Source organism: Oncorhynchus clarkii, chromosome 9, assembly GCF_045791955.1.
Source record: "Oncorhynchus clarkii lewisi isolate Uvic-CL-2024 chromosome 9, UVic_Ocla_1.0, whole genome shotgun sequence".
NCBI lineage: Eukaryota > Metazoa > Chordata > Actinopteri > Salmoniformes > Salmonidae > Oncorhynchus > Oncorhynchus clarkii.
Window position 1 is genome coordinate 62,283,106 of NC_092155.1, and position 144,179 is coordinate 62,427,284.

Consider the following 144,179-nt stretch of genomic DNA (forward strand, 5'->3'; position numbering starts at 1 on the left):
GTCTGCCTTTTTTCATTAGTGTGGTGGACTCAAACGATATGTAGTGGCAGCTAACTTTAGCATGCTAGTAGCTAACTGTTAGCTGTACAGTAGTTTTTTAAAATTACACATCACCAGCAATGTTGGCTAGCTACTGTAGCCAGCTAACGTTAGCGTCTGAGCTAAATCTACTGTTGCTTTCCTTCCATCTAAATTGTATGTGCAGGTTTTAGCTAATTTGGGTGACTTATGTGGCAAATTTGGTTCGCTAATATTGGGAAATTGCATTTTTTTTATTTTGTATTCTGTGCTATTTTTTGGATTAGGAAAAGACAGTTGATCTGTTCATCATAGTTGGCTATGGTGAATGATCAGCCAGGGTTCACCACCACCAGACACTTTCGCCCATCCGCAATTAGCCCGGGGACGAGGTTATTCACCTATTGACATTTAGCAAACTTGTTTTCAGAGGTTTCTATGTGCCCTTATTTTTCTCAGAAGATGGACGCTCCTGTGTTAAACCTACACAGCTTGTTTGACAATCTGCGGTCTCATGTTGACATACTCAATGAGAGCATTGAACCCCGTAAGTAATTGTATTTAATTTGATTTGACATGGAGATTAATAGTATAGACAATGCTGGACAATATATATTCAAAGCTGCCACACCTTTATTGTGCATCTTCTCGTATCAGAGTTCATCCAGATGGCCCTCAACTTTGAGGACTGTCGTCGTAGATGGCTCAGGTTTGAGCAGGACCTAGGGTCCTGCAAGGAAGTGCTTGCCAAAGCATAAACTGAGAGGGGAGCCCTGGAAGTCAAACTCAAGCATGCTCGCAATCAAGTCGGCGTGGAGATCCGCAGGCGCCAGAAGGCAGAGGCTAACTGTGAGAAGTTGGTGTGTATTCACAGCAAGTCTAATTCATATTTTATTTTATTCTCGTCACTGGTACCCTCAGACTGGTTCACTCTTCTCTGAAGAAACTGTTGAATGGCTTTAAACAACTCCTCTCACCTTCCTTCTCCCTGCGTTCTGTTGTGTTACAGGACCGTCAAATCCAGCTGATTCGGGAGCTTCTGATCACTGAGGGCCCCAGCAACAGCCTCCAGCTGAATGAAGAGCAGCGTTCTGCTCTGGCTTTCCTCAACGCTCAATCTCAGGCAGCACGAGCCAACCTTAACACCAGAAAAAGTTAAGGATCCCTTGCTAGTGTCTTGCTCCTCTTCCAGAGTTTGAAAGCTTATCAAAGCATTTTCTGTTAACATATCAACATCTGAAGTGTTATAGTATTTCATTTTGTTTTCCATAGATTGCAGACCATAGATGAGTCTGCCTACATTTTATCAGACATCAGCTATGATAAAACGGATGACTCTCTGGTAAGCTTTTATCTTTGTCTTGTCTAAATTCTTGAGCCTCTGAATCATCAATTATGTTACTCATAGCCAAACCATTAGCAGGGAGAAGGGCTAAGACAACCAATACAATATGTAATTGAGACGATAATGTGCTATATACACTACATGACCAAAACAATGTGGACACCTGCTCATTGAACCGCTCATCCCAAAATCATGGGCATTAATATGGAGTTGGTCCCCCCCCTTTTTGCTGCTATAACAGCCTCCACACTTCTGGGAAGGCTTTCCACTAGATATTGGAACATTGCTGCGGGGACTTGCTTCCATTCAGCCACAAGAGCATTAGTGAGGTCTGGCACTGATATTGGGCGATTAGGCCTGGCTCGCAGTTGGCGTTACAATTCATCCCAAAGGTGTTCGTTGGGTTTGAAGTCAGGGCTCTGTGTAGGCCGGTCAAGTTTTTCCACACCGATCGCAACAAACCATTTCTGTATGGGCCTTGCTTTGTGCATGGGGGCATTGTCATTCTGAAACAGGAAAGGGCCTTCGCCCAAACTGTTGCCACGAAGTTGGAAGCACAGAATGTCGTGTGCTGTAGTGTTAAGATTTCCCTTCACTGGAACTAAGGGGCCTAGCCCGAATCATGGAAAAACAGCCCCAGACCATTATTCCTCCTTATCCAAACTTTACATTTGGCACTATGCATTTAGGCAGGTAGCGTTCTCCTGGCATCCGCCAAACCCCGATTAGTCTGTCCGACTGCCAGATGGTGAAGGGTTCATCACTGCGTTTCCACTGCTCCAGAGTCCAATGTCGGCGAGCTTTACACCACTCCAGCCATCACTTGGCATTGCGCATGGTGATCTTAGGCTTGTGTGCGGCTGCTCGGCCATGGAAACCCGTTTCTTGAAGCACCCGACAAACAGTTATTGTGCTGATGTTGCTTCCAGAGGCAGTTTGGAATTTGGCAGTGAGTGTTGCAACCGAGGACAGACTATTTTTACGTGTTACACACTAGGTGGTCCCGTTCTGTGAGCTTGTGTGCCTACCACTTCGCGGCTGAGCCGTTGTTACTTCTATACGTTTCCACTTCACAATAACTGGGGCAGCTCTAGCAGGGCAGAAATTTGACGAACGGACTTGTTGGAAAGGTGGAATCCTATGACGGTGCCACATTAAGTCACTGAGTTCTTCAGTAAGGCCATTCTACTGCAAATGTTTGTCTATGGAGATTGCATGGCTGTGTTTTCAATTTTAGACACCTGTCAGCAACGGGTGTAGCTGAAGTAGCCTAATCCACTAATTTGAATACTTTTGTGTGTGTGTGTGTGTATATAGTGTATTTGCAATAATGAACCCGGTCCGTTCGTTTGATTAACCATTCCAGGACTGGGACTCATCCATCATGAGAACTGTGCGGCTGAAGAAACGTGAAAAAAGGGTAAACAAAGTGTATTGGATGCAAAATATTTGCCAGACATTTCTTGAACATCTATGTGTGGGGTTTTTAAGATGTTAGCCCTCTTCATTACAGCGCTCTACCCCTAGAAATTTCACTGATGGCCCCCCAAGTGCTTCCAAAGGGTCTCGATCAACAGGCAGAACGTCTGAGAAGGTAAAGATTTTAGTTTAATTTCTATAGATAACTGAGAGCTGTTACTCAATATACTGTTGAAGTTTACAGTGACTTGACTGATGTTATGTTTAATGGTTGTAGGGAAATGAGTCTCTTGTGGCCAAGACCACAGTGACCGTGCCTGCTGACGGAGGACCCATCGAAGCCGTCTCTACTATTGAGGCTGTTCCCTACTGGAGCCGGAGCAGGAGAAAAACTGGTAAGAGCTTTTACTCATTTACTGTGGATTTGATCAACTTTAAAAAGGAGGATTGTATTTTACTCAGAGTTAGTATTGTATGTTGAAGCATGATAGGATATTCAGTTGGAAAGATGCAGGCAGCTAGACTATATTAGTTTATCCTTGACAATGTGACAAATGTATGTTCATAACTCATCAGAACTGCATTGTCAGACTCTGATCTGTATTTTACCTTTGTCTGTCTGTCTGTCCTGTCTAGCTACACTGGAGTGGGACTCTGAGTCAGTCAAGTCTGAGGATGTCATGCCCAACCGGCCAGAGAGCGACAGCAGGCCTCAGGAACCCAGCACACCCCAGGGCAACGGGAGTGTCCGTAATCACAAATTTGTCTCCAAAGCGGTAGGAATGTAATTTGTTTTCAGACAGAGAGGGTTAATGCATGGGTGACTTGAGATTAATTTAGCAAGGCAGAAAATGTTGGTTCTTATTTTCGAGTTAAAATCTTTATTCTACCGCATGCACAGGTAATCAAGCCTGAGTCGTGTGTGCCTTGTGGCAAGAGGATCAAGTTTGCGAAGATCTCCCTGAAGTGTCGTGACTGCAGACTGGTCACCCACCCAGAGTGTCGTGAACGCTGTCCCCTGCCATGCATCCCCATCTTGGGTGGCACTCTTGTCAAAATTGGAGAGGTAAGGGGAAAATTCCATTGTACTTCTCTGCTTGTATTCCAATACTTTTATTCTGATGTAAATCTGTTTTTCTTCAAAGATCTCTTGAGTTTAGTTCAGTGGGATAAACATTCTCTTTTACTTTTATTTCCTTCCCAGGGCACACTTGCAGACTACGTCTCCCATGTCCAATCTCCCATGATTCCCTCTTTGGTGGTGCACTGTGTCAATGAGATTGAGCAGAGGGGCCTACATGAGGTGAGTGTTTTTGTCTCAATCTCACACTGGGCTGAATCATTACTGCCTTTTATGGCTTAGTTTGGGCGGCAGGTAGCCTAGTGGTTAGAGCGTTGGGCCAGTAACCGAAAGGTTGCTAGATCAAATCCCAGAGATGACAAGGCAAAAAAAATCTGTCGTTCTGCCCCTGAACAAGGCAGTTAACCCACTGTTTCTAGGCCGTAATTGTAAATAAGAATTTGTTCTTAACTGACTTGCCTAGTTAAATAAAGGTTAAATATAATAAAAACAATTAGTTTATACAGTAGAATTTATAGCTTCTGTGTTTCATGCTTTAAGACTCTATAAATGAGCACAGTTTCACCATGCTCTTTCTTTTCACTCCCAGACCGGCCTCTATCGGCTGTCTGGTTCTGACCTCACAGTGAAGGAACTGAAGGAGAAGTTCTTGCGAGAGAAGACTGTCCCGCTGCTCAGCAAGGTGGAAGATATCCACTGCATCACTGGCTGGCGGCCTCAAGGACTTCCTCAGGAACCTCAAAGAGCCCCTCCTTACTTTTTGCCTCAACCGCACCTTCATGGAGGCTGCAGGTAGGTGTTGGCTCTATAGCGATAAAGCAACTTTATCAGTCTCTGTGGTTTGTTCGGCCAGTGGTCGACTGAATAAAGGTGTCTTTTCGTTGTTTTGCATAGCCATTTTGTGTTGGGGCACGCTGAATGTTTTGGTTAGTAATAGTTCATGTGGTATATTTCAGTGTTCCTTCATGGTATTCTTAGTCACCAGTAACTATAGTTACTAAGTCTATGCAATGTCACATTCTTCCTCTACAGTAAAAAACATTTTTTCCCTGCTACTCAACTTCTGTGATCTCTACATTGCACTCTTTGTCCTCAGAGCTTGTGGATGAGGATAACAGCATTGCCCTGATGTACCAGACCATCAGTGACCTGCCACAGGCCAACAGAGCCACCCTGGCCTTCATGGCCATTCATCTCCAGAGGTGAGCATCTGCTGTGCATTTAACTATGAGCTCTGCTTACTCACTTAATTGTATATGAACAACCAAGCCTTTCTTGACATGTCTTGTAGAAAGAGGCCATGCTTGTTGCATTCTGTGACAGGTGTTTTTCCCTACATCCTTATTGACCACCATAAACTCTTTCAGGGTCACCCAAAGCCTGGACACTAAGATGGACATCCCCAATCTGGCACGGGTGTTTGGGCCTACTATCGTTGGCCATGCAGTGCCTGACCCAGAGCCCATGACAATCATACAGGACACCAAACGCCAGCCCAAGGTAAGACACATTACAACAACACAGCTCTTGTTTTAAGTCGCAGTATTTCTTCACAAAAACACATGGGCTGCAAAAATGACATGATTGCCATTTTTGTTCAAAAACAATGTCTTAGTCTTGCAAGTTGTTAGATCTGTTTTGCCTGCTTGGAAGATGACGACGCAATAGGCTGTAATTCGTTTCAATTCAATACAACTGTATTTTTCCCCTCATGAGTAATTTATAGTAGTTATTGTTTTTCTATTGTTACCCAGGTTATTGAGCGTCTGCTGGGCCTGCCGGTGGAGTACTGGAGCCAGTTCATGATGGTGGACCTTGACCAGCTGCAACCTGATCACATGATCATCAAGAACGCTAACTATTATACCCCTGACCAGAAAGGTGAGCGAGTGCATGAGTCTAGCAAAGCGTTATCTCGTCAACCCAAAACCAAATCTCTAGTAATGCACCGACATGACATTTTTGGCCGATTCCGATATTTTAAATTTTTGCGGCGTTTTAAACATTTTAGTACAGTTAAATAGTTAACACACTCACATGGATGCAGTGATCTAAGGCACTCCATCTCAGTGCAAGAGGTGTCACAACAGTCCCTGGTTCGATTCCAGGCTGTATCACATCCGGCCATGATTGGGAGTCCCATAGGGAGGCACAGAATTGGCCCAGCGTCTCTGGGTTTGGCCAGGGTAGGCCGTCATTGTAAATAAGAATTTGTTTTTAACTGACTTGCCTAGTTAAATAAAAGGTTACACACACCACCACATTGACCAAAAAGTTATTTTGTTGGCATTTACATATGTCCCCATTACCAGTAAAACATAATCAAAACCTATTTCTTTCACTTACTTGCTGTGCTGTTTCGTTGTTCATTTGTTTCCTTGTCAACCAGGATTTGTATGGAACGCCGTTTGGGTCTTCGTGTGTCAAAAAACATGCATGTCAAATAAGCTTGTTGACCAGTCAGGACCTGAATATGACTGCACGTCACATCATTTAACGCGTTCATTCATTTTTAAGTAGTTAGTGCAATCAATGTGTAATATCTCTCATATTTCATATGTCACAACGATTCATCGATGCGTATTTTATGGTGCTGTTAAAGTTGTCTCGCGCACCTACAGTGCTGGTCAGAAAGAAAAGCTAGCTAGTTCATGGATGCAAACAATGTTCTTCCCCAAAAACATAGCAAAACTAAATCTGTTTTAGTTGAAGTCGGAGGTTTACATACACTTAGGTTGGTGTTTTTCAACCACTTCACAAATTTCTTGTTAACAAACTATAGTTTTGGCAAGTCGGTTAGGACATCCACTTTGTGCATGACAAGTATTTTTTCCAACAATTGTTTACAGACAGATTATTTCACTTATAATTCACTGTATCACAATTCCAGTGGGTCAGAAGTTTACATACACTAAGTTGGCTGTGCCTTGAAAAATCTTTGAAATTGCCAGAAAATGATGTCATGGCTTTAGAAGCTTCTGATAGGCTAATATACATCATTTGAGTCCATTGGAGGTATACCCGTGGATGTATTTCAAGGCCTACCTTCAAACTCAGTGCCTCTTTGCTTGACATCATGGGAAAATCAAAAGAAATCAGCCAAGAACTCAGAAAACAAATTGTAGACCTCTGGTACATCCTTGAGAGCAATTTCCAAACACCTGAAGGTACCACGTTCATCTGTACAAACAATAGTATGTAAGTATAAACACCATGGGACCACACAGCTGCAAAAGCATCTATATCAAAGTAAAATGGTTTCACATCGACATGCCCTGAAAGGATGCTCAGCAAGGAAGAAGCCACAACTCCAAAACCGCCATAAAAAAGCCAGACTACAGTTTACAACTGCACATGGGGACAAAGATTGTACTTTTTGGAGAAATGTCCTCTGGTCTGATGAAACAAAAATAGAACTGTTTGGCCATAATGACCATCGTTATATTATTAGGAAAAGGGGGAGGCTTACAAGCCGAAGAGCACCATCCCAACCGTGAAGCACGAGGTTGGCAGCATCATGTTGTGGGGGTGCTTTGCTGCAGGAGGGACTGGTGCACTTCACAAAATAGATGGCATCATGAGGCAGGACAATTATGTGTATATATTCAAGCAACATCTCAAAACATCAGTTTGGTTGCAAATGGGTCTTCCAAATGGACAATGACCCAAGCATACTTCCCAAAGTTGTGGCAAAATGGCTTAAGGACAACAGTCAAGGTATTGGAGTGGCCATCACAAAGCCCGGACCTCAATCCCATAGAACATTTCTGGGCAGAACTGAAAAAGCGTGTACGAGCAAGGAGGCCTACAAACCTGACTCAGTTACACCAGCTCTGTCAGGAGGAATGGGCCAAAATTCACACAATTTATTCTTAAATAGTGGTGATCCAAACTGACCTAAGACAGGGAATTTTTACTTGGATTAAATGTCAGGAATTGTGAAACTGAGTTTAAATGTATTTTGCTTATGTGTATGTAAACTTCTGACTTCAACTGTATATAGCTAGGGGTCATCATCTAAAATAATCCTTATATAAGACAGTTATTTTTGATTTAATGGTGGTCGGACCTATCTATGTGAAGCTAGCCACAATAGTGGACTTTGCGATTAGCTTTCAAAATAAAAGTATTTCATTGACAGTGATGCAAATTAATACGAATAGATCAGGTTGCAATGTTATATAAAATCAACAAAACACAATCAAAAGACAATTTGTTAATTTGACAAATCTGTTGAAATCACACTGTATAGTACTTTAGAATTCCATTGGGGGCATACTTATTTCACTGTACAGCCTTTCCTATGGATTGTGGATCAATGACATGGGTTATCAGTCAGCTCATATTGTGGGACTCTGAAACAACTGTGAATTGAGCCACATGTATTGTCATCCTATGTGTATTGAAAACTGTTCCAGAAGAAAAACAATACTGCATTGATGTTTTGGAGTCTGATAACTCTGAGGAGGACATTGGGAAAACATATCTTGGGTATTGAGTAGACTGATACCTAAGGATTGGGGATCATTGAGGTAAAGCTGTACAGTACAATATAAAAGTCAGTACACACAATAGGCTGACTGGGTAGGTGATTTCACACAGTCCTGCGATAAGAGCTACAATGCTAATATTTGCGATGCAGCTAGCTGGCTGCTTATAACGTTAGCTTTGGGCAACAGGGTTAAGTAGCTGGCTAGCTATGTATTTTCATGAACTGAAGTTCAATTTCAATAGGTCGAACAACAAGTAGCTACCTAGCTAATACTTACTCACAAGGATTCCTAAATCATTGCAAAAAATAATGAAAATGACTGCAGTTTTTACTGGTCATTGTTTTCAGGCTGGTTGCATTGGTGCTAGCTAGGTACCAAGCTACCCCAGAAGTTGCAGTCAAACAAATAATGCTTTATTACCAACGCGGTATTGTAAACACATCGTTTGTGGCCGGTGTTTGCTTGTTTACAGGCTTTTTTTTTTTTTTTTTGTACAGCTTTGACAGTGCTACTAATAGTGGTGGCGCTTGGCTTGCACGTGCAAATTCAGAACACACAACATTCTATAATAGAACTGTGTTATTTGACGTGTCAAATTAAAAGCTTATTTAACGTGTCAAATAGTGTTATTTGACATGTATATTTTTCAACACGCAAATACCCAAATGGCGTTCCATAGTTGTTCGTGAAGCTATTACTGTGTAACTCTGGTAGGAAAACATCTGAAAAATAGCACACTTGGTAGTGTGTACTGGTGCTCGACCAGTCACGAAAGCCAACATCACCCACGACAGAGAACGGTTGATTTTCAAGGGCAATGAATTCCATTATATTGGCTTTAATGGATTTCGCCTTTGAGTTGTCTCGCTGAAATTGTCTTACTCTTTCAAATGACTGCTCGATCCACACAGCAGACATTGTGGGCTAGGTTAGAAATGCTGTGTGCCGTCATTACGTCATGTTTTACATAGGTATGCACGTCAGCTTTGACATCGGTTTTGCACATCACCGTTAAACTAGACATCGGGGCGATACCAATGTTGGCATTTTTAGCTAATTTCGGCCGATTCCAATATGTTCACCGATATAGGATGCATCCCTACAAATCTCTATTAGGTTCTTGTTATTATGTTGAAGATTTAAGGATTTTTATTTATTTATAAGAACTAATGAAAATATACAGCTTGGTAATGAACTGTGGTAATGTGACTAATGTTGACTGTGTTAATATTGTTCAAGTGAGCATGCTGGGTCCCCTCACAACTCCAGAGCCACCAGATGAACAAAACCCCGTCCTCCAGCTCCTTGGGTCAACGCATGAGGTCCACCCTGAGCAAGACCACGCCCAAGTAAGCACTCTGTGCTGTCATGCATTTAAATTATTCAGCATTTTGTGTTGTAGGTCACTGCAATGTGTATGAAGATCCTGTCTGAAGGACTTGAGTTGTCACTAGTCTCGAAGCAAACACCATTGGTCTATAAACCTGACAGTCTGGAGTACATTTTCACCTAATTATCAGCTTGTGAATGACATGAGTACATTTTTCACCCAAGTCTTAATTCACTTCCTTATAACTTTGGTTTCTGTTGACTAATGCTAATACTGCCTGACTAATATGTGTGTGGTGTTATAACTTTCAGATTTGGGAGTAAGAGTAAGTCTGCTGTGGTAGTGGGATTCCCCAGTTGCCCAGGAAACTTCTTTGCATCTCCGCTCCTCAAGTAAATCCAAAGCAGCCGCAGGGCAGCTCTATTCACCTAATGGGAAATAAATGCAATACCTAGCAATAGATTGATAAACTTATTTTTTACAATTTTACACAAGACTGAGACTAATGCTTCCACAGATGCTGTAAACACCTATTTTGTGTTTTTATATTTCAAAATGCTACGGTTTTAGTATGTAACAGGATATTTTTCCAACCAAAGGGGAAGGTCTCTTTTGGAGCTCTGATTTAAAAAAAGAAAATGAAAAAAAAGATTAAATGTTAAATCAAGATTTAACATAACCTCAGGCAATGAAACCTACTAGGTTTGTAGATACAATGAGGTTTGCAGTATCTTTCTGTGATTTATTTACAAAGAATGTTGAACATTGGTTGAGAATACGCACGTCTGAAATTTGGCAGGTGATTGTCTTATATCTAACACGCAATTTAACTTGCACATTACCAGTTAGAAAACAACATTCCATAGAGCTTTTTATGCCGAACTTGAATGGAGTTATTATTGCATGTGGCATTTTTAAAAATATTTTCCTGTTAATTTATATAATCACCTTTTGTAACGTCTACATGCTTAAGCAGTTTGATTGTACATGTTTCACTCAATTTGTCTTTTACATACTCAAGACTAGCCACAGTGTAGTAATATTAATTTGGCACATTTGATAAATGTCTGCAGCATTCTTTAGCAATAATCAACTAACTTTAAGGTAACCATGCAGCTGTATGCTTGGTGACTTGAGCAAATTTTGCAACTTGAGGATACATTTGAAAGAAATTCACCTTCCTTTGTTTCCTTTCCTGAGTGTTCTAAAAATATAACTTACAGTATTGGCCAATATGACTCTGTTTGCACAATGGGAGGTTGGTTCTGACTAATGTTCTGCACCTCTAACTGCATAAAACGCTTGAATGCTGCATCAGAGAACCAGAGTGTAGAAATGGTGGCATTTCAACAAAATGTCAAATTTGCTTTGATCAAAGATTTTTGTGGACCAGTATTTAAAATTGTCTTTGTTTCATTATTGCATTTTCTGGTATTGCTGAAAACTTGAACAAAAGCACATGATGGTATACAGATCATTTTGAAGGCAGCAGGGGACCTGTCAGGTCTCTGCTCTACAATGTGTTCTGTTACGCCAATCTTGACACTAGCTCCCAGGAAGGGAAAATGTAATTCTACGGTGTTAGGAATGAATTGGTCCTAGATGACATGCACAGAAACTGTACAAGTAGGTCTACTGCATGAACTGCCTGGAATGGTAGTGTTGAGAAATTGTAAAGAGCATATGAATTTGCCTATGAACATAACAGTCAGCTATTGCACAGCAATTGCATGAAAAGGAGTTTATATCAAAGCATTTGTTCCACATTTAGAATGTCTGTCAAGACTGGGTGTTCTCTGAACAATATGTTTCATACAATGAAGTTTCGGTGTGTGTGCTTCAAATGAGAGACTGTTGGAGAGAACCAGCACACTGGGTGCTTGATGATTAGTGGTCCTCTTCAGAAAGTTTCCCCTTGAGCCAGAACATCCTATTAGAAAGTGTGCAACATCAGAACTCGGGAATTGGCCAGAGGAGTGTTCTGGAAGGCAGTCTGAACCCCGCTTCTCCAGGATGGGAATGCCACTAACGTGACGCAGCAGGAACCAGACAAACAGAGGAGATGGCATACTGGGGACCCTTCATCACAGACAAAGTAGAGCCAGAGTCCAGACCACTGCAGTATCTCCCCAAGGTAGTTAGGGTGCTGGCTGTCGCCCCACAGCCAGCTCTGGATGAACTTTCCCTGGGGAGGCTGGATTGAGGCTATTCCCTGGGTAAATGAATATACTATAAAATGAAGATACAAATACAGGAAGTTAATTCAATGTTTTGAGAGTGGTCGTGACTCATGTTTACAGCACTTTGTAGTGAGAATACTTCCCCACTGCATCCATGAAGATTATAAAAAGGTCAACCTCCCCTAAGGAAGCCCACCAGGCTGACTCACAGCATTATCTGGGTTCCCTTTGAAGAGCCACTTGTGATGGCCTCTGTGACAAAGCCACGGCTCCATATCCCCCAGCCCAGATAGTCCCTCAGGCCCAAGGGCTCATCTCGCTGCTCACTGTTCAGCATGAGGGTGGGCGAGCGCGTCAAACACCCAGACAACTGAAAGGTAGAGGAATAAATAATTGACTGAACCATTGGTAGAATAGATCAAAGATGTCTAAATAATATTTGTACACGTCAAGATTATGCACCTACTCAACAAGACATTCACCTGGGACCAAAATAGAAGAAAACATTTGCAAAAGAGTACTGTATACTATCAGTGTGCAATGTTAACACTAATTTATGTTCTCTCCCATTTGGGCACAACCCTGATATCAGTGGCTATCCTAATATCACACATTTTTAAGGAGCAAATAAGACTGAGCAGTGAGTTAAAGTGGATTCTCTAATGGGCTACATCGGGTTGCTTAAGGATGATGGAAATCACTGCTACTGTGGCTGAGTGAGAAAAATAAAAGACGGTGACCATTATGATTCAAAGTACCTTGAACATTCCAGTACACAAAGAATATCCCTGGGCTGTCTCGCATGGTTAAACCTGCGATCCTGGCCGTCCTTCACGATCCGCATGAAAAGGAATGTTCCAAGCCTGCAGAGGTTAGAACATGAGTACCGTTGTCACATTATCCACAGCATTATTCATTAACCCAACCATAATCACTCACAACCATAAAGGGTTCTGCAACACTGTGTTGGCCCAAGCCTTAGCCTTGGCTAAGACTGCTGAACTGATACACAACTTTGTTGAATGAAAAGCAGCAGAGAACACTAAAGCTCTGCAGGTGTTTATACCTGTTTGTTCTTCTCCACTGATGGGATTGGATATTAGATCACAGGAGGCTGCTGAGGGGAGGATGGCTCATAATAATGGCTGTAATAGAGTGAATGGAATGGTATCAAACACATGGAAACTATGTGTTTGAAAGTGATATCATTCCATTAATTCCTTTCCAGCTATTACTATGAGCCTGTCCCCCCCAATTAAGGTGCCACTGGCCGCCTGTGCACTAGATTGGAAACCTTTTCACCCCGACTCTGTCAAGCTTACATTTACTCCCCATGCTGTTACCAATCCAGTCTGCACATTTTGCCTTAAATGACAAGAGTCCCTCCCCAATAGCGACTCAGGTGGGCAAGTAATATAAATGTGCCAGACCCTAAAAAATAGACGTTTCGCAGTAAGGCGTGTTCAATTAATATTTTACCCAGTAGCCTACAGACATTGACAATTAGCTCCAAAGTTCAAGGGTAAAACTTTCGATGAGCACATACAGAGCAGAGGAGCAGCACAAGAAGACAAGTTAAAGAAGCTTGTCAAGAAATGCAATTAATTTGTTGCATTGACAAGGAATGCCCATTCAGTGTCTACAGGTAAGTTGCAGCGTTTTACATAACTAACTGTAAAGTAAATAGCTAATTCTGAATGGCACATACTGTCCTATCAGTTTTAACTTGCATTTTGACAGTTCATATGTAGACAGATCTGTTGTAACATATTATACTAGAATAAGGCAAAAGCCAACAACAATTGTCACATGCAATTGTCAAAATGCATGGGCCTACATGACTGTTGTTTTTTGGTTTAAGGCAATTCCATGGTAACAGTGGTACAGTATGTTACAATATTGCTACGCCATTTTTGTCGATAAAACATCTGCTATGGTTATGGACAATTCCACGATAACAGAGTGATGCTGATACACCCCGATGTTTTCACTTTAAAATGTATACCAAACAAAAAAGAATGATTGTACATAGTTGTTTAACTTTGCAATGATTACTTTTAACAATTTCAACTGAACCTCTTGCAAAAACACATTTACTTTAAGAACAGTGCAGATCTAAAGTTTGGTAACAGAATGACAGTTTGTGTAATCATAGGGTTACCAAACTTTGCATCAAAACAAAAAAAAATGACACATGCAATAATAACTCAGTTCAAGGCTATCATAAAATGTTATGACAGAATGATGGCAAACTGTCATTATTAAATCAAATGTATTTATATAGCCTTTCGTACATCAGCTGATATCTCAAAGTGCTGTACAGAAACCCAGCCTAAAACCCCAAACAGCAAGCAATGCAGGTGTAGAATTTGTAAATGTGTTTTTGTAAATTTTCCCGTGGAAATTGTTAAACGTAGTCATTGTGCATATTTGTTTAGTTTGTTTAACTTTGCAATAATTACTTTTTGTTTGGTATACATTTTAAAGTAAACATCTGAGTTTCAGCATCACTCTTATCGTAGAATTTCCCTTTACCATAGCAAATGTTTGATGATCGACAAAGGGCGTAACAATATTGCATTGGTAAAATTGTAACATTGATCTACTGTACAAAGTTAAGTCGGGTGAGCTACAGAGTAACAATTTGTGGTAAACATATCACGATACAAATTGACCAAATTTCGCGCTACAATGTGACAATTTGTGGCAAATCATCTTGGACTTTGGATCATTGCTTTAGCATTCTTATTTATAGAGGCTTGCAAGGGTGACTAAATCAGTTGGTGGTTATGTTGAAGTAAACTGGGGTGTATTCATTACCTCTTGCAACGGAAACCGTTTAAATAAGTGGTTTTGTAACATTGATATTCATCAGATACAAAATGCTATACTTTCATTAATGAAAAAAAAAGCCTAATTCCATTGCAAACATTTTGTTTGACCGCATTATTGTTTATTTAGAATAGGCCTATGCCCAAACCTAATAGATTCGATTACTTATTCAACCAATGGTTGAAATCGTAGCGATTCCCTGCCAACACGCCTCGGCGTGAATTGGTATGCTTCAAATCAACATGTTATATACCTGCTAAATCATAAAACTTCTCTGTTTTGAGAGCTCCTGATATGGCCCATCCAGTCCACTGGATTCTCAGGTCTGTAGCTGCACATTTTGCTATCTTACTCCCTTATCAGGTCCAGTAAATTATATAATATCAAATGGTATTCTGACATCGGACCAGCCCCACTATCTTGAAACAGTCCTGTGTAAAGTTCACGTCCATAATATGTAGGCGTGGCCAACGACAATTTGATAAGACATAGGCGGCGTCTTCTTCTTCTTTGGTGAGGTTTAACAACGGTTGGCATCCAATATGTTGCATTACGCCCCCAACTGAACTATAGTATAGCTCAATTACACTTTGTGATACAAAATCGTAAAATATAAATATATTTTAATTACCCTACCAACTAACTCTATACTCATTCAAACCCATCACCTTTACTTTAACCCAATCTTATCCTACCCCAGGCCAACGGCCTGAGAGGATTGGACACTACCACTCAGCACATGCTGTAACTCTTCTGAAGTAAAATCTCGTACTCCCAAATACTTTTCTGCAGCTGCCACCACAACATATTTTTTCTGTGATTTATGTTCAATTTCTGCAGTACAGTTGATTGACCATTGCTATGAACGCTAAGAAGCCAACCTTACTGAAGCATACTGTATATCGTTCATTGGTCTATCCCTCTGTGCTAAGCACAGATATCTACAGCAACATGTGCACCCCAACAGTTGACACAGCACTTTATCCACCAAAACAACACAATCCTCTATCCCATGCCCTCCTGCACACTTCCCACATCCTGGAATTTCCCTCATACACACTGCTGTGACACAACTATAAATGTTGCACCTGAAACAGTGCAGTGGATTCGCCACAAAAGCTTTAACAGGATAACTGATATGTCCTATCATGACCTTGTCGGGTAAAGACTCTGACTCAAAAGGACTGACAGTGACTCCTCTGTTTCACCACACTCACCACCGGGTCTGTGTCGCACCAAACGGTGGGCGTCACAAACACCAGGAATCTTCAACTTCACCTCCACACTAAACACTACACCAGAAATAGCTCATTTTAATGGTGCCCTGTTCCTAAGAGCAAAGCAAGAAACAGATCTTGACCCAAGATGTGTGACACGGAGCTCCCGCTAGTTCTGGTCAGAAGAAACACAAACAAATATAACAAGTCCACTACAGTTTACCTTCACTGATTCAACTGCACCCAACTCTTTTCCCACCAACCCTGAAACCACAAATGGATCCACCAAAAGGCAAGGATCCACTTTATCCAGAAATGTCACTCCTACTGGACCAAATGTATCTTTATCATAACCATATGCATCAATGCAAGGCTCGGGCTCCGAGCTCCTCACAACTCCTTCTACCCCTTCCATTTCATCCCCAGAACTCAAACTGCCATCCAGCTCCACCTGTTTGAATTTGACACCAATCTTCCTTGACAACCTCTCACTTGTTATTTCTAGCTTCAACTGATTCAAACCCATCCTTTGCCTCCCCAGATCTCCTCTCTCTTTCTCTCCAATCCTCTGCCCTTAACCAATTACCCGACTCCTTCTGAAAATATTCAACTTTTCCAAGCCAAAATCTATTTTTAACATCGAGAGAGACATGCTAAGCCCTGTACTCCCTCCTCTTCAAACTCAAGCCATCACCAGTTCACCTTCCTTCCTCCTAGGCTAATAATGCAATACATTAATCAGACATAGGTGTGCTAAAAACACTGGGAACACAGGGTGACCCCCGAGTGGCGCTGCGGTCCAAGGCACTGCATCTCAGTGCTAGAGGCGTCACTACAGACCCTGGTTCAATTCCAGGCTGTGATTGGGAGTCCCATAGGGTGGCACACTATTGGCCCAGCATTGTTAGGGTTTGGCTGGGGTAGGCTGTCATTGTAAATAAGAATTTGTTCTTAACTGACTTGCCTAGTTACATTTTTAAAATGTAGTCATTAAAACTGCCATACATGTTTGATGCACTTTTGATCTTGAGCTTAATAGGCATCCATCCCGACTAATGTCTTAACTTGTCTTTCCTCAACCTCTACATTTCCAGGGATAAAAAGCTCAGCACCAGGGAAAAGGAGAAATTATGGCAGAGGGCAATGGTCCAAAAGGAGGCACTGGGGTCTTTGCGAAAAGATTCCAAAGGCAGCTGAGCAGGGGCAAAGAGAAGGTATACAGTACTTTAACTTTCTCAGTATAATGCACAATATTATTAAGTTGTTTGAGGTTTGACATGTATAGTATTCCCTACTTTGTAGGTCTTGCAGAAGTTTGGAAAGACAGTGGAGACCAAAGATGAAATATTTGAACAATGCCTCCTAAATCTGAATGACCAACAGGTAGTCACCATGACAGTACAGTACTACACAGAGATCAGACCACACCATGTGTATGAACCTGTAACGACAACCTTAAACGGATATGTGATTTATATTCTATAGAAAAGGCCTGTAAATGTGCCCCAGTAAATCCCATAGATGTATGTATAGCCTACAGACAAGATGAGTCACTCTATAATCTCTGTTTGCAGATTGATGGGAACCGGTTATACAAGGACCTGAAGATTTACCTTAGTTCTGTCAAAGGTAAACATTTGTTCAGTCCGTCTATGTTGTAAATTAAACGTGATCTGTATGATGTTGTCCATAAATTGCATGGTTTTCTATAGCTTTAGCACCATCAGTAGTGCCCCAGTCTGATAACATGTGATCCATGCTGTCGACTTTCCACAGGAATGCGGGAAGCTTCAAAACGTCTTTCCCAGTCTCTGTATGGTGTCTATGAGCCGGACTGGGATGGAGAAGAGGACCTGGGGACCATTGTAGAGGTCAGTCATAGCACTGCTGTATTACTAAGAATGGCATGCATGACTGTTGATTATTATTATTATGCAAATGTCTGTATAAAAAAAACATACATTTTCTCCATATGCCAACAGGGTGAAGACCTCCTGTGGAATGATTATGAGGCGAAGCTGATAGATAAGGCACTTTGCACCATTGAGTCTTACATAAGCCAGTTCCCCGATGTCAGGGTAAGGATGGAAACACACACACACACACTCCCTAAATATTTGATCTCACACGGGCATTATTTCTTTCCTCCAACCTCCAGGAGAGGGTGGCCAAACGAGGCAGGAAGTTAGTCGACTATGATTCCTCCCGTCACCACTTGGAGGCGATGCAGAATGCTAAAAAGAAAGATGATGTCAAAATTGCCAAGGTCAGACAGACAAGATACTTAATCTACTTATTAATTTGCACAGCAATGATCATTTAAACAAAACTACAAACTCATCTCGTCATGGTGCTTCTCTCGGTACAGGCAGCTGAGGAGGTAAACAGAACCCAGATTGTCTTCGAGGACATCAACAGAGAGCTGAGGGATGAGCTCCCTACTCTCTATGACCGGTAACGAGTCAGAAGTCCGCACATAGCCAGATAGCAGAATGACAAATGCATCATCAGATCAAGTGTGTCAACAAAGAAAAAGTAGCGGACAATTTATATGAATAATGTTTTTTCTTCTCTTAATTTTGTTCCTGAAGTCGAATTGGATGCTATGTGTCAGTCTTCACAGCCATCTCAAATTTACGGGACACCTTCTTCAAGGAAATGACTACGGTATGTGCAGGTCATATTCTTCTCAATATCTGGGGTGGGAACACAGTGAAAAAAGCAGTTATCTAGGGCTTTGCTTTGGTTTATAAAAAACTTAACTGTTTTGTCAGCATTTAGGTAACAAAAGTCCTAGTTCTTTCAGTTTATATCTATTCTTAAACTGGTGTGTCCTCTCTTTCAGTCCAATAGTTATTTACAGAATGTGATGAAGGACCTGAAGGATCAGCATCCAGACAAGGTGTTTGTCGTCAAAGGGTTGAATCAGTAAGTTGGCTAGGATTTTACATCTCTCACCAGCCCTGTTTTTTTAAATTTATTAACTTTCCTCCCATTTTGAGTCTATCTATGAGCTGTGGTCTGGGATGAACAAAATAGTGAGTGTTACATAAAGCATAACGGTAATTAAACCAAAGTAAGCATATCAACATGTAGTCATCCTATCCCTCCTCTCACATATCTTTCAGGACTGGCTCTCTGAAGAGGCGATCTTTCATGTCCCCCAGGTCGTGGAGCGCTAGCTTCTCTGACTTCCATCAGAGTTATAGTCCGGGCAAGTCCGGCACCCTCACTAGAGACAGGTCCAGCTTCAGATCCCTTAGTAGTCCTCGCTATGATGAGTCATTAACCAGCACCCCTGCAGTCTCCCCACGGTCCCCACCTACTAAAGAGCCCTTTTCAGAGGCCCAAGACCTGGATGCAGACTCCACCCACAGTGAAGGCCCCACTGCAGAGAAGAAACCGGAATCTGAAAGCAGGGATAACACCACCACAAAAGGGGCTTCTGGCAGCGGCCAGAAGTCAGAAGAGAAACTGATGGAGGAAGAGAAGGATGTGAAAGAGGGAGAGCCTCCTTCAGACCAGCACTCCACCACCTCAAATAAGAAAGGAGAAGAAGAAGAAAGCTCTTCTGCGTTGACAGCGAGTACTTCCGATGTGACCAACTCCAATAACTCAGAGAACGTTGAGCTCCAGTCCTCGGCCATAGACACACCCCAGCTGACCATAGACAGCCCTGGGGCCCCTGAAGACTCTGGGGCCCATGGTGTGCAGAACGGAGCGGCTTCTGATGGCTCCGATGCTGACGTGCTTGTCCAAAAGGTGAGACACACGCAACCTTTAATGACCTCTCGTATGTAGTACATTTGATTTACATGCCGGTCTACTCTAATCAAGACAGGCAGTATAATAATGGGATTCCATCGACTGCTGCTAGACCATTTGGATCTACTGGTATATAACTTTTCTTTCCTTTCACTTCTAGGCAGCAAAATTACATATCCAGGAGCAAGAGGGTGCGAAAAATACTGTGGTTTAATGAAGGATCTCTGAGGAAAAGGTTGTTACTGTCTAAAGTAACTGTAATTGAGTTATTATATTGAGTTTCTTATTTCCTGAGTTAACTGTCAAAATGTTTTGTATTTGTTCACAGAACGAGTTATAGTAATTAGGGAGAGTGGATGAATACTGCACAAGGGAAAATAGGATCAATATGAAAAGCCTTCTCAATATTACTGGAGGGATATAAGAATATCTCCTGTTTCCACCTGCTGTCTAAGATCTGGAAGCTCTTGCTTGTGGACAATATACTTTCAATACAAACGTTTTGTTTTTTAATTAATATAATCAATGGTATGCCAATTTGTGCTTTGTTTAGGGTTGTGCCAGTATTCACCCAATAACTGTGAATTGTATTTTAATTTAATTGTAGAGAAACAGCAAGTTCACTAAATTGTACTTGACTCAATTTGACATTCAGCTTTGCAAAACTGTATCTCATTTCATAGAGCCCACAATGGAGGTGTCATAACCATAAAACCTAGCGGCCAAACAGGGAAATGGTTCCAATAATTTTTCCACCATACATTTTTTAGAAACACTTAAAATAAGGGCTGTGTTTCGTGTAGGCTTACCCTGGTGTGACATTTTTATAAGGTCCCCTTGTCCTAGAGAGATTTACACTGTTACACTGTCAATGTCATGCCAGGGTAAGCCTAAACTAAACACAGCCCTTATTGTAATTGTTTCTGAAATCCCCTATGGGAAAAATGAATGGTAGAAAAACCATTGGAACCATTTCCCTGTTTGACCGCTAGGCTTTATGGGTATTATGACTCATACTGTGTGACTCTATATAAGTTTGCTAAATTGCACCTGAAAAACTTGATTATTGATTAAACAAATAGCTTTTTATGATGTCTTGTTTAGTGTCACAGCTGTTAATTGAAAAACTAAAATCAAATGACTAAATCAAACAGTGGTGTAAAGTACTTAAGTAAAAATACTTTAAAGTACTACTTAAGTAGTTTTGGGGGGCATCTGTACTTTACTGTTTATATTTTTGACAACTTTTACTTTCACTTTATCACATTCCTGAAGAAAATAATGTATGTTTTACTCCATACATTTTCCCTGACACCCAAAAGGTACTTGTTACATTTTGAATGCTTAGCAGGATAGGAAAATGATCCAATTCACACACTTCTCAAGAGAACATCCCTTGCCATCTCTACTGTCTCTGATCTGGCAAACTCACTAAACACAAATACATCACTTGTAAATTATGTCTTGAGTGTTGGAGTGTGCCCCTGGCTATCCATAAATAAATAAAAACACAAATTGTGCCATCTGGTTTGTTTAATATTTGAAATGATTTATACTTTTACTTTTGATACTTAAGTAAACATTTGCTTTTGATACTTAAGTATATTTAAAAACAAATACTTTTAGACTTTACTCAAGTAGTATTTTACTGGGTGACTTTTACTTGAGTCATTTTCTATTAAGGTATCTTTACTTTCACTTTAGCATGACAATTGGGTACTTTTTCCATCACTGAAATCAAAGGTGTCTTGATTAATTTAGTTTTTATATAAAATGTCTCAAACATCTTTGTCCCGATACAGTGTCTTTTATTTGTGAGCCTATAACTAGGTTTCCGTCCGTGGCACGGAAACAGATTTTCATGTGAATATTATCAACAACAAAAAATATATATACACATATTTCCATGTTTTCATCAATTTGACTTAATTTTTCCCCCTTTTCTCTTAAAAAATCAATACAAAAAGTACATGGGGGAACACAAGTTTATACAGTATATAGAATATACAAAGGACAATTGGCTAGGGGGTACAATATCACATTACACAAGAACCCTAAGGGACAAATACACACAGCTATAATGGCTTTTTTGTTGGTAGAATACAATACAATACAATACATTTCTTTTTGCAAGGTAAGAAAGTGTGGTGTTTTGTTTGTACATTTTCTGAAATGAATTACACAAATGTTCAATTTATTTATTTGACCCTATGATCACTCGGCTACAGAGAAGATGCTTGCTGGACTGTTCATTAACACGGTACTTCATTTAGTTTATCTGTCGGCCCCAGGCTCAAACTCAGGCCCTGTGTGTAGCTAACTGACCCTCTCTGCCCATTTATCGCCATTTACCCGTTGTTGTCTTAGCTGTTTTACCCGTTGTTGTCTCACCTGTTGTCTTAGCTCAACACCTGTGATTGCTTTATGCCTCTCTATGTCAATATGCCGTGTATACTGTTGTTTAGGGCAGCTCTCATTGTTTTATTTTACTGCGGAGCCCCGAGTCCTGCTCAACATGCCTCAGATAGCCACCTTGTCCCACCCCCCACACATGCGGAGACCGCACCTAGTTTAACTGGCGCCTCCAGAGATGCAACCTCTCTCATCGTCATTCAATGCCTAGGCTTACCCCCACTGTACTCGCACACTACCATACCCTTGTCTGTACACTATGACCTGAATCTATCCTACCATGCCCAGAAATCTGCTCCCTTTATTCTCTGTTCCCAAAGCACTAGATGACCAGTTCTTTTAGCCTTTAGCCGTACCCTCTGTTCCTCTGGTGATGTTGAGGTTAACCCAGGCCCTGTGTGTCCCCAGGCGCTCTCATTTGTTGACTTCTACAACCATAAAATCCTTGGGTTCATGCATGTTAACATCAGAAGCCTCCTCCCTAAGTTTGCTTTATTCACTGCTTTAGGACACTCCCCCAACCCTGATGTCCTAGCTGTGTCTGAATCCTGGCTTAGGAAGGCCACCAAAATTTTTGAAATTTCCATCCCCAATTACAACATTTTCAATCAAGACAGAACTGCTAAAGAGGGCAGAATTGCAATCTACTGTAGAGATAGCCTGCAGACTTCTGTCATACTATCCAGGTCTATGCCAAAACAGTTCAAGCTTCTACTTTTAAAGATCCATCTCTCCAGAAATAAGTCCCTCACTGTTGCCGTTTGTTATAGACCCCCCTCTGCTCCCAGCTGTGCCCTGGACACCATATGTGAATTGATTTCCCCCCATCTATCATCAGAGTTTGTACTGCTAGGTGACCTAAATTGGGATTTGCTTAACACCCCGGCCGTCCTACAATCTAAGCTAGATGCTATCAATCTCACAAATATTATCAAAGAACCTACCAGGTACAACCCCAAATCCGTAAACATGGGCATCCTCATGGATATCATCCTGACCAACTTGCCCTCTAAATACACCTCTGCTGTTTTCAACCAGGATCTCAGCGATCACTGCCTCATTGCCTGTGTCCTTTATGAGTCTGCGGTCATAAAGGACCACCCCTCATTACTGTCAAATGCTCCCTAAAACACTTCTGCGAGCAGGCCTTTCTAATTGACCTGGCCCGGGAATCCTGGAAGGATATTGAGCTCATCCCGTCAGTAGAGGATGCCTGGTTGTTCTTTTAAAAGTGCTTTCCTCACCATCTCAAATAGGTATGCCCCTTTCAAAAAATGTAGAACTAAGAACAGATATAGCCCTTGGTTCACTCTAGACCTGACTGCCCTTGACCAGCACAAAAACACCTTGTGGCATACTGCACTAGCATCAAATAGTCCCCGCGATATGCAACTTTTCAGGGAAGTCAGGATTCAAAACACACAGTCAGTTAGGAAAGCAAAGGCTAGCTTTTTCAAACAGAAATTTGATTCATGCAGCACTAATTCCAAAAGGTTTTGGGACACTGTAAAGTCCATGGAGAATAAGAGTACCTCCTCCCAGCTGCCCACTGCACTGAGACTAGGAAACACTGTCACCACTGATGAATCCACGATAATCGAGAATTTCAAAAAGCATTTCTCCAAGGCTGGCTATGCTTTCTACCTGGCTACCCCAACCCCGGCCAACAGCTCTGCACCCCCCACAGCAACTGGCCCAAGCCCCCCTGCTTCTCCTTCACCTAAATCCAGACAGCTGATGTTCTGAAAGAGCTGCAAAATCTGGATTCCTACAAATCAGTTAGACTAGACAATCTGGACCCTCTCTTCCTAAAATTATCCGCCGCCATTGTTGCTACCCCTATTACTAGTCTGTTCAACCTCTCTTTCATATCGTTTGAGATTCCTAAAGATTGGAAAGCGGACTCTAGACCCAAACTGTTACAGACCTATATCCATCGTGCCCTGCCTTTCTAAAGTATTCGAAAGCCAAGTGAACAAACAGATCACTGACCATTTCAAATCCCACTGTGCCTTCTCCGCTATTCAATCTGGTTTCCGAGCCGGTCATGGGTGCACCTCAGCCACGCTCAAGGTCCTAAACGATATCATAACCGCCATCGATAAAAGACAGTACTGTGCAGCCATCTTCATCGACCTGGCCAAGGCTTTCGACTCTGTCAATCACTGTATTCTTATCGGCAGACTCATCAGCCTTGGTTTCTCTAATGACTGCCTCGCCTGGTTCACCAACTACTTCTCAGATAGAGTTCAGTGTGTCAAATCGGAGGGCCTGTTGTCCGGACCTCTGGCAGTCTCTATGGTGGTGCCACAGGGTTCAATTCTCGGGCTGACTCTTTCCTCTATATATGTCAATGATGTCGCTCATGCTGCGGGTGATTATTTGATCCACCTCTACGCAGACGACACCATTCTCTATACATCTGGCCCTTCAATGGACACTGTGTTAACAAACCTCCAAACGAGCTTCAACGTCATACAACACTCCTTCCGTGGCCTCCAACTGCTCTTAAATGCTAGGAAAATGAAATGCATGCTCTTCAACCGATCGCTGCCCGCAACCACCCGCCCGACTAGCGTCACTACTCTGGACGGTTCTGACTTAGAATATGTGGACAACTATAAATAGCTAGGTGTCTGGCTAGACTGTAAACTCTCCTTCCAGACTCACATTAAGCATCACCAAACCAAAGTTAAATCTAGAATCGGCTTCCTATTTCGCAACAAAGCATCCTTCACACATGCTGCCAAACTTACCCACGTAAAACTGACTATCGCACCGATACTTGACTTTGGCGATGTCATTTACAAATTAGCCTCCAACACTCTACTCAGCAAATTGGATGTAGTCTATCACAGTGCCATCCGTTTTGTAACCAAAGCCCCATATACTACCCACCACTGCGACCTGTATGCTCTCGTTGGCTGGTCCTCGCTACATATTCGTTGCTAACCCACTGGCTCCAGGTCATCTATAAGTCTATGCTAGGTATAGCTCTGACTTAGCTCACTGGTCACCATAGCAACACCCACCATAGCACGAGCTCCAGCAGGTATATTTCACTGGTCATCCCCAAAGCCAACACCTGCTTTGGCCGCCTTTCCTTCCTGTTCTCTGCTGCCAATGACTGGAACAAATTGCAAAAATCCCTGAAGTTGGAGACATATCTTCCTCACTAACTTTAGGCGTCAGCTGTCAGAGCAGTTTACTGATCGCTGCAGCTGTACACAGACCATCTGTAAATAGCCCATCCAACCAACTACCTACCTCATCACCATATTTGTTTTTCTGCTCTTTTGCACACTCTTATTTCTACTTGCACATCCTCATCTCTACATATATCACTCCAGTGTAAATTGCTAAATTGTAATTACTTTGCCACTATTGGCCTATTTATTTTCTTACCTCCTTACTTAATTTGCACACACTGTACACAGATTTTTCTATTGTTTTATTGACTGTACGTTTGTTTATCCCATGTGTAACTCTGTGTTGTTGTTTTTGTCGCACTGCTTTGCTTTATCTCGGCCAGGTCGCAGTTGTAAATGAGAACTTGTTCTCAACTGGCCTACCTGGTTAAATAAAGGTGAAATTAAATTAAATAAAAAATATCGTAGGTAAATTGTATTTTTAATTTTTTAAATCCCAGCCTCCGTCCCCGCAGGAAGCCTTTAGCCAGGTCGTCATTCTAAATAAGAATTTGTTCTTAACTGACTTGCCTAGTTAAATAAAATGTTACATAAATAACAAATAATATTAAATAAATGAATACAATGCCAAAAAAACACTGCTTCGTTATAAAAGGTACAATTTGAATATATGTTCCTAAACTTCTTCATATCGTGGTTGGCAGGATAATATTTCTGAACAATTTTAAAAGAAACTTACATAATTTTGTTAATAAGTAGGTATTTGTGGCAACATCCAAACTTTTTTCCAACAGAAATTATCAATAAAACTGTTCCAATAAGGCATGACATAGATACAACATCCTGCTGAAACAAGGTTTGAATAATGTAGGTTGAAGGTTTTTGGCAAAGTGGGTGGGGTTATATCCTGCCTGTTTGGCCCTGTCCCGAGGTATCAGCGGATGGGGCCACAGTGTCTCCTGACCCCTCCTGTCTCAGCCTCCAGTATTTATGCTGCAGTAGTTTATGTGTCGGGGGGCTAGGGTCAGTCTATTATATTTGGATTATTTCTCCTGTCTTATCTGGTGTCCTGTGTGAATTTAAGTATGCTCTCTCTAATTCTCTCCTTCTTTCTCTCTCTCTCAGAAGACCTGAGCCCTAGGACCATGCCTCAGGACTACCTGGCATGATGACTCCTTGCTGTCCCCAGTCCACCTGGCCGTGCTGCTGCTCCAGTTTCAACTGTTCTGTCTGCGGCTATGGAATCCTGACCTGTTCACCGGACGTGCTACCTGTCCCAGACCTGCTGTTTTCAACTCTCTAGAGACAGCAGGAGCGGTAGAGATACTCTTAATGATCGGCTATGAAAAGCCAACTGACATTTACTCCTGAGGTGCTGACTTGCTGCACCCTCGACAACTACTGTGATTATTATTTTTTGACCATGCTGGTCATTTATGAACATTTGAACATTTTGGCCATGTTCTGTTATAACCTCCACCCGGCACAGCCAGAAGAGGACTAGTCACCCCTCATAGCCTGGTTCCTCTCTAGGTTTCGGCATTTCTAGGTAGTTTTCCTAGCCACCGTGCTTCTACACCTGCATTGCTTGCTGTTTGGGGTTTTAGGCTGGGTTTCTGTACAGCACTTTGAGATATCAGCTGATGTAAGAAGGGCTATATATATATACATTTGATTTGAATAGCTCTATTGTTGTTGAATTGACCAAAATAAGAAAAATAATAATAATATTGATGAGGCAACAGGGTTAATCATAGGTATCTTCTGAGGATCAGGTCTTGACACATTCCTGAATAATAAAGCAACACCTGGGAGAATGGCATCTAAAACAATTAGAAAATCTTTAAGTGTTACAGGGATTTTGTAAAGTGATAAGAATTCCTTATAATTAAGTAAAATACCCTCTACATTTACATGTTGGCTCATCAAAAGGATATTATTATCAAATTGACTTGTTGCAGATACAAGGCTTTGCGTGATGACGTAGTGTACATAAACATACCTTTTGTGGTAAAAATTCCAAGTACCGAATAAAAAGTACAAGTTAAATGTGTTTTCATCGCATTTTCAACTCTACTGATGATTTTCTGACAAAAAAAAATTGCGTTATAGAGCGAGTGACTCTGGTATTGGCACGTGCGGTTTCGCCAGCGCACATATAGCCTAGATCAGGGGTTTCCAATTCAAACCTTTTCCTGGAGAGCTACACTGTTGTAGGTTTTTGCTCCAATCCCAGTTGTAACTAACCTGATTCAGTTTATCAACCAGCTAATTATTAGAATAAAGTGTGCTAGATTGGGGTTATGTTAAAACCTAGAGGGCCGCAACTCTCCAGGAACAGGGTTAGAGTCCTGGCCTACATTATGCGACTATTATAATGGACCAAAAAGTGAGATTATTTGTATTTCTCAAACGGCAGCCAAACACCGATTATTATGTCACCAGAAGACCATCGATATTCACCTTGCACGTTCACCACCCTGTGAAATGAATCATAATGTACTTAATTTATAGCCTAATAAACTACATGCTTTCCCGACGAGTCGTAGTGGGACTGCAAAACATGTCACGTGATTCCAAATTTACTTCGATGAAATGGTTATTATATCAATATTTGTGCATAAAAGCGTTTCCACCGACATTTCTCGCATAATACATTTTAACGACACAAAAAGGTTCCACCTTGTCTAGCGTATTTAGTTTAGTTTACATTTGGGTAGTTTACCGAAACTTCCTGTTTCCATCACAGCTCTCCTTTTTTATTATTTTTATTAACAACAAATCAATACATAAAGTACATGAGGGAACACAAGCATACATAGATTACAAACAATGGACAATCGAGATAGGGGGTACAATATCACATTACAATTACACAAGCTCTCGTGAATTCGTTTTTATACCGTATGGCGTCAGAAAAGAAATCGCGATGGGAACCTGGTTTGCAATTTCACGGGGGCGAGCACACATGAGTCTCACGAACGCGCAAGGGATTACAGGAAAGTTTGAGCTGTGAGGATACACGTCTGTTTTTGTTCGTTGTTGGTAGTTTGCTTTATCGACTGTATTTTTGTACCTGTTGTTATTTTTGTAAGGACTAAAGTCGTGTGCCTGAAGGTTACCAGCAAGCAAATATTTCTCTCAGCAGATCCAGCTAGCTAAACTACTTCCTCAGGTAAAATTTGCGTAGACAACTGTGTGATGAACAATGGCAGCATTAAACGTGTGATGTAGCCAGTAAACAGGCTATGCCAGGCGACACCCTGATTTAATACATCAATGCTTGATATGTGGAAATGATGAGAATATTCTAGCCTTTACAGCTTTTTATTACCCGGATAGTTCGGTAACTAAGTCAATTGACCCTAGAGACGATTTAGCATAGATACAAGGGAAACTGGTTAGTCCATTACTGGGCGTTACAGGAAAGCCCCATACATATGGGAGCATTTAGCTACCAAAACGCAATTGGAAGTGCAAATGGTAATTATAAATGTTATATCATGTTTGCAATTCCTTTTCCTTAAATGGGTATGTATTTGTTTTAAAAAAAAATGGAATTGCAAAAAAAGAACTGCAAATTTGAAAAATAAATAGCAGTGTTTGAATCATTTCCATGATACTATCCAGTACAACACTGGCACATCCAAAAACATAATTTTAATTATAAATAATTTCTCATGTTTGCCATTTAATTTTCTTGTTGTGATAGCATGAATTGTGACAAATACATTATTTTTTTCAATTGACAATGCTTTTCCATACTCTGGTTTAAGATTGTCATAATTTAAATGATCAATCGTAATGCTTAATTTCGCTATTTCGTTTCCTCATTTGCATGATCGTTTTTTCGACTTGTGTTGATTGTCAGTCAAACACTGGGTGGAGTTGTGCTTGCTGGCGATGGTCATGTTCGGTAGTAGCTGTATCGATTGTGGTGTGTTTTTAGGCTATCCCGGCAACAACAATCAGTGTGAAACCCCACAGAAGAGCAGGGTGTTTAGCTACCGGTAGGTTAGATGCATGTCACGTGATTGTCATAAAATTGAGCACACAGCCGTGCAATCTCCATAGACAAACATTAAGTAGTACAGTGGCCTCACAGAACGGTACCGCTGAAGCGCATACCGCATAAAAATAATCTGTCCTCAGTTGTAACACTTACTACTGAGTTTCAAACTGCCTATGGCTTCAACGTCAGCACAATCAATACCTGTTCATTGGCAGCATCCTTAAATGCGTTTCCAAGGCCAAGCAGCCGCACATAAGCCTAAAATCACCATGCGCAATGCCAAGCTGGAGTGGTGTAAAGCTCGCCGCCATTGGACTCTGGAGCAGTGTAAACGTGTTCCCTGGAGTGATGAATCACGCTTCATCTGGCAGTCAGACAGACAAATCTGTGTTTGGCGTATGACAGGAGAACGCTACCTGCCCGACTGCAGAGTGGCAACTGTAAAGTTTGGTGGAGGAGGAATAATGGTCTGGGGCTGTTTTTCATGGTTCAGGCTAGGACCATCAGTTCCAGTGAAGGGGAATCTTAATGCTACAGAATACAATGACATTCTAGACAATTCTGTGCTTCCATCTTTGTGGCAACAGTTTAGGGAAGGCTCTTGCCTGTTTCAGCATGACAATGCCCCTGTGCACAAAGTGAGGTCCATATAGAAATGGTTTGTTGAGATCGTGTGGAAGAACTTGACTGGCCTGCACAGAGCCCTGACCTCAACCCCATCAAACACCTTTGGGATGTATTGGAACTCCAACTGTGAGCCAGGCCTAATCACCCAACATCAGTGCCCGACCTCGCTAATGTTCTTGTGGCTGAATGGAAGTCCCTACAGCAATGTTCCAACATCTAGTGCAAAGCCTTTCCAGAAGAGTGGAGACTGTTATAGCAGCAAAGGGGGACCAACTCCATATTAATGTTCATTAGAGGTCGACCAATTAATCGGCATGGCCGATTTTTAATTAGGGCCGATTTCAAGTTTTCATAACAATCGGTAGTCTGCATTTTTGGACGCCGATTACATTGCAATCCACGAGGAGACTGCGTGGCAGGCTTACCACCTGTTATGCGACTGCAGCAAGGAGCCAAGGTAAGTTGCTAGCTAGCAATAAACTTTTATAAAAAACAATGAATCTTAACATAATCACTAGTTAACTACACATGGTTGATATTACTAGTTTAACTATCTTGTCCTGTGTTGCATATAATCAATGCGGTGCCTGTTAATTTATCATCAAATCACAGCCTACTTCGCCAAACGGGTGGTGATTTGACAAGCGCATTCGTGAAAAAGCACTGTCGTTGCACCAATGTACCTAACCATAAACATCAATGCCTTTCTTAAAATCAATACACAAGTATTTTTTTTAAACCTGCGTATTTAGTTAAAAGAAATGCATGTTAGTAGGCAATATTAACTAGGGAAATTGTGCCACTTCTCTTGTGTTCTGTGCAAGCAAGAGTCAGGGTATATGCAGCAGTTTGGGCTGCCTGGCTCGTTGCGAACTGTGTGTGAAGACCATTTCTTCCTAACAAAGACCGTAATTAGTTTGCCAGAATTGTACATAATTATGACATAACATTGAAGGTTGTGCAATGTAACAGCAATATTTAGATTAAATACATAACGGTTCCGTATTTCACTGAAAGAGCAAACGTTTTGTTTTCGAAATGATAGTTTCTGTATTTGACCATATTAATGACCTAAGGCTCGTATTGCTGTGTGTTAATTCTAATATAATAAAGTATATGATTTGATAGAGCAGTCTTACTGCACGGCGGTAGGCATCAGCAGGCTCGTAAGCATTCATTCAAACAGCACTTTCCTGCGTTTGCCAACAGCTCTTCGCAATGCTTGAAGCCCAGCGCTGTTTATGACTTCAAGCCTATCAACTCCTGAGATTAAGCTGGTAACACTATAGTGCCTATAAGAACATCCAATAGTCAAAGGTAAATTAAATACAAATGGTATAGAGAGAAATAGTCCTATAATTCCTATAATAACCACAAACTATAACTTCTTAACTGGGAATATTGATGACTCATGTTAAAAGGAACCACCAGCTTTCATATGTTCTCATGTTCTGAGCAAGGAACTTAAATGTTAGCTTTTTTACATGGCACATATTGCACGTTTACTTTCTTCTCCAACACTGTTTTTGCATTATTTAAACCAAATTGAACATGTTGAATTATTTATTTGAGACTAAATGGATAATATAAAACATAAAGATAAAATAAGTGTTTCAGTATTGTTGTAATTGTCATTTTACAAATGTGTGTGTGTGTGATATATATATATATATATATATATAATAATCTCGTCCGATTTAATCGGTATTGCCGTTGAAAAATCATAATCGGTCGACCTCTAATGCTCATCATTTTTGAATAACATGTTTGACTTTTTTTCCTGTAGTGTAGCTAGCTGGCTATTATGCACTACTGGCTAACGTTACTGGCTTGTGTTAGATAGCTAGCCCACTGGCTAGTCTAGCGAGCTAGCTACCTTCACAACAAGACATCGTGGAACACTTTTAGGTAAGTGGCTTTTTTTGTCTTGTCATTTCAGAGGAAGGTGCATTGAGGGCTACAGCGATATTATAATGAGGGGATTTGATTAAGCTGGCCGGGTTGGTGGAAATTGCACCGGATGAAAAGTCATTGTTTTGAAAAACCGTCTGCCTCTCGGGTGTGAGCCGGGATCGCCGTTCAAAGCTCACTGCGAAGTCTGCTCAAACAAAAGTGTAGTATGTCAAGAACGTTGAAAATCAAATGTTTTTTTGTCACATGCGTCAAATACAAGTGTAGATCTTACTGTGAAATGCTTACTTACAAGCCCTGTTCACATGCAAAGTGTTTTCTCTTGGCTAAAAGTAATATGTTATTTATCTGCCTTCACAAGTAAACTTAGTTTGAAAATTTTAACATGTACTTTGATGGAAAACGTATGTCTCTGAACGATGAACCATGCTGTCTTGTTGACAATATGACCTGGTGGTGCAGATTACTTTTCGATTTGAGCAGGGCGCTCCTCCCTCACCACTTTTGCCCATTCACGTCACGGGCCATAGCCCGGCGCATCCCGGTCCAGCTTAATTAAACTCCCTCAATTTAAGAGCAATACAGATTATATTAATATTGTAGTCCTATGATCCTCCCCCACTGTGTTTGTCATTTTGTTTATTGCAAGTAAAGCTTTTGTTTGAATGCCAGTAAATAATGTCAACGTTGCAGTATTTCATTATTATAGCCCACATGGGACAGTACCAGAGATTATAAGTGGGCAGATCTGATATGGACTGGAATCAATGATTCTTAAGAGTTCATGTTGTCTGATTTTAAAATAAATCCCTTTCTATATTAGCTCATTTGCCCCAGACATGACAGTGTGCCTTTCAACTAATATATTTTGTGTTCAAACCCTAAGGAAACTGATGTCATTGCTGTGTACGGGACACCCCAGCAGGTCCTCCAGCAGACGCTGCCCCTCCTGTCTTCCAGATGCTGCTGCCCACCATCAGACGGGTTAGAAAGCAAGGGCTGGAGGGGCACCAAAATGTCTGAAAGATGCCCCACACCACCTGTGCTATAATACCTAATTGAACTGTAAATTGAGTGAATGATTGGTTATGACATGCACTAAACCGGAGCATACAGTTGTTGTACTATAAAAAAACAGTAGGATATGTTAATTGTGACTAGTGTACTTATCATGAGTTGTACATTGATCTGTGTTTTAGATTTTCATCTATTCTAATCTTTTAGCATAATTTGCACTCCTTTTTTCACAGGCAGTTCTGGCTGATGACCTGTCTCCATGGCTGATAGAAACTAAGAAGGAATATCGTCCCCAATGATACCTATAATTCTAACTTTACTGATGAGGAAGAGGGCAGACTTATGTTGTCACTGAACTGCTTGAAGTGTTCAGTTAAAATTACAGTGCCACTTTGTTACCACTAGTGACATGTTCTTGCTCTTCAATGAGGTTCTGCCAATCATATGTTGGAAACCTACAGTAGTAACTTTTTTGTTGAACACCAGTGATTCTAAGAATAACTGTTACTTGTAGGTCTCCATCACAGGTCACCAAGGGTACAGTACGGTGTATATCCTTAATAAAACAATTTGTGATGGTTAATTTTGCATGCCTCATTTTCCAGTCGACATGGAACAAATCAATATGCAATATAGTTTCACCTACAGTATGACTTGCATAACCAACTCAGTGCCCTTGTGGTTAGTGTCCTCGCTGAGATTTAAAGGTTGGACAGCTCTATCCCTGGCCTAGTCATACTAAAGACTGTAAAAATGGGACCTGATGCATCTCTGCTTGGCACTATAGATAGATAGATAGGGGATAAGGCCATTCGAAAGACTAGCATCTTGTCCAGGGGATGTACCACTAGACGTAGACTGTTCTCTATGCTACCGCACTGGCAGCGGTACCGGAGTGCCAAGTCTAGGTCCAAGATGCTTCTACCCCCAAGCCATAAAACTACTGAACATCTAATCAAATGGCTACCCAGACTACTTGCATTGCCCCCCCCCCCCCCCCCCCCCCCTTTACGCTGCTGTTACTCTGTTATTATCGATGCATAAGTTACTTTAATAACTCTACCCTCATGTATATATTATCTCAACTAACCGGTGCCCCCACTCATTGACTCTATTTTACTGCCGCTCTTTAATTTGTTACTTTATTTCTTATTTTGTATGTATTTTTCTTAACTGCATTGTTGGTTAAGGGCTTGTAAGTAAGCATTTCCATGTAAGGTTGTATTCGGCGCATGTGACAAATAAAATTTGATTTGATGGTGCCATGACATGACAACCGCAGTTTTTGTAAATACTGTCCCACCAAGGACTAACTCAGACTAACGTTAATGGCCAAAGGGGCCGTTCTCCCTCGCTCTCTGTCACTGTCAAATATATGTATTTTATTTGTTTAGACCAGAATCATTTTTAGTAGGTTATGTCTCTGTTCATCTCTTAAATGTGTTGACTTGCCTCACCATGGCCAGCTAGCTAGCATATCTAACCTAGCTAGTAGCTAACAGTGGAGGCTCCTGAGGGGAGGACGGCTCATAATGTCTGGAACTGCGCAAATGGAATGGCATCAAATCATGTTTCATTTATTTGATACCATTCCACTTTTGCTGCTCCAGCCATTACCACAAGCCTGTCCCCTGTGGTAACTACATATACTAGCCATCATATTGCTTGCAGCAAGAACCATGCCTGAGCTGTCTACTAATTTCTTGCTCACTCGCTGTCCTGGCCAGCATAGCAAAGATTATCTACACTCTGAGTGTACAAACTATTTGGAATACCTTCCTAATATTGAGTTGCACCCCCCTTTGCCCTCAGAACAGCCTCAAATCGTTAGGGCATGGACGACAAGGTGTCGAACGTGTACTACAGGGATGCTGGCCCATGTTGACTCCAATGCTTCCCACAGTTGTCAAGTTGGCTGGATATCTTTTGGGTGGTGGACCATTCTTGATACACAAGGGAAACTGTTGAGTGTGGAAAAACCTGGCAGCGTTGCAGTTCTTGACACACTCAAACTGGTGGGCCTGGCACCTACTACCATACCCCGTTCAAAGGCACTTAAATATTTGATCTTACCCATTCATCCTCTGAATGGCACACATACACAATCCATGTCTCAAGTCTTAAAAATCCTTCTTTAACCTGTCTCCTCCCCTTCATCTACACTGATGGAAGTGGATTTAAACAGGTGACATCAGTTTTGTACACTGTGTGTGTGTATATATATATATATATATATATACACACAAGTTATTCAGTATATAGTACAGCTTCGCCTCTTCCTCTCTGATCCAGAAATACTTGAAGAAATTAAGAGTATTTCTGTCTGAGCATAGCTAGCAAGCCCAGCCCAGGCAACCACTTCTGCCTCACATTACCATAGCACCGCCCACCGTGTTTGACAGGTCTAACATACATTGAAAACGCAAAGGAGCAATGAGGAAACTAAATAGCAAAGTTGAGCATTGATTGATCATTTTAATTTTGTCACAATTCATGCAGTCACAAGTAAATTATGAGAAATTATTGGTAATTTAAGCTTTTACATTTCATTTTTAAACGTGTCAGTGTTGTACTGGATAGTACTGTGGAAATGAAATAAACATTTTGCTATTTCTTTTTCAAATCAGCAGGCATTATGCATACTCAATCATGAAAACGATAATGCTTAACATTTTGTCATAAATGCATACCCATTTAGGAAGAGGAATTAGAAACGCATAGATTTATATTTTGCCCATTTTTAATTGTTTATATTGAATAAAGCCACTAATTAACTTCATACACACTAACTGCCACCATAGATTTTTCAACTAACCTGTTCTTGGCTGTACTTTCATCGTTCTCGATTCAGTGAAAAAATGTATCTTAGAAATGTCAGTATAAAGTTGCAGATGGTTCTACAAAAAATGTATATTAAATCCATGTTTTGTACCCTGTCATCTTAGCTGCCGCACATCTAGCATTTCCCAGCAGCTTTGCAGGAACTACTAGTTTTTATGCGGCACGGCCAGGTGTAGCATTAGATGGCAGTTCGTCACACAGTGCAACCAAAACAAAGATCTACACACATGCAAGAGGCATATCTCACTCAATACAAAACATGGATTTAATAGCTTTCTGAATTTTCTATGGTTTTTGTAGAACCACCTGCAACTGGAAACTGACATTTCTAAGATACTTTTTTTTCACTGACTAGAGTTTGAAGATTAGTTTAAACATCTGTGGTGGTTTGTGTAGGGCTTTCCTGCAAAGCCCAGTAATGCACACCAAACATCTTTGGCTGTACGCCAGATAATGTGATATATGTATCTACAGAATTTAGTACTGTGTTGGTTAGGAATACAGTGCCTTTTATGTCTGAGTTTGTGTGTTGTGTAAACAATGACTGTACTAAGTACTGTACTTTTCATTTGTTCCATAGCTTGTGAATCTGACATCAATCACCATGACTTCTATTCCCATGACAGGTAAGTGGGACGTCCTTTTTTTGTGTTAGAGAAATGCCATTTTATATGGCACTTATTTCACAAAGAAGACAAAATATGTTTATTTGAATTTTGAAGTCTGTGTATCAATGAAATACTGTAACCATATTTTCCTCTAGAGTTGATGACACACAACCCTTTTTCATGACGGCTCTGTCTTTCGTTCTGATTTAAGGCACTGCATTATGTCATTAAACATGGGCTGGACCTGAGTTTAGCCGTTTTGTAAGCAGATTACTGTGTAATAAAATACAGTTCAGATTTCCCTGCATTGAGAAAATGCAATTTCTCATGTTTATACTAGCACAGCCTACAGTATGAAACGGATTGTTTTATGTCTTCAGCAACAGAGAAGAGACCTACATCGCTTCCCAGTCATACGGACTCCTCTGTCATTGGAAGTAGGCCTGATTTTATTTTAACTTTTCTTTTCACTTCAGTGTGATAAAAACAAAAATGTGCAAAACCCTATGTTTTGAAAGTAGACTCCACAAAATGTTGCCACAAGTAGCACCGCAGATATTGAGATGCAAGACTTCACTCTTAGTATATGCGCATGTGCGGTTTACGTTCTGCATCTACGTCATATCCCTGAGTCTACCTTTAAAGCGTATGCATCTATCCTTAGCTGAACTTCTGTCCCTATTCTTAAAGCATTTCTCTCTCTTCTATTCTCTCTCTGTAGTCGTCATCGTACTTGTTCTACTGACGCTAGCTGGCCTGGGTTTCCTTCTGTACCGGTACTTGTGCCACAACAAGGGTGCCTACAGAACCACAGGAGAACCTGCCCCGGGGGAGGACTGTGATCTGGCCCACGGTGACATCGTAACTGATGAAAAGAAGGAGTACTTCATTTGAACTTGATGACGAGGAGGAATGTGAGAACTGTGGGTCGGTGTTTAACAAAATGTTCTCTGCCAAACTGACAATCTTTGATGGACATCTACCATATGTCTGCGGAATTGAAGACCTACATAGATTTTACCCAAGAGAATACACTATCACGTATAAGCACATAAGCTGGGCAAGCGATGATATTAATTAGTAAAAGTGTGTGCACACTGATGGTTTCACAATATAACAGTTGTGTGTAAAGTAAGAACTGTTTTAACACTGGTGGATGGAGGACTTCATGAGATTCTTGTGGGGGAATGTCTAAGATGGCGTCATAATTGTTATAAATCTGCTCCCCATGTGTCAACTCTGAAGGGTTTTCATTTTCTGATTGTATTGGTAAAGAAAAAGATATACCGCGGGGAGAACAAGTATTTGATAACCTGCAAAATCGCAGTGTTTCCTACTTACAAAGCATGTAGAGGTCTGTAATTTTTATCATAGGTACACTTCAAGTGTGAGAGACGGAATCTAAAACAAAAATCCAGAAAATCACATTGTATGATTTTTAAGTAATTAATTAGCATTTTATTGCATGACATAAGTATTTGATACATCAGAAAAGCAGAACTTAATATTTGGTACAGAAACCTTTGTTTGCAATTACAGAGACCTTCTCCAGATCCTTCAGGTTTCGGGGTTGTCGCTGGGCAATGCTGACTTCCAGCTCCCTCCAAAGATTTTATATTGGGTTCAGGTCTGGAGACTGGCTAGGCCACTCCAGAACCTTGAGATGCTTCTTACTGAGCCACTCCTTAGTTGCCCTGGCTGTGTGTTTCGGGTCGTTGTCATGCTGGAAGACCCAGCTACGACCCATCTTCAATGCTCTTACTGAGGGAAGGAGGTTGTTGGTCAAGATCTCGCGATACATGGCCCCATCCATCCTCCCCTCAATACGGTGCAGTCGTCCTGTCCCCTGCAGAAAAGCATCCCCAAAGAATGATGTTTCCACCTCCATGCTTCACGGTCGGGATGATGTTCTTGGGGTTGTACTCATCCTTCTTCCTCCAAACACGGTGAGTGGAGTTTAGACCAAAAAGCTCTCTTTCTGTCTCAGACCACATGACCTTCCCCCATTCCTCCTCTGGATCATCCAGATGATCATTGGCAAACTTCAGACGGGCCTGGACATGCGCTGGCTTGAGCAGGGGGACCTTGTGTGCGCTGCAGGATTTTAATCCATGACGGCATAGTGTTACTAATGGTTTTCTTTGAGACTGTGGTCCCAGCTCTCTTCAGGTCATTGACCAGGTCCTGCCATGTAGTTCTGGGCTGATCCCTTACCTTCCTCATGATCATTGATGCCCCACGAGATGAGATCTTGCATGGAGCCCCAGACCGAGGGTGATTGACCGTCATCTTGAACTTCTTCCATTTTCTAATAATTGCGCCAACAGTTGTTGCCTTCTCACCAAGCTGCTTGCCTATTGTCCTGTAGCCCATCCCAGCCTTGTGCAGGTCTACAATTTAACCCTGATGTCCTTACACAGCTCTCTGGTCTTGGCCATTGTGGAGAGGTTGGAGTCTGTTTGATCGAGTGTGTGGACAGGTGTATTTTATACAGGTAACGAGTTCAAACAGGTGCAGTTAATACAGGTAATGAGTGGAGAACAGGAGGGCTTCTTAAAGAAAAACTAACAGGTCTGTGAGAGCCAGAATTCTTACTGGTTGGTAGGTGATCAAATACTTATGTCATGCAATAAAATGCAAATTAATTGTATGATTTTTGAGTAATGTGATTTTTGTTTTAGATTCCGTCTCTCACAGTTGAAGTGTACCTATGATATAAATTACAGACCTCTACATGCTTTGTAAGTAGGAAACTGTCGAATATGCAGGTTATCAAATACTTGTTCTCCCCACTGTATATATTTTCCTGGGGGCTAAATGGGAAATTGTATTTCTTGATCAGTAGAAGGCACAGATTTTTTTTTAATTCTCATGCCATTATACATAATTTACCAGTTCAAAACTGGGCAGCTAAACAGGAAATGTTTTGTATCTGTTACTATTACCAAATACACCATCTTGTGTTTGTATGATCTTACTGAAGTATCTGCCAAAGGCAGTAAGTGGCATGAAAGACCTCAATTTGAGACTGCAGGTCTGACATGGCAATAAAGCTTGTTAGTTTTTAATCACTCAGTGTTCAATGTCCTTAATCCAGCTAGCTATAAGCCATAGGTGTTTATGCACGAAACATTTCTTCACCTCTTACGATTTATACAGGGCTGCTTGAGTCCTAATGCATGACACAAATCTGATTTTATAAATGATGGAAAAGCACTCGGAACAGGTAGCATTTCAAATTTCCAAAATATCCTTTATTCTAAATTTGTCACCTTAAATGTTGTTTAGTATAAAACGTTAACTGCACCAGAGTTCTTCCAGACGCATGTCTCAAACCAAAGTGACACTTAGTAATCTTAAAAGAAAGTACTGTAGTCCATCAAATCACTTTAATACATATCCATATTATAAAAATGTTAAAGAGAATCCCTGAACTATAAATGTCCATAAATCCTTCAACAGAAACTTTTACTCCACACTGGCTGTGGTTGGCATGGCATCTACTGGTAAGCATTACGGTACATCATATTGCTAGGTCTAAGCTGCGTTATAAACATGAGTCAGGTCTGGGACAGAAAGAAACTAAACAAAATTGTATGAGACTTTTTTGTTAACATTATGATGCATCAGTGTGTTTGGGAATGGGATACACATTTACAGCTGTGCAAAATGAGTGACATGACAACCATGTTTGGAATGGTAGCTAGTCATATGATCAGTGTAACCAAGAGCAGATGCAGTCTGATGATACAATGTGCAAACAGGTTGCATGCTAGGCTAGCAGGTTTCCAGACAGCTGATCAACTGACCAAAGTAACCTGGAATTCACATTTCAGTGAGGACTACATGTTTTAATGGAGGGCCACAAATATCAAATCTAGGCTATTAAGTCGGATACCCAGTGACACATGAATTTTGATCATAACATACAAGACATGAGTTGCATTACATACGGAAAAATAAAGAAATTGCACTGATGTTAATGTTTAAACCAAAATATCAAATTCTTGAATCTAGGCGTTTTCACAAACTGGATCAAACCTAGTGTTAGATATGACCTAAAAAGGTTATACGGTAGTTTAATTAGCAGCGCACATAAGTGTATTGGAAAAGAAACAGTTGTGTAAGCTCGACTGACACAATGCGTATTCATAAATAATGGTGTGGCTTAACACTACAATTAACAAGTTGGGTAAGGGGAACCATATGCAAGTGATTTGCTGCAGTCCTAAAACATTTAGGAATCTCACCCTGAGTGAAAAGACACTTCAATGAAATTCCTTCAATAAGTTGTACAGGAAAGAGTAGCCTTTGCCTAGCGCTGTATTTGCAGGTTATTAGCATTTGAACTAAAAACAAGTAGCAAAATCTATCATTTCCAGAAGTGTACATAAATTAAATTGTGGCATTTCTATAAAAATTAGCAATGATACATCTTCACAAAATTCAAAGTTGTACAGAGCAAAAGTGCAAAAAGGCATGCAGAACCACCTAGTCACAATTACATTAAACATTTAATCACCCCCTTACAAAATACAGCAACAAATGCCAGATCGAAGGTCTTAAGTACCTTCAAACCCATCATCACTGTTTGATATGTTTCCTTTTAAAATGTGCCATATTTGAATTATTATAATTAAGTCAATCAAACATTTTGTAGTGCAATCTAGACCATATCTTTGGTACAACCATCTCCGTGGTTATACTTACAAAGTAAGTAACTAGTAATTGATTCAAACAAATCACTTGAAGATGAGACAGAAAATAAACAAACTAGTTATATTTTAATTTAACCCGCAAAGGCTTCATAACACTGCAGCCCTTAAAACCTACTGATCTTAGTAGGTTATTCTACCCTACATGACAGTACTCTGTGTTTTAAGAACAGGTTGTGGGTGCCATTATTTTACTTAACGAAACACTGGGATGATGTTCAACTCTGGGTATCCGACTTAGGGGGAAAAACATATAACTGCAAAAATGTAAAGCCAACCAACCCTTTCGGTGATCCAAATCTCAATTTGGAAAATCACACTGAATTTCGTTCTTAAGTATTTTAAGTTAATTCGCTTTTATTTAAGTCACGGTGCTGTTTGGCACCCGATTATGTTCATCTACAGTTGCCCAAGAAGGTACAGTAAACCACCATGGCATGTAATAGTCTGGTTAGAATTTTGTAATCCATTCTTGTTTGTTTTGGTTCTTGTTTAACATACCAGTATTCTATTATACTACAATCCGGTGGCCGGAGAAACTGATTTTTTAGATGGGCCTACTGGGCATATTCAACATGCCATGCAACAGCAAAAAGAAAAAAACTAAAGTATATGTGATGCACTGCTTGGATCATTAGCACTCTTTGTGAGGAAGACATGAGGCCGAGTCCAAATAAACATGAAAAACTGAAATAATAAAGTACAAAAATGGTGACAGTTAAGAGTTTAGATCGATGTCATTCACTCAAAAAGAAAATCTAGCCAGTAACATATGAAATGTGTTTTGACTGAAGACAGCAGCACTATCCTTGTAAGGTCAGGGAACCGGTTCAGAAGCCCAAATTATGAATAAGTAATTAAGACTGACTCTGGATCGAAAGTGGAGTACTGTACCTTTTATCGGGGCTCTAAAGTATTACATTCCGTTAAGTGATATCAGTATTGTGGCATGGCCAAGCAGCCCGAAAGGGGTTGGCGGATGGGACAGGAGAGGGAGTCATCATTTTGAATGAGGGAGAGGAGTATGGGGAGAAGTTGTGGCAAATGCTGGCTGTTACCAGATGGTGTACCCACCATTGGAACCACCCATGAAGAAGTTGTTCTTGCGCTGTGTCATCATGACGTTGGCACCCTGCATGGCGGCCAGCTGAGCTGCATTAGGCATGTGGCCAGGAGGTGGGGGCTGTGATGTGTTTAGGTGAGGGAGAAAGAAATAGTCACATGCATGAGTAACTTTACCAATATCTGTTAATCAACAACACAGGCAATATACTTGGCTCCTCCCTTGTACTTATTATGGTTATCGATGACTTTCCCCTCACGTGGTTGTCTAAGTCTTAAGTAGACACAAACTGAAAGGAAACAACAAAAACCAGCAAACACGCCACCCACCAGGAATTGAGCTTGACACCCCTGATATAGGCATGGTGTTTTGCGGATACTCACAGGGATGGAAGCACTGTTGCTTTGACCAAATCGAGCACCAGCATCATATCCTCCCTCCACTAGCACAGTGGAGCCAGGGGGATACATGGCTCCCATGGGGTAGTATGCCATGGGGACGTTGTGGCCCATTGGTCCAACAGCCATGGACTGGGGCAGTTGCATGTACATCTGAGTGCCAGGGTACTGGGCCATTTGCTGTAGCTGGCCAGCCTGAGATGGGTGCACATACCTGGGCTGATAAATCTTTGGAGTAATGGAAAGAGGATGAAAGGGGGAGTGTTAGACAGTCTGTCAGTGTGTTTGTATTGGTATGATTGTGAATAATCTTCACAAAAGTAGATAACCATTTATACTTGGAATAAATGTGTTACCTCAGAGTATGCAGGTGGTGCGTCTGTGTAAGGGGGTGCCTGAGGAGACACTTGCATAGCAGGGGGGTAGATGGGTGCACTGCTCTGCTGTGGGTACACAGCTTGCTGGGGATAGGAACCTGTGATACACAAAATAATATTATGCTATTATCACTATCAACACTTTGTTTTACTCAAACGTCACACAATTGCAAAACATTATTGAATGCCAGATTGTTAATCTACAACCACTCTTCGTGGGGTCGGAATAAAACAGATTTTTCCAGATCAGGGATACAATATGGGCGTCACTAGTTAACACAGCCACAGTCATAAACACCGTTAATTTCTACAATTTATCTTTAAAATCAGAACCTAACCCATACACCTAACCTTAAAAAATAAAATAATTCAATGAAATCGTACGATGGGCAATTTTGACTTTGTGGCTGTGTTGTCTAATGGGAACAACAGTATTTTCAACCAAACTTCCGTTTCCACTGAAACGGATGTGGGAACTCCGCTCAGGCGTCTTTTTACGCCTGCTACATTAGGTTAATCTACAACAGACCGTTCAAACAAAAGAAATGTACCCATGACTGGCTAACAGAACAGAGAAATACTTCCTTCGTCAATATAATGATTACAGTTGGCTAGTTAGCCACGTTAATTTAGTCAGAACAATACAGTTAATCAATTTACATAAGTGACTATGACAGGTCCTACTGTTAACTCGTTAGCTGAATAGTGTTGTATTCATGGTTGAGGTCAGTGTACGCGGCTACGCGCTAAATAGCCTGTAACAAACGCTAGCTAGCTAACGTTACGTATTTGGCAACAGATATAAGCTAGCTGGCTACTTACCGGTCGACTCTTACAATTTAAACAACTGTAGCTATTTATCTAATTCATAATGAAAACACCAACGACGACGGCCAGGTAGACCGCGCAGTCTAGCTTGCAGCTAACTAACGTTAGCCGCTGTTAGCTAGCTTATTCAACAATGATTTTGGACGTTAGCTAAATTACCTTTGTTGTTCATTGTCCTGAATTGATGTGTGGTTTTCTGAGTCGAAGACGATGATTCTGAAGTTGTATGTATTTTTATATCAGGACCGATTTAATACTAAAAACGGAGATAACAGTTCAGAGTTACGTGACCGTTCACTTCCTTGTTTTTCTCTGGATTTTCTGATTGTTGTGATGTGGATGCAGTTAGCTACGTAATGTGGGCTCCCTTCAATGGGGGGGGGATTCGATTATCTGTCCCGGATTACCCAGTTTGGAGGTGTTTGTTTTGGGTGAATGTAATTCTATTCGTGTTGGGGCCGGGATGATTCCCGTACAAAATCCATGGTGAAATCGGCTCAAAACAAAAGTGACATAGCCTAGGCTAGATTAAGCACGTGGACTAATGAGTGGGATTCATTGTTTTCCCATGCAAAAGTGATTGCTTCTGATAAAAACGCGTTATCTGCTTTCCCAATGAAGAACTCTAGTTTAAAAATTCAGACATATATTTTATGGAAAATAGATTTGTGTTTCAGAACGATGCACCATGCCGCCTTATTGACAACATGACCGAGCGACGCACATTCCTGTTCGAATTATGCCTGTTTACGTCACGGGCCATAGACCGGTACACCCCGGCTCAGGTCCATAGAACTCCCTCAATGGCTCCGTTACTCCCATTCAATTGGTGAAAGTGTGTGAGCTGATGTAAATTGTTTTACATTATTTAACTGGCTCAATTTTGTTGGTGTAATATATTTACTGCATGTTCCATGGTATGAGAAACATGGGCACCTTTACCAGACCTAGATACAAACTGTTCGATAACATTAATGAGAATGAAAAACAAATATTTGCAATAGTCAGCAAGAAGGAGCTAATCGTGGACACAGTCGTGAAGTGTTGTTGTGAGTGGACCATGATAGTTCATTAGTGATGTGGACCAGAGGAACTTGAAGCTCTCGATCCGCTCCACACCCCCGTCGACGTGGTTGGGGCGTGCTCGGCCTTCCGTTTCCTGAAGTCCACGATGTCGTGTCTTGCTGAATCATAGTGGAAACAGTAAGAAAACATTAACGACGTTGCGTTGGTCAAGTAGACCTCACAGTTTAGCTTCTTAGTCAGCTAACTGACAGCTGTTAGCTAGCTAGAGAGCTCTTTTGTCTTGCTCCTGATAATGACAACGCCTCTTCCCCCTCAGGAGATTGAACATATTCGGCATGGGCCCTCATATCATTAATTCATTTTTTTTATTTAACCTTTATTTAACTAGGCAAGTCAGTTAATAAGACAAAATATAGTATTTATAATGATGGCCTACAGCTGCCAAACCCCGACGACGCTGGGCCAATTGTGCGCGCCCTATGGGACTCCCAATGACGGCCGGTTGTGATACTGCCTGGAATCGAACTAGGGTGTCTGTAGTGACGCCTGAAGCACTGATATGCAGTGCGCCCCCTCCCACACAAAAAAAGTTATACAGCTGAACCATAGAGAGCATCATGACTCTTTAACTCACTGCTTGGTATGGCAACTGATTGGCATCTGACCGCAAAAGCTGATGCTACTGTTTATAATCAATCCTGCCACGTCATCCCTAAAAAAAAAACATTTGAAATGGATAGTTTATCAACATCATTTATCAATTGGCAATATCTCACCACATCAACACTAATGGGTGATGACATAGCATATTTATTGAAAATATTTGTTATACATAATTCTGATCATTAGGTGACCGATAGTCAATTCTTGGTAGGAATATTTTAGCTTTAATGATAGAGGACATTGTGATTAAACATACAATAGAGAGCACTGGCTATGGGTTTAATGAAATATTTTAAATAATCTTAGCTCTCCCTTTGAGCTCCAGTGCACTACAAATTCAAGGAATTCATAAGACTTTTTCTTGCTCAATACAGGTTCAGTGGACCCACTTATTGTATGGGATGCCTTTAAATGTGCCGTTAAAGGCTTTTCAATGACATTTTAATTCCAAAAAATGGTCTCGTCAATGGAGAATAGAACATCTAGCATTAGACATCAATGGTGTAGATAGGCTAAATGTATACAGAAGCACTGAATAATCTAGACGCAAAACAAAAAGTTTGAGGAACTTATTCAGGAAAGATCTGGTTTCATTTATCTAAAAAACAGACTAAATTGGATGGGGAATGGCGAAAATTCACCATGTTTTAACCATAACCTTCAATATAGAAACGCGACCAAAAAGAACCTACAAAAAATATTAACAAACGATGGAAAAATCCTTCTCTCTCCAACAGAGATTTTGTTCTCTTGTCAAGTTCATACAACCTCACTTGACGATGAGTTTTGTGACATCCTTCTCCCCACAACAACAATACATCTTCTGCATGCCTAATTAATTGCACATGACAAACTATTGTTAGCAATTGATTCATTTCAGACGAGGAAACCCCTGGTCTCGACAGCATTCCAATAGAGATATCAAACTTTGTATGAACTACTGAAATATCCATTACTATCATGTTTTAATTACTCATAAATGGCAAAATGTCAGACATCCAAAAGTAGGGGCTGATTCATCTCCTATTTAAGCAGGAGCCAGGGGAGCAATACAAAGACCCAGTCTCTTTTAAAAAATGTAGAGGCTCCTCACCTTTCAATGTTGTGATGCAAATAAATATTGGCAAAATCTATTGCTCATAGAATAAAAAACATCTTACCGGACATTATTCGTCATGATCAGACGGGATTCTTAAAAGGAAGATATATTGGAGACATTAGAAAACTACTTGAAATATTGGAAAACTATTTTATGAGAATGCAGGGAAGCCAGGTATAATCTTTATAGTGTATTTTGAGAAAGCTCTTTATACAGTATGTCTAGGATCTGTTTATACAGTGTCACGACTTCCGCCGAAGTTGGTCCCTCTCCTTGTTCGAGCGGCGTTCGTTGGTCGACATCACCGGTTTACTATCCGCCACCGATCCACTTTTCATTTTCCATTTGTTTTGGCTTCATTGTACACACCTGGTTTCCATTCCCATAATTATATGTTCCTTATTTAACCCTCTGGTTCCCCCATGGTTTTGTGCGTGTTTGTTCGTTGTAAGTTGGTCTGTATTTGTGAGCTTGATTATATTCCTTCTTGGAATATTTGTTGTTTTGAGTAAAGTTACATGAATTACTCATCTCTAGGGGATCTGTGAGGAGGAGTCATCACAGCAAGGAGTCATCATGCCAGGTAGTCTTGAGGCATGGTCCTAGGGCTCAGGTCTTCCCGAGAGAGAGAGAGAGAGAAAGAAAGAGATAATTAGAGAGAGCATACTTAAATTCACACTGGATATGACAGGAGAAGTACTTCAGATATAACAAACTGACCCTAGCCCCCTGACACAAACTACTGCAGCATAAATACTGGAGGCTGAGACAGGAGGGGTCAGGAGACACTGTGGCCCCATCCGATGATACCCCTGGACAGGGCCAAACAGAAAGGATATAACCCCACCAGTGAGAGCACCAGTGACTCAACCTCTGTAATAGGGTTAGAGGCAGAGAATCCCAGGGGAGAGAGGGGAACCGGCCAGGCAGAGACAGCAAGGGCGGTTCGTCGCTCCAGAGCTTTTCCGTTCACCTTCACACTCCTGGGCCAGACTACACTCAATCATATGACCCACTGAAGAGCTGAGTCTTCAGTAAAGACTTAAAGGTTGAGACCGAGTCTGCGTCTCTCACATGGGTAGGCAGACCATTCCATAAAAATGGAGCTCTATAGGAGAAAGCCCTGCCTCCAGCTGTTTGCTTAGAAATTCTAGGGACAATTAGGAGGCCTGCGTCTTGTGACCGTAGCGTACGTGTAGGTATGTACGGCAGGACCAAATCGGAAAGATGGGTATGAGCAAGCCCATGTAATGCTTTGTAGGTTAGCAGTAAAACCTGGAAATCAGCCCTTGCTTTAACAGGAAGCCAATGTAGGGAGGCTAGCACTGGGGTAATATGATACAATTTTGGGTTCTAGTCAGGATTCTAGCAGCCGTATTTAGCACTAACTGAAGTTTATTTAGTGCTTTATCCGGGTAGCCGGAAAGTAGAGCATTGCAGTAGTCTAACCTAGGAGTAACAAAAGCATGGATAAATTTTTCTGTATCATTTTTGGACAGAAAGTTTCTGATTTTTGCAATGTTACGTAGATGGAAAAAAGCTGTCCTTGAAACAGTCTTGATATGTTCGTCAAAAGAGAGATCAGGGTGATCACCCTGAACATATCAGATCACCCTGATCTCCCCTCCTAGACAGTTAGTAACATTGCAAAAATACTGCAAAAATGATACAGAAAAATTAATCCATGCTTTTGTTACTCCTTTACTGCAATGCTACCCGGATAAAGCACTAAATAAACTTCAGTTAGTGCTAAATACGGCTGCTAGAATCCTGACTAGAACCCAAAATTGTATAATATTACCCCAGTGCTAGCCTCCCTACATTGGCTTCCTGTTAAACCAGAGTAATGCTGAGGTCCTTCAGTTTTATTTGAGACGACTACAACCATCAAGATTAATTGTCAGATTCAACAGAAGATCTCTTTGTTTCTTGGGACCTTAAACAAGCATCTCTGTTTTGTCCGAGTTTAAAAGTAGAACATTTTCAGCCATCCACTTCCTTATGTCTGAAACACAGGCTTCTAGTGTGGGCAATTTTGGGGCTTCACCATGTTTCATTGAAATGTACAGCTGTGTGTCATCCGCATAGCAGTGAAAGTTAACATTATGTTTTCGAATGACATCCCCAAGAGGTCAAATATATAGTGAAAACAATACTGGTCCTAAAACAGAACCTTGAGGAACACCGCAATGTCAGAGGACAAACCATTCACAGAGACAAACTGATATCTTTCCGACAGATAAGATCTAAACCAGGCCAGAACTTGTCCGTGTAGACCAATTTGGGTTTCCAATCTCTCCAAAAGAATGTGGTGATCGATGGTATCAAAAGCAGCACTAAGGTCTAGGAACACGAGGACAGATGCAGAGCCTCAGTCTGACGCCATTAAAAGGTAATTTACCACCTTCTCAGTGCTATGATGGGGTCTAAAACCAGTCTGAAGCATTTCGTATACATTGTTTTTCTTCAGGCAGGCAGTGAGTTGCGGCGCAACAGCTTTTTCAAAAATTTCTGAGAGGAATGGAAGATAGGCCGATAGTTTTTTATATTTTCTGGGTCAAGGTTTGGCTTTTTCAAGAGAGGCTTTATTACTGCCACTTTTAGTGAGTTTGGTACACATCCGGTGGATGGAGAGCCGTTTATTATGTTCAACATAGGAGGGCCAAGCACAGGAAGCAGCTCTTTTAGTAGTTTAGTTGGAATAGGGTCCAGTATGCAGCTTGATGGTTTAGAGGCCATGATTATTTTCATCATTGTGTCAAGAGATATAGTACTAAAACACTTGAGTGTCTCTCTTGATCCTAGGTCCTGGCAGAGTTGTGCAGACTCAGGACAACTGAGCTTTGGAGGAATATGCAGATTTAAAGAGGAGTCTGTAATTTGCTTTCTAATGATCATGATCTTTTCCTCAAAGAAGTTCATGAATTTATCACTGCTGAAGTGAAAGCCATCCTCACTTGGGGAATGCTGCTTTTTAGTTAGCTTTGCGACAGTATCAAAAATAAATTTAGGATTGTTCTTATTTTCCTCAATTAAGTTGGAAAAATAGGATGATCAAGCAGCAGTGAGGGCTCTTCAATACTGCACGGTACTGTCTTTCCAAGCTAGTAGGAAGACTTCCAGTTTGGTGTGGCTCCATTTCCGTTCCAATTTTCTGGAAGCTTGCTTCAGAGCTCGGGTATTTTCTGAATACCAGGGAGCTTGTTTCTTATGACAAATGTTTTTTGTTTTTAGGGGTGCAAATGCATCTAGGGTATTGCACAAGATTAAATTGATTTCCTCAGTTAGGTGGTTAACTGATTTTTGTCCTCTGACGTCCTTGCGTAGGCAGAGGGAGTCTGGAAGGGCATCAAGGAATCTTTGTGTTGTCTGAGAATTTATAGCACGACTTTTGATGCTCCTTGGTTGGGCTCTGAGCAGATTATTTGTTGCGATTGCAAACGTAATAAAATGGTGGTCCGATAGTCCAGGATTATGAGGAAAAACATTAAGATCCACAACATTTATTCCATGGGACAAAACTAGGTCCAGAGTATGACTGTGACAGTGAGTAGGTCCAGAGACATGTTGGACAAAACCCACTGAGTCGATGATGGCTCCGTAAGCCTTTTTGAGTGGGTCTGTGGACTTTTCCATGTGAATATTAAAATCACCAAAAACTAGAATATTTTCTGCTATGACTACAAGGTCCGATAGGAATTCAGGGAACTCAGTGAGGAGCGCTGTATATGGCCCAAGAGGCCTGTATCTATAAAAAGTGATTGAGTAGGCTGCATAGATTTCATGACTAGAAGCTCAAAAGACGAAAACATCATTTATCATAAATATTAGCGACACCTCCGCCTTTGCGGGATGCACAGGAGATATTGTCACTAGTGTAACCAGGAGGAGAGGCCTCATTTAACACAGTAAATTCATCAGGCTTATGCCATGTTTCAGTCAGGTCAATCACATCAAGATTATGATCAGTGATTAGTTCATTGACTATAACTGCCTTTGAAATGAGGGATCTAACATTAAGTAGCCCTATTTTGAGATGTGAGGTATCACGATCTCTTTCATTAATGACAGGAATGGAGGAGGTCTTTATCCTAGTGTGATTGCTAAGGCGAACACTGCCATGTTTAGTTTTTCCCAACCTAGGTCGAAGCACAGACACGGTCTCAATGGGGATAGCTGAGCTGACTACACTGACTGTGCTAGTGGCAGACTCCACTAAGATGGCAGGCTGGCTAACAGCCTGCTGCCTGGCCTGCACCCTATCTCATTGTGGAGCTAGAGGAGTTAGAGCCCTGTCTATGTTGGTAGAAAAAGATGAGAGCACCCCTCCAGCTAGGATGGAGTTCGTCACTCCTCAGCAGGCCAGGCTTGGTCCTGTTTGTGGGTGAGTCCCAGATAGAGGGCCAATTATCTACAAATTCTATCTTTTGGGAGGGGCAGAAAACAGTTTTCAACCAGCGATTGAGTTGTGAGACTCTGCTGTAGAGCTCATCACTCCCCCTAACTGGGAGGGGGCCAGAGACAATTACTCTATGCCGACACGTCTTTCTAGCTGATTTACACGCTGAAGCTATGTTGCACTTGGTGACCTCTGAGTGTTTCATCCTAACATCGTTGGTGCCGACGTGGATAACAATATCCCTATACTCTCTACACTCGCCAGCACCATCTTCAGATTAGCCTTAACATCGGTAAACAGTGTATGATCGCTGTATGATTCTTTTTAAGTCTAATACTGTGGGTAATGGAGTCGCCAATGACTAGGGTTTTCAATTTGTCAGAGCTAATTGTGGGAGGCTTCGGTGTCTCAGACCCGTAACGGGTGGAGGAGAGACCAGAGAAGATTCCGTCTCTGACTCCGACTCATTGCTTAATGGGGAAAACCGGTTTAAAGCTTCTGTCGGCTGAATGAGCGAAACCGGTTGAGCATTCCTACAGCATTTCCTTCCAGAAGCCATGAGATCCACTCGGATCGCCCTGCGCCTCGTCCTCCGGGCCGTCCCCGAGGCTGGTGTCGGCGTGCTGCTGGAGCCGCGCGTCAAGGGGGTTACTGTCACGACTTCCGCCGAAGTTGGTCCCTCTCCTTGTTCGTTCGGCGGTCGATGTCACCGGTTTTCTAGCCGCCACCGATCCACTTTTCATTTTCCATTTGTTTTGTCTTCATTGTACACACCTGGTTTCTATTCCCATAATTATATGTTCCTTATTTAACCCTCTGGTTCCCCCATGGTTTTGTGCGTGTTTGTTCGTTGTAAATTGGTCTGTATTTGTGAGCTTGATTATTTTCCTTCTTGGAATATTTGTTGTTTTGAGTAAAGTTACGTGAATTACTCATCTCTGTGTCCAGCGCCTGACTCCGTCTTACCTGCTACACCTAGACACCTTAAAATACAGTGCATTCGGAAAGTATTCAGACCTCCTTCCACAAGCTTCACACAATAAGTTGGGTGAATTTTGGCCTATTCCTCCTGACAGAGCTGGTGTAACTGATTCAGGTTTGTCGGCCTCCTTGCTCGCACACACTTTTTCAGATCTGCAACATGATGCTGCCACCCCCGTGTTTCATTGTTGGGATGGTGTTCTTCGGTTACATCCATAGGTACACCTCCAATTGACTCAAATTATGTAAATTAGCCTATCAGAAGCTTCTAAAGCCATGACATAATTTCCTGGAATTTAAAGGCACAGTCAACTTAAATCTGACTTTTCCCAATTTGAACATATTTTTTACAAATGTTAAACCTACAGTACTTTATACATCCAGGTGTTTCTCCGTTTGTAACTCACCCACCAAAAATCTGCTGTTTTACATGTTATTTTTGCTGGTCTAATTCCTAAAATGGAAAATCAGAAGAATCTGTGTGCTCTATAGTGATAATAGTTCACATGCTGCTCTTCGGTATCGCAGGTTTGTGGCATCGATGAACAAATAAAATAATTTAATCTTTACTTCAAGGTCAGATGTTTATATGTTATGTGTAAAAGGCATCTGTATGCATTGTTAACTAATTATTTTTCTTTGAATTGTTGGGGTTCAGGTATTTGACATAATACATTTTTTTGTTTATTTTTTTTACCCCCTTTTCTCCCCAATTTTGTTATATCCAATTGGTAGTTACAGTCTTGTCCCATCTCTGCAACTCCCACACGGACTCTGGAGAGGCAAAGGTAGAGAGGCATGCAGCCTCCGAAGCACGACCCCGTCAAGCCGCCCTGCTTCTTGACACACTGCTCTCTTAACCTGGAAGCCAGCCTCATCAAGGTGTTGGAGGAAACACCGTACAGCTGGTGACCAAAGTCAGCGTGCATGAGCCTGGCCGCCACAAGGAGTCGCTAGAGCCCGCCAAACCCTCCACTAACCCGGACGATGCTGGGCCAATTGTGCGCCGCCTCATGGGTCTCACGGTCACGACCGGCTTCTACACAGCCCGGGATTGAGCCCAGATCTGTAGTGACGCCTCTAGACCGCTGTTCCACTCAGGAGGCTTGACGTGATTGATGGGTGCATTGTTGTCAAGTAAATATGCTTATTCATTCATGATTATGGATACATTCTGCAACGAGTTAGCTGGCTTTGAATCTGCAACAGAACATGTCAACAAGTTAGTTCTGAATTGCTTTAATACAGCAGTGCATTCGGACACCATTAATTTAAATAGATTTCACCTAGATCATATACTGCATATAATTTTAAAGATGCACTGTCGCTTTAAGGCAGCCATGGCTCCTCTAGAGTCGAGGCCGACATTTTTCAATGCAAGATTTCCTTGCATAAATTATGTTCATGACGTAGTGCTAAAGGCCACATTTTTAGTCATTTTGGTGGATTTTACAGCAGAAGTCGCTTTTAGGAGGTATATGGGGGAATATGTGGGTAATCTGAATTGCAGTACCAAAGGACCGTCATTAAATATTGAGAAAGAAAGGATCCTCACGTTGCCAACCCTCCTTATCAATGCAAATATATCTTTTGTGTGCAGCCTTAGCGCCTGACTGGTGCTGTGAGATGTATTTTTAATTATGTGTGACTAAAACAAACTGTGGAAAAGCTTTTTAAAAGGGGAGAAACACAGAAATAAGACATTTTTTACGGTAAGTTGTTTGCTAAAATAGCATGCGTAAGATTACCATTGGCTATATAGCGCGACGAAATGGCGAGAGGAAATGAGTTTTTTTCGTTAATATGCAATGCTCTTAATTAGCATAATTTATATATTTATGATAAATAGAGGGAAATACATCAAATGCAGTCCCCAAACATGGAATTGCGGGTCTTTTTTTTGTCGCGCATATTTTATGGGTAACATCGTGTCCTCAAATAGGTTACACGGCGAGATTTATTGGGGCTAGATTAGGAGTGGCCAGAGTACGGGGATCAACACCTGCCGAAGTTTTGACAGATCTATAATTTCTGTGTTGTGGTGTGCTTCGCGCGACTGATCTTTTTGATATTACGTCAAAATATTGACATTTCGGATAGTCATTTGTCAGCTATAATCATTCTAGAAGGCTAGATTTGTTGGGGACGTAGGCGGGCCTGTATTTTCTAGGCCGCTTATGATCAAGAAGCTAACAATTCTTGGTGCATTATATGTTTAATTTGTCATGAAGACATAAATCAAGTAATACAGTCTATTATTATCACTGTGTGTGCACCCCAGTAGCCCCCTGTATACAAGTACACTGGACTAAATATCCTAGGTGTGACTTCTATTTATATTGCTGTCACTTATGTGGCATCATATGATTTGTTGTTTTTATACCCCTTAACTCCAGCTAAAAACAAATTGTCACAGTATTAGATAGGCCCATAAGACACTAATGTGGGAGTGCTTGACGGTTTGCTATTGAACAGTCATTCTTTACATAGCTATAATAATAATAATAGTTTCATCTAGAGTAGAACAAATGTCTCCAACCATTAGGCCTACTTCATAGATTTAATAGAAAAAATATCAGCACACCACATAGATGGGGATAAAACTATTCACATAGGCAAGCCTAATACCTGGTTGTTTTGATGGTACAGTATTATCTTTCCTTACTCAGAATGTCAAGACAATGACTGCTTGGTGGTGAGAGCACTAAACCATGGATCCTCAGGATCTCCCTGCTACTGATGCACCCCTCACTGTCAATGAACAGGTACCACTAACTGCTTTGCAAACACTACATGATTTCACATCAGTTATACACCCCTGCCCAAATGTCCTAACTCTCTGTGTTGCCTCTGCTTCATAGTCCCGTGTCATAAGCTATTGCCACATCCATGTCACCATGTATTTGGAATGATTAACCCCACACAATAATCTTGAGGTTGACATAGTAGCTAACCAAATGTCATCAATTAATACTGATTCGGTAACACTCCTAAGGTTTCTGCTTTACTTTGTCATGCTTATTGATTCATTGTGTATGTCTACTCCATCTGTGTCCTTTGCACTCATAGTCAGCTAACTAAAGCAATGTCTTTTTTGAATTACGAGCGGGGCTCTCAGAAAGCATTGTTTGAGCTGCTTGTTGGCTGATCTTTGTTGTTTTGTTGTAGTCATGTTTTTTTTCTCCCATTTGTGTGCATTGTGCCCTAACGTGTGTGCTTGGCCTCTCTGTTCTCCTTAGCCATTCACTGTCTGACTGCAGAAGTATTTTTTCAGCCATTAGGTTCCTGCACTTTGAAATACCCTGCCAAAGACAACCAGGTATGCATCCCTTCTTTCTTGCATTGCACTCTCTCTGTCTGCACCTTTCTCTCCAGCTCAGGTTTTCTCCCAGCCTCTCCTTCACATCTTTCATGGCTGGATCCACTCATACATCATGTGTTTGCTTTGTTATATTTACTAATGATATACAAATTGGATAATTAGGATATGGTACAGATAGGGACTAGCTGTCTGCCACTGTTGACAAGAACTATGACAGGTCATACTCCTATGGCATGGTTTGCTCATGTGTAAACTCATGTTCTGTTCCACGTGTAACCAATACACATGGTCCTCTACCTGAGTTGTCTCAATAGGTTGAGACTGAACGGTACTAAATTTAACTCAATACATCAGTGGAACGATACTGAGCCTAGTTAGATATTTATACCATATCATTGTATTATTACTACATGATTACCTCTCGGCCCTCCTCTTCATGACTCGGAACAAAAACATCCACGCTGCTGAGAATAGATGATGATGTGTCATTTATTGTGTATAGTTGCGTGACTTCTATTCATAAAGCGTCTCAGGAGCGCATATCTAGGATCAGGTCCCTTCTGTCCATCTTATCCGTTATGATCTGAGACACTTTATGAATGCGGACCCTGGTCTTGTGTTGTGTTCTCCAATGCTGTGCAGGTGATAGTGATGTCTGGTCATGAGACGATCCGAGTCCTGGAAGTGGAGGTAGATCAAGCCTCTCTTCCATCCTCAGTGCCTGATGGGAGGACTGATTCGGGGGGTGAAGATGGGGGTAATCAGGCCACGGAGGAACCTGAGGCAGGCATGCAGGACAGCCAGAGACCACCCCACAACGCTGGGGGAGTAGGTGAGCCCTTTGTAGGATACCGATATGGTAGGTTAGATTCCATGCAATACAGATTATACTACATTTTGTTTACCGTTCGTTCCAGTGTAAAAATATTTCAGTTTTAAAAACAGGATTTAAGAGGGAGGTGTGGTGTGTGCTGATGGTAGAATAGCAGTGTGTTCTCTCTTTGTGCTGTCAGTGCTGGAGGACCAGGTGGTGTCTGTGGAGTCTGCAGACTCTGGTGTCCAGACTCTAGCACAGACTGCAGTTCCCATCAGCGTCTCCCTGTCGCAGTCACAGACCACCATGCCCATCACTGTGCAGAGCTTACAGGGCTTGCAGGGCTGTCAACAGGTGAGAACAATTAAACAAAAATAACTTTTCAACTATTTTTAGTGTAGTCATCGGTCATCCTGTTTATTTTTTTTCCCCCACCCTCTTCTCCTTTTCCTCTCCCATGCATCACACTCTACCTGTCTGGATCTCACCTCTTCCTCCCTCATAACCCTCTTCCTCCTCCTCCTACCATCTACCACCTCCTCCTTCTACCACCTCCTCCTTCTACCCCTCATCCTCCTCCTACCACCTCATACCCCTCCTTCCACCTCATATCCATCCTCCTCCCCCTGCTCCCACTCCTCCCACCTCACTCCTCCCCCTTCTCCCACCTCTTGATCCTCCCTCCTCTTGTAGGTTCTGACCCAGGAGGGTCTGGCCACTCTGATGACCGGGATGATGGCCCAGACAGGCTCCCTGGCCCAGCCCCTGCTCATCCCCATCAGCATGGCAGGGTCCATGGGGGGCCAAGGAGGCCTCGCTGTCCTCACCTTCCCCACCAGCAACGTAGCCACACTCCCTGGCATTTCAGGTGCCAGCCAGGCCGGAAGCCTCCTCAAACTACCCTTTGCTGGCTTGCAAGGCTTACAAGGATTGCAAGGCTTACAAGGGCTGCAAAGTAAGACATGGCAGAGATACACACCTCAGAATGCAAAGCATTAATCAACATTGAATCAACAGTCAAGATTTATTTGGCTACCACATGGACCTTTACCTGTATGTTTGTTCTCTTCTTTCCCAGCAGCCACTGTGCTAAATTCTGTCCAGCCCCAGCAGACAGTCTTCCAGCCTCAGACAGCATCACTACAGCAGGTCCAGGCAGCTATGCAGCAGGCTCAGCAGACAGTCTTCCAGCCTCAGACAGCATCACTACAGCAGGTCCAGGCAGCTATGCAGCAGGCTCAGCAGAACTCACAGGTGACTGCAGCCCAACTAGGCCAGGCCATGCCAGCCGTCTCTCAGCCCAGCGTGTCTGTGGCAACACTCCAGTCTGCAGGCCTCTCCATCAATCCTGCCATTGTAAGAATGTGTTTCTCTATTGTTATTGTGATGTGTATGCATTTGTTTTTCTTTCCTAGACGTGTGTGTTTGGAAAAGATAGTCAGCAAGCCATGTTTTTTACTTCAAAATTTGGACATGTCTGTGAATAACTTGAGCAAAGAACCTAATCCACATGAATATACTTTGTATTCAAAATGATCACATTATCGACAGTAGAATAAGCTGGATGCCCCCGTTTCTTTCCCCAGATCAGTGCTGCGTCTTTAGGGGCTCAGCCTCAGTTCATCAGCGCCCTTACTTCCACTCCCATCTTCACCAGTGCCATGTCCGGAATCACCAGCCAGATCATCACCAACGCACAGGGACAGGTGTGCAAACATGCAAATATTTAACAAGCTCACTATTTAGCAAGCACTAAATTAAGAATCACACTATTTTAACCAAGAGGTTTTAACTGTCTATTAAAGTTTTATAAACTGTCTATAAACTGATAATTAAGTTTATAAAGAACTCTTTAAACCCTTATGTCCTATAACTTGTTGTACAGTGTTACTGACAAATACATAACCTAATTCTCTTCAATGTGGCCTCCAGGTGATTGGAACCATCCCCCTGATGCTGAACCCTGCATCACTGACTGGAGGGGCTGCTACTCAGACTCTGAATCTCCAGGGCCTCCAGGGTCTGCAAGGCCTGCAGGTGCAGACAGTCCAGCCACAGCTGGTTCTGAACACCCAGGGCCAGATCATTGCCACCATAGGGAATGGACCTGCTACAGTCCCCACATCTGCAGCTGTAATGCCTAAGCCTAGTGCTCCTGTGACATTCTCCAAGCCCAGCACTCAGGTACTGTAGACCTTCTCCCTCCATTCATTTGTCCCTATGAGTGCTTTTGAGTGGTTATATTTTGTGTGAACATTTGGTTAAACTGGAAATGGTTGGTCTTTGTTGGATGTAACCATTAACCCATTGCTGACATTGACATTTCCCCTCAGGCTCAGGTAACAACAGTTACACAGTCACCTGTGGTCATCGCCCCACAACCGTCTGCAATGAAGACAGTCACTCCAATCTCCTCCTCATTCCCTATAACCTGTGGAGACACACCCACTGTCAGCCAGCTCGTCAGCAGTGCGTAGTTTCACTTTTTAACTTTCTATTTATTTAACAAAGGAAATTCACATTGAGATTGAACATCTTTTTCAAGCGAGCCCTGGCCAAGAAAAAGCACATGTTCTCTCCAAACATTGATCTTGTTTTACAAGTAGTTTGATATTTATTCTTGTTTTTCTCTTCCCATCTTAAGAGCCACAGCAAGGGGGCACAGATGAGGAGGGCATTAATCTGGAAGAGATTCGAGAGTTTGCCAAGAACTTCAAGATCCGCCGGCTATCCCTGGGGCTGACGCAGACACAAGTGGGACAGGCCCTCACGGCTACAGAGGGTCCGGCCTACAGTCAGTCTGCTATCTGCAGGTAAACTCCTCTGACCTACTGGGTGGTGGCATCCCAGCACAGTAGATAGGTTTCTGAAATCCATTCTATCAAAAATGATAAATAGTGTATGTTGGTATGCTATGGACAATGTAGTTCAAAGGCTACATTTTGAAAGTCTTCGAACTCGTAGGAAAACCTTAAGAAGAAATGTCTTCTTAACTGAAATGTTTTCCTTAACTATAGACTTAAGAAGCAAGTTAATCAAAGTTGCTATTCCTCTAAAAGGTTATTGCAAATGTTCTTGCTGTATTTCTTATGTTTCTCCTTAAGCAAAAAGTTAAGAAGAAATTAGATTCTTGAAAATAGTTAGAGACCAGATGAAATGGGGTTAGGTGTTATTTTGAAGAGTAGATGTCGGGTACAATCTGGTTGATCAGCGGCTACTGTGTAATTAGTTTAAAAGTTGTTGCTCCTCTGTTGCCTCTTGCAGGTTTGAGAAGCTGGACATTACACCTAAGAGTGCTCAGAAGCTGAAGCCTGTGCTGGAGCGATGGCTGGCCGAAGCTGAGTTGTGGAATCAGAAGGGTCAGCAGAATCTAATGGAGTTTGTGGGTGGTGAGCCGTCCAAGAAACGAAAGCGTCGCACCAGCTTTACCCCGCAGGCTATCGAAGTGCTCAACACCTACTTTGAGAAGAATGCCCTGCCCACGGGCCAGGAGATTACGGAAATTGCTAAGGAGCTCAACTACGACCGTGAGGTTGTCCGCGTATGGTTCTGCAACAGGCGGCAGACACTGAAGAACACCAGCAAGATCAATGCGTTTCAGGTTCAGCTGTAAGCCTGTGCAGTAAGTAGGTGTGGACTAGTGGGGAAGTTGGCAGAACAGGATAATCAGCTAAAGAAGAACGTTTTGTAAAGACAGTAAAACAGAAAACCCTAGTAAGTTTCAAATTATATGGACTTTGGGAAGAAAATGAAAGACACTGAATGACTCTTGAACTGAGTCTTACTATATGGGACATAGAATACTCACTGATCTCCATATTTTTTGTGTGTGTGGGAGAGAGAGAAAAAGACATTGCATGTGAAACGTGATGGGGTTTAATGTTCACAAATCAGTTTGACAACCTCTTGTTTCATTTATTGTTATACCATGTTATGTGAAACAATGGATGAAATTTGATAAGTGGTTTTATACACTTACAAGAACGTTTTTGTGAATTGTGTGGCACATGCCTCAAAAAATATTTGGTTACATTACATTGTTACAGTTGTACAATATCAAATTGCTCCATTCAGATATTATGCTGGTGCCACCAAAATAGTTTTGGAATTTGTACCTCTTTATTAAAGTTTGTGTGATTCTGTATGTGTAATGTGTGAATGTAGTCCTAATACTTTATGAAAGTATTCTGAGTCGGAAAAAGTTTACCATTGTAAAGGTTGTCATTTAGACGAGTTAATCTGTAAAAGCCACTTACAAATCTATTGTTTTAAATAGTTAACAGATGACTTGGTCTATGAGCAGACAATACAGAGTGAAAAGAGTTGAAAACATCCCGTCTCAAATGAGTCAGGCGTCAGTGCTGTTTAATGTGTACTGTGTATTGAAAATACTTACATAACATAAACAAATCATCAAATTAATCAAATTGATTGAATAAGACAACTTGACTATGTAAATGAATTGATTCATATATTGTACTTTTGATTCATAGAAAATACGGTTTCTCCACTGAAAGGAATGGTCAATTAGTGACAAACAAAATGGAAGGACTGATGGCTTGCCATCCCTTTTCTTTAACCTTGTAATTCTTTGCACTTTAGTGACTTTAAAGTTATCTGTAGCAAATACCAACTGGTTACCCATCATATTTAAGTGGTCGATAAGTAAATGTTTTGAATGGCATACAGATTTCTAAATGTTTTAACGATCAATCTTCTGTGCGCCATGAGCATTAATTTTGTAAGGTGATATTTACTTTAGGCAGTGGTATTTCAAAGAAAGAGAATAAACTACAATACCTTATTCTGGCCCAAATGCATATGATTTGTCTGTCTGTGATATGCCATGCTGAGCAGTGTAAGAATGAATTTGTTCCTCATAATTGCCTTTTAAGATTGACAATGTGTTTTCAGAGAGAAAGGAAATAACTGTTATATGAATCCTGTGTTATGTTAGTCATACACAACTGCCATTTCAGAGGTATAACCTACAACTTTTTTAAATGTTCACCAGTGAATTGTCTGTCTGAATAATTTTGAGATGACAGAATGCAAATGCAAATCGTAGGTGAACACATTTTAATAGTGTAGTTCTAAGAATTCAACTAATTATACTAATCATTTTGTTCATGTTGGGCATATGAAAATGTGTGCAGTATAAAACCAGCGATACATCTGAATTACTGAATACAGCTGAATTACTGCACTGTTGGAGCTAGAAACACAAGCATTTCACTGCACCTGTGATAACATCTGCAAAATATGTGTACGTGACCAATTACATTACATTTTTATTTCAATTGAATCTGTGTGAAATCATTAAAGTGATTAAACTGTTGGATAATTTTGGATCATGGCATTCTCTGACAAATATTAATAAATGCTTACTGAAAACCTCCCATGTGTTATTGTATTGTGTACCACTATGACTCTTGACTTAATTATGTCTTTGTTCTTATGTGATTTATATCAATCACTTGTCACTTCTCTACAACATATTCCTTTGCATAAGCATTATGGTTCTAGCCAGGCTTCCAAAGATCTAAAATCCTGGATATATGGAGCTTCTGCCTTATTTCACACCTATCCCGTCTCTTCAGATCTACAAAACGGGTCATTTCGGACAAGGCAACTGTAAATTATTTTCCACTCAAATGCAGTAGGTGGCGATCGTGTGCTTGTGCCACAAAAACTAGTCTGGTTAGAACACCATAGAATCCAGTAAATATTTGAAGTGAACATGTAAGAACACATGCTTTCTTGAATATATTCACTGATGAATCTAAGGACCATAAAATAGGGAGGACAGGTGCAGCTTTTTAGAGTTCCTGAGTTTAAGGTGGCAGTGACAAATTGAGTTGAGTTGCTGGCCATAGTCTTGGCTGTAGAATGAATGGAGGAGGTAATGAGCACTGATGAGCTTAAATTAATTTGTGTCACAGAGCAGACACGATGTATTTTATGAGATTTTGCAGTGCCTGTTTAGGATGAGATAGATGGGGGTATTTGCGAGGTTCCTCTGGGTACCAGCTCATGTGGGAGTAGAGGGGAATGAGATGAATGTTCTCGCCAGGAGTCTCTCCTTTTCATAGTGTGTAGCCCAAACCGTTTAGACGCTATAGCCGTTTTCGCTAGAAGACCGATTTTCAGGATGTCTCATGGTCTGACAAACACTGCTGTAGCTCTGCCACCGCAGTGGAACTCCAACATAGGCAGATTTCATGGATTGAGACGCAGCCCATGCAAAAAGTTATCTCTAGTTTAAACAGACGGATTTGTATGGGGATTTTTTTATTGTGCTAATTGGATTTCCACGGGGCACAGACATCGACTCTAGGGGGTTTAATGGGTAGGGTTTAGAATAGACCTTCCCTGTCTCTTTTCCACACTACAGTCCAGTTGACGGTAATGCACCTTTAAAGTTGGTTGCCAACCACCATTTAAAATCTACAGAACAAGAAGAAGAAACTGTGACAGAAGACACCTCCATTCTGCCAGCAAGAATAAGCAAGACCTAGCAAAAATAAGGAAGTGACCTCGGTGATTTCCATTCAAAATAAAGGTCTCGCATTGAAAATGTAAAAAAAAAAAATGGTTGAAAAGTTAAACATTTTATGAGGAAATGTTAGCAGACCTAGAATTTTGTTTAACAACATGAAAAAGGAAAAAAGTGAATCGCCTTTATAGCAGATAATATAGGATTGACATTATTGTTAGCAGCATTAAAAGTAATGATTACTAGGTGGTTATTATGGTAACAACAGTAATAAAATAACAAATAATGCTGCTATTAATAATATTATTATAATTATAATAACAAATATTAGAAAACACTTTTAAATCCCATTGTTAATTAGCCCATTCGTATTGCACAATGTTCAATATGTTTTTCATTTTGGACACAATGCTTGACTTGGGCAGGAGCTCACCAAAGCTGAGTACCAGCACCTCAAATGTTTTACTGCTTGAACTCCTGTTTCTCTTGTAGAATATTAGCTCAAAAGTATTGTGGAGCTCCTGCACCTAAGTATACACAGGTCCGGCATCCAAAATGAGTAATGGCACCTATTTCAGTCCAAGTCAACTACTGATTGGACTTACATATTGCACCATATTCAATTTCCTGTACATTGTATCACAGTAAAAGTGGGGTCCATTCTAGTCAGGAGCAGCTCTAGTTTCTAAATCCACCAAGTTTACAACCCAATGACCTTGAGCCTTCATGGAAGGGCGCATATTCTTGATGTGTACCCTTACTAAAGGCGGGTGACATAGTATCCCCATGAGTGACAGAACACTGAGCCAATCACAGTGCAATGCTGAGCCAATCACGACGCAATGCTCCTATTTTCTGCTGGCTTGTCACACCCCCACAGAAAGCACTGAGCTAGGATGAAACGCCTGCATTTTGGAGCTGCCTGTTTGTATGCGGCATATTAATTAAATTACATATTTATTTTTTTTACATTGTTTGCAAACTGATATGTGACACGTATTAATGCAAAAATAACATGCAAAAGAGGCAAGCCCCCACCCCACCTTCCCTGAATGACTGGTCGCCAATGATCCATTCTAATCAGGAGCACTTCTAATTTCCAAATCCACAGAGTGTTAACTCAGGGGAGCGTCCCTGCTCATTTTGCGGCCCTTAAAGTGTATGGTGCAATATGTATGTTCAATATGCGGCCCTTACAATTCTTAAAAGTCTAAGAAGGAGGGGGGTACCTCTCTAGGTATAAAACATGTATTTGATAAAATATTACATTTGGCCTTTACTACTATAGCCCATAGAAACGCATTGAATAACACATTCACAAAAGGCAAAAAAGACAGTCAAAAATGTAATCATAACGAATAAGGTTTTGAAGTGAGTAAACAAAGGAACGGCTATGGAACCAGTTACAGTTGAAGTTGGAAGTTTACATACACTTAGGTTGGAGTCATTAAAACTAGTTTTTCAACCACTCCACAAATGTCTTGTTTTTTGTAACAGTATTTTTTATTGGAATTTCACAAAGAGACAAAGCACACAAAAAAACACCCAAAAAACAGCACTCACTTACACATACCTATGCATATATATATATATATATATATATATACACACACATATACATATACATACACACATACATACACACACATACATACCACACACACCCATACATACGTACACCATTTTCCTCTTCCCGCTCGGTGCTTCTCTCACCCCATCCCCATCATTGCGTCTCTCAATACATACATTTTAAACAAACTTACAAACAGAAATTAAACAAAAAAGCTCAGTTTAAACCAAGAAGTTAGGTTCCACACATGGAACGTACAGTGTAGTTCTGAAATACATAAATCCCCGCCATTCTAAGAGAATCCTTGCAGCATAATAGCTGATACCTCAGGTTCTAGGTAATTTAGATAAGGTTCCCATACTTTGTAGAACTGGTCTGTTTTAGAATGCAATGTACATGCAATGTCAGATATTCCAGAGGCACCCATTCAAATAGTATCTTATGCCAATCTTTAATAGAAGGAACTTTATCACTAATCCACTGTAAAAGGATGTTTTTCCTCGCTGCGAAGGTAAGGATGTTGTAAAGCCTCCTTTTACCCACAGAAGTAACATGCCTACTAGGGAGACCTAACAGTAAAGAAACTGGATCCAATTCTAGATCAACCCCTAGGATCTTTTGAATTTCTTGCAGAACACCAGACCAGTATCGTTGTATTTTGGTACATGACCATAAACAATGTGTTAAGGTACCTGTATCAGTTTTGCATTTAAGACACTGATGGGAAGAGGAAGTGGGGCTAAAAGCATGTCTGCAATTTGGGGATATATGCAATCTGTGTATTATTCTTAATTGGATTGCTCTAGTACGATTACATATAGATATTGTTTTTGCATATCTCCAAATGTCCTCCCACATCTCTTCGTCAATAGTAACAGACAATTCTTTCTCCCACACTTGTTTCACCCTCTGTGTGTTGACAGCAGAAAAGGACCTTAAAGTATTATAAAACAGACTTACAGACATTTTCCTTTGTGGGAAAAAAAACATTATTTCAATGACAGACACATCAGGGTTACCAATTAAGGTGGTGCTCTTCAGAATATAATGTCTTACTTGTAGGAAGCGGAAAAAGTCCTGCTTTGGGAGTCGATATTTCTCGACCATCTGCTCAAATGACAATAAAATATTATCAGCAAATAAGTCATTTAGCCTGCGTATGCCCTTATTAAGATAAGTTAAAGCCAGCATCCAGCAATCTTGGACTGAAATCTGGGTTGTTAAGAATTGGGGTAAGAGCAGAGGTTAGTTTGGACCTTCCCAGGAAGCGTTGAACTGACCTCCATACTTTGAGCGTGTTAGGTGTAACGGGATTATTGCAGTGATCTTCTACAGACTTGAAACTTCTGAAAAATAAAAGATCCTGTAAGGGGTATTTTGAAAGAGAAGTCTCAATGTCTAACCAAATAGAGGAGTCATCATTTGTGATCCAGTCAGAAATATAACAAAGGTGGGCACACCATTGAAAGAACATGATATTGGGCAGGTCCAAGCTGCCCATAGAACTTGGCAGCTGCAATATTGCCATCTTAAGTCTTGGCTTGGCTTAGCCATCCATTTACATCCTTTATTATCTTATTGGAGAGTAATAATGGGATAATTTGGATTGGGTAAAGTAGTCTAGGTAAAATGTTCATTTTCAAGAGGGATATTCTACCCAACCAAGAAATCGGGAGAGAGTTCCAGCGCTCCAGATCCTGTCTTATTGTATCAAACAAGGGAACAAAATTGGCTTTGTACATTTGCTGGAATTTAGGAGTTACAAATATACCCAGATACATGAAACCTGAGGGAGACCATTTAAAAGGGAAGGGGGGAGAAGTATTAGGTACAGAGTGTAGGCTACCAAGTGGCATAGCCTCTGACTTAGTTAGGTTAATCTTGTAGCCTGAGAATTCGCTGAATAATTCAATAATATTAATTAGAGATGTAATTGAAGTCTCGGGACTAGAGATGAATATCAGGACATCATCAGCATACAAGCTTATTTTATGGTGAACATCACCAATGAGCAGCCCCTGTATAGCAGGCGTTACCCTGGTGGCCTCGGCCAGTGGTTCCATAACGAGTGCAAAGAGGAGAGGGGACAAAGGACAGCCCTGTCTGGTACCTCTGTGTATAGAGAAGCTATTTGACCTCAGCCCATTAGTAAGGACAGCAGCCTGAGGATCATCATATAAAACTTTCACCCATTTTATAAAGTTGTCCCCTAGACCAAATTTATTTAGAGCAAATAATTGGTAAGACCACTCCACACAATCAAATGCTTTCTCAGCATCTAGGGAGAGCACAAGACCATCCATAGCACTTTGTTGGTAGGCTTGAATTAAATTAAGAAGCATTGTTGCATGACTTACGGCCCTTAATGAAGCCAGTTTGGTCTCCTTTCACAATTAGTGGCAGTGAGTCCTCTAATCTTGTGGCTAGAATTTTAGAAAGCAATTTTCTATCCACATTCAGAAGGGAAATTGGTCTGTACGAGGAACAAGAATCTGGACATTTTCCCTTTTTGAGAATAAGTGAAATGTTTGCTTCTCTCAGCGTTTGAGGGAGCTGGTCATTTGAAAAGGAGTGGTTAAACATATCACGCAATGGCTCAAGGATCAGGCCATGGAACTCTTTATAGAACTCACTACAAAACCCGTCTGGTTCTGGGGCCTTACCATTTTGCAGATTCTTAATTGCAAACATTACCTCTTCCTCGGTAATAGGGGCATTAAGGAGAGACCTCTGTTCTTTGGAGATAGTAGGGAGCTCTATCTTATAAAAGAAGTTCTCCATTAATTTGGCAGTTCTGAGGCATAAAGGTTTGTATAAAAAATTTTAAATGAGGCATTTAGCAATTTATTTTCATATAAATGATTACCATCAGAATCAGTAATAGTAGCAATTGACTGAGAGTCAGCTCTCTTTTTATCTAGGTATGCCAAGTACTTTCCTGGCTTATCGTCATGTTCATATAGCTTTTGCCTGACAAATCTAATTTTTCTTTTCAGCGTCCTGTGTTAGGAGAGAGTCTAACGTTGATCTAATGACTGATATTTCCTTTAATAGGGCAGGAGTGGGAGTTTTAATGTAGTCCTTCTCTTTAGTTCCTAATTCACCCTCTAACATTTTTTTGCTTTTCACGCTTTTTCCGTCTCTTAGTAGCTGTGTATGACATTATCAGACCCCTGGCATACGCTTTACAGGTTTCCCAAAAGAGCGAGGGGTTGTCTTTTGATTGAGAGTTAATAGAGAAAAATGCTTTAAACTCTGTAATAAAATATGATGTGAATGTATGGTCTTTAAGAATGGTTGTATTCAACCTCCAATGTCTTGACCGATTGAATGCCTAGTTGAGTTTTATGTCCAGGATCACCTCAGCATGATCAGATATGACTATGCTTCCTATCCTAGCGGATAAAACAGACTGCAAAGACGTCCTGGGCATAAAAAAGTAATCTATTCTAGTCTGACATCCATGAGGTGCAGAGAAAAAAATAAACTCTCTGTTGGAGGGATGAAAAGCTCTCCAGACATCCGCATACCCCAGATCATCACAAATAGCTTTAAGTAACTTAGCTTGAGGAGAGAGTGAAGCTATACCGCTGGGAAACTTATCAATAAGGGGGTTCAACAAGCAGTTAAAATCTCCTCCAACCACTGCAGTGTCCGAGTTTAATTCTGAAAAGTCTAGAAATACCTTAGTGAGGAAATCAGGGGGGTGAGCAGGGGGAAGTAAATATTCATTATGGAAATGTTCTGCCCTTGTAAATTACCATTAATTATAACAAAGCGACCAAATTTATCTTTCACACAATTCAAGACCTTAAGTGGTAAGTTATTTTTCACCAGAATTGCTACACCTCTACTTCTGGATGTAAATTATGAGAAAAACACTTGACCAAACCCCCCTTGTTGTAATTTCAGGTGCTCCTTATCATCCAAATGAGTTTCTTGCAACAGGGCAATATCAATATTTTATTTTTTCAAAAAAGACAGTTCCTTCTTCCTTTTAATGGGGTTATGGCTCCCTCTAATGTTCCATGTACATACACGCAGTCTGTTACCTGCCATTGTGCCTTGACCATTCAATATCCAGACTGGATCCTACTGTAAAAGTGGGGTGGTACCTTCTTCCATGTGTTGAACTCTCCTCTATCTCACCGAGCATAAACAAACGATATGAACCCTGAACTCGAACTACACTAAACCCAACAATTAAACATGTAAAGATCCAAAAGGGGGTTTTCCCACTAGCTAACATGCAGGGGATTTCAACTTAAGTCCGCATTGCCGCTCAATAGCCTCATCCTTTATATGTATGGAAATGAAAATCAATAGAAGAAGATTGAGGCTCTTCCACCTAAAAACCAAGCCTGGGCACCAATATGGATTCACACATATCTCAGCCTGAGCTATAGTGGCTATTACTTTAGCAAGAAAAATAATAAAGATATGAATAATACTGAGCCGGAGTACGTGAGAACTCACACCACTGTTTCATGATCAGATTCAACCAAAAATAAACAAAGTTATCCAATGCTGCGGAGGTGCAGCTTAAAGGTATTTACCCGAGAGAGTCAATAAACGCAGCAGCCTCTTCAGGTGTGTAGAGTTTTTTAGGCGATCCGTTGACCATAATCTTCAATGTGGCCGGGTACAACAGTGCGTAGTCCATCTCCATTCTCCTGAGTCGAGCCTTCGCCTCATCAAACGCTTTGCGTCTTCGTACAACCGCTGTGGAATAATCATTGAAGAATGAGACCTTTGGACTTTTACGATAACTACCATCAGAGCCGATGTTTCTAGCCGGGTCCATGACGCGCTGCTTGTCGGTGAAGTTGTGGAACTTTATAACCACCTGCCGTGGGCACTGGTTGGGACCGGGTATCAGTGCTTGAGAGCGATGGGCTCTGTCCAGCTTCACACGACCAGCCTTAGTGTCCATTTGTAGGTAGCCAGGGATCCATTCCTCAAATAATTTTACTGAACGTGTCCCTTCAGAATTTTCCGGGAGTCCCACAACATGAATATTGCATCTGCGTCCTCGATTATCCAAGTCCTCAATGTGCTCCGTCATTTTGCGCACCTGTTTCTCAAGTGCTTTTATCTTAGTGTCCATAGATGTAGTTGAAGTTTCCACTGCAGCAATTCTTCCTTCCGCCTCAACAACACTTTTCACAACCCTCTGTAGTTCAGCTGAATGGCCTGTTATTGCTTCCAAGACCGTTCTTATCTTAACATCGATCACTTTAGTAATGTTGTCAGTCATCTTTTGAATCACCAGGTCCATTGTGCCTGGATCTGCAATGGTGTTAGCTTCGCTAACGTTAGCTAGCTCCTCATGCACATCTACAAGGTTGGTGGTTTTGGTCGAGTTCTTAGTAGTTCTGTTGGGCATGTTGTCGGAGATTTTTGAGAAATAGCCGTCAAGACTCATTGTAGGATAACTTATTTAGCCAATTCCACCACTTTTTCAAGCTAGGAGATTAATGTAAAAATATAAATTTACGAATGCCACGGGAGCTCGCTGAAACACAGTGTTCTCTCTACGGCGCCATTTTGTCCCCCACAAATGTCTTGTTAACAAACTATAGTTTTGGCAAGTCGTTTAGGACATCTACTTTGTGCATGACACAAGCAATTTTTCCAACAATTGTTAATGGACAGATTATTTAACTTATAATTCACTGTATCACAGTTCCAGTGGATCAGAGGTTTACAAACACTAAGTTGACTGTGCCTTTAAACAGCTTGGAAAATCCCAGAAAAATATGTCATGGCTTTAGAAGCTTCTGATAGGCTAATTGACATCATTTGAGTCAATTGGAGGTATACCTGTGGATGTATTTCAAGGCCTACCTTCAAACTCAGTGCCTCTTTGCTTGACATCATGGAAAAATCAAAAGAAATCAGCAAAGACCTCAGAAAAACAAATTGTAGACCTCCACAATTCTTGGGAGCATTTACCAAACGCCTGAAGGTACCACGTTCATCTGTACAAACAATAGTACGCAAGTATAAACACCATGGGACCACGCAGCCGTCATACCGCTCAGGAAGGAGACGCCTTCTGTCTCCTAAAGATGAACGTACTTTGGTGCGAAAAGTGCATCAATCAGTGAATCAATCCCAGAACAACAGCAAAGGACCTTGTGAAGATGCTGGAGGAAACAGGTACAAAGTATCTATATCCACAGTAAAACGAGTCCTATATCGACATAACCTGAAAGCCGCTCAGCAAGAAAGAAGCCACTGCTCCAAAACCGCCATTAAAAAGCCAGACAACGGTTTGCAACTGCACATGGGGACAAATATCGTACTTTTTGGAGAAATGTCCTCTGGTCTGATGAAACAAAAATAGAACTGTTTGGCCATAATGATGATCGTTATATTTGGAGGAAAAAGGGGGAGGCTTGCAAGTCGAAGAACACCATCCCAACCGTGAAGCACAGGGGTGGCAGCATCATGTTGTGGGGGTGCTTTGCTGCAGGAGGGGCTGGTGCACTTCACAAAATAGATGGCATCAGGAGGCAGGAAAATGATGTGGATATATTGAAGCAACATCTCAAGAAATTAGTCAGGAAGTTTAAGCTTGGTCGCAAATGGACAATGACCCCAAGCATACTTCCAAAGTTGCGGCAACCTGGCTTAAGGACAACAAAGTCAATGTATTGGAGTGGCCATCACAAAGCCCTGACCTCAATCCTATAGAAAATGTGTGGGCAGAACTGAAAAAGCGTGTGCGAGCAAGGAGGTCTACAAACCTAACTCAGTTACACCAGCTCTGTCAGGAGGAATGGGCCAAAATTCACCCAACTTGTTGTGGGAAGCTTATGGAAGGCTACCTGAAATGTTTGACCCAAGTTAAACAATTTAAAGGCAATGCTACCAAATACTAATTGAGTGTATGTAAACTTCTGACCCACTGGGAATGTGATGAAAGAAATTAAAGCTGAAATAAATCATTCTCTCTACTATTATTCTGACATTTCACATTCTTAAAATAAAGTGGTGATCCTAACTAACCTAAGACAGGGAATTTTTTCTCTGATTAAATATGAGGAATTGTGAAAAACTGAGTTTAAATGTATTTGGCTAAGGTGTATGTAAACTTCCGACTTCAACTGTATATACTGTATCAGTCAAAAGTTTGGACACACCTACTCATTCCAAAGTTTTTCTTTATTTTTACTATTTTCTACATGAAATAACATATATGGAATCATGTATTTAACCAAAAAAAGTGTTAAACAAATCTAAATGTATTTTACATTTGAGAATCTTCAAAGTAGCCACCTTTTGCCTTGATGACAGCTTTGCACAAACTTGGCATTCTCTCAACCAGTTTCATGAGGTTGTCACCTGAAATGCATTTCAATTAGCAGGTGTACCTTGTTAAAAGTTTATTTGTGGAATTTCTTTCCTTCTTAATGCATTTGAGCCAGTCAGTTGTGTTGTGACATGGTAGGGGTGGTATACAGAATATGGCCCTATTTGGTAGAAGACCAAGTCCATATTATGGCAAGAACAGCTCAAATAAGCAAAGAGAAATGACAGTCCATCATCACTTTAAGACATGAAGGTCAGTCAATGCAGAGAATTTCAAGAACTTTGAAAGTTTCTTCAAGAGCAGTCGCAAAAACCATCAAGCTCTGAAATGAAACTTTTTCTCATGAGAAAGGCCACAGGAAAGAAAGACCCAGAGTTACCTCTGCTGCAGAGAATACATTTATTAGAGTTACCAGCCTCAGAAATTGCAGCCTAAATAAATGCTTCACAGAGTTCAAGTAACAGACACATCTCAACATCAACTATTCAGAGGACACTGTGTGAATCAGGCCTTCATGGTCAAATCGCTGCAAAGAAACCACTACTAAAGGACACCAATAAGAAGAAGAGACATGTTTGGGTCAAGAAACATGAGCAGGGCCAGAGACTCTGGGTTTGCGCCCAGGCTCTGTCGTAACCGGCCGCGACCGGGAGGTCCGTGGGGCAACGCACAATTGGCCTAGCGTCGTCCAGGTTAGGGAGGGTTTGGCCGGTAGGGAAATCCTTGTCTCATCACGCACCAGCGACTCCTGTGGCGGGCCTGGCGCAGTGCGCGCTAACCAAGGTTGCCAGGTGCACATAGGTGCACATATCATAGCCAATCATTCAGAGTTAGAGACAGCAGGTGCGGTAGAGAGAGTCGGAAAACAGCAGGTCCGGTACAAGGTAGCACGTCTGGTGAACAGGTCAGGGTTCCATCGCCGCAGGCATAACAGTTGAAACTGGAGCAGCAGCAGGTGGGGTGGACTGGGGACAGCAGGTGGGGACAGCAAGGAGTCATCAGGCCAGGTAGTCCTGAGGCATGGTCCTAGGGCTCAGGTCCTCCGAGTGAAGAGAGAAGAGAGAGAGAGAGAGAGAGAGAGAGAGAGAGAGAGAGAGAGATACTTAAATTCACACAGGACACCAGATAAGACAGGATAAATATTCCAGATATAACAGACTGATCCTAGCCCCCGACACAAGCTATTGCAGCATAAATACTGGAGGCTGAGACAGGAGGGATCATGAGACACTGTGGCCCCATCTGATGATATAACCCCAACCCACTTTGACAAAGCACAGCCCCCACACCACTAGAGGGATATCTTCAAACCACCAACTTACTTAGACAAAGCCGAGTATAGCCCACGAAGATCTCCCCCAGAGCACGAACCGAGGGGGGCGCCAATCCGGACAGGAAGATCATGTCAGTGACTCAACCCACTCAAGTGACGCACCCCTCCTAGGGACGGCATGGAAGGGCACCAGTAAGCCAGTGACTCAGTAAGTATCCCTCTAGGCTGGGTAAAGTCCTATTTATCAGGAAGGGACCAAGTAGTAGAGGTTCACTGTCTCAGGCAAAACCAATGAGATGTGGCGTTCCGCAGGGGAGCATGCTTGGGCCTCTGCTGTTTTTATTACATATTAACAATATGAAAGATGCTTGTTCTTGCTGTCTTTTTCTTTGTGTGGATGACTCTACACTTTTGTTGTCTCACAAAAGTAAAACTACTTTGGAGAGCATACTTAGCATAGAGCTTACTAATGTTAGCAAATGGCTTGGAGATAATAAGCTATCTCTGCACTTAGGGAAAACTGAGGCAATAATTTTTGGATCCCTTTGATGGAAGCTTGGGAGGTGTGAGCATGGCAAATAAAATGCTAGGGAAGGTTAATGCCGGGACTAGGTTTTTGTCTGGAAAGTCCACGCTGCTTGATAAGGACTCCATGAAAGTGCTAGCTACTGCCCTCATTCAATGCCATTTTGATTACTCTAGTACTTCCTGGTTTGGGGGCTTATCTAAAATTATGAAGGGGAAGCTCCAGATTGCACAGAATAAGCTGATCAGGGTAGTATTGAAGGTGAGTCGACTTACTCACATAAGCAGGAGCTGATTTCAGGAACTAAACTGGCTGCCTGTTGAGGCTAGGGTGTCCCAGATTAGATTAGGTTTGGTTTACAGGAGTATTTATGATCCTGCCCCCAGATATTTAAGTGATTACTTTCCTCGTGTTAGGGATGCACACTATCACAGCACCATATCAGGTGTTGCTGATGTGTGCTTATACAGGTTCAGGAGTAATGCTGAGAAAGGTACTTTCTTGTATACTGGAGCCTCAGAATGAAATGAGTTGCCTCTGCCCATAAAAGAGTCAGAGGACAAACCATCCACAGAGACAAACTGATATATTTCCGACAGACAAGACCAATTTGGGTTTCCAATCTCTCCAAAAGAATGTGGTGATCGATGGTATCAAAAGCAGCACTAAGGTCTAGGAGCACGAGGACAGATGCAAAGCCTTGGTCTGACACCATTAAAAGTTAATTTACCAACTTCACGAGTGCAGTCTCAGTGCTATGATGAGTCTAAAACCAGACTGAAGAATGTCATATACATTGTTTGTCTTCAGGAAGGCAGTGAGTTTCTGAGTAACAGCTTTTTCTTTTTCTATTTTCTGTGTCAAGGTTGGGCTTTTTCAAGAGAGTCTTTATTACTGCCACTTTTAGTGAGTTTGGTACACATCCGGTGGATAGGGAGGCGTTCACTATGTTCAACATATGAGGGCCAAGCACAGGAAGCAGCTCTTTCAGTAGTTTAGTTGGAATAGGGTCCAGTATGCAGCTTGAAGGTTTAGAGGCCATGACTATTTTCATCAATGTGTCAAGATATAGTATTAAAAAACTTCAATGTCTTCCTTGATCATAGGTCCTGGCAGTGTTGTCCAGACTCAGGACAACTGAGCTTTGGAGAAATACGCAGATTTAAAGAGAAGTCCGTAATTTGCTTTCTAATGATCATGATCTTTTCGTCAAAAGAAGTTGTTGAATTTATCACTGCTGAAGTGAAAGCCATCCTCTCTTGGGGAATGCTGCTTTTTAGTTAGATTTGTGACAGTATAAAAAATACATTTTGTATTGTTCTTATTCTCCTCAATTAAGTGTGGAAAAATAGGATGATTGAGCAGCAGTGACTATTGCATGGTACTGTCTTTCCCAAGCTAATAGGAAGACTTCCAGTTTGGTGTAGCGCCATTTCCGTCCCAATTTTCTGGCAGCTTGATTCAGGGCTCAGGTATTTTCTGTATACCAGGGAGCTAGTTTCTTATGACAAGTGTTTTTTGTTTTTAGGGATGCGACTGCATCTAGGGTATTTCGCAAGGTTAAATTTAGTTCCTCAGTTAGGTGGTTAACCGATTTTTGTACTCTGACGTCCTTGGGTAGGTGGTGGGAGTCTGGAAGGGCATCTAGGAATCTTTGGGTTGTCTGAGAATTTATAGCATGGCTTTTGATGATCCTTGGTTGGGGTCTGAGCAGATTATTTGTTGCGATTGCAAACGTAATAAAATGGTGGTCCGATAGTCCAGGATTTTGAGGAAAAACATTTAGATCCACATTATTTATTCCACGGGACAAAACTAGGTCCAGAGTATGACTGTGGCAGTGAGTAAGTTTGGAGACATGTTGGACAAAACCCATTGAGTCAATGATGGCTCCGAAAGCTTTTTGGAGTGGGTCAGTATCTATAAAAAGTGATTGAGTAGGCTGCATAGATTTCATGACTAGAAGCTCAAAAGAGAAAAATGCAGTCTTTAAAAATAAAAAAAAAATTGAAATTTGTTATCGAAATGTTAGCAACACCTCCGCTTTTGCGGGATGCGCGGAGGATATTGTCACTAGTGTAACCAGGAGGAGAGGCCTCATTTAACACAGTAAATTCATCAGGCTTATGCCATGTTTCAGTCAGGCCAATCACGTCAAGATTATGATCCGTGATTCTTTAATTGACTATAACTGCCTTGGAAGTTAGGGATCTAACATTAAGTAGCCCTATTTTGAGATGTGAGGTATCACAATCTCTTTCAATAATGACATGTATAGAGGAGGTCTTTATTCTGGTGAGATTGCTAGAGCGAACAGTTTTGCCCAACCTAGATCGAGGCACAGACATGGTCTCAATGGAGATAGCTAAGCTGACTACACTGACTGTGCTAGTGGCAGACTTCACTAAGATGGAACAGCCTGCTGCCTGGCCTGCACCCTATCTCATTGTGGAGCTAGAGGAGTTAGAGCCCTGTCAATGTTCATAGATAAGATGAGAGCACCCCTCCAGCTAGAATGGAGTCCGTCACTCCTCAGTAGGCCAGGCTTGGTCCTGTTTGTGGCTGAGTCCCAGATAGATGGACAATTATCTACAAATTCTATCTTTTGGGAGGGGCAGGAAACAGTTTTCAACCAGCGATTGAATTGTGAGACTCTGCTGTAGAGCTCATCACTCCCTCTAACTGGGAGGGGGCCAGAGACAATTACTCAATGCTGACACATCTTTCTAGCTGATTTACACGCTGAAGCTATGTTGCACTTGGTGACCTCTGAGTGTTTCATCCTAACATCGTTGGTGCCGACGTGGATAACAATATCCCTATACTCTCTACACTCGCCAGTTTTAGCCTTAGCCAGCACCATCTTCAGATTAGCCTTAACATCGGTAAACAGTGTATGATCGCTGTATGATTCTTTTTAAGTCTAATACTGTGGGTAATGGAGTCACCAATGACTACGGTTTTCAATTTGTCAGAGCTAATTGTGGGAGGCATCGGTGTCTCAGACCCGTAACGGGTGGAGGAGAGACCAGAGAAGGTTCCGTCTCTGACTCCGACTCATTGCTTAATGGGGAAAACCGGTTTAAAGCTTCTGTTGGCTGAATGAGCGAGACCGGTTGAGCATTCCTACAGCATTTCCTTCCAGAAGCCATGAGAAAATTGTCCGGCTGCGGGGACTGTGCGAGGGTATTTATACTACTATCTGTACTTATTGGTGGCACAGACTCTGTTTCATTCTTTCCTACACTTAAATTACCCTTGCCTAACAATTGCATCTGAAGCTGGGCTTGCAGCACAGCTATCCTCACCATAAGGTGATCGTTCTCCTGTATATTATGAGTACAGCGACTGCAATTAGAAGGCATAATGTTAATGTTCCTACTTAGCTTCGGCTGGTGGAGGTTGTGTAGAACCATGTCCAGATAAAGCGTCCGAGGTGAAAAAGTTTAATGAAAAAAGTTGAGCGAGGGAATTTTTGATTTGATTTTTTTAATGGTAATTAAAAAGTAAAAACTGTAAAATTGGCAGGCATCAAAGTAACGTTAGCAACAAACCGCACAGCAGCACGTAAATAAGTCCACAAGTTGATCTCTGCATGTGTGGTTCCCACCGTGAAGCATGGAGGAGGTGGTGTAATGGTGTGGGGGTGCTTTGCTGGTGACACTCAGTGATTTATTTAGAATTCACGGAACACTTAACCAGCATGGCTACCACAGCATTCTGCAGCGATACCCCATCCCATCTGGTTTGTGCTTAGTGGTACTATCATTTGTTTTTCAACAGGACAATGACCCAACACACCTCCAGGATGTGAAGGGGACTATTTGACCAAGAAGGAGAGTAATGGAGTGCTGCATCAGATGACCTGACCTCCACAATCATCCGACCTCAACCCAATTGAGATGGTTTGGGATGTGTTGGACTGCAGAGTGAAGAAAAAGCAGCCAACAATTGCTCAGCATATGTGGGAACTCCTTCAAGACTGTTGGAAAAGCATTCCAGGTGAAGTTGGTTGAGAGAATGCCAAGAGTGTGCAAGACTGCCATCAAGGCAAAGGGTGGCTACTTTGAAGAATCTCAAATCTTAAACACTTTTTTGCTTACCACATGATTCCATATGTTATTTCATAGTTTGATGTCTTCACTATTATTCTACAATGTAGAAAATAGTAAAAAAATAAAGAAAGACTCTTGAAAATTGTAGGTGTGTTGACTGGTATTGTAAATATATTTATTATTGTTATTACAGTATTTTTTTTCTTCTTCACATATTTAACCCCTTATTTTTGTTGGCACAAAACTACTTCTATACTTCCATTCATTTGTAGCGGTTAACTTTAGATGAATCCTGTGACACGTGGGGGTCACGGAGTAAAACTGAGAACACCATCCATGTTTGTGAGTCTCCCCTTTCTACATAGTGGTCATATTAGTTCGTAGTTTTATATAAACAAATACATCACATAATATCTTATATAAATACTTTTGATAATTTTTGTACAATAACTAGCATAAAATGTATCGATAATTGTGGACATTTCCATAATTTCTCCCCAAATTATTAATTTACAAAGTATACAGGATGGGACTCTTATTCTGAAGGATTCCAAAAAATCCGTGACCCGGAAGTACTCAGTTATTCTTAACTGCTTTGTAGCTATGTGGTTTGCGAAAATGATCTATTTGTCTAGCTAGCTAGCATATTAGATTTGTGACTTGTGTTTGTATAACGATACATTTTAATGTAGATTTAATTAACTACCATATACGACTTAGTTAGTGCTCGTTATATTCAAATAATCCGTGTCCACAGGGCTGCTTTCCCGAAGAGTAGCATGCTGGCTAGGTAGCTATTTTATGTTGTTTATAGTGCGAGAACGAGGGAGCAACTGAGACATGGAATGAAACGGTCGCAGAGTTAGCTACAGTAGCTAGCCAATTTACTTGGTTTCTAAGGTGAGTTCGATGGCTAACGTAATCTAATTACTAGAAGTGCTATCATAATCGAACTTCATATTTAACACAAACCTATTGTTATGTGTTGACCTGTTTAGTCGTTAACGATTAGCTAGCTAACATTCATTCACAGTCAAGTTCCCCAATAGCGGACTAAACGCCACGGTGGGGTGGAGTTTAGTCCGACAGGTCCTCAGGTGCTGAGTTAGCCAGTTTGTATGCGTATGCCCCATTTTCATGGCTAGCAATGTTACATTCACGGTTACTCACACCATATACGTTATCAGTCATTCTAGCTTCAATATCTTCCATGTGGGACTGTCAGGGAAAGTTAAGTACCTGTCTGCTGTGATTACTTTTTGTTGTCCACACAATCTGGAATCGCTAACTGTCCATGATCAGTCAGTTAATTTGCTAGGCCTATATTAAAACAGTCTTTACACTCTCCTTGCTAAACTGACATATAATGGTACCAAACGGTGTATCTATCATGGTTTTTCTCTTCCAGTTTGGTAGCAGCAGACATCTGCCAGGCTTTAAGAAATTAGCAGATTGGATTTTTGAGGCCAGGGATTAGAATTTGAGACAAGTTCGACTGGAATCAGATTCACGTATCGTCGCCATGGCTTGGGCTCTGAAGTTGCCGCTCACTGATGAGGTGATTGAGTCAGGTCTGGTCCAGGACTTTGATGCCAGTCTCTCTGGCATTGGACAGGAGCTTGGAGCTGGGGCATACAGTATGAGGTATGAATCATCATTGGAAGTCTATTGAAAATGCACTGATATGTTAGAATTGAAATAAATATGTTCTGTAACTAACCGAAGACCAGAGCCTTTCGTTTCCAATGGGAGCAAATTAATCATGGTGGACAGAACAAGCAAGGAGGTAGGCAGGGCCATGCACCATCTAGTGCGAGCCTATTGGCTCGTCGTAGCATTTATTTGCATATTTCAGTTAGGGAACGCCTACTGTGTGAAGTGCACATGTGCAATAACTACATTTGCCCTTGCACTCCTAAACAACACAGTTTTTTATTTTTTATTTTGGCAAAGGGTAAAGTCTACAAAACACCGTCCACTCTGTTTGTTACATATTCTAGTTTTGCAAAAACTGTATGGAGATCAAATTTTTCATCGGTGAGAAAATTAGCATAATGTCTGCCAAAAGTATGCACTGATCATGCAGCCTAACCTTCCATCAGTTCTCTCTTGAGGGTTGTTCTTATTCCAGGAAAGAGGAGGCCTTATTCTCAGTCAGACTTGGGATTTTGCAGAGTCAGGAACAGTTGGTGTAAGGACTGCTCTTTTGTTAGTTTTGTAAGTGTTCTGTTACATGATACTGAAGTGCCTGGAAAGTGCCTTATTGTCAGTGAAATTCTTATGTTGAGAGGGGATGAGATACCCAGGCTGGATACCAAGGTAGTTGATTTGTTTTTCACAAGTTTTTACCATCATAACTAATTAACTGTAAAGAAAGGAACTGTTCTAAATCACTTTTCCTTTTTCCAGTTTCTCCTAATGATATATTTATCTATGTCCACATTTATTGTATGGATAACAGAATTTACAAAGGAGGCTATTTTAAGAAACGAGTCTCCTCCCTCAGTCTCATACTAGGGAGATTCAAGGCCTGTTGAGTTGTTTCAGACATGTTGATACTATGCCAATATCATGTGCTTGTAAAAGATGTTGGCTTGCTAGTTCATTGACCATGTTGTCTTGCGTCTCTTTCTTCAGCGATGTGCTGGCCCTACCCATCTTTAAACAGGAGGAGTCCAACCTGCCGCCTGACAGTGAGAACAAGATTCTTCCTTTCCAGTATGTTCTGTGTGCAGCAACCTCACCTGCCATCAAACTGCACGATGAAACACTTACCTACCTCAACCAAGGTTAGCATCTGTCTGTGTTCCATTTTCATGATTGTGCTTTTCTTGTGAATTTGTTGCTAATTTAAAGAAATAGCAAGACAATGATGTGGTATGTTTATGAACTTTTGTATTTTGATTTTAGGACAGTCTTATGAAATTCGAATGCTTGACAACCGGAAATTGGGGGAACTCCCAGAAATCACTGGCAAAATGGTGAAGGTAAGATGAACAAGAACACAATGAGTCATGACCATAGGCATGGGAGTGAGCTTTTGTTTGTCTGGGCCTATTCCAATGCCATAATTTCCTATGTTTTCTACCAGTAGTGCAGGTACTTCCTGGTTCCTCAGTGATGTTTCTGTGTGTCCTCAGAGCATCATCCGAGTGGTCTTCCATGACCGGCGTCTTCAGTACACAGAGCACCAGCAGCTGGAGGGCTGGCGCTGGAACAGGCCTGGAGACCGCATCCTCGACCTGGGTGAGTTCTCTGCCTCTGTCTGGGAAGGGTATTGGACTACTCTGGGTGAAGAAGGACTGAAGGGGCTGTTTTTAAGACTGTGGAACTGGAATTGCTTTAAATAACACAGAGCTGTATCTTCACTGAATGAAATGATGATTGACAACAGGCTGCATAACATGTAGTTAGTTTGCTCACACAATCCTTCTGATAACTTGTCTTGTGTTGCTCCATTGCAGATATCCCCATGTCAGTTGGCATGGTCGATCCCAGGGCTAACCCTACTCAGCTTAACACGGTGGAGTTCCTGTGGGACCCATCAAAAAGAACCTCTGTTTTTATCCAGGTAGCATGATAAACACACCCACACAGTTGTTTTCATAAGGTTGGTCATAGCTTATCGTCTAACATCAGTCCAAGGCTGTCTGAATGGAATGGAAACAAATGGGTTTCAAAAAAATAGAGCTCTCTCTCTCCTTTATTGAATAAAACAACATCCACCAGTTTTCAAATAGTCATGACAATTCCTTGTTTTAGGTTCACTGCATCAGCACAGAGTTCACCATGCGGAAGCATGGGGGAGAAAAGGGCGTGCCTTTTCGCATTCAGATTGACACTTTCAAAGAGAATGATGGCGAAGAGTATACAGAGCATCAGCATTCTGCCAGCTGTCAGGTCAAAGTCTTCAAGGTGAGAAGAAAGTCAGAGCAAAAACAATGAAAATGGGTTAACTTTTGTCATTCAAAGGTACATTAGATGTTAGCTTCATTTGATCCCTGTCATGGTGCTATCCATAATAAACATAACTTTACCTCACCTGTGGCAGCCTAAAGGTGCAGACAGGAAGCAGAAGACGGACAGAGAGAAGATGGAGAAGAGGGCGCCTCAGGAGAAGGAGAAATACCAGCCATCCTATGAAACCACCATCCTAACAGAGGTTGGAGTCAGTGTGTTGAGTGAATGGGAAAAGGGATGGAGGGATTTGGAGAAGGGGTGTGGCAGTAGTCAGTATGTCTAAGAGATGAAGAAACACGAACAAAATGATGCATTTAATTTTTGTATCAATAATTTCATCATAATGTATAGAAATTATGCACAACACAGGATTTATTTCTGAAATCAAGAACTAACATCTGGAGAGCTGGATTAAATAAAGAGCCTAGGTCCCTCTCTACTAGAATAACAGAAATGTTCTCTTGCAGTGCTCTCCCTGGCCAGAGGTCACCTATGTCAATAACTCCCCATCGCCTGGCTTCAACAGCACACACAACAGTTTTCCAGTGGCAGAGGGGTAGGGATCAGGACATAAACATGCAGCCTGTTCTGAACCACACTGCCAATTTATAAAATATTATGGGGGTGCAATGCCTAATACAACTGTTTTTTTTGTTTGATTTGGGAATTTCTGTTTGTTTTCCATCTACTCCCAGAATGTCCCTCCCAACATTTTCAAGTAATTGTTCTGTTCTTCCCAGAAATGGATCCCCCGGTCACCAGCCAGAGCCAGTTGTTCAGGTGGCAGATGTAAGTACGTCCCCTTGTGTGTCCTAAACCCACCCAAGGCTCATCATCTCCTGCTCCATCCCTTCTCACTAACCCCACATCTGCATGTTTAAAGTCCAGCTTCTTTCACATAACTGAAGTTGACCCATTGTGGTCATGCTTTTGCTTTTGCTGTTGGCAGCAGGACTAGTGAAATACTGTAGAAAAGTGTCTGTAGTGGGAGATTAAACTAAACTGAAAGAACGAGGACTGAGGCTGAGAATGACTTTGCAATCATTACACGTTGTTTTAATTTCAAAGCAGCACACACTTTAACATGACATCCTCATTATGTTTTCGCATGAGAGAGCTGTCCATTAGTGTACCCATTTCCATTGATCACATTTGCATGTAGTCAAACATATTTAACAAAATAATGAATATATATGGCAATACTGTTTTGGTTTTCTGTCTGAAATTCTTTGGGAAAAGGAAAGGGAATGCATGGATAAGTCTCGTCAGATTTGGGTTAGAATACCAGACTACTTTATAAGAACCTGCAGAATGAGAAATGTCACAAGTTGGATGAGGTCTATTTGCTTTGAACAGTTCTATTATTTTTGACTAGTGCAAGTCCCAGTTACTAATACATGGATGAAACATGCCCTTTGTTTTTCGGTCCATCAAGGCAACCATTTAACTAATGCAGTAGACTGTCGTCCTCCATAAAGAATATATTGTATGATGCACATCCCAAATGATTAATACGGTTGATAGATGGAAACAGACCTTGAAATAAGCCTATACATCCATGTCTATGCACCTATCAGTTCAGTTTTATAAAGGGTATGTACACCTTTTCTCCCTTCTTTCTCCCGCATTATTATCCAATATAGATTGAAAGCTGTCTGACTGATACGATTGTAAGTTTCCAACATTTTCTAAATGTCTGACTTTGATTAAAGATGCAGACTTCATAGTTTAGACAGACTCAAACAGAATGTGGGAGTGTGCAATATTCACTGATGTATAATATATCTTTAAATTATTGATTGTACTTATTAACCCTATTGCTTGCTGTCTGATAATGCTGATAAGTACAGTACCAGTCAAAAGTTTGGACACACCTACTCATTCAAGGGATTTTCTTTATTTGTACTATTTTCTACCAAAAAAGTGTTAAACAAATCAGAACATATTTGAGATTCTTCGAAGTAGCCACCCTTTGCCTTGATGACAGCTTTGCACACTCTTGGCATTCTCTCAACCAGCTTTACCTGGAATGCTTTTCCAACAGTCTTTAAGGGGTTCCCACATATGCTGAGCAATTGTTGGCTGCTTTTCCTTCAATCTGCGGTCCAACTCATCCCAAACCATCTCAATTGGGTTGAGGTTGGGTGATTGTAGAGGCCAGGTCATCTGATGCAGCACTCCATCCCTCTCCTTCTTGGTCAAATAGCCCTTACGCAGCCTGGGGGTGTGTTGGTTCATTGTATTGTTGAAAACAAATGATAGTACCACTAAGCGCAAACCAGATGGAATGGCGTGTCGCTGCAGAATGCTGTAGTAGCCATGCTGGTTAAGTGTGCCTTGAATTCTAAATAAATCAGACCGTGCACTTGAAGTTATTTTAAAGTTCTTCAAATGTTCCGCGTTGGCTGATCTTCATGTCTTAAAGTGATGGATTGTCATTTCTCTTTGCTTATTTGTGCTGTTCTTGCCATAATATGGACTTGGTATTTTACCAAATAGGGCTATCTTCTGTATACCACCCCTACCATGTCACAGCACACCTGATTGGCTCAAATGCATTAGAAGGAAAGAAATTCCACAAAACGAACTTTTCACAAGGCACACCTGTTAATTGAAATGCATTCCATACCTCATGAAGCTGGTTGAGAGAATGCCAAGAGTGTGCAAAGCTGTCATCAAGGCAAAGTGTGGCTACTTTGAAGATTCTCAAATATAAAATATATTTAGATTTTTTTAACACTATTTTTGGTTACTACATGATTCCATATGTGTTATTTCATAGTTTTGATGTCTTCACTATTATTCTACAATGTAGAAAATAGTAAAATTAAAGAAAAACTCTTGAATGAGTAGGTGTGTCCAAACTTTTGACCGGTACTGTATGTATCCAGTTGTTTTGAGTAGTTTGTAATAATTTTTAGGCAGCAACATCTACCTTAACTCTCCCTAAGGCCCACTTGAATTTTTGACATCACAAATAAGTGGTGTTTGTGTCAAAGAAGACTGGCACTCAGGCTAAAAACAATCTGTTTGTGCTGTCATGCAAACTCCTTGTCACTCATTGTCATGCCAAACATTGGCAATTGAGTTGGCAAGAGCTAAAATAGTTCTGGGACCAGGCTCCTTTAATACTCTGAGTACTTGTACCAGTATTTATAACAACACCTCTCCATGATGTACGTACTAGTCATGTAAACTAGTTTTGAAATAAATGCAGCGCTGAGGGTTGACAGTGATGCTCTGTATTTTGACAATAGCCTCGCTGTTTGCACTGTCAAAATATCACCCCTTATGTTTTATCCCCATTTTAGACAGAAATACATAAGCAAGGTTTTTTGGGGCTGGTGGGGGGTTTGCTACATGATGATAAAATACAATTTAAAAATTGAGAGACATTCTGCCTTACAGTTGTCGTCCCATCTGCTTACAAGAGACAGTGAAAGTGTCCATCAGGTATATATTAATTTATGTTATGATTTTTCTAGTTTGAATGTTGAAGCGTTTTGCCTTTTTAAAGCAAAGGTGGGATATGTATTGCACACACTTCTTCTCTGACCAGGCTCCGAGCAGATCTGTTTACGTGTAGAACAATTGAACAAGATGACAAACATTTTTTTTTATTAATTCTTTGTGTGTTTCTGTGTAGAAGTGGATAACTGCTACAATGATATTTTATCTACTCTGTCATTGTAATGGGGCTTTATTCCTCCTTTTAGCATGTTGTGGGATGGGTTAGCTCGGAGAAACTACTCATACCTGGCTGTATATACAGTGGGGCAAAAAAGTATTTAGTCAGCCACCAATTGTGCAAGTTCTCCCACTTAAAAAGATGAGGCCTGTAATTTTCATCATAGGTACACTTCAACTATGACAGACAAAATGAGAAAAAAAATACAGAAAATCACATTGTAGGATTTTTAATGAATTTATTTGCAAAATATGGTGGAAAATAAGTATTTGGTCAATAACAAAAGTTTATCTCAATACTTTGTTATATACCCTTTGTTGGCAATGACAAAGGTCAAATGTTTTCTGTAAGTCTTCACAAGGTTTTCACACACTGTTGCTGGTATTTTGGCCCATTCCTCCATGCAGATCTCCTCTAGAGCAGTGATGTTTTGGGGCTGTTGCTGGGCAACACGGACTTTCAACTCCCTCCAAAGATTTTCTATGGGGTTGAGATCTGGAGACTGGCTAGGCCACTCCATGACCTTGAAATGCTTCTTACGAAGCCATTCCTTCGTTACCCGGGCGGTGTGTTTGGGATCATTGTCATGCTGAAAGACCCAGCCATGTTTCATCTTCAATGCCCTTGCTGATGGTAGGCTTTGTTACTTTGGTCCCAGCTCTCTGCAGGTCATTCACTAGGTCCCCCCGTGTGGTTCTGGGATTTTTGCTCACCATTCTTGTGATCATTTTGACCTCACGGGGTGAGATCTTGCGTGGAGCCCCAGCTCGAGGGAGATTATCAGTTGTCTTGTATGTCTTCCATTTCCTAATAATTTCTCCCACAGTTGATTTCTTCAAACCAAGCTGCTTACCTATTGTAGATTCAGTCTTCCCAGCCTGGTGAAGGTCTACAATTTTGTTTCTGGTGTCCTTTGACAGCTCTTTGGTCTTGGCCATTGTGGAGTTTGGAGTGTGACTGTTTGAGGTTGTGGACAGGTGTCTTTTATACTGATAACAAGTTCAAACGGGTGCCATTAATACAGGTAACGAGTGGAGGACAGAGGAGCCTCTTAAAGAAGAAGTTACAGGTCTTTGAGAGCCAGAAATCTTGCTTGTTTGTAGGTGACCAAATACTTACTTTCCACCATAATTTGCAAGTAAATTCATTAAAAATCCTACAATGTGATTTTCTGTATTTTTTTTTCTCATTTTGTCTGTCATATGTGATGTGTACCTATGATGAAAATTACAGGCCTCATCTTTTTAAGTGGGAGAACTTGCACAATTGGTGGTTGACTAAATACTTTTTTTGCCCCACTGTATCTGACCTTAGAGTGGATTTGATTGTACACTTTTCAAACCAATCCAATGTTTAAAAACATCATTTGATGGCTTTTGCCCTGCCTGCCTCAAATTTCTGTGTCTCTGTCTGCGTCTTTTTTGGAACAAATAGAACCTGTTACCTGCGGCAACACCACAGGATGCTCAGCAGTGGCTACATAGAAACCGCTTTTCACCGTTCTGTCGGCTCTTCACTAATTTCTCAGGTAAGGGTAATTTCTCAATATATAATTTCTTGCAGTGAATTTATATTCTCAATTTTGACTTCCACAACATGATAACAGTCTGAAATAATATCTATATTCTTTGAGTATTAGGCTGATTGTTCTATGTTCCAGGGGCAGATCTGTTGAAGCTGACCAGGGAAGATGTCATTCAGATCTGTGGGCCAGCAGATGGTATTAGGCTCTTCAACGCACTGAAAGGCCGGTAGGTGTACTTCCTTACCACTCTACTTCCATATTGCACCATTCATACTGCAATATGGAAATACCTATTGAATTTAATAAATGATTGAGTGTGAGAAGTTTCTCGTGTCAGCTTATTTCTGTGTGTGCGCGCAGAGTGGTACGTCCCAGGCTGACGGTGTATGTGTGCCAGGAGTCCCAGCAGGCTCGGGAACAGCAGCAGAAACATGAGAACGGAGACACAGCTAGCAGCACTTTCTTCGGTGTGTGTGTGTGTTCTATATATAAAGCATTCATAACACATGCTTGCTTGCTTACTTACTTGCTGATGGCGGCGCAATGCGCCAAATGATAGCATAATGATAGCAGTGATGTTACGGCATAATACACTGTTAGCTACATAGGGTGTTATGAAAATGATTGACAATATATATCCTTGTACACTTCTGTCTTCTTTTGCAGTGTACCATGCCATCTACCTGGAGGACTTGACAGCAGTTGAGCTGACAGAGAAGATTGCTCAGCTATTCAACATCTCACCCAGACAGATCAGTCAGATCTTTAAACAGGGACCCACTGGTATACATGTCCTGGTCAGTGACGAGGTATGGCTCGTCTCAGAAGTGGTGCACTACTGAATAGGGTCTGATTTTTAGACAGTCTTTTGTTTCTGGATCAGTCTTCCTTAAGTCTGAGTCCTAATGTGTACACTGTTCCTGGCCTCTAAGATGGAATTTCTCATTTCTCACAGATGATTCAAAACTTCCAGGATGAAGTATGTTTTGTTTTGGACACAATGAAAGGTATGAGAGTCATTCAATCCATTTTCTTTTACCACAAATAGTGGGGAGTGGAGAAATGTTTTCTGTATCACCCTTCGTGACTTTGGCTCCGTTTCTTTATCAACAGCCGAGACGAATGACGGTTACCACATCATCCTGAAATGAAGACTGTCTGGGGGATTGCCTAACCCCTGCTCTGTCCTTTAGACTCAACCCTGCAAGCCCCTCTACAGGCTCTGCCCCTGATATTCCTGGACTGTGCTGAAGATTACCTGTTCGATTCTCTGAGGCCCTTGCTATGGGGAATGTTGACTTAAGCAGCTTGTCCATCCTTGATACCTTATTGTCTTATTTTAAAGGAATGACTGACTCTATTTGAGCTGCCATATTGAAGCAACACGCTTCAGTTTCAACCCTTGCTAGAAACCCTTTTAAAAACGGTTGCATTTTCCTGCTTCACTGCTCATGTTTGAAAAAGAGAATGGAATGAAGATACCCTGCCACTGTTAGTGCATCGTGATGAGCAGCTGGTGTGCCGAAGTTCTATGCTTCAGAATCAAGGAGTTTGCTGTCACATGAAACGGGATCCACAACCAGAGATACAGAGTTCTTATACATTGGTCTCCATCTCCTACTGCTAGGCTGCCTGGCTTGACATCAAGGATCCAGTTTGTGAGGACCGTGGCCATGGTTACGTAGCTACGGCACAGGAAAGAGAACCTTAACAGGAAGTGGTGTCTTAATAGGTAATGAAAGGGACACCAGCAGCCTATGTCCTTTTCTTGTTTGGGCATAAGTCTGTCCTCTGACCCGAAAACTGATAAGTGGTTGATGACTGTGTCAAATCCTTAGAAGGCAAACGGAAGATGATCCTCCCCTCCTCAGTAGCCTCCTTTTGGCGAGGAAGCACAAGCGTATTCTACCACGGAAGAGTTTTGATATTTGCCACACCCCCTATGAAAATCGCGTTCTGCATTGTCATGGGAGAAAATCATGCACACATTTAAGTGATATGCTACTTATCCTTTTATCTATAAAATGTCTTGCACAACATTTACAGTGCCTTGCGAAAGTATTCGGCCCCCTTGAACTTTGCGACCTTTTGCCACATTTCAGGCTTCAAACATAAAGATATAAAACTGTATTTTTTTGTGAAGAATCAACAACAAGTGGGACACAATCATGAAGTGGAACGACATTTATTGGATATTTCAAACTTTTTTAACAAATCAAAAACTGAAAAATTGGGCGTGCAAAATTATTCAGCCCCTTTACTTTCAGTGCAGCAAACTCTCTCCAGAAGTTCAGTGAGGATCTCTGAATGATCCAATGTTGACCTAAATGACTAATGATGATAAATACAATCCACCTGTGTGTAATCAAGTCTCCGTATAAATGCACCTGCACTGTGATAGTTTCAGAGGTCCGTTAAAAGCGCAGAGAGCATCATGAAGAACAAGGAACACACCAGACAGGTCCGAGATACTGTTGTGAAGAAGTTTAAAGCCGGATTTGGATACAAAAAGATTTCCCAAGCTTTAAACATCCCAAGGAGCACTGTGCAAGCGATAATATTGAAATTGAAGGAGTATCAGACCACTGCAAATCTACCAAGACTTGGCCGTCCCTCTAAACTTTCAGTTCATACAAGGAGAAGACTGATCAGAGATGCAGCCAAGAGGCCCATGATCACTCTGGATGAACTGCAGAGATCTACAGCTGAGGTGGGAGACTCTATCCATAGGACAACAATCAGTCGTATATTGCTCAAATCTGGCCTTTATGGAAGAGTGGCAAGAAGAAAGCCATTTCTTAAAGATATCCATACAAAGTGTTGTTTAAAGTTTGCCACAAGCCACCTGGGAGACACACCAAACATGTGGAAGAAGGTGTTCTGGTCAGATGAAACCAAAATTTAACTTTTTGGCAACAATGCAAAACGTTATATTTGGCGTAAAAGCAACACAGCTCATCACCCTGAACACACCATCACCACTGTCAAACATGGTGGTGGCAGCATCATGGTTTGGGCCTGCTTTTCTTCAGCAGGGACAGGGAAGATGGTTAAAATTGATGGGAAGATGGCAGGAGCCAAATACAGGACCATTCTGGAAGAAAACCTGAGACTGGGACAGAGATTTGTCTTCCAACAAGACAATGATCCAAAACATAAAGCAAAATCTACAATGGAATGGTTTAAAAATAAACATATCCAGGTGTTAGAATGGCCAAGTCAAAGTCCAGACCTGAATCCAATCGAGAATCTGTGGAAAGAACTGAAAACTGCTGTTCACAAATGCTCTCCATCCAACCTTACTGAGCTCGAGCTGTTTTGCAAGGAGGAATGGGAAAAAATGTCAGTCTCTCGATGTGAAAAACTGATAGAGACATACCCCAAGCGACTTACAGCTGTAATCGCAGCAAAAGGTGGCGCTACAAAGTTTTAACTTAAGGGGGCTGAATAATTTTGCACGTCCAATTTTTCAGTTTTTGATTTGTTAAAAAAGTTTGAAATATCCAATAAATGTCGTTCCACTTCATGATTGTGTCCCACTTGTTGTTGATTCTTCACAAAAAAATACAGTTTTATATCTTTATGTTTGAAGCCTGAAATGTGGCAAAAGGTTGCAAAGTTCAAGGGGGCTGAATACTTTCGCAAGGCACTGTATTTTGGGATCCACGCCTGTAAATGTAATTTGCCTGATGACATGCGAGTGGAGAAGGAGCTTCTTATTTCAAACAAGTATTTTCATCCACGTTCAATCTCCTCACCACCTCTCCTCAATTTTTTCAAAAGGAGGCAAGAGAGGATGCAGGAGTTGAGCAAATCTAATTGAGAAACGGCCCATGAGAACCCCTCTCTGTCCTCTTCCAGTGAATGCTGTGGTCCTGTGAAAGCCTACAGTCCTGTTTTCCTGTGTCCTCCTCTATTACTTGTGAGAGAACATCTGTGCAGCTTTTGAACACTGTCAAGACCGAGTCAGGATACTGGTCTGTTGATCATGATATGGCCCTTGCATCCCTGAGCCGACTAGGTAAAAAATGCTAATTGACTCAAATGTAAATGTAAACATTAATCTGATTGACACACTGTCTTTCTTTGTTAGTGACACCACACAGTGGCAACACCAGCAATTTACCAGTCTCTGTCTTGCCTGCTATCCCTACTTACCATCATACTGTATTTATCACTTTACAGTTTCATTACAAAGGTTTTGGACAATACTCAAACCTTTATTTTAAGTAGATAATTGTTTAAAATATATGAATCATGTCTTACTTTTAGCTGTTTTATAACCTTTCTAACATGTGTTCCTTCCTTGTTTAGAGAACAACTCTTTGTTTTTGGATATTGCCACTAATACATAGCAGTGGGTTGTATAGGGCTTGATAAACCTGCATGTGTAAAGCTAGAGTTGGTTCCCATTCAATCAAGTTCAACTGAACGCTTCCAGAATATCGATTGCGTGATATTTAGATGTTGTCCAGTTTTGCCCCTCGCTCAAGTCATCAGAATGATTAAACTAAACTAGTTACCCATTCGTGGCCTGTTTGTATTTTTTTTAAATGCCTAGCTTCGTGTGGACACCATTGAGAAAACAATGTTTTTTAAATATATTTTATAATTGTATTATTCCTATATTCCTCAAGCTTTTGAGTTCTGTATAAGCAGGTATTTTAAGCCTGAAAATAATTCCAGAGTTAACTTTGAATGTCCTAATATTGGCCAAACATATCATGTAGATTTTTTTAAATATTTTTTTTATACATTGAATGTGTTTGGTCTGTCCTTGGACACCTTGTTCGGCACAATAGCTGGATAAGTTAACCCCTTGCCAGAAATACTCCTATTCATACGTTGTTTTATGTGCATTTGGTAACCATGATGGTTGCTATGGTCTTTTTGGTACGAGGGAACACCTAGAGAGGAATGTGTGAAATATAACGCGTATGTTTCTAACTCCAAAACGATGATTTAAAATATAACCAAGTCATTCGTGTAATCTAAAATTGTTTTATTGTTTATCATTATTACTAGAATAATTATTTAAAACCTTGTTATCCAACGCATGATCGCCAAGAATGGACAAAGGGATCATTAGGACTACACTTCCCAGGATACGTGGTGTTTGTGATGTCACAATGAGTATATATGTTTACACCGTGACGTTCTTTATTCTATTGTTACATTGTAACAAACCGGGGCAGAGGCGAGGAAAAGGAGAACGTCAATCGGATAAAATTCTGTAACATTTTGACATTTCTGTACCAAATAAGGCGAGGGGGGATAACGGCCATTTATACTTGAAGAAAAACGACGTTGGGCCGATTGAAACCGCTCTTGAAAAGAAAGGATAAACGAATACAGATGTCAGCGGATGCTCTTCCAATGCAAGCATTTAAAGGCTCAAACCTGGAAGATAAGGCATCCGGCAGTTATCTCCCATTTTTTTTTTTTTTTTTTACAATTTAGCAGAAAATAATGTCAATAGCCTAATAAATGTTAACTAAACTTGACGTCCTTCTTTCCCACCGTCTGCCCCGGCTATACAGGATTGCTACGTCAAAGTTAAATGGAACATACACTCCTGGAAGCGACCATACATACATTTCCTTTATGTGGTCCAATATCTGCTTGAAGCCGGTGTAGCCTACAAATGCAGAAATAAGCATTCATACTGAACAAATTAACAGTTGTACTTAAAAACAATCGTTAGCCTAACATTACATCTCGAAAGAAAGAAGCTAAAACTGTCAGGGAAAAATATTTGGAAAAAATCTAAAATAGGGCGTTACAAGATCCATGAACAATCCTCCGTGAATACAAGGAACGTTCAGCAGTTGATCGGGAGAAGAGGATCCTTTTTCTGCTTAAGGTAAGGAAGGCACTTGGGTTTAACGTTTCATGAGCCTGGACAGTTTGCCATTGTATGTTAGTGATGGGGGTGAGGTGGTATGCTGGAGAGACGGGGTCTTTAGAGGCTCCTATGTCTGACAATTAGATTTAGCTACATTATTTCCTACTGCACCTAGTCTGTCGATCTTCAGTCCATTTACAAAATATATATTGTTGTCGTTTTCGGCACACGTTTTTAAGGTTTGTTATCAGCACGTAGTAGACTGTGCGTATCTTTAGGACGCTCCTACAAATTATATTGCACGCAGTCAGGAATTTTGGAAACAAGGCACAGTTTCTGCAGTAGCCTACCAAACAATATGCCTATAGGCTAGTCTTCTTTTACTCTTATAATTGTAGAAGATTGAGTCTAGCCTATGCACATTATTGTCATTCCCGATACTAGAATAGTCTATGCTACTTTAATTTGGTTCAATTGGATTAGGTCATCATCATGAGATGTGTCAGTTATTTTTTTCTGATCGCCATTACTGCAACCTGGTGGTTTAATGCCAGGCTAAATAATGTACAGATGTATCGAACAGCTTTTGTTTTATTAGGCCTACCAGCTAGCTCACAGTATGAAAACCAAGGCCTGATACATTGTTCTCTGTATGTAATAGGCTAGCCATTAACTGATGTTGGCTGTCTGGCCACCCTCTTGGTTGTGATTAACCTGCATGGTTGTAATTGTATCAGTCAAATCTTTTTGTGACGTTTGCAATAACCACAGTATGTTTTGTGTAGCAGATTGGTGCTGCCTCCTGTAAGGTAATTATGTGACAGGTAATACGTAACGTGTAATATCCATATAACAATTTTCCACTGTAAAAGACAAATGGAGACACATTTACTTGCAATGCAATCTCTATATGTAGTAATGAATGGGCTAGCTTCCACTGAAACTTAAACAGAGAAGCGATTTGTTGCAGTCCAGCATTTTCCATAGGGCCATAAAATCACATCTGAATTCTAACGGTTGGTTTTAACCTCATGGGATGGGATGCTATTTATATGATAGTGAAGATCATTGAAACCATGAAAGGGTCACAAAGATGTATAGAGGGAGTCTGTTCAAATGTCTCAGCATGGCCTTATTTGACACTCTGCTGTTGCCAGAGCCACCTCCTGTCCCTGGCATCAAAATCCTCTGCTATTGAAGGGGCCCGCTATGTTTTATAGGAAAAGCTAAAGGGACATAAGGCTGCCTATCTAGAGAACAGCTAGTTTGTCTTTCCGTTCATGTAAACCTCTAGTTAGCTGCTTTCCTAGTTGCCATGGTGATCATTTTCCAGACTCAATGATTTGGAAGCAGGATTTTCATGAGGGAGATAGTGATGGGGGTAAGAATACAGATAAAAGGAGAGTTAGACCACACCAAAAACTTGATGTCACTCTGTTGTGGTATGAGGAATCGATCCACGGCCCAGAGACGTGCTCCGGGGATTCTTCTTAATCTACTGTAGGCTATTTAGAATGTACTTACAACCTTGCAGATCCAGATTTGATTTAATTAACATATGTTTATAAACAGTTACAGTGAGATTTATATAATATTTGGTTATTCAGATAGCGTCATAGGATGTACAGTTGAAGTCGGAAGTTTATATACAAGTACATTTAAACTCAGTTTTTCACAATTCCTCACATTTAATCATAGTAAGAATGCCCTGTCTTAGGTCAGTTAGGATCACCACTTCATTTTAAGAATGTGAAATGTTAGAATAATAGTAGAGAGAATGATTTATTTCAGGTTTTATTTCTTTCATCACATTCCCAGTGGGTCAGAAGTTTAAATACACTCAATTAGTATTTGGTAGCATTGCCTTAAACAATTTAAACTTGGATCATATGTTTCAGGGAGCCTTCCACAAGCTTCCCACAATAAGTTGGGTGAATTGTGTCCCATTCCTCCTGACAGAGCTGGTGTAAATGAGTCAGGGTTGTAGGCCTCCTTGCTTGCACACACTTTTTCAGTTCTGCCCACAAATTTTCTATAGGATGGAGGTCAGGGCTTTGTGATGGCCACTCCAATACATTGACTTTGTTGTCCTTAAGCCATTTTGCCACCACAACTTTGGAAGTATGCATGGGGTCATTGTCCATTTGGAAGACCCATTTGCGACCAAGCTTTAACTTCCTGACTGATGTCTTGAGATGTTGTTTCAATATCCACATAATTTTCCTGCCTCATGATGTCATCTATTTTGTGAAGTGCACCAGTCCCTTCTGCAGCAAAGCACCCCCACAACATGATGCTGCCACCCCTATGCTTCACGGTTGGGATGGCGATCTTCGGCTTGCAAGCCTCCCCTTTTTTCCTCCAAACATAGCGATGGTCATAATGGCCAAACAGTTCTACTTTTGTTTCATCAGACCAGAGGACATTTCTCCAAAAAGTACGATCTTTGTCCCCATATGCAGTTGCAAACTGTAGTCTGGCTTTTTTTATGGCGGTTTTGGAGCAGTGGCTTCTTCCTTGCTGAGGAGCCTTTCAGGTTATGTCGATATAGGACTCGTTTTACTGTGGATATAGATACTTTTGTACCTGTTTCCTCCAGCATCTTCACAAGGTTGTTTACTGTTGTTCTGGGATTGATTTGCACCTTTCGCACCAAAGTACCTTCATTTCTAGGAGACAGAAGGCGTCTCCTTCCTGAGCGGTATGAGGGCTGCATGGTCCCATGGTGTTTATACTTGCGTACTACTGTTTGTACAGATGCACGTGGTACCTTCAGGCATTTGGAAATTGCTCCCAAGGATGAACCAGACTTGTGGAGGTCTACGATATTTTTTCTGAGGTCTTGGCTGATTTCTTCTGATTTTCCCATGATGTCAAGCAAAGAGGCACTGAGTTTGAAGGTAGGCCTTGAAATACATCCACAGGTACACCTCCAATTGACTCAAATGATGTCAATTAGCCAATAAGAAGCTTCTAAAGCCATGACATCATTTTCTGGAATTTTCCAAGCTGATTAAAAGCACAGTCAACTTAGTGTATGTAAACTTCTGACCCACTAGAATTGTGATACTGTGAATTATAAGTTAAATAATCTGTCTGTAAACAATTGTTGGAAAAATTACTTGTAGATGTTTTAACCGACTTGCCAAAACTGTAGTTTATTAACAAGAAATTTGTGGAGTGGTTGAAAACGAGTTTTAATGACTCCAACCTAAGTGTATGTACATTTTCGACTTCAACTGTATGTATTATTATTATGCCTACTGTCTAATTCTCAAATGCCTTGGCTTGATGAAAGTCTTATCTTATAAGCCTCACTCACCTTCGCTATTGTATTCATGAAGTCTTTCCAATGGTGTACCTACGCATATGCCAGACTGATACACTCTCTCTCTCTTTGTGACGACTGCCAACCGCCTGTCTCTGACCATACGTTTGTCTGTCTCTCCACCTTCAGACGCCAAGTTTCCATGGAGGCAGTTTCATCTCTCAGCCTCAAGCGAAGATTCGAGGAGGTGGACAGTGGCTCTCCCTACTCTACGCCCAAGGACTCAGACGATGATATCTCCAGCAGTGACAGCGCTGACAGCTGTGATAGCCTCAACCCCCCCTCCAGTACTGCACTCATACGTAAGGGCTAGGCTACGGTAAAACCTGCAGTACTTGTTGGCTAAGTTACTCGCCAAAGACTTGTAGGCCAATGTAGGCCTACTGACTGCACTAGGCAAATAGTTAGCAAAATGAAAAGTGAATTTCAAGTCCAGCTAAAATAGGCTTGGTGTTAAAGTGTATGGTGGAATATTACTCTATAATAACCCTTCTACTATCTGTGGTTATAACCTGTTTATGGAAACTGGTCATCCACCCTTACCCTTTTCTCTTCCCTGTTCTTTTCTCCTCCTCCTTCCCTACCCAGCGACCTCCATCCTAAGACGTCACAAGCCCTCTCCAGGTCGGAAGCGGGTGCGGTTTGATGTGGTGACGGTGTACTACTTCCCCAGGCAGCAGGGCTTCACCAGCGTGCCCAGCCAGGGAGGCAGTTCCCTGGGCATGGCACGCCACCACTGCTCCATCCGCAGCTACACCCTGGGAGAGTTTGCCTGCGAGCAGGAGACCAGTCACCGCCACGCCCTGCGCCAACACCTCCGCCAGGAGAAGCTCAACGCTCGCAAGATGAAGGTGAGGTCAAACATGGATATTTAGTTACATTTTAAAGGACCTCCTTGGGTTTAAATGAGAAATCCCTGTTCAGATTAGAATCATAATTTGGATGCATGCACATTTAACTTTACAATTGCATAAATCATGTGTTGATATCAATGGAAGATTTGAACTAAAACTTGAGTTATGGGCATGCATCCCCAGTCAGAATTCCATCCTTAGTGAGCTTTGTATGTGTGATTGTTTGTCTTAATGTTCTGTATGTATTCTGTATTCACCCCATCACCTCCAGCTGACACGTAATGGTACGGTGGAGTGTGCCCAGGCTGACCTGCTGACCCTCGACAATGTATCAGACGATGACCTTGACGTGGAGGGGGTGGAGGTGGATGACTGCTTCTTCCTGCAGCCACTGCCCACCAAACGGCGCCGCGCTCTCCTCAGAGCTTCTGGTAATGCCCGCATTGATGCCCGGGAGAAGGCTGAGCTACGGACCATCAGGCTGTCCAGGGAGGAGTGTGGCTGTGACTGCCGTTTCTACTGTGACCCCCGCCACTGTGGCTGCAGCCAGGCTGGCATCAAGTGCCAGGTGTGTGTTTGTGCGTGAGATGTATTTGTACAGCACTCAGTACAGATTAGGATTGAATATTTTGCCAGTATTTGACAAATGTTCCATCCCGAAAATAAATCACTTTTCTCCTGGGTAACCTGGTATTTTCCTGCCCAAACCGGAAGTGTAATTTTAAAGCATATACATATGTCTGGATTTGATTAAAGCTTTGATCTGCATAAAAATTCAAGCCTGTTGCTACCTCAGCCTGAGGAGACATATATTAAAGACATTTATGAGCCCATGCCCAAATGAATTTGCCGTTATCCAATACATAGCCTATGATATACCCTATACCGCACATTACGCACAAGTCAGAAAAACATAAAAGCCCATAGATGTAGTGATGCTATCTTGGGTAAATAAATGAAACATGCTCCAGTAGGCTAATCTTTTTGAGTGTGGACTGTATTACTGTATTATATGGACTGGAAATACACACTTCCTTCAAACCATGAAGCTGGGAGAGAACATGCCATGCTGGTGCAGGACATGTGGACTACAAAGTTATAATTGTAGGCTAGCGAATTAGATTTTAATTTGGAAATATAAGAGGACAAATTTACATTTGTATAATTAATAGGTTGACTCAATCTTGGTTTCATCATACTAGAGAACTCCAAGTGGGCTGTCATGTGCCTTTTACTGAGGAGTGGCTATACCATAATGGCCTGATTAGTGGAGTTCTGCAGAAATAGATGGTTCTCCTATCTCCATAGAGGAACTCTGGAGCTCTTTCAGAATGACCCCCTATTGCTCAGTCTGTAGAGGCAGCCACCTCTAGGAAGAGTCTTGGTGGTTCCAAACTAATTCCATTTAAGAATGATGGAGCCACTGTGTTCTTGGGGAACTTAAACGCTGCAGAAATGTTTTACCAGCCTCCCGGGTGGCGCAGTGGCCTAAGGCACTGCATCTCAGTGCCATCAGAGATTCTGGGTTCGAGTCCAGGCTCTGTCGCAGCTGGCCGCGACTGCCGCACAATTGGCCCAGCGTCTTCCGGGTTAGGGAGGGTTTGGCCGGTAGGGATATCCTTGTCTCATCACGCACTTGCGACTCCTGTGGCGGGCCGGGCACAGTGCACGCTCACCAGGTCGCCATGTGTACGGTGTTTCCTCCGACACATTATGCCGGCTGGCTTCCGGGTTGGATGGGCATTGTGTCAAGAAGCAGTGCGGCTAGGTTGGGTTGTGTTTCGGAGGACACATGGCTCTCGACCTTCACCTCTCCCGAGTCCGTACGGGAGTTGCAGCGACGGGACAAGACTGTAACTACTACCAATTGGATACCACAAAATTGGGGAGAAAAAAGGGGTACAAAAAAAGAAAAAGAAATCCTTTACCAAATAGGGCTGTCTTCTGTATACCACCCCTACCATGTCACAACACAACTGATTGGCTCAAATGCATTAATAAAGAAAGAAATTCCACAAATTAACTTTTAACAAGGCACACCTGTTAGTTGAAATGCATTCCATGTGACTACCTGATGAAGCTGGTTGAGAGATTGCCTTGACGATAGCTTTGCATACTCTTGGCAAAGGGTGGCTACTTTGAAGAATGTAAAACATACAATATATTTAGATTTGTTTAACACTTTTTTTGGTTACTACATGACTATACCATGTAGAAAATGGTAACATTTAAGAAAACCCTTGAATGAGTAGGTGTGTCCAAACTTTTGACTGGTTACTGTATATACATATCAATCTTGAACATGATCTGTTTTGGATACAATTTGAATGGAAGTGATGGAGACAGAAAGACTGCAAGAGAGTGCTCACAATGATATTTGTGTGATAGGCTGTTTTATAACTGCAGCTGCAATTAAAAAAAAAAAAATCTTTACGTTAAAAATAAGATGATCCCGAATGCTAGATGGAGATGTGTAAATTTGACACGCATTCAGTTGTTATATTTCTGTAGCATAGGCTATGCTGCAGCAAATGTAGGCCTACCTCACAATATTGTTTTTACCATGATGAGATAGATGATACATATATTGTGAAGTGCGCTCCATACTGAGATGCGCTGTCTGTCCCCACCCTGAGCGTTGATGATTGATCATGCAGATGGCAGAGAGGAGGCTGTAGAGAAGACACATTTAGACATCACATATCATTTAACAGTTCCATTTCATGTCATGCTGTTCATAGAAATAATGTATTAGAATTTCCCGGTTTCTCACAGTTATTTATCCCGGGAAAAGGGAGTAGGTTTGGGTGGGAAATCTTGGTATGCTGGTTCCTGCTTTTCAACCCTAGTACAGATGGCAGCATTAGTATTAAGATGAACAGGAAATCAATGCCTTACAGACATATAATATTCAGTAAAATACACTATAACTGCATATATTCTCTCTATTTCCACATATGTTCTCTTCCCAGGTGGACAGGATGTCTTTCCCCTGTGGCTGCTCTCGGGACGGCTGTAGGAACTCGGCGGGCCGCATCGAATTCAATCCTCTGCGCGTGCGAACACACTACCTGCACACCATCATGAAGCTGGACCTGGAGAAGAGGAGGCTGCTGGGGCAGAGGTCGGGTGTTGGGGAGCAGTATGAAGAGTCTGACCTGCTCTCCTCCCACTCCTCCACCAGGCCTCCCTCCCCAGACCCTGACCTGTCCACAGGGGCCCATGAGTTAGAGACAGAGGAGAGAGAGGTCCAGATGGTCCTGGAGGCTCAGGACCTCCTGACTGAGCAGGCCTGCCTGGAGCGGGAGAACGAGATCGCCGTGCTCCACCTGCAAAGTGCCGAGGAGCAGGAGAGGATGAGGGAGGAAGAGGAAGAGGAGGAGGCGCAGAGGGGCAGGGGGGGAGCAGGTAGCCTGGGGGAGCAGGCTCTGTGCCTCCTGCCTGGGGCCCTGCAGGGGGAGCTGTCTGGGGTGCCTGGGGTGGGGGTTGGGGTGGAGGGGGTCCCTATCTCCCTCCTCCAGGGCCCATTCCCCACTGGGGCTACCCTGCTCTGCATCACAGAGAACCAGGAGGGAAATTGGGAGGGGGAAGGGGACAACCCCCGTGGTGGCCTCAAAGACCCGGCCTCCTCCCTGCTATACTACCAGTTAGGTCCCATGGAGAACGAGCCGTTTGAGGAGTCTCAGCCTGTGGAGGAGGAGGAGGAGGAGGAGGAGGAGGAGGAGTGTGTAGATAAAGAACCAGGGGGAGGAGAGGAGCAAGACAGGGTGGAGCATAGAGGTATTACCTGCGGGCAGGATGAGGGCGAGTTTTCGCCTCCGGTGGCTCTGTGCTCAGAGAATGGCGTGGGGGCTGAGGAGGCTAAGGAGGTACCATTCAGCCCCCAGCAGAGCTCCTCAGAAGGGCAGTGTCAGGAAGTGGCCTGTCTGGCCACAGGAGATATGTACCCACCACTGCCCCCTGAGGTTTAGTACTAGCACCTCTGCAGATGTTTTGCACAATAGCTTTATTCTGAGCTGAATAAACCCTACACTACATGGATAGACAGTGTAGTTATCAAAAATGAGTATGATGTTACAGGTTAGAATTCATAATAATAACCATCATTACTACGATAATCGATTTGAAAAAAATTAGCAGTTCCATTAAAAAGTAAAGGAGGGAAAGTCATCCTGAAAGCACACACAGATCTTTCCCTGCAGCAGTACTGTCGTTTCAGTTATATGTCAATGAAATACTCTTATTTGAAAGGAGTGGAGATCATGGTAACCTGTCCCAAATGGCACCCTTTTCCCTTTTATAGTGCACTACTTTAGACCGGGCCCATAGGGCTCTGATCAAAAGTAGTGCACTATGTAGGGAATATGGTGCCATTTGGCAGCCATGTTGGCCTTAACGAAAGAAATTACATGTTTGTGTGGGAGGTGTAATTGAGTCATTGAGAACTAAGTTGTGTTGTTTTTAGTTCCCGGCACCACAAAGAGACAATGTGGTGGTGTGATCATTAACATTGGCTCTGGGCCTTTTCATTTAATCTTTATTTAACTAGGCAAGTCAGTTAAGAACTAATTCTTATTTACAATGACGGCCTACCGGGGAACAGTGGGTTCCTGCCTGGGTCAGGGGCAGACCTTGTCAACTCGGGTATTCGATCCAGCAACCTTTTGGTTACTGGCCCAACGCTCTAACCACTAGGCTACCTGCCGCCCCTCAAGGGAGCATTTCAGAATCATTCAGTGGATTCGAGTGGCTTGATTAAACACGGGAAAGGGGGATACCTAGTCAGTTGTACAACTGAAAGGAGGTGGGGTTAAGAAGAATATGTGCCCTGTTCTATACTGTAGACCGATAAAATAAACAACAGTTGTGTTAAAAAAAGTGTGAGTATTTAGTGAGCATTGTAAACGTCACGTTAGTCTGGTACACTTCTTACAGCTGTTCGTTTGGAAGCTAAATTAGGGCCACTGGTAGTATCTATTCCCCACCTCCCCCTCTGACTGAGAATAGACCTAAAAAACAATCCTGGATATACTTGTTTTTGGTGTACTGTATAAGAGTTTGCAATGGGCAAGGCAGAGCTGAAAGAGCTGCTTGTATGATCTATATGCACTTTGTGGTCAATTAGCATAGGCACAGGGTGATATGGGCCCCTTTCTGCATTGGGGCAAAATGGTAAAACATTTGTTAAAATCAGAAGGTTTGCACCGGCTTCTCTTTCTAAATAGCGTCTCTCCGGGTATACCTATCTTAGACCTCTCACGCAAGCACAGTTTATTTATTAAAAGACAGTTGACCTATAATAGTAACCATTACAATGTTATAGTGAGTGATATATTACACTTCGTCTTTGTAAAATTGTGATGCTGTTGATATTGAGCGCAAGAAGTCTTTGATCTCTGTTTTATGCACGACTGAAAGAAACCTGTCTTTGTTTTTAGTTAGCATGTCAGATCATCGTACAGGTGGTCAGAGTCCATGTGAGGATGGGACAAAATAGACCTCATATAATGAGTCTGTAGGGGCAAAGCTCTACACTGTAAAAACAAATCTAGTTGTTTCAACTAATTATTAGTATTAAGTAACTGGTTCCACAGCTGTTTCTGTGTTTACCTTTTGTTCCAAGTGGTACCTGAACCCCAACAAATGTAATATACAACCAATTGTATGTTAAAAGCACGCAGCGCTTTTATCATACAATATTTTCAATATCAAGTTGAAATACATGATTATATTGTGCATGTTCATTCATACAGTAATTAATATTCAACATGGCCTCAGCTGGGATTGAAAATTACAACCTCTTGGTGCACGGAATTCTAATCTACCTGCTACACCACCTTGTCTGTCACAATGACTGATGTTTAGCTACACCACCTTGTCTGTCACAATGACTGATGTTTAGCTACACCACCTTGTCTGTCACAATGACTGATGTTTTGCTACACCACCTTGTTGTCACAATGACTGATGTTTTCTACACCACCTTGTCTGTCACAATGACTGATGTTTGCTACACCACCTTGTCTGTCACAATGACTGATGTTTGCTACACCATGTTTAGCTACACCACCTTGTCTGTCACAATGACTGATGTTTAGCTACACCACCTTGTCTGTCACAATGACTGATGTTTTGCTACACCACCTTGTCTGTCACAATGACTGATGTTTAGCTACACCACCTTGTCTGTCACAATGACTGATGTTTAGCTACACCACCTTGTCTGTCACAATGACTGATGTTTAGCTACACCACCTTGTCTGTCACAATGACTGATGTTTAGCTACACCACCTTGTCTGTCACAATGACTGATGTTTAGCTACACCTTGCACTTCAAAGTAAATCTCAGTTTAAATAAAAACCTGTATTTATTATAGTGATTATGGAGTAATATTAAAACAGAGTAATACACCGCACCAGCATTAGACAACTATACAGAAAAAAATACAATTGCTGAAATAACTCAATCAAATCAATGGTGAGAGAATAGTCAGATTAACTGATAATTGATGTAGCAGGGAGATCGGATTGTCATGATCCAAGAGGTTGTGAGTTCAAATCTCAGGTGAGGACATATTGAATAATAATTTATTTATAAATGAACATGCATAATGTTGAATATGTACATTGAAAACATTGTATGTGAAAAGTACTGTGTGTGTGTAACCAGTTGCACAGATGTTTTTAGTTAACATGCCCAAATAACAATTTATAGTTGAATGAACAAATGAGAGTTGAGCCAACACATTTTAAATGGACAGAATGTTTTGCCCAGATTTTCTTTAAGTTTGGGCAAACATTTTTTTTTAGTTCCTGTAACACTTGGACCAAAAAAGTTGAGTAAACAAAAGAACGGCTATGGAACCAGTTACAGTTGAAGTTGGAAGTTTACATACACTTAGGTTGGAGTCATTAAAACTTGTTTTTCAACCACTCCACAAAATTTCTTGTTTTGGCAAGTTGGTTAGGACATCTACTTTGTGCATGACACAAGTAAAATGTCCAACAATTGTTTACAGACAGATTATTTCACTTATAATTCACTGTATCACAATTCCGGTGGGTCAGAAGTTTACATACACTAAGTTGACTGTGCCTTTAAACAGCTTGGAAAATTCCAGAAAATGATGTCATGGCTTCAGACGGTTCTGACAGGCTAATTGACATAATTTGAGTCAATTGGAGGTGTACCTGTGGATGTATTTCAAGGCCTACCTTCAAACTCAGTGCCTCTTTGCTTGACATCATGGGAAAATCAAAAGAAATCAGCCAAGACCTCAGAAAAACAATTGTAGACCTCCACAAGTCGGATTCATCCTTGGGAGCCATTTCCAAATGTCTGAAGGTACCACGTTCATCTGTACAAACAATCGTGCGCAAGTATAAACACCACGGGACCACGCAGCCGTCATACCGCTCAGGAAGGAGATGTGTTCTGTCTCCTAGAGATGAACGTACTTTTGTGCGAAAGGTGCAAATCAATCCCAGAACAACAGCAAAGGACCTTGTGAAGATGCTGGAGGAAGCAGGTACGAAAGTATCTATATCCACAGGAAAATGAGTCCTATATCAACATAACCTGAAAGGCCGCTCAGCAAGGAAAAAGCCACTGCTCCAAAACCGCCATAAAAAAAGCCAGACTACAGTTTGCAACTGCATTTGGGGACAAAGATCGTACTTTTTGGAGAAATGTCCTCTGGTCTGATGAAACAAAAGTAGACCTGTTTGGCCATAATGACCATCGTTATGTTTGGAGGAAAAAGGGGGAGGCTTGCAAGCTGAAGAACACCATCCCAACCGTGAAGCACAGGGGTGGCAGCATCATGTTGTGGAGGTGCTTTGCTGCAGGAGGGATTGGTGCACTTCACAAAATAGATGGCATCATGAGGGAGGAACATTATGTGGATATATTGAAGCAACATCTCAAGACATCAGTCAGGAAGTGAAAGCTTGGTCGCAAATGGGCCTTCCAAATTGACAATGACCCCAAGCATACTTCCAAATTTAAGGCAAAATGGCTTAAGGACAACCAAGTCAAGGTATTGGAGTGGCAATACCAAAGCCCTGACCTCAATCCTATAGAACATTTGTGGGCAGAACTGAAAAAGTGTGTGCGAGCAAGAAGGCCTACAAACCTGACTCATTTACACCTGACTCATTTACACCAACTCTGTCAGGAGGAATGGGCCAAAATTCACCCAACTTGTTGTGGGAAGCTTGTGGAAGGCAACCCCCAAAAAATTTGACCCAAGTTAAACAATTTAAAGGCAATGCTATCAAATACTAATTGAGTGCATGTAAACTTCTGACCCACTGGGAATGTGATGAAAGAAATAAAAGCTGAAATATATCATTCTATACTATTATTCTGACATTTCACAATCTTAAAATAAAGTGGTGATCCTAACTGACCTGAGACAGGGAATTTTTACTAGGATTAAATGTCAGGAATTGTGAAAAACTGAGTTTAAATGTATTTGGTTAAGGTGTATGTAAACTTCTTACTTCAACTGTCGTTAGTAATAATTAGTTGAAACAACTAGATCTTTTTTTTACAGAGTAGGATTCTCTATGAAACACAGCTATTTTACGTCATAAGATGTCATTTAAAAAACATAATTTAAAGAGTCAAAAGAAAAGGAAAGCCTGAGGTGTTTGAAGTATTATTACAGAATAATAATGTAAAGAGGATATGACAAAACCCAAATTGTAGAAGTTTTGTTGAGTGTGTATGTGTGTTTGTGTGTTTGTTTGAGTGTGGATGTGTGTTTGTTTGAGTGTGTTTGTGTGTTTGTTTGTTTGAGTGTGTGTGCGTGTGTGTGTGTTGGGGGCCTGGGAGTGGGGTATGCATATGAGTAGTCATATTATTTCCTAAAAGGTGCTGTTCTTATAGGTTTACAATAATAAAACAAATCCTGCCATTACACAAAATATGACTTTGAGGACTAAGTGTATCTTGATGGACATTGAATCATGGGCGTTTCCGTTTGAAAGTTTGAAATCCACAGAAAATGCATTTTAATCAACCGTTTCTGTGGTGAGGGAAGCATTGCGTTAAGGCGTCTGAGAGAATTATGGAATGACATACTGTACATGTCAGTATATATAATCACAATCCTATAACATTTTATTTTAAATGTATTTTAATGCTGTGTCTGTTTGTACTGACCTATGTATGTGAGTGTGCCGACACATCGTGCACATTGTCTTCATCCTTTCCTGATGTTGTGCTCCTTTAACTGCTTATCTATTTTAAAGCTTGTTGCCATCTTGCCCAGTGTATCGTGTACACTCTTAGAAAAATAGGTGCTATCTAGAACCTGAATGGGTTCTTCAGCTGTCCCATAGGAGAACCCTTTGAATAACCATTTTTGGTTCCATGTAAGGTTCTACATGGTACCAAAAAGTGTTCAGCTGAAGATCCCGTTGTAACCCTTTTTTTCTGTACAGTATATGGGCCTAACTAACACAGGATGAGATGCTGTGCATGAGGGGTGTGATATTGTCTTAATAATATAATCATGTTTAAGAGTTGCACCAAAGCAGTGGTTTTCAACCGGATTTGTTGCTCTCATCATCCACCAATTTCTAGAAGATTTAATTGGAAACTTCAGCTCTGATTCATTCTGAAGAGACTTGTAGTGATCTTCTCAATCAAAGATTTATTTTCCACCATTGCTTACCGTAACACAGTTCCGGCCTTTAAGGAATTGTTGAGTGAAACTGAATAGCTGCCTATTGTTGAGTCTTCATCTTTGGCTTCCTATAAATGGATTTAGGTATGGGACCACTGCACTAAATGAACTCCAACCCACTAATGATATGATTATTATGTTTGTCTGTGTGTGAGAGCAGAGGTACAGTATGAATGACTGAAAAGATTGACTGAGGTTTGGTTGGACTTCATCTCAAAGCTGTGATAATTACTCTTATGCTAACTGTTGCCTAAAGTGGACAAAACATTTTATAAAAAAAATGTCAATTAAAAGATAAAAAAAATATGACTCCTGTTTTTATATTATGAGGTTCTACATTTCTCTGTGACTCTTGATCATTGTGGGGTTAATATCACTCATTGTAACTCCCAGGTGTCTTTCACTAATGCTGTGAAAAGGACAAAGTCATCAACATCTTCAAAAGCCAATCAGGCAGAACATTCACCAGTGACTTCACCCTCTACCTGTATAAGATCTAGGCTGAAAACTGCAGTGGCTGGACAGCACCAAACAGGACAGATATGGGACACTGACCCTAATATACACTGAAATGCACATGATCTCTCCAGGGCCAAAGTGACACATGAATTTGGATAGCGGCAAGGACGACCAACAATGTGTAGGTTCAAGCAAAGCCATTTTAGCACTATACTCACACTATACTGAATTAAAATATAAATGCAACATGCAACAATTTCATTTATTTTTACTGAGCTACAGTTCATAAGGAAATAATTCAATTAAAATAAATAAATTAGGCCATAATCTATGGATTTCACATGCCTGGGAATACAGATATGCATCTGTTAGTCACAGATACATTGAAAAAAGGGAATGGATCAAAAAAACACAGTATCAGGTGTGACCACCATTTGACTCATGCAGAGTTGATCAACTCATGCGGAGTTGCTGGATATTGATGGCAACTGGAACACGCTGTCGTACACTATGATCCAGAGCATCCCAAACATGCTCAATGGGTGACATGTCAGGTGAGTATGCAGGCCATGGATGAACTGGGACATTTTCAGCTTCCAGGAATTGTGTACAGATCCTTGCAACATGGGGTCGTGCATTATTATGCTGAAACATGAGATGATGGCGGTGGGTGAATGACACGACAATGGGCCTCAGGATATCATCACGGTATCTCATTGCATTCAAATTGCCATGGATGAAATGCAATTGTGTTTGTCGTCCGTAGCTTATAACTGCCTATACCATAACCCCACCAACACCATGGGGCACTCTGTTCACAATGCTGACATCAGCAAACCACTCGCTCCACGACGCCATACACATGGTCTGCAGTAGTGAGACCGGTTGGACTTAGTGACAAATTCTCTAAAACAACGTAGGAGGCGACTTATAGTAGAGGAGTTATCATTATATTATCTGGCAACAGCTCTGGTGGACATTCATGCAGTCAGCATGCCAATTGCACGCTCCCTGAAAAAACATATGTGGCATTGTGTTGTGTGACAAAACTGCACATTTTAGAGTGGCCTTTTATTGACCCCAGCACAAGGTGCACCTGTGTAATGATCATGCTGTTTAATCAGATTCTTGATATGCCACACCTGTCAGGTGGATATTTATCTTGGCAATGGAGAAATGCTCACTAACAGGGATGTAACCAATTTGTGCACAACATTTGAGAGATATAACCTTTTTGTGCGTATGGAACATTTCTGGGATCTTTTATTTCAGCTTATGAAACATAGGACCAACAGTTTACATATTGCATTTATATATTTGTTCCATGTAGTACCACCAGGACAAGTCATCATGGTAACCATGGGTTACTGTGTTATATTATATGGCCACTAGAGGGAAGGATTGAATCAGTTTTAAAGTGCTGCACCCCGGCTTGTACTGTACTGCAGCCTACTTCTATCTGCCCATGTCAAAGGCTGTCTATACATTTGTGTTGAACACAGCCCTTTGTTTTGAATGGACAAGCTTATGTCTATTTTAATTCTAACAAAAAGCATAGGGTCTCCCTAGTCTCGTTTTGTTTTGACTCTGTGATAAATCTGCACTGGTAGCAGATTATTCAAAGCCCTAACTTTTTCTCTGTTTATCAGCAGCATGTTCTCTGCTACACTGTGAAGCCACGTCTCTTCCAAAGGTCTCCATTGTAATTTGATGGAGTTCAAAAAACACTGGTCATATTGACACGGTCTACTGCAGCAGAGCCTCCAGAGTGATCCCTGTAGTGTATTTACACGTTAGACACAAACTGGGAGAACACCCTTAAGCCACCACCAGACCAAAGCCCTGGCTTAGTTTTTATTTATTTTTTTAATTGTTAAATTCCAACATACATACACCAATTGTTGTTGAAAAATAAGACACGTAACCTAAAGCAACAAATATTCATTTCTCCATAACATTTTTAGTGTAAATAAAACAACAAAAACAATAAACCTTAACAAAAACAAAGTGACAACAACACACACAGAGTGGTTTGGGTTGTGTACATACTTTGAAGGAATCAGTTACTATATACAGTATCAGTCAAAAGTTTGTACACACCTACTCATTCAAGGGTTTCTCTTCATTGTTTTACTATTTTCTACACTGTAAAATAATAGTGAAGACATCACAACTATGAAACAACACATATGGAATCATGTAGTAACCAAAAAAGTGTTAGATTCTTCAAATTAGCCAACAATTGCCTTGATGACAGCTTTGCACACTCTTGGCATTCTCACAACCAGCTTCATGAGGTAGTCACCTGGAATGCATTTCAATTAACAGGTGTGCCTTGTTAAAAGGTAATTTGTGGAATTTCTTTCCATCTTCATGCATTTGAGAAGATGGTCCTATTTGGTAAAACACCAAGTCCGTATTATGGCAAGAACAGCTCATATAAGCAAAGAGAAACGTCCATCATTACTTTAAGACATGAAGGTCAATGCGGAACATTTCAAGAACTTTGAAAGTTTCTTCAAGTGCAGTCGTAAAACCATCAAGCGCTATGATGAAACTGACTCTCATGAGGACCGCCACAGGAAAGGAAGACCCAGAGTTAACTCTGTTGCACAGGATAAGTTAATTTAGAGTTAACTGCACCTCGTCACCGGCCTACTAGCCGCCACCGATCCCTTTTCCCTTTACTGTTAGCTTTAGTCTTATGAGTTGCACCTGTTCTTATTTTGTGTTCACGTTTTGGATCGGAGGTGTTATTGTGCTCCGGACCGTGTTACCCTGTGTTTTGGGTTGGTCAGTGTTTTCAGCCCTGTGTTTTGGGCATGACCATTTTGTGCCGGAATAAAGTGTATTTTTCCGTGAACCCTCTGCTCTCTGCACCTGATTCCTACCTTCCACTCCTAGTCATCCGTGACAGTTGGAGGTTCTTTCTGGAGCCATCTTAATGTTATAGCTTTTTTAGCTGCATTGAAAAGTATTTGTAACAAATAATATTTTTTCCTTTCTAACACCATGTCCAACTTAGATCCAAAAATGGCTAACATTGGATCTCTGAGCATTTGAAAATCAAACACCTTATCAATCATATTGAAAACGGACACTCAAAAGCTATCTGATTTTTGACATTTCCCATGAATATGTAGATGGATAGCCACCTCCTCTCCATACTCTCTCCAGCAACAACTTGATTGATTTGAACTCATTTTAGCTTAGAGTTCTGGAAAAAAATATTTTTTCCACTGAAATTCCTTCCATTAATTTGCATTGTTAACTTTATGAACATCAGAGAATATATCTAACCAGGTCTCTTCACTTATCTTGATTAAGTTTACCTTCCCACCTCTGTCTAAGAATAAATGTGTTATCTTGTTTAATGGCTGATAAAGCCCTGAATAGGTTATTTGTTGGTTTCTCAGCGTATTGATTCCCCTGAACTCTAGCTAAATATTGTTCTATGGCCGAGGGGATGCCTTGTAATGCCTCGTGCACAAGATGATAAGGCAGTTTTGCCCAATACTGTAAATGTCCTGGGGACTTTAAGTAGCACCCACCTAGCAGACCGGGTATGGTAACTGCTGGTGGTGAAGGAGACCAGACTACAGAGGGAGTTTACCCAAAATGGCTTTGTAGATGAAGACATACAAATGTAGCTTTCTGCGCATATAAAGTGAGTTCCAACCCACCATTTGGTACAAGGTGCAATGGTGGGTGAGTGACTTGGCATTTGTAATAAAGCGCGATGATGCATGATAAACAGAGTCCAGTCTCTGTAAGACATAGGAGGCTGCATGCATATACAACAAGCCACCATAATAAATTACAGAGAGAGAAGTGGCCTGAACAAGCTTCTTTCTAGCCATAAGCGGGAAGCAAGCCTTATTACGAAAATAAAAACCCAATTTCAATTTAAGCTTCCTCACAAGATTATCCATATGAACAATTTGTGGATGGATAATCTACCAGATGTGACAATGATAATGTTCTCTGGTCAGAGTTCTAGCTCTGGTAAAGGTCATGTATTTAGTTTTTGTACATTCTAGAACCGTTTGAGAACATAAAGGGAGGCCAGCAGTGACTGAAAAGCAGTCTGGAGCTCTTCAACAGCCTGAACCAGAGAAGGAGTACATGAATATTTGACTGTATCATCTGCATATAGATGGAACTTTGCTGGTTGCATCCCATTTCCCAAATCATTAATACAATTTGAGAACAACACAGGAGGTAAAATGGAACCCTGGGGCACACCTCTATTAATCTCTAGAAAGCTAGACTTGTGATTGTCAGTATATACACATTGTGTTCTGTCAGAAAGATAGTTCCTAAACCAATGTACTGCCCCTTCACTGAGACCAATGTTACTGAGTCTCGCTAGCAACAATTCATGGTCAACTGAATCAAATGCCTTTGATAAATCGACAAACAGAGCAGCACAATGTTGCTATTTATCAAGTGCATTTATGATGTAATTTGCCACTGCTACAGCTGCAGTTATGGTGCTGTGCCTCGATCTAAAGCCAGACTGAACCCCGCTCAGTATGATATTTTGAATTAAGAGGTTTTTTAACTGTGAGTTCACTAGCGATTCATAGACTTTGGCCAGGATAGGGAGTTTAGAGATAGGACCATAGTTATTAGCATCAGAGGGATCTCCACCCTTTAGCAGTGGGAGGACATAAGCTGATTTCCAAATTCTGGGTAAGTAGACTCAAGTTGAAAATGTGAGCCACAGGTTCAGTAATAACACCAGCTGCTATCTTTAAGAGGTTGTCTGGACCTGCAGACATTTTAGTGTCTATTGCCTCAGTGCTTTGTAGACATCAGCATAAGAAACAGGCTCAAAGTTCAAATGGTTCACATGAGGGCCGATATCATAGTTTACTCTAAAAGAGCTTACATTAGAGGCCTGGGCCCCACCATTATCTAAAACTGAACCAGCAGATATGAAGTGCTTGTTAAAAACCCTTACAATATCGGCTTTATCTTTCACTTCATTAGAATCCATCATTAATGGTCAGGAAGGCCAGGGGATACATTAGAACCTGACACTGATTTGATTAGCTTCCAGAACTTGGTAGGGTTGTTTAGGTTCTCTGAGACTGCATTTAAATAGTAATCTGATTTGGACTTCCTGATCAATCCTGTGCATTTGTTTCTTAGCACTCTGAAGGAGGCCCAGTCAACAGGAGCATTTGTATGTCTAGCTGGGGGCCCAAGAGACATTTCTCTTTCTAATGAATTCTGTCAAGTTATCAGAAAACCAAGGATTGTCCCTTCCTCTGATTCTACATTTCTTCAAAAGGGGCATGCTTATCACAAATGGACACCAATTTCATACAAAAATAGTCACTGTCAACATCGGGAATCAAACTTACTCTGTCAATATTATGGTACAGATCATGAACGCTTGCTCATCAAACTGTCTAAAATGTATTTTAAAAATATAACGTGGTTTGGCTTTGATCATTTTTGTATTTCTAACACAAGCAATTGCACAGTGATCACTGACATCATTACAGAATATCCCAGTCGATGTGTATTTGTGAGGGGTATTCGTTAGAAGAACGCCGAATAGAGTTGATTTGTTAGGTGCTCTGGGATTCGGTCTTGTAGGCACATGAATTAATTGTGCGAGATTCAGAGAGTCACACAGTTCTTTAAAATAGTCCAATACAGATGTAAGCATCTCCCAGTTCAAATCTCCTAAAATAATAAATTCAGAGTAATTTAGCTTGTGCAGGACATCAGAAAGAGAGTGAAGTGCATCTGTAGCAGCCGAGGGCGGTCTGTAGCAGCCGAGGGCGGTTCACTTTAACCGCAAGCAATTCAAAATGTTTGGCTTTGGTAATGGAGAGAATTGCAGAGGTGTTAAACTTGGATTTCACATAAATTGCAACCCCTTCTCCTTTACTCATCTGATCTGTTCTAAAAACCGTGTACCCATCAATAGAAATCAAGTTATTTGACACATTTCTTTAGCCAAGTTTCTGATAAAACCATTATGTCTTCATTTGTCGTATTGGCCCATATTCTCATCATGTCTATTTTTGGAAATAGACTTCTGACATTAACATGCAAAAGAGGCCAAAACCTGCTCTGTTTTTAAAATCATAGGGAGTCGGTAGAGATCGCATGGTATCTACCGGCCCAGGGCTTGGTCGCACATGACCAGAGATGAACAATAAAAGCATAACAATATATCTGTTGTCCAATGCGTGAGGACTTGGCGGAGCCAGCAACATTGTCAATGAAACGAGCTGAGTCTTTCGACACAGAAATAAAGTAATTCAAGAGTTTGAGATTTTGTAAGTATGCCGTCAAATGTACTGTAGGTCCACTTGCGTTTCAGAGTGGTACAAATGTACTGTAGGTCCACTTGCGTTTCAGAGTGGTACAAATGTACTGCAGGTCCACTTGCGTTTCAGAGTGGTACAAATGTACTGTAGGTCCACTTGCGTTTCAGAGTGGTACAAATGTACTATAGGTCCACTTGCGTTTCAGAGTGGTACAAATGTACTGTAGGTCCACTTGCGTTTCAGAGTGGTACAAATGCAACTGCAGAGAGACCAAGTTCCTGGTGGTATTGACATGATGGTCTCGTCGGAGTGATTGCAAATTGTAGGGCATTAAGGTTAAAATAATGTATTCACCGATTGAGCATTCAGCCTGTTTAATCCAGGATGGCATTGAGCAAGGACGCCACTAAAGAATCATGGATAAGGGGGCTAAGCCTCTTTTAGGTGGGTTTGGGCATACTCCCCCCAGGATGTAAAAAAAATCCCCCACAACGTCTTTTCATCATGTAATTTTTGAGTAACAAAGGGTGTAAAATCTATCAAAATAAGGTCATTTTTGGAGAAGGTTGGCTAAAAGTATACCTGTCTCATAGTTTGTGGTAAGACACTGATCTAATATGACGGACTTAAATTCTATCCAAATAAAGAAGTCCACCCTGTCCCCATCCATCCAACACCAACAAAAGGCACAAAAATGGCTGTACTATGTAGCCAAAATTCTTTTGGGATTTTTATTTTGAGAGAGAAATGAGAATACATGCTGGTCATATACCATTAAAGTTTCACCCTTTTGTTAATTGTTGCTAAAAATTAACCCAATAATTCAGACACATGGAACAGTATAATCCACAATGGGGCAAAACTAAATTCAACTAATGAGCTAAATAAAAAAGGAAAAAGAAAAATATTAGGAATAAAATCTGATAAAGTAAGATCCCAAACAAATATTACAGCCTATATTACAGAACTGCTCCTCCTGCTTTTCTCTTGATGCTTAGTTTGTGGATGGACACATCAAAGTGTACCTCCTATTTTTGTTTGAACTGGTAAAATCTTAATTTTTCAGAGCTGCTGGCACTGCCTCTCTTGAAGGATTTCCATATATCCATCTAACGTTAGTCGTTAGCTAGCCTACAGTTGTGGCCAAAAGTTTTGAGAACGACACAAATATTAATTTACCCAAAGTTTGCTGCTTTGGTGTCTTTAGATATTTTTGTCTGATGTTACTATGGAATACTGAAGTATAATTACAAGCATTTCGTAAGTGTCAAAGGCTTTTATTGACAACTACATGAAGTTGATGCAAAGAGTCAATATTTGCAGTGTTGACCCTTCTTTTTCAAGACCTCTGCAATCCGCCCTGGCATGCTGTCAATTAACTTCTGGGCCATTCTTGCTTAATAAATGCTTAGAGTTTGTCAGAATTTGTGGGGTTTTGTTTGTCCACCCACCCCTCGAGGATTGACCACAAGTTCTCAATGGGATTAAGGTCTGGGGAGTTTCCTGGCCATCGACCCAAAATATCACTGTTTTATTCCCTGAGCCACTTAGTTATCACTCTTGCCTTATGGCAAGGTGCTCCATCATGCTGGAAAAGGCATTGTTCGTCACCATACTGTTCCTGGATGGTTGGGAGAAGTTACTCTCGGAGGATGTGTTGGTACCATTCTTTATTCATGGCTGTGTTCTTAGACCAAAATTGTGAGTGAGCCCACTCCCTTAGCTGAGTAACAACTCCACACATGAATTGCTTTAGGATTTTTTTTTTTTTTTACCTTTATTTAACCAGGCAAGTCAGTTAAGAACAAATTCTTATTTTCAATGACGGCCTGGGAACAGCCTGTTCAGGGGCAGAACGACAGATTTTGTACCTTGTCAGCTCGGGGGTTTGAACTCGCAACCTTCCGGTTACTAGTCCAACGCTCTAACCACTAGGCTACCCTGCCGCCCAAGGATGCTTTACTGTTGGCATGACACAGGACTGATGGTAGCACTCACCTTGTCTTCTCCGGACAAGCTTTTTTCTGGATGCCCCAAACAATTGGAAAGGGGATTCATCAGAGAAAATGACTTTACCCCAGTCCTCAGCAGTCCAATCCCTGTACCATTTGCAGAATATCAGTCTGTCCCTGATGTTTTTCCTGGAGAGAAGTGGCTTCTTTGCTGCCCTTCTTGACACCAAGCCATCTTCCAAAAGTCTTTGCCTCACTGTGCGTGCAGATGCACTCACACCTGCCTGCTGCCATTCCTGAGCAAGCTCTGTACTGGTGGTGCCCCAATCCCGCAGCTGAATCAACTTAAGGAGACGGTCCTGGTGCTTGCTGGACTTTCTTGGGCGCCCTAAAGCCTTCTTCACAACAATTGAACCTCTCTCCTTGAAGTTCTTGATGGTCTGATAAATTGTTGATTTAGGTGCAATCTTACTGGCAGCAATATCCTTGCCTGTGACGCCCTTTTTGTCCAACACAATGATGACGGCACGTGTTTCCTTGCAGGTAACCATGTTTGACAGAGGAAGAACAATGATTCCAAGCACCACCCTCCTTTTGAAGGTTCCAGTCTGTTATTCGAACTCAATCAGCATGACAGAGTGATCTCCAGCCTTGTCCTCGTCAACACTCACACCTGTGTTAACGAGAGAATCACTGACATGATGTCAGCTGGTCCTTTTGTGGCAGGGCTGAAATGCAGTGTAAATGTTTTTGGGGGATTCAGTTCATTTGCATGGCAAAGAGGGACTTTGGGGGAATTAATTGCAATTCATCATACAAACTGAGGCATCAGACTTTGTGAAAATTAATATTTGTGTCATTCTCAAAACTTTTGGCCACGACTGTACAGTTGAGAAATTGAGGATAATACAATGACATTGTGATCAACACTATGTCCCCTTTTCTACACATGACCTATGTGATTATTGTTTTGCAGGGACCTACTGAATGAAAGCATTTGAGTATGAAAAGATATGTGCATGATGTTACATCATCTGTCTCTTGCAACGTCTGTTACACTGTAACTTTACAGGCAACCTCACATAAAAATGTATTGGTTAACAAAGCTTTGATTATGACCAAAGTCCATAGTAGTGAATATTCTCTCTCTGTTCTAACTTACCACAAATTCACATCGTAGCCTATCTGCATGAATCCGTCCTGTCAGAGCCTTTTCCTGTCTGTTTACTGTTAGCTAGCAGTCTCAAGCCACCGCAGTAGCTAACGTTAACCAAAATGTTAACTACAGGTAGGCCTAATGGTCACTAGCGCATGCAGCAGCCTCCCCCAGGTTCTAGTGCCTGTCTGGTAAGAAGTTTAAGATGTGATGGAACGGTTGAGAGCAGAAGGTTGAGGGAAGAAATCACAGAGAAAATATATTGACTGATATATTGATTTATTTAGGGGGGGGGGGGGCTAAGCGACATCCCTGCTAACTGCTCCGCACACAACCGTAAGGCTCTCCAGAGGGTAGTGAGGTCTGCACAACGCATCGCCGGGGGCAAACTACCTGCCCTCCAGGACACCCACACCACCCGATGTCACAGGAAGGCTTAAAATATCATCAAGAACAACAACCGAGCCAGTGCCTGTTCACCCTGCTATCATCCAGAAGGCAAGGTCAGTACAGGTGCATCAAAGCTGGGACCGAGAGACTGAAAAACATCTTCTATCTCAAGGCCATCAGACTGTTAAACAGCCATCACTAACATTGAGAGGCTGCTGCCAACATACTGACTCAAATCTCTAGCCACATTAATAATAAAAAATTGGATGTCATAAATGTATCACTAGTTACTTTAAACAATGCCACTTTATATAATGTTTACATACCCTAAATTACTCATCTCATATGTATATACTATACTCTATACCATCTGCTGCATCTTGCCTATGCCGTTCGGCCATCACTCATCCATATATTTATATGTACATATTCTTATTCATTCCTTTGTTGTTGTGAAATTGTTAGATTACTTGTTAGATATTACTGCTTGCATTTCGCTACACTTGCATTAACATATTAACCATCTGTATGTGACCAATACATTTTATTTTATTATATTTTTGGCATTGAGTAAAGAGCAGGCACAGTAACAGACACATAATGCTGATTTTTAGAGGTCTTTCAGCACAAGTGTGCAACGATCAGTAGATGTTGTGTAGAATGACTTAGATTTTCCCACGGCCCACTGTGCATCAGGTCTTCCAATCTGGCAACGGCTTCTCTGCTTCTAGCATTCAGTACTCAAAAATGATTGACATTTTTCTCTCTAAACAATTGGATTATTTATTTATCCACCATATTTAAATTGGATTATATCTACAAATGTTCAAGAATTTCAAAAAATGTGAATAACTTATCATAAAATTGTTTAGTTGAAATATTTCCAAAAGTTGTAATGACACAGAGGACATGTTTTTTGAGCAATAGCAGTGGCAGCCAGGGAAAGTGTTGGGGAAATAATTTGCTGATATCTTGTGGTCTTAATGTGAATTACGGGGGGTCCTCAGTGAATGTTAAGACAGATTGAGGGACCGGTGACAGTCTGACTTTTATATTTCCAGACACCTTGAACCTACAGCTTTAGACATCCATACTGTCATGGCCCTAAATTGCGATCCAAACCAGTAATGTCTCAGATTAGGTAGTCCCCACCCTCCGTGTTGTTTTGACATTTGTAGAACTTTATATCTGACCCTGGGACGTCTTCCATGCCAGATAAATCTGTAGATAAGTTTGTCTAATAGCACAAACATATTTTTATGGTGACATTGGAAGTGTTTGAAAGGGCAACAGGAATCTAGGTAATACGTTCATTCTTATTGATTATACCCTTCTCGATGGGTTGGGTAGCAACACAGACCAGCAGTCCAGATCTCTTTTGATACTATTTATCAGCTTGGTGTAGTTGGCTTTGTATAAGTTTTCCAGATCCGCAGGTATAGTATTTCCTAGATATGTGATACCTTCATTCGACCACTTTTAGGAGAGCAATGTTTTTATATAGGGGGTGATATGTGCATTTCAAAATTGTTTGAGCTTTGGGACAGAATTCACAGGGTCAGACATGTGTACCACAACATCATCAGTGTACAATTATATTTTATGCGTATCAGACCCAACCGTTATCCTTTTGATATCAGTATTGTTCCTTATTATTTAAGCTAAGGGTTCAAAGCGTATGACAAACAGTAGTGGCAATAGAGGACAGATATAATCTCCTTCTTCCAGAATAGCGGGAGCTCCTCCTTCTGGACAACATGAGAATAGGCCCATTCTGGGCCTCCCGGGTGGCGCAGTGGTTAAGGGCGCTGTACTGCAGTGCCAGCTGTGCCACCAGAGACTCTGGGTTCGCACCCAGGCTCTGTCGTAACCGGCCGCAACCGGGAGGTTCCGTGGGGCGACGCACAATTGGCCTAGCGTCGTCCGGGTTAGGGAGGGTTTGGCCGGTAGGGATATCCTTGTCTCATCGTGCACCAGCAACTCCTGTGGCGGGCCTGGCGCAGTGCGCGCTAACCAAGGTTGCCAGGTGCACGGTGTTTCCTCCGACACATTGGTGCGGCTGGCTTCCGGGATGGATGCGCGCTGTGTTAAGAAGCAGTGCGGCTTGGTTGGGTTGTGTATCGGAGGACGCATGACTTTCAACCTTCGTCTCTCCCGAGCCCGAACGGGAGTTGTAGCGATGAGACTAACAATTGGATACCACGGAATTGGGGGAAAAAAGGGGGTAAAATTCAACAAAAAAAAGAGAATAGGCCCAAGCCATCTGATCCAGGACTCCTATTATTCCTCAATCTCTTCCCTTGTTATAGGAGAATCAATGGTTTTTGAGGCAGCTTGATCTATTTTGGGTAAATTAATGGAATCCAAAAAGGGATCCATTCTGTTGACATCCCCATGTCTGTGTTAGAGTACAATGTCTCTAACACAGACGTGTTTTAGATGTTTAGATAGTTCGTCTAAATGATTGCTTTTCATTTTCTGGGCAATTGTCAACCCAGACTGTTTCCTGAGTTGAGATGCCAGAAGCCGACTGGCCCTACGCCCATTCTCATAGTATCTTTGTTTTAAAAATCGTAGGTTTCTTTCTACCTTCTCTGTCAGCAATCCATCTAGTGCTCGCTTCGCCTCCTTTAACTGTGTTAGATTTTCAGCTGTCGCCCTCTGTTTATGTTGATGTTCAATCCCTGGGTTATAACATCTGTCATGTTCTCCTGCTGCTAGCCATTCATCAATATACTAATCGAGGGGAGCGTGGGGTATCTTGAGCCATTTTTTACATTCACAAAGATATCTACATATATCGCAGGAGGTTGTGTATCCCTGGAAATAATCACAATTCATGTAAACATAACAGCTTTGAAAACATAACTTGTCAAATAAAAAGTGGTCTCTTGGCGCAACTTACCCTGGGTATGGGATAAGTTGAGCATAGGGACAAGGTAAATTGAGCCGCCTTGGGGATAGTGGGTGATGGTGTCCTGTGACAGTGGATGATGGTGCTGGTAGGTCAAAGTTTAATTCATGGAATGGGGGTGTGGTATATTATATATCTTAAATGTATGCCTACATTCAGATTTAGATCTCTGTTCAATATCACATACCCTTCCATTTCTGACCAGTTGTCTGGGACAGGGATGTTATTTCCATGTGCCATTTTGTTAGCAAGTTCTCTGCATTTGAGGCTACCAAGCCCATGAAACTGGTCCGTGAGATTCTTTATATTGTTTATATTGTTCAGACTCTGTCATCAGATTAAGAGAGTGTGTGCCTCTGCTACTATCATTGCCTCCATTTTGCGCAGGAACTGCACATATTCATTTTCTTTGAGTTCATATGTATGACACATTGCAAAGGCACTATGCAAATTATCTATAAAACTGACAAAATATAATCATTTTTGTTGGGGAATGGTGGCCATTGGTTTAACTTACCCCATGGCCATTGGCTCCTAGAAACAACTCAATGTCAATTGGGCACAGATGTCAATTCACCGTCCATCCCACGTTGGGTCAACGAAATGAGGTGGAAACAACGTTGATTGTGTGCCCAATTTGTGCCCAGTGGGAAGGGGTGGCTCTACTAACCCTTTGTGCTCAACTTACCCCACTCTCCTCTAAAGGCCCCACTCTCCTCTAAAGGCCCCACTCTCCTCTAAAGTCTCCACTCTCCTCTAAAGGCCCCACTCTCCTCTAAAGGCCCCACTCTCCTCTAAAGGCCCCACTCTCCTCTAAAGTCTCCACTCTCCTCTAAAGTCTCCACTCTCCTCTAAAGGCCCCACTCTCCTCTAAAGTCTCCACTCTCCTCTAAAGGCCCCACTCTCCTCTAAAGGCCCCACTCTCCTCTAAAGTCTCCACTCTCCTCTAAAGTCTCCACTCTCCTCTAAAGTCTCCACTCTCCTCTAAAGTCCCCACTCTCCTCTAAAGGTCCCACTCTCCTCTAAAGGTCCCACTCTCCTCTAAAGTCTCCACTCTCCTCTAAAGGCCCCACTCTCCTCTAAAGTCTCCACTCTCCTCTAAAGTCTCCACTCTCCTCTAAAGGCCCCACTCTCCTCTAAAGGCCCCACTCTCCTCTAAAGTCTCCACTCTCCTCTAAAGGCCCCACTCTCCTCTAAAGTCTCCACTCTCCTCTAAAGTCCCCACTCTCCTCTAAAGGTCCCACTCTCCTCTAAAGGTCCCACTCTCCTCTAAAGTCTCCACTCTCCTCTAAAGGCCCCACTCTCCTCTAAAGGCCCCACTCTCCTCTAAAGTCCCCACTCTCCTCTAAAGTCTCCACTCTCCTCTAAAGTCTCCACTCTCCTCTAAAGGTCCCACTCTCCTCTAAAGGACCCACTCTCCTCTAAAGGCCCCACTCTCCTCTAAAGGCCCCACTCTCCTCTAAAGTCTCCACTCTCCTCTAAAGTCTCCACTCTCCTCTAAAGGTCCCACTCTCCTCTAAAGGACCCACTCTCCTCTAAAGGTCCCACTCTCCTCTAAAGGCCCCACTCTCCTCTAAAGGCCCCACTCTCCTCTAAAGGCCCCACTCACCTCTAAAAGGCCCTACTCTCCTCTAAAGGAGGAGACTTCAACTCTTCTCACTTCTAATTCCTGGACAAGAAAATACTCCTACCCTTTTCACCTGGCAAGGCTGCCCTTTAGTTATGCTACATGTTTAGAACATTACTTTTATTTGGGGAACTGATAATATTTTTCCCTTTCACTTTAATGTCAGGAAGCTACTTGCTGGGCAATCCAGAAGTGAACCAAGTCTTTCCGTACGGTCTGGCCTGTTTCATCTGTCATGAGATACTATAGCCACATACATCCCCAAGCCAAGCTGGAGGGTGGTGTTACAGCAGCACACATGCTGGAATTTATACTCCAAGAATAAAGGTGTAAAAGAGTTCGACATTCTCTGACAGCTGTTGCCTCACAACCTCACCAGTCTCACTGTAACTCTCTGTAACTAACTGCCCTCTGCCTCACCCTCACTCTCTGTAACTGCCCTCTACCTCACCCTCACTTTCTTTAACTGAATACCTCACCCTCACTCTCTGTAACTGAACTCTACCTCACCCTCACTCTCTGTAACTGAATTCTACCTCACCCTCACTCTCTTTAACTGAACTCTACCTCACCCTCACTCTCTGTAACTGAACTCTACCTCACCCTCACTCTCTGTAACTGCTTAACCTCTACCTCACCCTCACTCTCTGTAACTGAACTCTACCTCACCCTCACTCTCTGTAACTGCTTAACCTCTACCTCACCCTCACTCTCTGTAACTGAACTCTACCTCACCCTCACTCTCTTTAACTGAACTCTACCTCACCCTCACTCTCTGTAACTGCCCACTATCTCACCCTCACTCTCTTTAACTGAACTCTACCTCACCCTCACTCTCTGTAACTGAACTCTACCTCACCCTCACTCTCTTTAACTGCCCTCTACCTCACCCTCACTCTCTGTAATTGCCCTCTACCTCACCCTCACTCTCTTTAACTGCCCTCTACCTCACCCTCACTCTCTGTAACTGCCCTCTACCTCACCCTCACTCTCTGTAACTGCCCTCTACCTCACCCTCACTCTCTGTAACAGCCCTCTACCTCACCCTCACTCTCTTTAACTGAACTCTACCTCACCCTCACTCTCTGTAACTGCCCTCTACCTCACCCTCACTCTCTGTAACTGAACTCTACCTCACCCTCACTCTCTTTAACTGAACTCTACCTCACCCTCACTCTCTGTAACTGAACTCTACCTCACCCTCACTCTCTGTAACTGCTTAACCTCTACCTCACCCTCACTCTCTGTAACTGAACTCTACCTCACCCTCACTCTCTTTAACTGAACTCTACCTCACCCTCACTCTCTGTAACTGCCCACTATCTCACCCTCACTCTCTTTAACTGAACTCTACCTCACCCTCACTCTCTTTAACTGCCCTCTACCTCACCCTCACTCTCTGTAACTGCCCTCTACCTCACCCTCACTCTCTGTAACTGCCCTCTACCTCACCCTCACTCTCTTTAACTGAACTCTACCTCACCCTCACTCTCTGTAACTGCCCTCTACCTAACCCTCACTCTCTTTAACTGAACTCTACCTCACCCTCACTCTCTGTAACTGCCCTCTACCTCACCCTCACTCTCTGTAACTGCCCTCTACCTCATCCTCACTCTCTTTAACTGATCTCTACCTCACCCTCACTCTCTGTAACTGCTTAACCTCTACCTCACCCTCACTCTCTGTAACTGCCCTCTACCTCACCCTCACTCTCTGAAACTGCCCTCTACCTCACCCTCACTCTCTGAAACTACCCTCTACCTCACCCTCACTCTCTGAAACTGCCCTCTACCTCACCCTCACTCTCTGTAACTGCCACCCTTAAGCCTTATTATCACCATGCAGTCCCAGCCCCTCCATCTGAGATCCCAGCCTGTGTGTGTGGCATTACTACATTAACCATCATTCAGAGTGACTGGAGAATGTTGGTCCAGCACACACACAGGACCTCTGGAACAATTGTGGCACAAGTCCATGGCTCAGACTGCACTGTATCACCCGTTTACTCTTTCCTGCCTCTCTGTCTGTGCATTGTGTAGCCTTTCCAATGGCCGGAAGAGCTCAGCTAGAGCTGATAACATCAGGGGTGATGACGGAAGAGAGTGCAGGATAGGGCTGTGGAAGAGCTTTATATGTGGGGGAAATAACCTATCGGGCATGATCACAATCGTTATATAATGATTAAAACATGTGAGAATAAACACTAGTTTCAATACTCAGAGCAATACAAAACCTGTCTCCCTCTCTGGTTATACCCTAGCCTGTTGTAAGTAATGGTCAGAGAGCTGGAGAGAAGTGAGTGGAGGGGTGCCACACCCCATAGCTCCAGTGTACCAATCTGCAAACTTTGCTTCAGGGCCTGGAAAGAATGTGCTCCCTCTGTAAGCAATGTCAGTGCTATGCCATCATTAGGGTTTCATTGAGCTCATTCCCTCTAAAATTGTACTATTAATTAAAGTTGCCAATGGCTATTTCCTTCCTCTCTGGTCTTCACATGCTGGGGGAACTGAGAGTTATATAGATGCAGGATCTTAATTTGAGCCAGTTTGCTACAGGACATTTTTTGTAAGGGTTGATACAGTTTTTGTTAGGTTAAATCAAGACTGACATTTTAAAGTGGAAATTACAAACTTTAGAAGCCTTTTTAAACCTCAAACACTACAAGTTTGCATTTCCTGCTGTGTCAGCCTGGTCTCATAGAAGACTTAACATACTAAATGTAAATATGGGACATTCAAAATAGTATGATATGTTATATTTGGTATGGTTACATAAGACAGATGGTTACTTAGGGTGGTTGGTCAGGGTGGATGGGTGGGCACACAACGTGAATGTCTAGCAACCCAAAGGTTGCAAGTTTGAGCCTCATCACAGACAACTTTACCTAATTAGCAACATTTCAACTACTTACTACTTTTTAGCTACTTTGCAACTACTTAGCATGTTAGCTAACCCTTCCCCTAACACTAACCTTAAACCCTTTAGCTAACCCTTTCCCTGACCCTAACCTTAACCTTTTAACCTAATTCCTAAACTTAACCTTAACCCTAACCCCTAGCCTAGCTAACCTTTGCCAGCTAGCTAACGTTAGCCACTTAGCTAGAATTCGTAACATATCATACGTTTTGCAAATTCATAAGATATTGTATGTTTTGCAAATCGTAACATATTGTACGCTTTGCAAATTGTAATTCGTAACATATAATACAAAATGGGTGATGGCTACCCAAACTACAGCACCTGAAAAAACTGTAGAGAAAACATGCTTTATGTGTGTGTGTGTGTGTGTGTATGTGTGTGTGTGTTGATGTTGGACACCATTCCATTTGTATGACAGCTGCTATTTCCTCTATGCCAAAAGGGAGTGAGCCAAAAGGCATAGACATACCATTCCATAAGTCCCTCAACCATACTCAAAAGAGAAAAATGTTCTGACTGGGCCCTAAATTTCACAATACAGTCCACTTTCAGTGATAGTCTGACTCAGAGTGCCATAAGTACATTATCTTGGGGACCAGTTTAATAGCACACACTTAACTTCAACTGAGGAGAACCCATTTTCCATAGCACACAAACTCTATTGAACAATAGCATTAAACTGTACGCACACACGCACACACACAAACACACAAACACACAAATACACACACACTTATGTTTCACCACTCTTTCAGTTCATCTGAGTAATTTTTTCCCCAATCAAGGACCTTACAATTATAATCTGTGCATCTGAGATGACTGCTGTTCCATCCATAGCTCTTCTGTGACAGATATCGGCTGCTACAGTGCCTTGCGAAAGTATTCGGCCCCCTTGAACTTTGCGACCTTTTGCCACATTTCAGGCTTCAAACATAAAGATATAAAACTGTATTTTTTTGTGAAGAATCAACAACAAGTGGGACACAATCATGAAGTGGAACGACATTTATTGGATATTTCAAACTTTTTTAACAAATCAAAAACTGAAAAATTGGGCGTGCAAAATTATTCAGCCCCTTTACTTTCAGTGCAGCAAACTCTCTCCAGAAGTTCAGTGAGGATCTCTGAATGATCCAATGTTGACCTAAATGACTAATGATGATAAATACAATCCACCTGTGTGTAATCAAGTCTCCGTATAAATGCACCTGCACTGTGATAGTCTCAGAGGTCCGTTAAAAGCGCAGAGAGCATCATGAAGAACAAGGAACACACCAGGCAGGTCCGAGATACTGTTGTGAAGAAGTTTAAAGCCGGATTTGGATACAAAAAGATTTCCCAAGCTTTAAACATCCCAAGGAGCACTGTGCAAGCGATAATATTGAAATGGAAGGAGTATCAGACCACTGCAAATCTACCAAGACCTGGCAGTCCCTCTAAACTTTCAGCTCATACAAGGAGAAGACTGATCAGAGATGCAGCCAAGAGGCCCATGATCACTCTGGATGAACTGCAGAGATCTACAGCTGAGGTGGGAGACTCTGTCCATAGGACAACAATCAGTCGTATATTGCACAAATCTGGCCTTTATGGAAGAGTGGCAAGAAGAAAGCCATTTCTTAAAGATATCCATAAAAAGTGTTGTTTAAAGTTTGCCACAAGCCACCTGGGAGACACACCAAACATGTGGAAGAAGGTGCTCTGGTCAGATGAAACCAAAATTTAACTTTTTGGCAACAATGCAAAATGTTATGTTTGGCGTAAAAGCAACACAGCTGAACACACCATCCCCACTGTCAAACATGGTGGTGGCAGCATCATGGTTTGGGCCTGCTTTTCTTCAGCAGGGACAGGGAAGATGGTTAAAATTGATGGGAAATGGATGGAGCCAAATACAGGACCATTCTGGAAGAAAACCTGATGGAGTCTGCAAAAGACCTGAGACTGGGACGGAGATTTGTCTTCCAACAAGACAATGATCCAAAACATAAAGCAAAATCTACAATGGAATGGTTCAAAAATAAACATATCCAGGTGTTAGAATGGCCAAGTCAAAGTCCAGACCTGAATCCAATCGAGAATCTGTGGAAAGAACTGAAAACTGCTGTTCACAAATGCTCTCCATCCAACCTCACTGAGCTCGAGCTGTTTTGCAAGGAGGAATGGGAAAAAAGTTCAGTCTCTCGATGTGCAAAACTGATAGAGACATACCCCAAGCGACTTACAGCTGTAATCGCAGCAAAAGGTGGCGCTACAAAGTATTCACTTAAGGGGGCTGAATAATTTTGCACGCCCAATTTTTCAGTTTTTGATTTGTTAAAAAAGTTTGAAATATCCAATAAATGTCGTTCCACTTCATGATTGTGTCCCACTTGTTGTTGATTCTTCACAAAAAAATACAGTTTTATATCTTTATGTTTGAAGCCTGAAATGTGGCAAAAGGTCGCAAAGTTCAAGGGGGCCGAATACTTTCGCAAGGCACTGTATATGGGTACGACTGGGCTAAAACCAGATGATTTCGATTTTTAGCCCAGGGGCAAGGAACGATGATGCCAAAGCAAGCAAAAAGAAGGGAACTAAACAAAGGCAAAATGATGACCGCATTGCCAAGCTATGCCCTTGGGAGCTTGAAAAACAGCTGTGTCGGCTAAAAAATGGTTGGCAAACATTCCCTGTTATGTCTCTACAGAGAACTTGGTCAACTTTTACTTCCAACTGCTCTAACAATGGGCTGCAGTCGCCATGCAGTCTGTGTCTGGAACATACACAATTTAGAAAAACAGCTTGAACAGCAAATTTACTGTAGTTTTTTTTATGTAATGTTTAATCATACACGTTGTTACTACTCAGTTCTTGTTTCTATCAAGTAAGTGGCTGCTGCTGCAATACAAGCATCCAGGCCATTAACAAGCAGTTGGCCCTGTTCCCAGCTCTCCCTAAGAGAGGCGGATGTTTGAATGTCTATAGGCTTACATAGTTTCTTTACAATAATCAGGGGACCACGTCATCTGAATACCTTCTATCTTACACAAGACAAGTGACTTTACCACATATGTCTGGACAAAGTGGGAATGTGGCAATGGTCTATACTTTGGCTAGTCTTGGAAATCCCAGACCCAGGGCAACATCACTGGAACACGCTGGAGCATTTGTAATGTGGGAGGCAATCCGTCTGCCTAGGCTGAGTGTTTGGTCTAAAGTCATTCTGTGATTATGCATTTGATGCAAATAAGTACAATTTCACCTCTAATTGTCTGTGTATTAGATTTGGTTAAAATCAATCTGCAACTTTCTCTTTGGTGTGAAATTGCTTTAACAGTGTCTTTCCGGTGATTGGACACAGTGGAGTCAAGAACAGGGTTCCCCTGAGGGTCAAAGGTCTGAGATCAATTGTAGAGGATAATGTTAACTTAATCAGGGTCGTGGGGATGGTGGATACAGCACTGATGCTGACGAATGGCTAGGGAAATCATCTTATGTAATTGCATTATAATGATAATGAATCATGACCTCCTGACCTCATGACCTCAATCTTGATAATCATATCCAGCATTCAGGCATGAAATGGAAAGAACCCACAGTGAATTTGAGATGTACATGAAAAGCGCTTTAGATATCAAATGTATTATTACTGTATTTTCATAGTATGACTGAGAGTGATCTCCCACTCATTCAGCTTGTCTCTCTTCTTCTGTAGCTGAGGGGTGTGAATCCAGATGAGAAACATACTCAAAACCAAAGAAGAAGTAGACTAATTCACATTTTAACAAACTTGCGCTCTCTCTCTCTCTCTCAGTCACACTCATCAGATTAAGCAAAACCTTGAACTGGGGAACTGGTGAGAGAGAGACATGACTCATTGTGTAATAGGTTCTGTAACTCTGGGATGCACCCCTGCCTTCAGAAAGGACTACCTGTTTTCTTTGGCCAGTTTCCATTGTGTTGAGTTCATCTTTAATAGCACATTCTTAGGAAGCCAGCTAATGAGAGGATATGAGAGGATGTTTCTCTTTCTGTCTCTCTCTCTGTGAGTGAGTGTGTGTGCGTGTGCGTGCGTGCTAGCATGTGTGTGAAATAAAGACTTTCATGGGAAAGCTACCTCAGCTGGACTCCCTGGATGCAACGCAACAGCTTCTGAGTCCATCTGTCTGTCCATCGGCTCTGTTCAGGATGCTGTGGCTTGCTGCATCTCCTGTTGTGATGATTGCTGCTGGACACCACTGTGCTTTCCCTACTGCTTTACACTACCCTGTCTGATGCTCTTTTCTACCTTTGCCTTTTGTGGCCACTTCCATTTGATAAAGCCATGACTGTTACTTGATGCTGTCGGTCCTCTTTTGAATCTGGCCAGCTGTATTCTGCCACTTTATCCCACAGCATTCCATACCCTGTGCTGCTGTTTCTCCCACTTCATATTGCTGCTGACCCTGCTCTGACCCTTGACCCTGGAGAGTCAAGTGACTCTTGAGAGCATGAGTGAGGAGGAGGTATAGGTTTACATTTAATCAAACAGTGGTGGGAATCAGAGAAGACATATGTGATTGTAAAGCTGAGAAAGGGTGGATGAACACTCTTATTCCATCAGATGAAAAAGTCCCTATTTATGGCTAATCTCAACGTTTGCAATGGCAGACCAGTTCACCTCACAAGTTAATTGAAACCATATACTGTTGCTAATGACTTTCTTTCTATTTCTGTCTTGCACGTTGGAAAGAAGTAATGCGACTCGTTCCCAGCAGGGGACCAACTGGACTGCTGTTTATGGAGGTTTAAGTTTCAGTAGAAGGCACATTTATTAATCCATGTTTTTAACTTTATAATGACCTGATTTCCTGTTACACAGTAGCACAAGAGAGACTACCTGTGAAAACAAAGCTTTGCCCTGTATGTCTCCTCCACTGGTAAGAGTTTCCACACACTGTGCTTGGCTTGGCTTTTTTCTCTGTTGGTGTCATGGAAATGTATATCTCGATGCAGGCCTTATGGCGTAGGAGGGTGGGTTCTTTCCACTAGTGGAATGATCTGGGAAGTGTAGAAGATGTTTGGAATTGATGAGATAATATAGACCAATGTTTCCCAACTCCAGGCCTCCGGGACCCCCAACATTACACATTTATATTTTAACCCTGGACAAACACACCTAATTCAACTTTTTAGCTAATCGTCAATATCTGGTTGAGTTTAATCAGGTGAGTTTGTCAACACTTGGACCAACATGCGTGGACCTTCTTTTGTTATATTTTCAGTGGTATTGTTAACAAACATGCCCCAATAAAGAAAATGAGAATTAAAAACAGGTTCAGCCGCTGGTTCGATCGTGATCTTACAGAGTTACTCCACCTCAAGAATTGCATTTGGCGAAAGGCTCAGCACACGCATACTCAGGCTGACTGGGGATCCTTCAGGCAAATGAGAATTAAGCGCACTCAGGCTATCTGGAAGGCCAAAGTTAGCTACTTTAAGGAGAAGTTCTCTCTCTGTGGGTCTAACCCCACCAAGAAGTTCTGGAAAACGGTTAAAAACCTGGAGAAGAAACCCTTATCCTCACAGCTGCCCATGTCCCTCAATTTTGATGATGTGGTTATTACAGACAAGAAGCACATGGCTGAACTCTTTAATCACCACTTCATTAAAGTCAGGATTCCTATTTGACTCAGCCATGCCTCCATGCCCATCCAACATTTCCTCATCTCCCACCCCTTCCAATGTGCCTATCCCTGATGCTTCTCCCTCTATTTTTCTCCTGACCCTCTACAAAGTTTCTCCCTGAAGGCAGTCACTGAGTCTGAGGTGCTAAAGGAGCTCCTGAAACTTGACCCCCAAAAAACAACTGGGTCAGATGGTTTAGACTCTTTCCTCTTTAAGGTTGCTGCCCCTATCATCGCCAAGCCTATCTCCGACCTTTTTAACCTGTCATTCCTCTCCGGGAAGGTTCCCAGTGCTTGGAAGGCAGCCACGGTTCGTCATTTGTTTAAAGGGGAGATCAAGCTGATCCTAACTGTTATATTTTGCCCTGTTTATCAAAAGTGTTGGAAAAACTTGTCAATAATGATCTGACTGGCTTTCTTGATGTCGATAGTATTCTCTCTGGTATGCAATCTGGTTTCCACTCAGGTTATGGATGTGTCACTGCAACCTTAAAGGTCCTCAATGATGTCACCATTGCCCTTGATTCTAAGCAATATTGCGGTGCTATTTTTATTGACTTGGCCAAAGCTTTTGATACAGTAGACCATTCCATTCTTGTGGGCCAATGAGTATTGGTGTCTCTGAGGGGTCATTGGGCTGGTATGCTAACTACCTCTCTCAAAGAGTGCAGTGTATAAAGTCAGAAAATCTGCTGTCTCAGCCACTGCCTGTCTCCCTTGTACCCCAAGGCTCGATCCTAAGGACCACGCGCTTCTCAATTTACATCAACAACCCCTTCCCGGATTTTGTGTTAAATGCTCTACAACAAAGCTTTCTTAGTGTCCAACAAGCTTTCTATACCCTTAATCTTGTTCTGAACACCTCCAAAACAAAGGTAATGTGGTTTGGTAAGAAGAATGCCCCTCTTCTCACATGTGTTATTACTACCTCTGAGGGTTTAGAGCTTGAGGTAGTCACCTCATACAAGTAGTTGGGAGTATGGCTAGACGGTACACTGTCCTTCTCTCAGCACATATCAAAGCTGAAGGCTAAAGTTAAATCTAGGCTTGGTTTCCTCTATCGTAATCACTCCTCTTTCACCCCAGCTGATAAACTACCCTGATTCAGATGACCATCCTACCCATGCCTGGTTATGGAGACATAATTTATAGATCAGCAGGTAAGGGTGCTCTCGAGCGGCTAGATGTTCTTTACCATTCAGCCATCAGATTTGCCACTGCACTCTATACTCCTCTGTAAACTGGTCATCTCTGTATACCCTTCGCAATACCCACTGGTTGATGCTTATTTATAAAACCCTCTTAGGCCTCACTACCTCTTATCTGAGATATCTACTGCAGCCCTCATCTTCCACATACAACACCCATTCTGCCAGTCACATTCTGTTAATGTTGCCCAAAGCATTCACATCCCTGGGTCTCTCCTCTTTTCAGTTCTCTGCACCTAGCGACTGGAACGAGCTGCAACAAACACTCAAACTGGACAGTTTTATCTCAATCTCTTCATTCAAAGACTCAATCATGGACACTCTTACTGACAGTTGTGGCTGCTTTGTGTGATATATCGTTGTCTCTACCTTCTTGCCCTTTGTACCATGTTTTGTGCTGCTACCATGTTGTGCTGCTACCATGCTGTGTTGCTACCATGCTGTGTTGTCGTCTTAGGTATCTCTTTATGTACATCTAGAAGAAAAAGAAATGCACACCTATTAAGACGAGGTGCTGGCTAGCGGAGTAGAAAACTTGAAAATAAGAGAGGCTGCCTGGATCTTTAATTTAAAGACCCTTGCGCCCTTCGGTCTCAACGTAGACTTTGATCTGAAGCCATTCTTGTGATTATTGTGACTTTGCCATTGTAATCGTTTGTAAACTTGTGTAGTCAAATTAATCTATGATCGTATGCTATCCATTTGTTGTTTGTATGCTGTTCTTTGTATGCCATTTTAATATTTGATTATTAACCAATGATATTAGGCCACTCTTGGCCATGACTACAGACACCTGTGTCTTTCGACACTATATAAACGAGTCATCCCGCAGTGTTTGTGATTATACCCTGATGAAGACAGCTTGGCTGTCGAAACGTTGGTAATTACATTTTTGCATCTGAGCTCCTAGAGTGTGCGGCTCTCTTTTATTTTCAAGATCTCTTTATGTACAGTCGTGGACAAAAGTTTTGAGAATGACACAAATATAAATTTTCACGAAGTGTGCTGCCTCAGTTTGTATGATGGTAATTTGCATATACTCCAGAATGTTATGAAGAGTCCCTCTTTGCCATGCAAATGAACTGAATCCCCCAAAAACATTTACACTGCATTTCAGCCCTGCCACAAAAGGACCAGCTGACATCATGTCAGTGATTCTCTCGTTAACACAGGTGTGAGTGTTGACAAGGACAAGGCTGGAGATCACTGTGTCATGCTGATTGAGTTTGAATAACAGACTGGAAGCTTTCAAAGGAGGGTGGTGCTTGGAATCATTGTTTTTCCTCTGTCAATCATGTTTACCTGCAAGGAAACACGTGCCGTCATCATTGCTTTGCACAAAAAAGGGCTTCACAGGCAAGGATATTGCTGCCAGTAAGATTGCACCTAAATCAACCTAAATCATCTAAATCAACCAACTTTAGAACAGTCTCCTAAAGTTGATTCAGCTGTGGGATCGGGGCACTACCAGTACAGAGCTTGCTCAGAAATGGCAGCAGGCAGGTGTGAGTGCATCTGCACGCACAGTGAGGCGAAGAGTTTTGGAGGATGGCCTGGTGTCATAAAGGGAAGCAAAGAAGCCACTTCTCTCCAGGAAAAACATCAGGGACAGACTGATATTCTGCAAAAGGTACAGGGATTGGACTGCTGAGGACTGGAGTAAAGTCATTTTCTCTGATGAATCCCCTTACCAATTGTTTGGGGGATCCGGAAAAAAGCTTGTCTGGAGAAGACAAGGTAAGCGCTACCATCAGTCCTGTGTCATGCCAACAGTAAAGGATCCTGAGACCATTCATGTGTGGGGTTACTTCTCAGCCAAGGGAGTGGGCTCACTCACAATTTTGCCCTAGAACACAGCCATGAATAAAGAATGGTACCAACACATCCTCGGAGAGCAACTTCTCCCAACCATCCAGGAACAGTATGGTGACGAACAATGCCTTTTCCAGCATGATGGATCACCTTGCCATATGCAAGAGTGATAACTAAGTGGCTTGGGGAACAAAATATTGATATTTTGGGTCCATTGCCAGGAAACTCCCCAGACCTTAATCCCATTGAGAGCTTGTGGTCAATCCTCAAGAGGCGGGTGGACAAACAAAACCCCACAAATTCTGACAAACTCCAAGCATTGATTACCATCAGGCCCATGTGGTCCAGAAGTTAATTGACAGCATGCCAGGGCGGATTGCAGAGGTCTTGAAAAATCGAGGGTCAAAAATGCAAATATTGACAATGTTATTGTCAATAAAAGCCTTTGACACTGTCACGATCGTCATAATGAGTGGCATGGTTCCATCCTCTTTATTTTGAAGTGAAACTCAAAGAAAACAATAAATGCACAAAACGAAACATGATGCTGCTTTAGTGCTCACAGGCAACTACTGTATACAAAGTCAAGATCCCACAAAACACAAAGGGGAAATGTCTGCCTAAATATGATCCCCAATCAGAGACAACGCTAAACAACTACCTCTGATTGGGAACCATACCAGGCCAACATAGAAATATAATTACCTAGATGACCCACCCTAGTCACACCCCGACCTAACCAACATAGAAAATAAAAAGCTCTCTATGGTCGGGGCGTGACAGACACTCATGAAATGCTTGTAATTATACTTCAGTATTCCATAGTATCTGATAAAAAAAATATGTAAAGACACTGAAGCAGCAAACTTTGTGAAAATTAATATTTGTGTCATTCTCAAAACATTTGGCCACGACTGTAGTGGTGTCTCTCTTGTTGTGATGTGTGTTTTGTCCTATATTTATATTGTATTTATTTATTTATTTTATTTTTAATCCCAGGCCCCTGTCCCTGGTAGGCCATCATTGTAAATAAGAATTTGTTCTTAACTGACTTGCCTAATTAAATAAAGGTTAAATTAAAACATTATTTTTTTTTTGCTGTTTCGGTTTCACAAGGATTGGAGTTGGGAAACACTGATATACACTGAGTATACAAAACATTTCCATGACATAGCTTTCACCTAGATTCAGCCAGTCAGTCTATGATTCCTTATTGACGTCATTTGTTAAATCCACTTCAATCAGTGTAGATGAAGGCGAGGAGAGAGGTTAAAGAAGGATTTTTAAGCCTTGAGACAATTGAGACATGGATTGTATATGTGTACCATTCAGAGTGTGAATGAGCAAAATGAAAGATTTATGTGCCTTTTGAACAGGGTATGGCAGTAGGTGCCAGGCACACCGGTTTATGTCATGCACTGCAACGCTGTTGGGTTTTTCACACTCATCATTTTCCAGTGTGTATAAAGAATGATCCAACACCCAAAAGACATCCAGCCAACTTGACACAACTGTGGGAAGCATTAGAGTCAACATGGGCCAGCATCCCTGTGGAACCCTTTCGATACCTTCTAGTCCATGCCCGACGAATTAAGGCTGTTCAGAGGGCAAAAGGGGGGGGGGGGCAACTCAATATTAGGAATGTGTTCCTAATGTTTGGTATTCACAGTCTAGACTAATGTATATTATTGAGAAATATCATGTTGTTGTGTTTTGGTTATTCATTGGAAAGGTTCCACTAAATAACGCTCTAATGTACTATTTTAGGGGGGAGAGAGAGTTCCCCATGTCGTTGTTTTCTTGTGTAATTTCTCCCACTGTGAGCTCATACATATAGGATGTAAACAGTTTCAGAATGATCTGCCTTTATGGTGTCACCACAGGGGTCCGGTGTCACAAAGTTTGGTTCCTGTTTTGGAGTGATCTGCTTGGGTGGCGATATAGTTAATGATTTCTTTCCAAGGAACTTTGGCATAAAACAGGCATGTTAGAAGTGAATGAAAGTAAGACACCAGGAGAGAATAGAGAGGTCCGGGATGCCTATTTCTTTTACTCTTCGATGCACAGTTTTTTTCTGGAATCTCTCTTATTCCTAGCCACGCACACGACTCCCCTAAAATCCTATCTCAGATTGCTGTTGTGGAAACAGAACTAGCAAGAATCAAACAGGTGACAGACGGATGGAAGGAGAGTGCTGTCATAATGGGTGGCTGGCTGTCATAATACCCCAGGCTCCTCTTCACCAGGGAACTGTACTTACATTAATAACCATTTGTGATGACCTCACTGTGATATTTATAGGTCCTTCCAGGGTTCCAGGGGCTTTAAGAGGTAAAGGGATCTCAGTGAGAATTGAAGTATCCAGAACTGTCCTCCACTAAGAATGAACTGAGTAACAGTTCTGCTCCTAAACTGATATTCTGCTGCAAAAGGATATTGCTTCCTCGTGTGTCAACTGTTAGATTTCGATCCATGTTTTAATAAACAAACGTAAAACACGAATCAATACAAACACTACAAAAATAAAGAACGTAATGAACGTAACGAAAACCTAAACAGCCTATCTGGTGAAAACACATAGACAGGAACAATCACCCACAAACACACAGTGAAACCTAGGCTACCTAAATATGGTTCCCAATCAGAGACAATGACGAACACCTGCCTCTGATTGAGAACCATATCAGGCCGAACATAGAACTGGACAAACTAGACATGTAACATAGAATGCCCACTCAGATCACACCCTGACCAACCAAAACATAGAAATATACAAAGTAAACTATGGTCAGGGTGTGACAGTACCCCCCCCCCAAGGTGCGGACTCCGGCCGCAAAACCTGAACCTATAGGGGAGGGTCTGGGTGGGCATCTGTCCGCGGTGGCGGCTCTGGCGCTGGACTTGGACCCCACTCCATAATAGTTTTAGTCCACCTCCTTAGCGTCCCTAGATAGGTTACCCTCCTAAATGACAGCTCGGGACAGAGGGGCAGCTCGGAACAGAAGGACAGCTCGGGACAGAGGTAGCTCGGGACTGAAGCTCAGCACTGAGAGGAAGCTCAGCACTGAGAGGAAGCTCAGCCCTGAGAGGAAGCTCAGGCAGGTAGTTGGATCCGGCAGATCCTGGCTGGCTGGCGGTTCTGGCAGATCCTGGCTGACTGGCGGATCCGGCAGATCCTGGCTGACTGGCGGATCCGGAAGAGTCTGGTCGACTGGCGGATCCGGAAGAGTCTGGTCGACTGGCGGATCCGGAAGAGTCTGGTCGACTGGCGGATCCGGAAGAGTCTGGTCGACTGGCGGATCCGGAAGAGTCTGGTCGACTGGCGGATCCGGAAGAACTGGCGGATCCGGAAGAGTCTGGTCGACTGGCAGATCCGGAAGAGTCTGGTCGACTGGCAGATCCGGAAGAGTCTGGTCGATGGCAGATCCGGAAGAGTCTGGTCGACTGGCAGATCCGGAAGAGTCTGGTCGACTGGCAGCTCTGGCTGCTCCATGCTGACTGGCTGCTCCATGCTGACTGGCAGCTCTGGCTGCTTGCTGACTGGCAGCTCTGGCTGCTCCATGCTGACTGGCAGCTCTGGCTGCTCCATGCTGACTGGCTGCTCCATGCTGACTGGCTGCTCTTGCTCCATGCTGACTGGCGGCCCTGGCTGCTCCATGCTGACTGGCGGCCCTGGCTGCTCCATGCTGACTGGCGGCCCTGGCTGCTCCATGCTGACTGGCGGCCCTGCTGTGCAGACTGGCAGCTCTGGCGGCTCCTTGCAGACTGGCAGCTCTGGCGGCTCCTTGCAGACTGGCAGCTTTGGCGGCATCCAGCAGACAGGCAGCTCTGGCGGCTCCTTGCAGACTGGCAGTGACTGGCAGCTCCTTGCAGACTGGCAGCTCCTTGCAGACTGGCAGCTCCTTGCAGACTGGCAGCTCCTTGCAGACTGGCAGCTCTATGCAGACTGGCAGCTCCTTGCAAACTGGCAGCTCTATGCTGACTGACAGCTCTATGCAGGCTGGCAGTTCTGGGTCTACGGAAATTTGACAGCGCAGAGTTGTTTTAGGCCTGATGCGTGGTGCTGGCATTATCACAAGAGGTCAACCGTGCAGGCGCCAGCCAATAAAAATGCCAGAGGTGGAATAGCCCGCACTTGTGGAATGTAGAATTGGCATTAGGAAGCCAACACGCGGAGCTGAATATAGCTATGCAATGTACTGCATAAATAGCCCCCCGGTAACAAATCAGTCATAAAGATAAAAAGAAAACAATGATTTTTCACATAAGGAAACTATTACGGTTGTAAATAATATTTCTGGTGCCCAGTGGTTTGGGACTGGGTCTGGGGTTTGGGTGATTTACTGCTGTATTCAATCAGAGACAATGGAGATTTTCAGGGTGTGGACAAACTAGACGGTGCCCAGATCACACCCTGACCAACCAAAACATAGAAATATACAAAGTAAACTATGGTCTTCAGTGTGGGTCTACCAGAGTTGTTTTCTTTATTATCACAAGAGGTCAATCTTCTTCTTTTAAAGGGCCAATCTGCAGTTTCTGCATCCATGGTTAAAACTATGATGTCATGTATTGTCAGTTCTTACATCCATTGCTCTGTCTATGAATTTGAGAGTGTTTACAATTCTCCAGCCCCATCCCTCAGCTTTTTACCCGAAACAGTGGCGGGGAGAACGCTTTGTTATTGCTTCTACTGCTGATTGCCCCTTTAACTGCATTCTAGAGCATTCCGGCTCAGCACTTCCCCTCCCGTGAGTTGCCGTGGTGCCCTGGGTTCCCAGCAAGACTCAAAGAGGGGAGAGGAGATCACATAGCACGGGGGCTACCAGGGTCTTCATTTATCTGGATTTTTTTAAACTACATCTGACAAGGAAATTCAGAGAGGACAGAGCTCAAATCTCACTCGTTCTACATGAGTCCCTTGTTGGATTATTTCCAGGGCAGCTCCTGTCTCTGGGATCCAGCTCGGTGGGGGATCCAAAGTGCCATAAATTCTTGGGCAGTAATATAAACTAGAGGGCCAGCTAGGTTGGTTAATGATTATGACCTGCTCTGGATCAGTGTGTCCTCTTGTTCATAAAACCTTTCTCTCTCTTTCTCCCTCTCTTTCTCTCTCTCTGCTTCTCTCTCTCTCTCGCGCCCTTTTTTTTTCTCTCCCACACCACGTCTGTTATGAAGTCCACACTGTAAACAAAACCTGATTCCCAGAGGCTGTACAAACTCAGTGATGAAAGCTATTGTTTCTTGTTGAGGTGCATGGGTTTAAAATGTATTGAATTAGCCGTCAGCATTGTCTTTGGTGCCTCCTGTTTCTATTTAGTGATGGGGGAATTTAGGAATTAAGACCTTTTAGGAGGAGTTAGGCAGCACAGACCTCTAGAGGATGTTTTGGCTATGAGAACGGATGCACTCTCGCCCCACTTCCACCCATTTCTCTCAAGAGTTGGGATGGCAGAAGGCCCAGTTAGTTGATGGGTAATCCTTGTATCCCCCATACCTCAGGTCTCTAATGGCCAGACACTTTTTCCATTATACCAGGCTTCAGTTGCCTCGCAATCCAAATTATGACATCATTCATGTGTGGTTTAAAAGGTCCCTCTAATAATCGCTTTGAAATAAGGCGGGTAAGAGCATGCTAGTAAGTTAATTGTAGTAGGATAAATCATGCTCTGTTATTAAAAGGAGAAGCATTCAGAAAGTGCGAACTGAAGCCTTCTGGTCTGAGAATCTCAAAGCGCATTCGTCTTAGATGGTATTTTTGCGCCACACCTGTCTATATAAGGTCCCACAGTTGACAGTGCATGTCAGAGCAAAAGGAATTGTCTGTAGAGCTCCGAGGCAGGATGGTAACGAGGCACAGACCTGGGAAAGGGTACCAAAAAATCTCTGCAGCATTGAAGATCCCCAAGAACACAGTGGCCTCCATCCTTCTTAAATGGAAGAAGGCCAAACTGAACAATCGGGGGAGAATGGTCTTAGTCAGGGAGGTAACCAAGAACCCGATGGTCACTCTGACAAAGCTCCAGAGTTCCTTTATGAAAATATGCGAGAACCTTCCAGAAAGACAATCATCTCTGCAGCACTCCACCAATCAGGCCTTTGTTGTACAGTGGCCAGACTTGGGCAAAGGTTCACCTTCCAACAGGACAAAGCCCATAAGCACACAGCCAAGACAACGCAGGAGTGGCTTCGGGACAAGTCTCTGAAGTCATTGAGTGGCCCAGCTAGAGCCTGGACTTGAACCCAATCAAACATCAAACATAACAAGAGCTTACTGGTGCTCTTCCATTCCGTCCCTAGGAGGGGTGCGTCACTTGAGTGGTTTGTGTTGCTGACGTGGTCTTCCTGTCTGGGTTGGCGCCGCCCTTTGGTTGTGCTGCGGCGGAGATCTTTGTGGGCTATACTCAGCCTTGTCTCAGGATGGTAAGTTGGTGGTTGAAGATATCCCTCCAGTGGTGTGGGGGCTGTGCTTTGGCAAAGTGGGTGGGGTTATATCCTGCCTGTTTAGCCCTGTCCGGGGGTATCATCGGATGGGGCCACAGTGTCTCCTGATCCCTCCTTACTCAGCCTCCAGTATTTATGCATGCTGCAGTAGTTTATGTGTTGGGGGTTAGGGTCAGTCTGTTATATCTGGAGTATTTCTCCTGTCTTATCCGGTGTCCCGTGTGAAATAAGTATGCTCTCTCTAATTCTCTCTTTCTCTCTTTCGGAGGACCTGAGCCCTAGGACCATGCATCAGGACTACCTGGCATGATGACTCCTTGCTGTCCCCAGTCCACCTGGCCATGCTGCTGCTCCAGTTTCAACTGTTCTACCTGCGGCTATGGAACCCTGACCTGTTCACCGGACGTGCTACCTGTCCCAGACACGCTGTTTTCAACTCTCTAGAGACAGCAGGAGCGGTAGAGATCCTCTCAATGATCGGCTATGAAAAGCCAACTGACATTTACTCCTGAGGTGCTGACTTGTTGCACCCTCGACCACTACTGTGATTATTATTATTTGACCATGCTGGTCATTTATGAACATTTGAACATCTTGTCCATGTTCTGTTATAATCTCCACCCAGCACAGCCAGAAGAGGACTGGCCACCCCTCATAGCCTGGTTCCTCTCTAGGTTTCTTCCTAGGTTTTGGCCTTTCTAGGGAGTTTTTCCTAGCCACCGTGCTTCTACACCTGCATTGCTTGCTGTTTGGGGTGTTAGGCTGGGTTTCTGTACAGCACTTTGAGATATCAGCTGATGTAAGAAGGGCTATATAAATACATTTGATTAATGATTCATCCCTGGAGAGACCTGAAAATAGCTGTGCGACGACGCTCCCCATCCAACCTGGCAGAGCTTGAGAGGATCTGCAGAAAAGAATGGGAGAAACTCCCCAAATACAAGTGTGCCAAGCTTCTAGCGTCACACCCAATAAGATTCAAAGCTGTAATTGCTGACAAACTTGCTTCAACAAAGTACTGAGTAAAGAGCTGAATAATTATGTAAATGTTATATTTCCATAACATTTTTACATTTTTTTTTATTTTCGCTTTGTCATTATGGGATATTGTGTGTAGATTGATGAGGTCATTTGAAAAATATAGATATTTTAGAATAAGACTGTAACGTAACAAAATTTGGAAAAGTCAAGGTGTTATGTTAGTGTGTTAGTATCGTAGTGGTTGAAGTTTGGAGAGTTAGCGAAGTGTACAGGATTAATTTCATTTTTATAATTTTTGGAGACAATATTAATGCCTTACTTGTACATTTTCAGTGTGAAATCCCTAGAACCCGGCTTTGTGCTTTAGCTGTCATACATTGGTTGCAGTAGTAAAGTAGTGTAGTTAACTAGCATCCTCTCTGGCACCACTCAACATCCTGTCTCAGCTCGCATGTCTCAAAGCATCTGTGTCCTGAGGAGGTATATACTGGAGCCAGAACATATTGACCATATTGATTAATAGGGTGAAGAGGAAGTGTGTTGCATCTGTCTACTTTTTCAGATAATACACGTGTCCAGGCCCAGTGCACCTTGTGTAGGGTGTCACCGGATCACCAGATTAGAGGGCTCTTAGATACTTACATACTGAGGGTGTTGGGTGTTCTCCTTCTCCCGTGTGTCTGTTCCCTCATTAGGCCCGTGCTGAGCGTGCCCACTCACACAGGGAGGAGAGGTCATCTCCCTCCCTCCCTCTCTACCACCCTCCCCGCCCCACCTAACTAACCACCACAGGCAGGTGAATCAACGCACTCTTTGTTGAAACACCTGAAAGTCTTTTCCCCCTGGATTCCTCATTTACTGATTAGTGGCTTGCTTTCTCAGTGGAGAGAGCAGGGAGTCAGAGTTGCTCTTTGTTGGGGTGGCAGACTGGAGGTAGCAGCTGTCTCTCATTCATTACCTCCCTGTTTTCTTTGCCATCATGAAGAGAAAACTATTTTTGATATGTGTTATTATGGTGTTTGGAGTGGCCGTGTGTGTGTGTGCTTGCGTGCGTGCGTGTTAAAGTAGTCACATATTGTAAGAACACTGAAAACACTTTGGCTTTTTGCTTGAGTCTATTACCTGGTTGTCTATAAGGACCAAAAATCATTTAAAAGTTAGCAAAAGGAGGAATTAAGAGATCACATAGTGGTGAGGGAGTGGTGGCTGGTGAAGGGCCCATGCTGTGTTAATGAGAGGGGCATATACAGTCTCTCCCAGTATGGGAGATGATAACAATGTACACATGATGCAGTTAGAGGTCACTCTTTTATTTCTTCTCAGCTCTGAGAGTCTGTGGTAGACGTGTTTAGCATCAATCGCTGAAGTTCGGTTCTTTCTTTCATTTCTTACGTTTACAGAGAAGGGGACTCCATTCATCCAGAGGAGCCCATAACTCCTTATTGTAGTCTTTCTGCTTTCTCACAGCCCCCCTAACAAGATAAACATTGTCATAATGATAAGATAACAAAGATAAGATGTCAAGAGATCAACTGAGGTGTTTTACAGTTTAACCCAAACATGTTACTGTCTGAATAGGAGTCATTCATGCATAGTGGTGAACTTTTATCAAAACAACCATTGAAAATAGTGAGTGCTATGAACAATGCTTTTTTGGTTACTACCGTACATCCTCAAATGTTGTGGGGTTGCATCATTTTAGGAAAGGTGCTAGGACTAGCTTGTTCCTCAAAAATGTTTTTGTGTGTGAAAGTTTTGCAATTCAGTTTCTCTCTAGGCAACTCCAGCATGGCCTTTCCTGTCTTGTCTCACTGCAGTGCTGTGTACGTAGAGTCTCTCCGCTTCCACGAGTCACTGCAGCTGGGCAGCTGTGAGGGGTGTAAATATGGTTTATCTGGCTGCTGATTACTGTGGACTCTTAAACATTCTCACTCACACTGGCAAGCACATGAAGACTACTACAAGTTTATGTTTGTTTGGTCACTGTGTGTCCTCAAGGAGAGTTAAACAAGCAGCCATCACTCCCTTTCTGTCTGTTGACCTCAGCCCCTCTTCACACACATACCTACACACAGTCAGCTGTGAGTGGAGCTCGTATCACTGTCTGCTGTCTGGATGTACTCATGTGTGTGCTGGTCACTGGACAGCCCCATCAATATGCATCTGTTTCTTGTGACTGCAGCTACAGTATCTAACCTGACTGCAGCCTTTGCCTCTGGTCTCCGACAACTCCTGATTCTCTAGATACTCTCTATGAGTCAGTCAACCCTTTTGCAGTAACAATGAAACCAACACTTTTATTCATGATGGAATTCATGTGGTCTGCTTGCAAACAAAGACTTAGCTAAGTAATACTGTAAACCAGAGACCTCACCCGGCAGTACTTGTGTTCTCGGAGGTAGGCTTACCTCAGCTCCGTCGGCGATCAAACCCAGTCAACGAGGGCATTATAACTTTTGGGTTAAAGACTATGTCAATGATACAGGCTGTCAGTAGGTTTCTTTTCAAAAACTTTGCTTTTCAAAAACAAATTCTCCTCATGGTTTCCTTCTCCATGGACGTCCTTGTGTCACCTCTTCTCTGCCATATCAAAAAGAGGCAGGAACACCAGGCAGGAACACCAGGCAGGAACACCAGGCAGGAACACCAGGCAGGAACACCAGGCAGGCAGGAACACCAGGCAGGAACACCAGGAAGGCAGGAACACCAGGCAAGAACACCAGGCAGGAACACCAGGCAGGAACACCAGGCAGGAACACCAGGCAGGAACACCAGGCAGGCAGGAACACCAGGCAGGCAGGAACACCAGGCAGGAACACCAGGAAGGCAGGAACACCAGGCAGGAACACCAGGCAGGAACAAGGCAGGAACACCAGGCAGGAACACCAGGCAGGAACACCAGGCAGGAACACCAGGCAGGAACACCTGGCAGGAACACCAGGCAGGCAGGAACACCAGGCAGGCAGGAACACCAGGCAGGCAGGAACACCAGAAAGGCAGGAACACCAGGCAGGAACACCAGGCAGGAACACCAGGCAGGCACACCAGGGAGGCACATCAGGCAGGAACACCAGGCAGGAACACCAGACAGGAACACCAGGCAGGCACACCAGGCAGGAACACCAGGCAGGAACACCAGGCGGGCGGGCGGGCGGGCAGGAACACCAGGCAGGAACACCAGGCAGGGACACCAGGCAGGAACACCAGGCAGGAACACCAGGCAGGCAGGCAGGCGGGCGGGCAGGAACACCAGGCAGGAACACCAGGCAGGCAGGCAGGCGGGCAGGCGGGCGGACGGACAGACGGACAGACGTCAGTCCACAGCATCTGTGGAATTCAGACTGACTCCTCACCAGTGCGTGCACGAGTGCACCTGGTAGTTTGTACACAGAATACAGATGTAGGGTCTTAATTTGATCACTCTTTTGTTGCTGAGAATTTTCCTGCATAGCAGAGAATGCAAACTTGTAGTGTACTCAAGGTTTAAAAATGATTCTAAAGTTTGTCATTTCCACTTTAAAATGTCAGACTTGATTTGCCCTAATGAAACATGTATCAACCTCTACAAAAAATGTCCATTAATTATAATCCACATAATAATTCACATTTCCTGTTGGCACAGGATTATTTTCATGCTGTAGCAAACTAGGTCAAATTAAGATCTGTCCTCTCTTTCTCGCTCTCCATGTCTGTCTGTCTGTCTGTCTGTCTGTCTGTCTGTCTGTCTGTCTGTCTGTCTGTCTGTCTGTCTGTCTGTCTGTCTGTCTCCGCTCCTTGCCATAGTTCTGACTTCTCATCATTTCATTACATCTAAGGCTTCAGCACTTACAAGTGTTAAAGAAGGAGTGCAAAATAAAATACAATTTTCACAATTGGCACCGCAAAGTTTCACAGAATAATTCTGCAGATCAAAATACAGCAGAACCCCCGTTCCCACACACATTTTATCGCTGAGAGCATGATTTACTAAATCCCCTGCAATATGTTTTGAATCAAATGCTCTTCCTTTCACATCTAAAGGCCTCTTATAGCAAATCAGAGGACTTGTCTTGCTTCTCTTCTCGCACATTTCATTTACTTTGTATATATATATTTTTGCCAACCTCAGTATTTGGTGGTGGGTTTCACTGCATTTAAAAAGGTTGTGGTATATACAGTTCTTGGGACATCCCTCAACTGCTGGTGTAGCCATGGAAATAGAGAAGTGTATTTCCTAAAGGGAAGGGAAAGCCTTACTCATTCTCACAGGCAGAGAGAGGGTGTGTTCTGTTCACGGCAAGATGTCTCCTGCTACAGCAGT

At 42.0% G+C, this 144,179-nt stretch overlaps 6 protein-coding genes and 2 pseudogenes across 19 annotated transcripts; 6 read left to right on the top strand and 2 right to left on the bottom strand.

Moving 5' to 3' along the window:
• Window positions 1-451: 451 nt before the first annotated feature.
• LOC139416718 (rac GTPase-activating protein 1-like) lies at window positions 452-10,289 on the top strand (annotated as a pseudogene).
• A 1,297-nt stretch (window positions 10,290-11,586) lies between these two features.
• Window positions 11,587-15,150, bottom strand: LOC139417591 (uncharacterized; annotated as a pseudogene).
• Window positions 13,396-20,254, top strand: LOC139417348 (bridging integrator 2-like). The gene is made up of 12 exons (XM_071166616.1): window positions 13,396-13,511; window positions 17,010-17,129; window positions 17,218-17,298; window positions 17,490-17,544; window positions 17,692-17,786; window positions 17,898-17,993; window positions 18,074-18,181; window positions 18,284-18,369; window positions 18,507-18,582; window positions 18,761-18,843; window positions 19,044-19,677; window positions 19,841-20,254. The coding sequence occupies exons 2-12, from the start codon at window positions 17,046-17,048 to the stop codon at window positions 19,892-19,894; spliced, it is 1,452 nt and encodes a 483-aa protein (XP_071022717.1). The 5' UTR covers window positions 13,396-13,511; window positions 17,010-17,045; the 3' UTR covers window positions 19,895-20,254.
• Window positions 20,255-28,205: 7,951 nt separating this feature from the next.
• LOC139416707 (small cell adhesion glycoprotein-like) lies at window positions 28,206-39,328 on the top strand. 2 transcript variants are annotated; one of them, XR_011635116.1, is made up of 5 exons: window positions 28,235-28,416; window positions 36,230-36,275; window positions 36,638-36,694; window positions 36,979-37,467; window positions 39,026-39,328. XR_011635116.1 is itself a non-coding variant. In XM_071165689.1 (4 exons), the coding sequence occupies exons 2-4, from the start codon at window positions 36,254-36,256 to the stop codon at window positions 37,149-37,151; spliced, it is 252 nt and encodes an 83-aa protein (XP_071021790.1). In that variant the 5' UTR covers window positions 28,206-28,416; window positions 36,230-36,253; the 3' UTR covers window positions 37,152-39,328. The 2 variants fall into 2 exon arrangements, 1 of the variants encoding a protein (XP_071021790.1); XM_071165689.1 differs by having other exon boundaries at window positions 28,206-28,416; window positions 36,979-39,328.
• Window positions 39,329-39,627: 299 nt separating this feature from the next.
• LOC139416708 (DAZ-associated protein 2-like) lies at window positions 39,628-44,019 on the bottom strand. Its single transcript, XM_071165690.1, has 4 exons — window positions 43,798-44,019; window positions 42,790-42,908; window positions 42,419-42,661; window positions 39,628-42,155 (listed from the first exon to the last, which is right to left on the bottom strand). Exons 1-4 carry the CDS (start codon window positions 43,808-43,810, stop codon window positions 42,027-42,029), a joined length of 504 nt encoding a protein of 167 aa, XP_071021791.1. The 5' UTR covers window positions 43,811-44,019; the 3' UTR covers window positions 39,628-42,026.
• A 9,138-nt stretch (window positions 44,020-53,157) lies between these two features.
• On the top strand, window positions 53,158-61,340 carry LOC139416709 (POU domain, class 6, transcription factor 1-like). 10 transcript variants are annotated; one of them, XM_071165693.1, is made up of 12 exons: window positions 53,158-53,518; window positions 54,476-54,571; window positions 55,081-55,125; window positions 55,771-55,960; window positions 56,142-56,296; window positions 56,636-56,897; window positions 57,021-57,298; window positions 57,529-57,648; window positions 57,875-58,126; window positions 58,276-58,411; window positions 58,587-58,755; window positions 59,207-61,340. In XM_071165693.1, the coding sequence occupies exons 2-12, from the start codon at window positions 54,518-54,520 to the stop codon at window positions 59,553-59,555; spliced, it is 2,010 nt and encodes a 669-aa protein (XP_071021794.1). In that variant the 5' UTR covers window positions 53,158-53,518; window positions 54,476-54,517; the 3' UTR covers window positions 59,556-61,340. The 10 variants fall into 10 exon arrangements, with proteins under 10 accessions (XP_071021794.1, XP_071021799.1, XP_071021800.1 ...); XM_071165698.1 differs by having other exon boundaries at window positions 53,180-53,518; window positions 55,046-55,125; window positions 55,771-55,987; window positions 57,024-57,298; XM_071165699.1 differs by having other exon boundaries at window positions 53,180-53,518; window positions 55,046-55,125.
• Window positions 61,341-77,743: 16,403 nt separating this feature from the next.
• On the top strand, window positions 77,744-90,879 carry LOC139416711 (transcription factor CP2-like). Of its 4 annotated transcripts, XR_011635117.1 has the most exons (19): window positions 77,763-78,080; window positions 78,589-78,824; window positions 79,818-79,969; window positions 80,091-80,167; window positions 80,321-80,426; window positions 80,645-80,751; window positions 80,943-81,095; window positions 81,232-81,342; window positions 81,608-81,696; window positions 81,881-81,929; window positions 82,784-82,810; window positions 84,549-84,593; window positions 86,263-86,356; window positions 86,489-86,579; window positions 86,714-86,820; window positions 87,020-87,162; window positions 87,309-87,360; window positions 87,467-88,384; window positions 90,000-90,879. XR_011635117.1 is itself a non-coding variant. In XM_071165702.1 (18 exons), the coding sequence occupies exons 2-18, from the start codon at window positions 78,703-78,705 to the stop codon at window positions 87,502-87,504; spliced, it is 1,563 nt and encodes a 520-aa protein (XP_071021803.1). In that variant the 5' UTR covers window positions 77,744-78,080; window positions 78,589-78,702; the 3' UTR covers window positions 87,505-90,879. The 4 variants fall into 4 exon arrangements, 2 of the variants coding, with proteins under 2 accessions (XP_071021803.1, XP_071021804.1); XM_071165702.1 differs by having other exon boundaries at window positions 77,744-78,080; window positions 87,467-90,879; XR_011635118.1 differs by lacking the exon at window positions 82,784-82,810.
• Window positions 90,880-91,557: 678 nt separating this feature from the next.
• Window positions 91,558-102,274, top strand: LOC139417349 (cysteine/serine-rich nuclear protein 2-like). Its single transcript, XM_071166617.1, has 5 exons — window positions 91,558-92,216; window positions 95,656-95,828; window positions 96,115-96,377; window positions 96,652-96,948; window positions 99,353-102,274. Exons 2-5 carry the CDS (start codon window positions 95,669-95,671, stop codon window positions 100,349-100,351), a joined length of 1,719 nt encoding a protein of 572 aa, XP_071022718.1. The 5' UTR covers window positions 91,558-92,216; window positions 95,656-95,668; the 3' UTR covers window positions 100,352-102,274.
• Window positions 102,275-144,179: the final 41,905 nt, after the last annotated feature.

Excerpts from the sequence above, each read along its gene's own strand:
- LOC139416711 (XM_071165702.1), top strand. The coding sequence starts at position 78,703 with ATGGCTTGGGCTCTGAAGTTGCCGCTCACTGATGAGGTGATTGAGTCA. Across the intron at positions 87,163-87,308 it reads ATGTCCTGGTCAGTGACGAG|ATGATTCAAAACTTCCAGGA; the intron begins GTATGGCTCGTC and ends CATTTCTCACAG. Across the intron at positions 87,361-87,466 it reads TGTTTTGGACACAATGAAAG|CCGAGACGAATGACGGTTAC; the intron begins GTATGAGAGTCA and ends CTTTATCAACAG.
- LOC139417349 (XM_071166617.1), top strand. The coding sequence starts at position 95,669 with ATGGAGGCAGTTTCATCTCTCAGCCTCAAGCGAAGATTCGAGGAGGTG. Across the intron at positions 95,829-96,114 it reads CTCCAGTACTGCACTCATAC|CGACCTCCATCCTAAGACGT; the intron begins GTAAGGGCTAGG and ends TTCCCTACCCAG. Across the intron at positions 96,949-99,352 it reads AGGCTGGCATCAAGTGCCAG|GTGGACAGGATGTCTTTCCC; the intron begins GTGTGTGTTTGT and ends TTCTCTTCCCAG.
- LOC139416707 (XM_071165689.1), top strand. The coding sequence starts at position 36,254 with ATGACTTCTATTCCCATGACAG. Across the intron at positions 36,276-36,637 it reads GACTTCTATTCCCATGACAG|CAACAGAGAAGAGACCTACA; the intron begins GTAAGTGGGACG and ends TTATGTCTTCAG. Across the intron at positions 36,695-36,978 it reads GGACTCCTCTGTCATTGGAA|TCGTCATCGTACTTGTTCTA; the intron begins GTAGGCCTGATT and ends CTCTCTCTGTAG.
- LOC139416708 (XM_071165690.1), bottom strand. Across the intron at positions 42,662-42,789 it reads CACCACCTGCATACTCTGAG|ATTTATCAGCCCAGGTATGT; the intron begins GTAACACATTTA and ends ATTACTCCAAAG. Across the intron at positions 42,156-42,418 it reads GCAACAGTGCTTCCATCCCT|CCCCCACCTCCTGGCCACAT; the intron begins GTGAGTATCCGC and ends AACACATCACAG.
- LOC139417348 (XM_071166616.1), top strand. The coding sequence starts at position 17,046 with ATGGCAGAGGGCAATGGTCCAAAAGGAGGCACTGGGGTCTTTGCGAAA. Across the intron at positions 17,545-17,691 it reads TTACCTTAGTTCTGTCAAAG|GAATGCGGGAAGCTTCAAAA; the intron begins GTAAACATTTGT and ends GACTTTCCACAG. Across the intron at positions 18,844-19,043 it reads GTCGTCAAAGGGTTGAATCA|GACTGGCTCTCTGAAGAGGC; the intron begins GTAAGTTGGCTA and ends CATATCTTTCAG.
- LOC139416709 (XM_071165691.1), top strand. The coding sequence starts at position 54,518 with ATGGATCCTCAGGATCTCCCTGCTACTGATGCACCCCTCACTGTCAAT. Across the intron at positions 55,988-56,141 it reads CTTTGTAGGATACCGATATG|TGCTGGAGGACCAGGTGGTG; the intron begins GTAGGTTAGATT and ends TTGTGCTGTCAG. Across the intron at positions 56,898-57,020 it reads AGGCTTACAAGGGCTGCAAA|CAGCCACTGTGCTAAATTCT; the intron begins GTAAGACATGGC and ends CTTCTTTCCCAG.